The sequence below is a fragment of the Ptychodera flava genome, chromosome 18 (genome assembly GCF_041260155.1).
Source record: "Ptychodera flava strain L36383 chromosome 18, AS_Pfla_20210202, whole genome shotgun sequence".
Taxonomy (NCBI): domain Eukaryota; kingdom Metazoa; phylum Hemichordata; class Enteropneusta; family Ptychoderidae; genus Ptychodera; species Ptychodera flava.
Window position 1 is genome coordinate 29,413,234 of NC_091945.1, and position 126,435 is coordinate 29,539,668.

General features: G+C 38.7%; 4 protein-coding genes, 1 long non-coding RNA gene and 1 other non-coding gene across 8 annotated transcripts in view; 1 reads left to right on the forward strand and 5 right to left on the reverse strand.

Annotated features, from left to right (window-relative positions):
- The window catches only part of LOC139117702 (uncharacterized), a 19,516-nt gene extending 19,443 nt beyond the window's left edge, over positions 1 to 73 (reverse strand). The window contains exon 1 of the mRNA XM_070680946.1: positions 1 to 73. This exon is cut by the window's left edge and continues 60 nt beyond it. The gene's annotated coding sequence lies outside the window, so the exon portion shown is untranslated.
- A 14,423-nt stretch (positions 74 to 14,496) lies between these two features.
- On the reverse strand, positions 14,497 to 101,040 carry LOC139117328 (transient-receptor-potential-like protein). Of its 3 annotated transcripts, XM_070680343.1 has the most exons (14): positions 100,872 to 101,040; positions 100,329 to 100,410; positions 50,084 to 50,140; positions 49,679 to 49,832; positions 49,313 to 49,454; positions 48,614 to 48,834; positions 32,102 to 32,338; positions 30,744 to 31,504; positions 30,026 to 30,275; positions 28,925 to 29,119; positions 28,626 to 28,685; positions 27,425 to 27,472; positions 26,974 to 27,009; positions 14,497 to 25,800 (listed from the first exon to the last, which is right to left on the reverse strand). In XM_070680343.1, exons 3-14 carry the CDS (start codon positions 50,092 to 50,094, stop codon positions 25,717 to 25,719), a joined length of 2,199 nt encoding a protein of 732 aa, XP_070536444.1. In that variant the 5' UTR covers positions 50,095 to 50,140; positions 100,329 to 100,410; positions 100,872 to 101,040; the 3' UTR covers positions 14,497 to 25,716. The 3 variants fall into 3 exon arrangements, with proteins under 3 accessions (XP_070536444.1, XP_070536445.1, XP_070536446.1); XM_070680344.1 differs by lacking the exons at positions 100,329 to 100,410; positions 100,872 to 101,040 and adding an exon at positions 80,298 to 80,378 and having other exon boundaries at positions 50,084 to 50,137; XM_070680345.1 differs by lacking the exons at positions 100,329 to 100,410; positions 100,872 to 101,040 and adding an exon at positions 80,298 to 80,359.
- Positions 85,758 to 89,711, reverse strand: LOC139117703 (uncharacterized). The gene is made up of 2 exons (XM_070680947.1): positions 88,562 to 89,711; positions 85,758 to 86,626 (listed from the first exon to the last, which is right to left on the reverse strand). Exons 1-2 carry the CDS (start codon positions 89,709 to 89,711, stop codon positions 85,758 to 85,760), a joined length of 2,019 nt encoding a protein of 672 aa, XP_070537048.1.
- A 6,959-nt stretch (positions 101,041 to 107,999) lies between the features above and the next one.
- Positions 108,000 to 108,105, forward strand: LOC139118018 (U6 spliceosomal RNA). The gene has a single exon (XR_011548620.1). It is a non-coding gene; the product is annotated as a U6 spliceosomal RNA (small nuclear RNA).
- Positions 108,106 to 109,858: 1,753 nt separating this feature from the next.
- Positions 109,859 to 122,225, reverse strand: LOC139117326 (short transient receptor potential channel 4-like). Its single transcript, XM_070680342.1, has 8 exons — positions 121,620 to 122,225; positions 117,306 to 117,554; positions 116,210 to 116,958; positions 114,911 to 115,151; positions 113,442 to 113,636; positions 112,904 to 112,954; positions 111,045 to 111,095; positions 109,859 to 110,374 (listed from the first exon to the last, which is right to left on the reverse strand). Exons 1-8 carry the CDS (start codon positions 121,767 to 121,769, stop codon positions 110,312 to 110,314), a joined length of 1,749 nt encoding a protein of 582 aa, XP_070536443.1. The 5' UTR covers positions 121,770 to 122,225; the 3' UTR covers positions 109,859 to 110,311.
- A 103-nt stretch (positions 122,226 to 122,328) lies between these two features.
- LOC139117327 (uncharacterized) lies at positions 122,329 to 125,179 on the reverse strand. The gene is made up of 3 exons (XR_011548497.1): positions 125,123 to 125,179; positions 124,556 to 124,706; positions 122,329 to 122,749 (listed from the first exon to the last, which is right to left on the reverse strand). It is a non-coding gene; the product is annotated as an uncharacterized lncRNA (long non-coding RNA).
- Positions 125,180 to 126,435: the final 1,256 nt, after the last annotated feature.

Sequence of the window (126,435 nt, forward strand, 5' to 3'; positions counted from 1 at the left end):
CACACCGTTCACTGTAAGTATGGCTACTATGACGGGAACGTTTACATTCACGTTTAAGTGAAAGGAAAACTTTACCTGGAATCCTAGATATTATCGCCTGAATACAATGGTTTATGTGCCCGAGAGCTGGTGGTAATTTGCCCGACGCCAGCAGGGGAAAATAGTCTCCTGCCGCGAGGACACATAAACACATCAATTCACGCAATAATATTTTTATTACATGCCTCTTTATACATAATGCTATATGATATTTCGTTACAAGCAGGACATTCTTAAACAGTTTTCGCATTATCGAACAGCATCAAACAGATTTTAACGAAAGTCAAAATAGCAGTGCGCGTATGGATATTTTACATCTTGTGTTGAGCGTCTACTTTGACGTCGAAAACGTTGAAGGGTTTCACCGGATAGGGTAACTATGGAAACCGGTTGATTCATCGTTCACACGGTCCGCTAACTCCCCGGGTGTTCATATTCAAATCAATGCACTGATTTGCACTCACATCGAGGCATGTAATAAAATGCAGTACTCTACAATGCCAAAAATTACAAGCAAGACGAATACACTGCGGGTATGATTTGTATTTGAATGCATGGCTATAAATGTACATGTATATCCATGTACATGCATAATGTACATGCATCTGAATGCCATTGATATACATGTACATGCAAGTTGACTTTCCCCGCAGGTTGCTTTGTAATACATCGGTTTTCAAGAAGTTCATGGGTGAAATCTCTTAGAAGAGCGAAACTGAAAAGCTCAATAAAGTCCACTGATATTTAACTAATCTAATTGATTTCCCTCTATAAGGTTGACGCCATAAATGCGGGTTTATAGCCCTTCAATATACCATAGCTAGTTTGAAAATAAAATTACGGAGAAAGGTCAGTCTGGATCATACAATCCAGTAACATAGCACTAACATCTTGTCACGTAGCCCAGTTCAGAGGTGGCTGCATTAGAAGTGAGCACGTATGGTTGTGTGAAGGTCTTGTAGTATGACTCATTATTAATGCATAGAAAGCTGAGCCGTAACCGTTTCATGATTTGACCAAATATTGTTGGAGAGACACCATCTCAAAAGCTGCAAAGAAATGACCCTTTAGCTTCTCATTATTTTTGGTCAAGTAAAAAAATGAAGGCGGTGGCGATCTCATAGCTCACTCTTTTTTCCGATCATTTACATTCACTTGACGGATCACCCAGTGCAAGATGTCATCGTTGTGGAGTTCGTTTGTGACAGATGTCTGCTTTCTCTTTCGTGACCACCGAAACAGATCACGCCAGGACGCTTGAAATGATCGTAGAGTGGTAGAGTGATAGATAATATGATACACAGAACACATACAATACTTAGGTATGCAGTCAACTTACACTCAACAATTTTGAGACAAAACGATATATCACGCATGTTTACTCAAGAACTGAGGTAGATGCCAACGTAAAAAGTGACAGACTGCCTAGACTCACTACTTGAATTTTGGACTACAAACAATAACAACGTATCGACGCCCCGTCGATCAGCTGACGATGTTGAGTTGAACTGTGGACCTTCGAAACAGTACAAATGGGTGACCCTGGTCGTCCTGCCTATGATATCGATGAAAGCAAAATCGGCTTGTTTCTGTCCTATGGTTTCAAAATGAAAGAGATAGCAGATATGCTTCAAATATCTCGTCAAACTTTTTAAAATTGGAGACTTCTAAAATCAATGGGATACGAAGCCGAAAATAAATACTCCCAAATTGATGATGACAGACTAGACAATATTATAAATCAAATCAAGACAGGTGTGTCCAAGCATTGTGGGGAGAAAATAGTTGCTGAAATTCTTCGGTCTCTCGATGTTGTTCTTGCAAGAACTTGCATACGAGAATGTTTGATGAGAATCGAGCCTCTTGAGCGCGCGCTACGCTGGCCCTTACTTAAGATGAACAGAAAAAAACATGATATCTACAGAGTTGCTGCCGCCCAGAGTTTATGACATATTTGTAAGTTTTTATTTTTGATAGACCATTTAATATATCAGCGCGGGATAGGCAGGACATTAAGGAGGGTGGCTACCGAATTCCTAGAATATTTCATTTTCCTAAAAATATGTTAAACCTGGAAGGCTGAAGATAACATGTTCCATTCCTACGTTTTTCAGATAATTTATATTTACCTACCCATTGAGCACCACACATGACTTAATTGTAAATTTAACCCAGGGCGGATAAAAGTATTGTTATTTCCTAGAACATGTGCTTTTAGAATGTAAAATATAAAGCAACGTATATGAAGTTACTGATGCAATAATATAGATACTGCCTGATTAATGTATTGAAAATTGTTCAAAAATGTTGAGTCAGTATCTTAGAAGCAATTTTTTCACTGGAAAACGCATAATTATGATCTAAAAACCTGGCAGTCACAATGATACGTATGTTATAAATATTTAATGTAATTTGTGAAAATTTCAGAAAATTGACAATATTCCTAGTATGTTTTTTTAATTTTTTTTCACACAGTTGTATGCAATGCATGGTTGATTTTGCATCGCAAATGGTAGTCCCCCTCCTTAAGGCACTTTTGCCGTGAATATATGACCTTGCATACTAGTAAATTCACATGTCAAAAATAAAAGTGCAGTGCAGACTGTGCTAACACGCATATGCTGGGAGTGCCAACATTTTCAAAGGGAGTAAAAGGCACTCTGATATGCAGGATAAAATTCTGAGCATGTCAAATCTTACAGGTATTGACCTTTTAAACTGTTTACAACACATAAAATTAAGTCACCTGTATTTCAACAAGACTATTCCCTGTTGATGTTCAAAATGGCCATGTGGGAACGCTGTTTTTAAAAAGCGACAAGTCACTTATTCTACGATTGGATAGATTTTAGTTTTCCCTGGTTACTGTGGCTACATTCATATAGGTGACAAGAAACCTTAAATGTAGCTAGCATACATTACTAAATGAAGAGGTGCATGTTATTTTTATGATTTCAAAAATATAAAACATTTTTGTTTTACCCGTGGGATTTTCTGTCAGTGACAATATCTTTGTATGCCCAAACAGCTTCCATTACCTTTGACCCTTTACAGAAGTAATAGGGGTGAAAGGGTCATACCTTCCTAAATTGCAATAGACCATTCTCTGATAGAATATTTGTATCATTTCACCACAGGAGGGCGCTGCTTACTGACTAGCGATTAATTAGTAGGTCAATAGAGACCTCCCATCCCTTTTCTATACATGTATGTGCTTTGTTTTTATTGTGCAACATGTTCTGTATCTGATATATGAAAATCTATCTGTCAAGCTCTACAAAAATGCTTGAACACGATTAATTCAAGCATGGAAAAACACATTGAATTTTGTCATATTGTTTTCACTAACAAGTGTTCTGAAAACCTTTTGTTTTACTTCATTTTGGTTGGCATTTATGCCTTAGGCATATTCGTCAAATTTTCTTTCATACTTACCAGATTTTACAGTAGCTTTTAAATGACGTGTTAGCTTTATATTAATTATTGTCAACTGGTATTACCCTTCTATTTTCAGAGTTACCCCGATTGTAATCGCCCATTTTGAGGTTAAAGCTGTCCCTAACTACTGGTATCAATAACATTGAAATTTATTAAATTAAAAAAAATAACAGGGAATCTACAAAGGATTCACTAAAGGTCCATTATTAGTAATTCTTTGCTATTTTTTTAGTATTTTGTTTCTGCAGTTTCTGGTGGTTTTACTAAAGCATGATGAAATACCAAGAATTTCGCTGTACAGTCAGCAGTAATGTTATTATATCATATCTGTATATGCATGCTTAACATCATTTTTCAGTTTTCAAAATTTACAAGAAGTAAGAACAGACTATTTTGCATTCCGATTACAAAAAAATTGCTGTGCTGTTATCTTTTAATGATGGTTTAGAAAAGTTACAACGATGGAAGCTTTATATACATGGAGGTATTGATGGATACTCCTTGGTGCAGACAACAAGAAGTCCTTGGTGTATTCTTTAATGCAGTAGCAAAATATAGTATTCCATCTAGGGTTAGATCTGATTATGGAAGGGAAAATACAAAAGTTACTGCATTCATGTTGACACACAGACGTCAGAATAGGGGCTTAGATATAGACGGGCCATCCATTTACAACCAGAGAATTGAGCGGTTACATCAAGACACACTTAGATGTTGCCTACAATACTACCATGGTGTATTTACAGATATGGAATCCCGATGTATTCTTAATCCAGACAATCCAATAGATTTATTTTGCCTACACTATGATTTTCTGTCTTGAGAATAAACTACTCGTTGACAAAATTCCGACGAGGATGGAATGAACATAAACTGGGCACACAACAAAATCATAGCCTAAATCAGTTGTGGCTTCGAAGTGTTACTGCAATGAACGATGCAGACAAAAAAGCTGTACAAGATCTGCTAGACCCAATTGATATTGACACCAGTACATATGGAGTTGAAACTGCCCCAGACAATGCTGACAATTCTAATCGTAGTAATCCTGGCACGGATGAAGAAGTGCCTCCACCTTGCGTGGGTGAGCACCCTGTTGATCAAAGTCTCCACATCTTACAGCAAAGAGTTGATCCATTGGCAGAAAGTAATCAAGACGGTGAAGATATATACATCCACGCAAATTTGTTGGTTTCCCAGCAATAATCAGAAAGTGGTTTCTTGATATGGTCAATTTTAATGACTGGACCTGCATCCTAGTATTTTTGTTGGTATAGCAAATACATTAACATTCAACTTTTTTGTCGCAAAATATTAAAATATTTTTGTTAGGATGAGTTACCTTGGTCATTGTGCATTGTTTAAACGGTCCATTGTTTCAGGTTTTGAGGTCAAAATGGCAATCTGATATCCGACAAAAACTACCGGCATGTAAAGGTCATACAGGGGTCACGAAAGTGACCTATTTTCATTAATAATGATCTTCAGCTTTCTATAATTGCTTTAAAGTATTTGTCCTAAAATTATTTTTATTTGTTATCTGTACGATGAAAAAGAAAACAACAGACCGTTTGCATGGGCCTTAGAATGTGAAATTTTGTTGACATTTCAAAGTCTGACATATACCGGTAGATTTCAAACTCTCTCATATAGTAAACCATGCAATCAAACTTATGCAACGCTACATCATCGTTTTTAAAAGACAAAAATCAACTATATTTTACTGAGGAAAGAAGAACGTTGCCTACTGAATTTTACCTCATATGCATACAAAATGCCAGGATGGTGGGCCATACAAGATACCATGCAAATTTCCTTCCGCTTTCTTTGTTTCTGAAACTTTACCCAAACGTTTTGAGTGATATGCCCTCAGTGTAAATGCAAGTTTCAAATAAAAGCCTTTCCTTTGATAGTGGTAGGGTTATTGCTTCTCAATCCATATCGTACATGTCTCTACCACAAAGTGTTCCAGCTATTACCATTATCAGCTTCTCCTGTTTATTCCCTGTACACTGATAAATATTTCTTTCCTTTATATTTCATAGATGCAGTAACTGTGCAGTAGCCAATACCACAAGTTTTGGTCTGAATTTCGGCTAGGTAGACATTATTGTCAATGACCGTGACACAACAGCTGTGATATGCTACATGGGACTTTAGTCTTCATGAGTAACATTAAAAATAATCACAGTGACAGTAAATGTGCCTCATAATTCCAATGTATGAAATTATGTGCAACATCTTGACCATAAAAGGCACATGAGCTGTATTTCTTCGTATCTTATGATTTCCAATCGAAATTCAAGTAACTCAAGCTCAAGTTCTTCCCAACTTGTGGCCAAAGAAAGTTTACAAATATCGGTAGAAACTCTTCTTACCCGTTCTAATTTATAAAGACATGCTAAAAAAAAGAAAATCAGCAGGATTTATCAAAATATTTTCACCTAACGACTATGACTTTCGAAGGATTTAGAAATGTATGAGCAACTTTGGGGTGATGATCAATACAACGTCTTACATTCATATCATATTTTACGAATAAAATAACATGTGTATTCAGATCAGTTTTTGTTTGTGTTTAACCAGATTTAAAGATAAACTACAATTATTCACATTTATTGGCTGAAAAGTAACCTATTGCAGCTGTTGATTTTGTAGTCACTAGGTATACATTTCAACTGATTTACATGTCCCCATGTGTTGACATAGATTATTTTAATAAGCCCTGATCTGACATTTTGTTGCTGAAAGCCTGGGCTGTGCATGAGTCCAGTGGTTATTGAGTCTGTACCCATATGTAACATGCACATTTTTACTGTCAATGACAATTTATGTCAGGATTTGAAAATTTACTTGTCAGAAATAACAATGAAAGCTCTACACAGGTGAATACTTGGCATTTTAACCTGTGTTAGGGAACCATACTTGGCATGGGGGCAAAAAATGTAATTTTTTTTTTTTTGTAATTATCCCTTACTGTCACCATAGTCATCAACAACCTGTAACTGATACACAAGAGAATCCACAACATTTGATAAATCTATGGCTTTTTATTAACTTTATACTGAAAATTAAGTATAACAATTTAAGGTAGCTATCAAACTATTGCATATGAACTGCACATACATGTCTTTTGATTCCAACTTAGAGTGGCTTTTATTTAGATTCTTATTATCCTACAAACCATTGTTTTGGCTTACATTAATGATAAAAATATTGAATTCTTATCAAGTAATCATATATTTATTAATAACAAGGTCCGTACTACAAATACGTTAATTTGCATGGAAAGTGATCATCATTAAAGATTCGAGTGCAGAAAGGTACTTTTGTAAGTGTACAATAATGACAGAAGTATTCATTTTTTGTCTACGGTATTCCTAAATCATAAATTTATTAATTTCCGTACACTCTTGCTATGACTGACAGCCCCTTATGTCCCTTTGGTACAGTAATCTTAACTATAACAACGGGCTGAACAACGTTGAGAATCGTGCACTTGAACACAAATCGAAAATCACAAGAAAAATATAAGTCATTGCGTATATCTGTGGCGTACTTTGAAAAGGATATCACAGGAAAATAGAAAGCTTACAAAGTGTATTTCTACGTGAATAAGCCCATATTTGGCGATGTCTACATCGATGACAATCGCTCACATCACCGGCAATATTTTGTCCCACGCTCCTCGTACTGTGCTATGATGGACTAAATTTCATCAGCCGCCTTAGTAATGGTTCCGTGTGGACAAATACTCGTTTCTTCATCCGTTCGTTTCAAGTTTTGTATTTGATAGTAATCTTTACTCAGATTTGGTCCACAGTGAAACCAACGGCCCTTTTGCGAACGTTTCATTTTTTAGAAACTGACTAATCAACACGGACGGCGAGACTGTTAAACTCTCTAACTTGTTATTTTGCAAAAATTAAACTTTATTTCCAAACAAATTTGCGTGTAGCGTGTAGCTTCAACTAATTTGTTTCCTGATGATAGTTTTGATAGCACCGTCTAGACATGCAAGCTGGGTCCGTGGCTAATGGCGGCCAAGTAAAATTTTAATATTTCTTGAAATCGACAAATTCGATTATAGGCGTAATTTCAATTTTGAGGGGTTAGTTTTCATTTAGGTGTTGCGTTTTGTTCTCCTTGATAAGAGTTTAGAACGATTTTCAAATTTGGTTCTGCAGTATCTGCAGGATTTCAAACTTCATTTTTGAAAATTCAGAAACCAAAATCGAGTGAACGGAAACGAACAATCTTATATTTCTTTTGGATGCTAGGGAGTCTCTCGATAAAATGTTACATTTGGGTATCTACAGTGTACCGAAGATTAAAAGAAAACGTTACAAATGTTATAGGGTCTGTCTGCTGAATTGTCATGGCGACAGGTTTCCTGACCGATCTCTTCACGCCCTATCAGTTAACTTCTATTGCCCTTGTGACCTTCTCTTGTAATGTTTGAACTCGTCGTCGCAAAGGAAAGGTTTGCGGTCGACTACATCGTTGCCGATTAGGGAGCTTTCTAAAGGTAGTCGACGCTACAAGGGCACTTCTCAGGCCGAGAGTCGGCTGTCTATTTTTGCCAAAATCTCGTAGCTTGACAGGACTAATTGACAGTCCGACGTGCAGGTAACTGGTAACTTCGATATCTTTTGGAATTGCTGACTCAGCATATGTGGTGTCTACAGATTAAAACAGGTACAGCTGATCATAAATATCGTCTAGTGCGGATACTATGAAGTTTATCGCCATTAAAACACGATAAATAGAACTGGTAAAGGACATTACAGTAATTAGGATCGCTTTCCCGTGATCTTCGCTACACTGTTGATATGCAAATGAGACAATCTATTGCATGACTCCCTAGCATCAGTGTAAAATTTCACTTTGTTCGTTTCTGTTTTTCCGATTTTGATTTCTGAATTTCAAAAACGAATTTGAAATTCGAGATCACATGAAAAAAAACAAATCCGAAAATCGCGTCGAATTCTGAACGGTGGGTACAAAAACATGCAATATCTGAATTTATACTAGCCCCAAAAATTGAAATTACGCCTAAAACCGAATTAGTAGATTTCAGGAAATATGAGAATTTTACTTGGCCGCCGTTAGCCACGGACCAAGCTGATATTATCAGTTACAAAAGAGTTCTTGTGTTGACTTTTATTGGACCCGCTGACAGCGAAAACTGATGAGTGAGGGCAGTCTATATCACGTTCTTATCTATGGTCTGGCGGGCCAATGCCAAAAACTATTTATTCATCCACCAATCAAACAATCCATCTACCCATCCATACATCCATACATACATACATACGTTCATGCATAAATTGTAATTACATTATATCATGCTACCATACGCAGTTCTGATTGGACGAGAGCTTATTCCAGCGATGCTAAAATACTATTTTAGCACTGATAGCGGTAGTAAAACGGGCCCCTAAGCCAGCATTTTCGAAAATTGCCAAGTCGATGTATTTGAACGTATCGATCTAAACCACAGACCCTCGAGATAAACCGAAACAGTCCTCTTTTTTTTTCAAAGACCGAAGACCGAATTTTCATACACAGATAAAATGTGGGTCTGTAACTCACCTCTTGGTGAAAACAAGTTGAGATTGATGATGAGAGACATCTCTGAAGCAGCACATTTAGGTTTGATGTACGTACACAAATTATTGCATTAGGGCGACAGCGCATGCATCGTGTACTTTACGTGAGTCGAGATGTGATATATCCTACCTCTCTTTAAAATGAAGCTAGTATTGTTCATACACTAATAAATTGACACTTCCTCACAGTAACGGTATGTCAGACATTCTTTAACAAACTTTTGGCTGTATCAGACCTGGGTGTCCTAACGATGTAGACCAAGAAGTTCAATATAAGAATGGGATGACTCCTAGCGACTGCAACGAAATTTGACAATAACCATAGGGTCCTCGAGCTCCGATGATGATGATTAAACATTTAAAAATGAAGAAAAATAAAAATATATTTGGACTCAGTAAAGTTGTTGTTAATGTTGTTGTTGTTGTTGTTGTAGTTGATAGTATTTGCAGAAAAGGACAAATTATGCGCTGCAAAATTCAATACAGCCTCACTGTACACATGGAGGTAAGCTACCTCAATGCTATGGAGGTAAGCTACCTCAATGCTATACACATGCGCTGCAAAATTCAATACAACGATATTGATGATGATGATGATGATTAAATATTTAAAAATGGAGAAAAATAAAAATATATTAGACTCTGTAAATTTGTTGTTGTTGTTTTTATTATTGTCGTTTATGTTGTTGTTGATAGTATTTGCAGAAAAGAACAAAGTATGCGCTGCGAAATTCAATACAGCCTTACTATACAATGCGCTGCAAAATTCAATACAGTCTAACTATACATGTGCGTTGCAGCCTACTATAATATGCGTTGCAAATTCAATACAGCCTAACTATACATGTGCGTTGCAGCCTAACTATACATGTGCGTTGCAAATTCAATACAGCCTAGGCTGTATAGTATACTATAAAGGCTTATTGAATTTTGCAGTGCATGTGTATAGTTTGGCTGTATTGAATTTGCAACCCATACTTTGTTCTTTTCATCAAATGCTATCAACAACAACAATAACAACAACAACAACTTTACTGACTCCGATTATATTTTTATTTTCCTTCATTTTTAATGTTTAATCATCATCACGGCACCATCTGATCATCATCATCGGAGCCTGAATTCCCTATACAATAACGAGCAGTGTCAGCGTTCAGCTCTCGCTGCATGGGGCAACATGTCCAACACAATCTGCACAACTGTTATGATCACAGTTGCAGTCATCGCACGTCTGGATTATTTCAAAACTGCTTGTTTTCTGGTACAATTAACGCCGAAATTATCCATCAAAAACAGATCCTGTAACTTCATTGTTCCACTTCTGAATGCCGCCACGGTCGATACGCGTATGCGGTACAGAAATGAGACAAATCTATTTTTAGTGTTCAAAAAAAGCCAGGGCTATTGTTCTTATGTAAATTTACGAAATAATTGTTACTTTTTCTTTTGAACTCTTGACCCGTTTTCTGTGTCTGCAGCAGGTATATTTTGACAAGTATAGTGTTCGTGTTGCACGGGAATAAAATGCAATTCGTAATGCGTATTTATCGTAGGATACTGTGTGCGTGTACGTAATGCCAACTAATAAAAATGCTCGGTCTCGGGCGCAGAATTTCCGACGTTCGATCTCCAAGACGTCCGTTTTTCTGCATTTGGCGCTTTAAGGTGGTGAAAATATTCAAGTTAGACAACAAAGACACACTCGATTTTGGTACAATGCGTTCCATATAGCACTCGCCTATCGGCTCGTGCTATATGTCGCGCATTGTACCAAAATCTCGTTTATACCCTCCTGCGGCGGGGGTTATTGCTTAATTCAATAAGAATGAAAATCCAATTATCCCAAATTAGTTCCAATTGTGTTCATAGCTGAATGTTGCAATATTACAAATTGCTCATAAAATCAAGTGCATAGCTTAAAAAGAAAACCATATGAGCTTACATTTGCTGATGAAACCGACATTTCTTCACCATCAAATTATCCCAAATTTGTTCCAATCGTGTTAATTTTATTTTTTCTTTATTGTCACTTCACCTTTATAATATACGGCAGATTTTCGATCGCATTCGAATTCACAGCGTACCTAGTCACCTGGCGAAGGCATCGCAGTTAAAACAGCTCGGCATAACCCAATCCTTAAAAGGATTGGTTCAATAACCGAGCTAAGTTGTTACAATATATCTGACTGCGACCCCTCCACACAATGCTGTAGAGTTTATGTAGCACTCGCACACACACTCACACTCACATAGACGCTATCACACATCGCAAACTTTCTCGAAGCAATGAATACATCGCTTTATAATTACAGGGCGCAAGACAGTCTCGGGAACAATTCTGTCCACCTGCCGAGCTATCAGCTGACAGTAGATTTTCGATCGGATTTGAACTCACAACATACGGCACCTAGTCACATTTACATTAACAATATGCTTGTCTAGTTCAAATCAAATAAACTAATAAATTCATTCCAGTACTTAAGGTGAGTGTCATTTTCCACTACTATAGAGAAAGAAATCTTAATATATGAATTGTAGTACTAGTGGATTATATGTATTAATCATGTGTGGAGTTTGAATACGGCTAGTTTTCAATCGGGTTCGAACCCACAACATACGTCATCAGTCGCCTAGTGGAGAGGTCACAGAGAGAACCGCTCGGCTAAATCTCCACACCTAAAAAAGAGTGGTTCAATAGCCGGCTAAGTTGTTACATTTTTCTGACTGAGACCGCTCCACACGTTGTAGAGTTCGTGAAGCACTCACACACGCATGCTCACTATCACACATCGCACATATAAACTTTATCGAGGCGAAGAAACGAATTTCATCGCTTTAACTGGGCGAACGATAACCTCAGGGACAATTCAGTCAACCAGCATGGCTACCAACCCAGGCTAGAAAATAAGGCTAGTTTTCAATCGGGTTCGAACCCACAACATACGGCATCAGTCGTCTAGCGGAGAGGCCACAGAGAGAACCGCTCGGCTAAATGTTATGTTCAAAGGTAAGACCAAATTGTAATTGTAAGGTGAAAGATACCCTTTTTATTTGATTTCACTGATCCTTCCACGAAACCCGAGTTTACCGTAAATATCACTGCGATTACTTGCAAAACCATTAGAAGTCTGACTGAGTTGCTCGGAGAGAAGTAAGTCAAAGTATAAAGTCAATTTTAATAAATTGAGTCGTAAGGGAGCGTTGGAATTACTTTTATCCAAAGCAATATTTTTATCAAAGATGACATGAAAAACCCCCTCTACTAATTTATTACTCAATAAGTAGAGAATATAAAGTTTAGTATTGCAGCACTAGTTTACTCCAAAGAATAAGGGCGTACATATTAGGGGTAGAAAACTTTATGAAATTTAATATTTCACGTGAAACAAGAGTATATATACACAAAATACGACAAATTTGTTTTGCATATGTCTTATCATTCTTTAATAGTAGGTTTTGAAGATTTACATTTAAAAAGCGATTAGAATCACGATAAGCAAAATTACTGCAAAATGTAAACATTTATTGCTAAAAATGTCCTTTTATTATATAGTACTTAAAGACATATTGTATGAATTTCACAAAATTTGACGAAGCCAGAAGGAAATTAATTTTTTTTATTGTCAAAATGAGAAAAAAGAGGCAGCAACATCAGTGAAATATGAGATGTAGGCCTTGTAAAGCAAGGTAGAGTGTGTGTCGAAAGGGCAGATAATGTTAGGCGGAGCACCAACTCGTAAGTCGCTACCACACTCTGCATGGAGGAAACATGCCACAATTTGTGTACCCAATTGTCTAAAAGTTATACTCCTTGTGTACCCTATTGTAAATACACACACACACACACACACACACACACACACACACACACACACACACACACACACACATATATATATATATGATATAAAATAAATAAATATATATATATATATATGCTTCGCTCATGGTATGTATTGCCGTTGGAGCACTCTGGTGAGTCCATATTTTCAATCCTCAACAATGTGTAACCGTACTCTCTGTGCACAAGTTCAGAGGTTGCCATATAGCCATTATGGTGATAACCGGGAGGGCACATTGTATACATTTTGTGTATTTCGCTCACTGCTTTAATAGTAGTTAGAGTACTCTGAGATTTTTTGGGCAGCCTCTTGCGTAATATAAGGGGCGTTCACTGTTGGCACTATGCTTCGCTCACGGTATTTATTGCCGTTGGAGCACTCTGGTGAGTCCATATTTTCAATCCTCAACAATGTGTAACCGTACTCTCTGTGCCCAAGTTAAGAGGTTGCCATAAAACCATTATATGGTGATAACCGGGAGGGCACATTGTATACATTTTGTTTTTGTATATATATATATATATATATATATATATATATATATATATATATATATATATATATATATATATATATATATATATATATAATATATATATATATATATATATATATATATATATATATATATATATATAGTACAACGGGTCCAATCCACGGCATGTACGTCCGAGTTCAGGCGATCGGGTGTAAGCATTTGAATACGAACCTCTACATTGGAGACAAAGTAAAGCAAAAGCACTCGGAGTGGGTATAACTGCATAATCTATAAGTATTTCTTTGTGCTATACAAGCCTTGATTGGGTCTGCGTTCAAGCTTTCTAAAGCACGATATATATTCACGAAGGTAAAAAGTACATGAAGTATCTGATTCAAGTGAGGCGAAGTAAAGCTTAATCGTGAATGATTTGGTCAGTCTTACGTACTGAAGTTTTCGTGTTGACTTATAAACACCTAGTTGGATTCGTTTCCTTCATTGAGTGAAAAGAGACTCCAGCAGTGGTTTTCGAGCAGAACATTCAGTGACCGTCTTATGAAAACGAAGAGTACAAGCAATCTGTGACAGATCGTCGCAAATCTTTTAACTAATATGAGATCCCAATGAAGAGTTTTGAAAATATTAGGTTACTTGCTGACTTCCCTGCTATGCCTATTTATTAGCCCGACCTAAATTGAAAATAGAAAATATGACAAAATACCGGCTATTTTCTATTTTTCCTGTTTGCACATGCACAGTAGCATCCAATGCTGTGAAAGCCCGCACAGTAATTATTTACATTGAAACGACAATGTATAAAACGTCATCATTCTATGGATGGACCAAAATTTAGCTGCAAATTTGCTTTAACAAAGAAACCACAGGCGGTATTGCCACATTGAATATTGAAATGCAACTGTTTCAAACTAAAGGAATCCCTGAAAGAACTGTATGTGGTTTCTCGGCACAATATATCGAACCATACCAAATTTGTAGCATTAATTTAGTTGCATTACGATTATAAACATATGGTACTGCAAATAATATTTGTCTAGAAGGTATGATTAATTTATGTCATTTATTAAATGTTTTTGTTATACAATCTTTTTCTGTGTCGTTTGTGTATAGACTATAGTATTTCAAAGAAAACTGCTCATACATATTACAGTGGTTTGCTTTGAACCATTGACACTACAGGAACTAAACATAAGTTCTAAATTGTTGAGCTATCAACAATCTCAGGTGTAATTATCATCGATCTAGTAATATCAGTCAACAGTAAAGAAATCAGCTCTACGGAAATTGAAATATAATTTTGAAGGAGGTCATAAGCATTCAAAACTACACCATATACATCCATACAAATCCTGCCCCAGAATGTATCATTTTCAAGGTTTGTTCGTGTGACTCTGGTGGTGTTGTTTGACAACACCTGCCTTCCTTCTATACAACGCTTCAATTTTCGAAGATTTAATTTCTTGGTGATCCACTGGTATTACTGCTAGACGACAGTTACACCTGACAGTGTTTGGAACTCCTGAATTTAGACAGTGTGTCCAGTTCCCCTATTGCCAATGGTTCAACACAAACCACTGTAACTGCCCTACTTAAACCCCTTCATTAATTTGTTCTACCGATCATCAAAATGGAGGCTTATCGCTCTGACCACACCACTCGTTAACAGCTCATAAGGTAAAAGCTACTAACATTGACAGGTAAAGGTAAGAAATGGAAATAACTTTAATAATAAAAAAGAATATTAAAGCAAGAAGCAAACGAAATCAGAACAAAATGAAATCAAACCGAAAAGTAAATCAACTTGACTCCGAAAGTTAAAATTCAGAAGCAGTAGAGTATTAAAATTCAAATCATTAAAAAACATCTTCTTTAAATAAAATCAACACAGAAAGGACAATGTCAGTCAAAATCGCAATTCCAAAAAGTTTATATCATTCTGAAACGAATAATGCTACAACGGAAATCCGCTTTAAATTTTTCAATTCTACGATATTGAATAACAGTTACGAATAATTTTAAGAGCTTACTTGGTTGCTGCAGCTTGGAGGCTACTTCAATAGAGAGTCACAGAACCAGCGTGAAGCTCGAATGGGTCTAACTACATAGCAAGAGTTACAGTCAAATTGGAAGGGGCACAATTAATGCCATATGGACTCCGAAGAATCACAAATTTCTATTTTGATAAAAAATAAGGGAGAGGAAACTTTATTTCTTCTAGCTACTCAAAATTAAGTCCACGGTAGCTCATAACAACAATATTCAAAGTCATCCACCTAATCATCCAATGTAACATATATTCATGTATATATGTATGCATATATGTACTAGTATATGTACCACTCCGCTCTTTGGCTTTGCTGTCTGCGTTGTGAATACGCTGGAAAACTTAATTAATAATGCATGGAAACAACCCGCAAATTAACATGTACACGAAGCACCTCGTTTGGATGAACAACTTGGACTCATTTAATGCTAATAAAGTTAAGTTAACAAAGAGACAAGCTGCTATTTACCTGAAAAGGGGACTACCATAAAATAAAATACTCTTTGTTACAATTTACCTAGATTTTGGAACTTTGGCAGTGAACGACAAATCTGTCAAATTTGGTCGCTGGACTTGTATAGAAATTTGCATAAAAGTTAAGGCAATGACGTAAGCTTTACGCATGCTCAGACTGATCTAACGGCACACGACCCTCCTCCGAGACTAAAGTCATTCAGAGTGAAAAACATCTAATTTCAAAAGAATTTGGTAAAAAGTACAACTAGGTAACTTCCCTTATCCAAAGCCCCCAGAACTGGTTGGAACAGCAATACCCGTTTTGCAGCTATACAATAAAAAGCTACATTGCTCAGGTAAAAGTTAACACAGTGTAAAATTGTACTCAAAATTGCATTTCTAAAACTGATGGATCCTCTGGTCGATCCTTCATCGCTCAAGGTTGATGGTTGAAACGTTTGGAACTCGGTAGCAGAATAATTGGTGAAAATATCCAACTTGAACTATTTTATAAGATAACAACATTCAGAGCTTCCGTTAGGATTTTCAAATCTGCATGAGGCTGTACGCAAATGTTTTTTTTTTGTATTTACATAAAATGTATCAAAATGTGAACAACTACCTACGTGTAAGTTTCCTATAGAATAGCTGTATACGCGATATCGAAAACTGGTTCAAAAGTCGATGAATTTTTATTGTTCAATAAACATCAGCAGTGAAAATGTTTTTTCTTTGATGAGCTTTACAATCTTTAATACTGTTCTGGTCTATTCTCTGTCGATGGTATTCAATTCTTTACTTTTTCTGTCTACCACTTCCAACGATGTCTTTGCTGCCTGAACTCTGTTATCGCTGCTCTGAAGTCAAATTCGCCAAGTCTTAGGCCTTCTACGGTTATCACCATCAGATTATTTATGACATCTTCACTCAGACAACTACATTTCCATGTTTTAATCCTGTTTTGGGTACTGAACCTACTTTCACAAGGGACAAATGAGACTGGAATCACGACTGCAATTATGGCCAACTGCAATATTCGGAAAAAATTCACGATATTCGTAAAGAAGCGTGCAGACCGCCGTAAAACTATTATTTCTAAGTGCGTATAGCATTAGCTTACATTGTTGATATTCGACGTGGAGATCTTCAGCCGGGGTTTACAACTACAAATCAGTAGCAATGGAAAAAAGAACATTTTTTTCGAAATAATGATGAAGTCCATTTAACATGTTACATTTGTATTGGTACAGCCTTGAAGAAAACAATTTATGTGTCGTGACTGACAAGATGTTGGACAAAATATTTCAAAATCATGAACTTTTTTTTTATTTTTAGTCACTGGTAAACTACGCATTGGAGGGAAACCACGTGTGCTTATGTCTTTGTTACAGAGACTGTTTTTTTTTCAATGTGTATCGGATAACGCAGATGTCAATTTAGTTTACGTACTTCAGAGAAATTATGAGTGAAATACGCACGATTTTGCATTTACGGAAGCTCTGTACATTGCCTTCGGTAGAGAGGATGGAATATCTATAATTCAAATGTCTGCAAAGGTGAGTCCACTTCAAAGTCAAAACTCGAAGTCATTAAATACAACTCTCTGGAATACAATTGTTTAATTCATCAAGCAAAATGTGATAATAAAGAGTCAACGTTTCAAATAAAGAGTTCAACTGTCCGCAAGGGTCTCACTCATTTATGGTGATAAATTCATAAGACATCTTGGTTAACGTTGCTATTATACAATTATAAAATTTACCAGGCAAAAATGTGATAATAGTGATTCCGCTTGTTGAATAAAGAGTTCAACTGTCCATTAATACTAAAGTTATCAATAAGGAGTAACAAGTCTGTGTTTTGAATAAAGAGTTCAAATCATGTAGGTAACTGCTATTCACATTTCTCCCTTTCTCTTTCCCTTCTTCTTGATAAGGATTTTCCGGTTGTTGGTGGTGTTTACAACAGATTCCATCGGGCTGACTCCTGTGGATGGTTGCTGTTTTTATGCCTTATAACCCTTCGAGGACGAGTGGCCGTTCAGATAATAGATCCAGTTTGTCACTACCTCAGACTTGATGGCCGTGTCCTGGTCCAGGGACCACCATACTGTCAGGTTTTCGACCACTCAGTTGACGGACTTTGATGACAGTGTCATCAGTCAGTCATTGATTAAGTGGTCTACTGCCTCTGGTCTCCGAAGGACCATTAGCCAGGGGTCGAATTGTGTAGGCCCATCCAAAGGAATCAGCCAAGGAGCTGCTCTTGGAATCGCTGGTCTTGGCGATTTCTCATCAGTATTGGTTGTTGTCGAGAGTGTGGCTTGCGATTCTGGCCGTTCCACACCTATTTCCTCTTCCAAAAATGTTTGTCTCTGGGGGGGGGGGATTTATTTATTGGTGCATATTTAGCACCTCTACATTTGTGGTATTGCCATTAGTAAGTGTAAAAAAACCTTTCCTTACACCCATCACAGACTCTCATCTTGTCTTCGTCGATATGATACCCGAGATTCTCTGATGTACTGTACATCTTCCTGTTGCATAAAAAGAAAGGAAATACTGGAGGATGATGATTAATCATTAATGTCGAATTATCTATTGTGTTCAGCCTATAGGAATAAATTAATAGCACAGTCAAGAGCATTTATAGATGAAATGTTCACATCGAACTGAAGCTATGCAGGTGAAGCTTTTGCAGCGCCGACTTTACTCAGAGCAAAGAATTGAAGAAATGAAGGAGTAGTGCAAAGACACCCCGATGAGAGTGGACTAAAACGTCTCTCATTGGTTCAGTTCAATATTGACTGCGCTGCTTGCACATCGTCTAGAGACTTTGGCTGCATGGTTTTGGTTCAGTTGACCAAGGGTAGAGGCGCTAATCTCTTGGAAACATGCAGGATTTCCGTGTAACCGTTTATCTTTCTCCAGGTACAGTCTTTGTTTTCATCACTCAATTAACCCCAATTGCTAAGTCAGCTTGGTCACTTCTTCCGCCTCGTAGGGTATCTATGAGCAGGTCTCAGTGAGATTGATCACATTCTGGACTAGTGTCTTATGGAATCTTTCCACGAAGCCATCTGACTTCAGATTGAAGGTGTAGTTTACGTCTTACTGATACCAAGTAGTTTGCAGGTTTCAGCCATGACAGCTGATTCGAAGTTACGACCTTGGTCTGAATGGAGTTGGCCAGGGACACCAAAACAGGTGACAAATTCTTATGCTATTTTTGGTTGCTATGGTGGTGGCCTCTTGGTCCGGGATGAGGTAAGCCTCCATCCATTTAAAGATGTTATCAACAATCACAAGGACTAATTTATTTCCCCTCTCTGTCGTTGAAAAGGGACCGAGGACATCAAGAGCAATCCGTTCTAGTGGGTACCCTCCTGTGTATTGTTGAAGTGGTGCTCTCCGCTTCCAACCAGTTGTTTTACATGCAGTGCAGACATCACACTGGCAGACCATTGATCAAACATAAACAGAGGCTTCATGCCAGAAATACCGTTGCCTAAGTGACCATAGTGTTTTGCGTACACCAAGGTCTGCTGCTGTTTTTGAAGAGGGGATTTCAGCTAACGAGCTAACGAGATTCTTCCCGATCAGAGGATTCCTGTTTCCAATATAATACACCATCCTGGATTGTCAATAGGTTCCACACATTCCAGTATGCTTTTGTAGCTGGAGAATGGTGTGAAATTGTTTTACTCAGAAGGTTGGTCGTGCTCCTCTTTTATGTTATGAACCCAATGGCGCATGCATAAGTGGTACTTTGGGTTTCACAGCTGTGTCCCTAGTTGGAGTATTCTCTTGGGTAAACTAAGCAGGAGGTGGCATACGTTTTTGGTTGCCATCGTCGTAAGATGTGTTAGTTCTGTCGGGTTGTGTTGGTATAGTTTGAGCATCAGTTGATTCGGATGTTTGGGTAGCGACCTTACGTTTGAAGTTTAAAGTGATAGACTTAACTGTGAGTCGTCCTGGGTGCATGTACACAACCACATTGGTGACATGGTCGCCGAGATGGTGCATCAACATTTGTGTCCTTTTTATCAGGGCGGTGCACAATGTCAAAATCATACTCTCCTAACATTTGCATCCATCTTGCCAGCTGTCCCTAAGGTTCCTTGAAGATAAGCAACTAATGAAGGGAACTGTGGTCAGTGCGTAGGGTAAAGCGTTGTCCATACAAGTATGGTCTGAAATGCTCTATAAAGAGCACCACCGCGAGTAGCTCTTTACGAGTAACACAGTAGTTTCTTTCTTGTTTGGTCAAACTTCAGCGGGCATCACTAATAACCCGCTCTTTACCATCTCCCAATTGTGACAAAACAGCTGCGATCCCGTGCTGACTATCATCTGTGTAAAGGATAATGTGGTACCAGGAATAGGGTAGGCCAGAAGTAGGGCATTAAACAGGTTATCCTTGGGAGTTTCAAATGCGGCGTCACATTTGTCATCCTAGTTGAAGTGCCCATTTTTCTCTGTAAGCTGGGTTAACGGTTTTGCAACTGTGGCAAACCCAGGAACAAAATGTTGGCAATACGACGCCAGGCCAAGGAAGCAGCGGACCTCATGGATAGTCCTTGGTGTTGGCCAGTCCTTCACTGCTTTGGTTTTATCTGGGCTGGTTTTGACACCTTCACTGGAAGTTATGTGTCCAAGAAACTATACCTGGCGCTGGAAGAGTCTGCACTTTGAGGGTCTAAGTTTCAGTCCTTTGGCTTGAAAGTGGCCAAACACCAGTTCAAGCCTTGTCAGCATCTGCTCAACTGAGTTGGCATATACCACTATGTCATCCAAGTACAGCAAGAGTATGTCCCATTGAAGACAAGACAAGACACACTCCATCAGTCATTGAAAAGTAGCTGGTGAGTTACACAACCTGAAGGGCATAACATGCCACTGGTATAGACCATTCCAAGTAGTAAATGCTGACTTGGCTTTTGGGTCCTCATCAAGTTCAAGTGAGAGCTAGGCTGCTGACCTACTTGGTACTGGCCAGGGAATTTATGCTGTCATCGATCCATGGAATGGTGTATGCGTCTTTGTATGTGACATCGTTAAGTTTCCGATAAAATGTTCATTGATTTTCGCAAGCAGCCAATTGAGCCCGACCCAGTTGTTATAAAAGGTGAAAATGTTTGCAGAGTTGTGACTTATGAGTACTTGGGTATCACTATTGATAGTATATTATGCTGGCGTTTTCATGTTGAAGCAATGTTGAAAGAGCTTAATTCCCATATGTATTTTCTTCGAAAATTAAGGTCTTTTAATGTAAGGAAAGAGATCCTGTCTGCATTTCACAATGTCGTTATCAGCAGTGTATTAAGTTATTGTATTTTCTGTTGGGCGTGTAACATCTCAAAGCAAGAGAAAGCTAGGCTTGACAAAATCATAAAGAAGGTGGAAACAATCATCAGAAATTCACAGTGACAAGTTGACCTTATTTACCATGACCGACTTGATAGGAAAGTAACCCTCAATCTGACCGATGAGACTCATCCTCTACATCACGACTTAGTCGACAAACGCATTGTTAGAAGTGGCAGACTTAGGCAACTGGTAGCCTGTACCCAGCACTACGCAAACTTTTTATTCCACAAGCTATCAGTCTTTTTAATGCAAATTTTAATCATGGAAATTAACAGCAATGTTCATTTTGTCTCTGTTCGCTTTCATGGCCTTGTGCTTTTTGTGCATTTTTACTTTTGAATTTTTTTTTTGTATCGTTCGTCAAGCAGGCATTCAAATTGCCCTTTTAGGGATTTAATAAAGTTTTATCTTATCTTATCTTATCTTAGTCAAAACAAAGTCGGCTTGTTCTATCCTTTTTTGAACAAGGACCACCAGGCTGCCCATGGGTTCTTTGACCGCTAAGTTATGTCTCGTGCCAGCATGTCTTTCACAAGATGAGCTATCTCCTTACGTGACTAGGTAGACTGCCTTCGGGTTGTTCACAGATCGGGGATGGTCTCCAATGTTAATACTGTGTTTTGTTACTTGTTTATGTTCTATGTCATCCTTCTTTTGGGAGAAAACATCCTCCCATTTGGTCAAGAAGGTGGCTATCATTTTTACCGCATTATTGGCCAACTTCTCCCATACTTTCCTGCTAGATAGATTGAAGGTGAGGTAGTACTGGACCAGCTGGATTATAACCATTTGTGTTGTTGCTGACAATCTTTTCAGCTAGAATGGTCTCATTCGAGGTAATGGTACCTGCATTTGCAATGGTTGTAACCCTTTGAACTATATGCGCTAAGTCAGCTATGTTCATTACATGAATGGAGATTGGATGGGTGATGGCATGCACTAGTACATGTCATACCATTATACTGTTAGACATTAATTTATGGAACTTTGTCAGTTCAACTAAACCTGTTATCCTGGTACTGATTGGTTGTGTGAGGAATCCAGGGACAATGACCTCAAGACCTGCTGAAATGGTGATGTCTTTAGTAACTGTTACCCTGGTACTTAAGTGTCCTCCTCTTGATCCAGAAGTGGTACTTCCCCCTCATATAATCCAAGTGTCAGTGAGTGCGTACAAAACTCACCTGGAGCTAACAAAATATGGCCATTGCCCAGCAAGATGTCTTCAGCAATTTCTGCTACAAGTGCTTGTACCACTTTTGTGTTTGGACCAACTTTTATAGTGAAGCTTGCCTCTCCTAATATTTGTAGCAGTGTGACTCTATCTGCTTGAACAGCTGTTGTCAATGGGGGTATATGTGCAGGTCGTTCAGTTTCTTGCATAGATTGATATGCTCTCGATGAAATGATTGTGATTTCTGAACCACAATCAAGAAAGGAACACCACGTCTTTGAGCAAGAACATAGAAGCAGGGTTGGCTCTGTTAACATAAGCTGGCTTAACAGAATTATTATTTACAACAGTTTTGAAGGGCCTAATGGATGCACGTGACATTCCTTTGTCATGTTGCATTATGCTTGTTGATTGCCATGGTAATGGGGTTGGTGTTGGTTGGTTGACTGAACATCGACCCTTCCACCTAGTCTGTTGTCTATTCCAAGTTATGGTCTACATGGGCAGTTTCGGCGAATGTGCCCAGCTCTACCACAATTAAAACATTCTCGTCATCTTCTCCTCTCATCTCATTAATGCTCTTCCTTTATCTGGTCTCTATGTACGGCTTGTACCAGGTTATAAATATCTGTTAAATTGGGGGTGTTTATTGTTTTTTTTTAGGGACGGAAGTGCTGCACTCATTGTCAGATTTATCAACACGTATGTGTTTCCTCCATTTCCCTGAACGATCACCCTCTGTGTATAGATATACTTTGATGGCGATTACAGCACAGATAGCCTCCTCTAAACATCGCGGTTGCTCATGGTGTAAATCCAGGCGAATATTCTGATAAGGTATTGCTTTCACAAAGTATTGACGAGCTAGTTTGACAATAGCTTTGCAGTCTTATTCAGGATATGCAAGCTCTGTGAGTTCCGACTGTCCCAGGTAAGTCAGGGATTCATCACGCTGGCATCTATGGCTTTTCAATTGCCACAGATATTTTTCAGATTGGCCACTGGTCCAATATTTCTGTTCTAAGTGGTCAACCAGCTCAGTAAAACTGATGTCACCCACATTGGAGATTTTGTTTAGGACTTTTTGAGCTGGCCCAAGAAGGGATGTAGCTAAAAAATCTGTCCTTTCTGTAGGGAGGACCAATCATTTATTGCTGAGCAAGACTGAAAATGTTTCAGGTACTCTCGCCATGGTGATCTACCATCAAATCGATCTGGTATGACTTGTGGTTGATGAGGGATAGGGATCCCTCTCTTTTCGAATTTGTCACGCACTATGAGGCGATGACACATCAGAGTATTGGCCTAGACTGATAAATGTTGTCTCCTGAGTCAGGGCGCCCTCTGTCAGCAAAATAAGGACTGCCCTTGTTTACAAAATAGTCCTGGATATAGCTATTGTGCGCAGGTTCAAGTCTGTGATTCGCATCAAAGGGTGTGACAACACTAGGGTGAGATTCTTTTGTTGAATGATCAGTTGCTGCTTTTTGATTGATGATCGCACAATGTGTGTCATTGCGTTGTGTAGGGCAGCGTAAGGGGCTGTTTAGTTGTGCACTCATGGGTCCTTTGCTGATGTCCAATATTTGCTGGGAAATAAGGGGTGCAGGCTTGGTGTACGTCACCTGGGGCTTGTGTGTTCAAAGCCAGTGAGTGGATACCGGAAGCCTTTTATGGACGTGTAACGTTGTCCTCTCTTAAGTGCGTATCTAGTGGGGATGGTCACTTTTCATCTAGTTCTGACGTCGTTGATAATGCGGTACCATGGGTCTCTTTATTATTTAGCTCGGGCTTTATATCTCCTTCAAAGAATTCTTGTTTGGCTTTTGTGTCTCTATATTTGCTGCTACTACAAGTGCTAGCACAAGTCGCGGTGTATGATTTATGTTGATCCTGAAGCATTGGCGTGCTGACACCAGTTGGTGTTTGACAAAAACTACGTCCAATGGTGTCGCTAACTTCATTGAATACGTGTGAGAGACAACCCGGTGTTTGGCCTACTGAGCGCTCAGGTTCGGTGGAATCATAGCCGCCTTCTGCATTTGGTTCAAATTTATTTTCATTCTGGGTATGAATGACAGGTCTATCTGCCACAGCCTGCTCTGCGTCCATTGTAGTCTCATTGCATTGCTGTTCTCTCTTACATGGAATATTACATTGTTGTCGACATCGCCGGTTGGTTCGATTAAACAGTCCCTAAAAATTGCCATCGCCATTTAAGTTAACATTGTGCAGGACTTTACACAATGCTATTGCTGGGCTGTTGTAGTTGTAATTGAAGAGTTTCTAAACAACGTAAATCATGCACATGGAACGAGAGTTCGTTTTCCGTATTCGTCAACCTGCTGCTGCTGCTCACCAGTGTACAGCTTCCCTATTTGAATTTGCCATCTGTGTTGCGAATACGTTGGAAAACATAATTATTAATGTAATGAACAACCCACAAATTAACATGTACACAAAGCATGTCCTTTCACTGAACAACTTGGACTCATTTAATGCTAATAAAGTTAAGGTACCAAAGAGAAAATCTTCTATTTACCTGAAAAGGGGACTAGGCTTACCTGTGTGAACCTCGGAGTCAAAGGTCTTGAGTGCAAACTGAGTTTATAATTTTGCCCCTATTTAAAGATTGTGGGAGGATAGATTGTTGGAGAATAATGTCCATGTTTGCCAAAAGTCAACCCTGAACAAAAACACTCTTTATTACAATTTACCTACTAGATTTTGGAAATTTGGCAGTGAACGAAAGAATCTGCCGGCTCAGACTGATCTACCATCACGCACACACACACACACACACACACTCATATATATATATATATATATATATATATATATATATATATATATATATATATATATATATATATATATATATATATATATATATATATATATATATATAATATGTGTGTGTATGTGTGTCGGTCTCTGTCTCTGTATGTGTCTCTTTCTTTCTGTGTTTATGTCTGTGTCTGTGTCTGTCTATGTTTGTGTATGTGTGTCTTTCAGAGAAACTACGTATTTTGACCATTACCGATACCTACTGTCAAACGTTATTTTGGTACACTGCGAAGTTAAATATTTGCTATGTTGTACAAACATTTTGCAGTTATTGTCAACTACGAAGAACAACCATGAATATAAAACTGTATAATCTAAGGTTTGCTCTTGAATCATTGAAATTGGTGGAAGTTCTCAGCGAAGGAAAGCACTGTAAGATTATTCTCCTCCTCTAGCAACTTATTCTTGCTGCAAACCGCTCGTCTCTTCTTTGGGTGGCTTGGCATATTTCTCAATGTATCTGACGAGAAGCAGTTCCAGCAACTAAAAAATATCAGAACAAAACGTTATGATGTTAAAGTCAGAAAGATAGCTGAAAGAAGTGTTTTGTTTTTCGAAATTACCCTTTGAAGGTTTTGCATTGTTAGTTTTCTCGGGTACAATCAGTTTGTGTGTGTTTCCTTTTTCTTAACAGAGTAAAAATATCTTAACGCGATCTTTACTATTTGTTTCTCATGACGCCACAGGCTTCCCTACAAGTTATACTTTTAATATCGTGAAAAGACACCTTGGGACTACGTGTAAAGCATTGGTAAGAAAGGGTAAGGGAACGGTACCAGATATACATCAACATTGGTATTCAAGGGGCAGAGCCATCTATAGAGATCCCCTGAGACAGCATCACTATATTCACTACAAAAATATTCCATGCCTAGTTATCCAAGTGAGATAGGACGATATGTTCCATATTACATGTATCCTGTGGCATAAGCATCACAGGCAACATTACTGAAGCAGCTTTCTTTGATTTTCTGGCTTTTAATGCTACTGAACCGTATCATAGTCAAATGATCGTAGTGAAGAGTTAAAACTTTATATTATTGGACGAGTTTGGAATGAATCTATTGCAGAACAGGGTTAAAGGGACAAAGTTGGCCATTTTTCATGATTTTTTTTATTCGAGATACCACTTATATTGTTTGACATGACGAAAAGATACTGAATGCATTGGTGACCATGCTTATATTCAACCCCGGTTTTAGACACGATAAACAAAACCATCGAGAAAATGAATTAATGGTCATGACCATTAATTCATTTTCACAATGATTTCATTGATCGTACCTAAAACCGGGATCGAATATATGCATGGTCACTCATTCATTATCTTTCAACATATCAAACAACATAAGTAGTAATTTGTATCAAACAAAATTCATGGAAAATGGCCGACTTTGTCCCTTTGAAGAAGTACTACTGGACGAGAGAACATAACATATGTTCTTTGAATGTGGAAATTATGATTTGTGTCCCACCATAGGAAGTTTGTGGAAAATCTTTTCAAAATCATGGAGAAATAATCGACATTGCTTTCTAGACATCTCCGTGAGCGGTTTTACTAGTATTGCAAATGCTACTGCAGTCTTTGCTACAAATTTAAAGTAACCCTTCATTGCGATAAAGATTCAGATTGTAAGACATCTCTTTTTCACTCACCTCAGTGAAGGGGAATGGACATAGTATTCCTTCCTCCTAGGTGAGAAAGAGGCCAACAATAAGAAAAAGGTCAATACAAGTGTGAAACAATTTTATCAGTTGAGTCGTTCTTCCAATGGTAGTTATATCGATATATTCTTTACCAGGATTCTCTGCCATATATTATTACCAGATTCTCGCAAACTGAATAAGATCGCTTACTGCTAAGAGAATACAGTTATAACAGCCAGACATCACCTTATATACCTTGAAAAAGTAGAACTGCTTGCACCAATACACTGCATCTGACAAATATATGTAGTATTCACCTGCATTAATTAGTTTTTATATCATAGCACAATGTATAAAGCCATATGGCATCAACATAGATTGAGGATTTAATGCGGGAAGTAGAGTTTGGAGCACGCCCATACAAATGAATATTTGAACAAAATACTACCAGCGTACAAACCTGTATGCCAGACAGTTCCTCAAATCCTTGTATCATTACTTCTGTTGCCTAAACAGAGAACGAGATTTCATGGTTATTTCACGCCAAAATCGCCTTGTACAGGCAAAATCAATCACAAAATTTATAGCGTTTGAATGTGTTCTGTATGTGATGAAAGATGAAAGAGCTAATATCCTTGAAATTAGTATCTGTGGAGCACAATGTCTTACATAACTTAGATAGAGAGCATATTCAGTAATCAAATAGGTCGTTGTAACTTGTGTCCTTAAACTTTTTTAAGGAGTATCTGTTAGTGCAGTCCCTCGCAAACAGTGCGACTCATTGGTGAAGATGCTAACTCATAATAATACCGACTGATTAAAAGGAACTGGAGAAAATATTAAATTTAGAGGGCAAGAAGCTTATACCAATGTTATAGGTAAGTTTAATGAACGTGCAATTTAAACTAGAACTACAATAGTTGCCAATGAACAGGCATAAGATTATATCGTTGATCACTGGGTAGTGAGTTGCGTCCTACATGGTTGTTTCTGGTTTATGAACGACTTGGGGAGCAACTACGGTTTAACTAGGATGCGATCGTTTTTATTGCAAGCCAGATATTAAGTGCAAGTTTTGGTACACAAAACGGATACACATAGTCTCGTCAATAATGATGAACAACTTATAAATAATGAAAGACATAGCATTATGTCACATCATCACGTTTTTCTAAAATAGTGCATGTACATCGGCAAAAGGTAAAACAGTCACTCTGATTTATGCAACACTGTGACCAGTGCATTTAAATTTCCTGTCTGGTCTCAACAGTATGGATTCGGTTGACAACTGTATGACCCTTATATTTGTCCAAATACAAATTGTAGGATACCTTATTTCAAAAACTTCTAATTGGGCGCAGGGTAGTAACAAAACCTCTTGGTGGTAACGCACGTGTTGAATGGGTGACTGTCCTTCAGACATCTTGCCGGCCTAAGATTAGCAGTTTTATCTTACTCTGTTATGAGAAACGACGCTCTGAGCATCGGTTTAAAAGACTTTGAGAAATGTATTTTTTACTATAACCCAAACGGGATTCGAACCCCCCCCCCCCACACTCACACAAATTATCCGTCTTCTACATCACACTACCTTGAACCCTAATAATACAAATTATATACAAAGTAAAAAAAGATGTTTTCATGAGTAAAATGATACATACTTCATTTTCATTCCCTGCATTAGCCACAGTTTCAGATGTTTTAACATCCCTCAGTTCTGTCTGTTTGAACACAAAATCACATATTAGAATATATAACAATAGCCAAACAATTTATGTTACCTGATAATGTTTATCAATTACATCGTAAACTTATGTGATTAAAGGATCGTCACGATGTGCATTACTTAAAAAGTGCTGCCAAAGAAATCAAAAAGACCATGGACTGAGTTCTCCATGGACAAAACATAATGGCATCAAAAAGTAGCAAATCTGTACGTGAAGGTACATGAATGGCTTACCTCGTGTGCCTCATTTTTCTTGAAGTTATCTACGCAGCACTTTATCAAGACAAACAGGTAGGGAATGCAGCAGCAAAAACAGCCATACAATAGAAATACTATGAACGAGAAAATATTGGCATTTGATCCTCGGTCTCCGATGTACTCCATCCATATTCTAGACCTTTGAAATTTCCACTCCAAGTCTATCTCACCCTGTCAATAAATAGTGACATTAACTGTGATAGCGCTATACTGATGAACATTGTTCTCCCATACATCAACCTTGCAATATTCGCAAGTTGTACATACACGTCATTTTTTTTCTGGCAGCTTCTCATATTGACAGGTTCATTTTCAGTTTTATGAATGTTTTTTGTCTTGTGTTTCCGTCAATGTGTCTATCGATGCGATGTTTATAGTTATGGTTTCACGATATTGTGACAAAAGTTTGGCATTGAGATACTGATTGCTTACTGGATCGCCATACAGTATTTAAAACAAATTGAGATATGCTTGTCCATTTGGAATATCTTTTCGCTCTGTGTATATTGCAGGGGAATTACACTTAGAATCTAAATATCATTTAACGACCGTATGGTTATATAACTGTTAATGATTTATATGCTATAATGGAGAAGCAAATATAGGAAACACCAGCTAAAAGTAGGATAATTCGGAAGTCCAATCGCAAGATCATGCAAATCAGTGTATTGATTTGAATAGGGACATCTGGGCAGTTAGCGGGCCGTGTGAACCATGTACGGACCGGTTTCCATAGTTACCGGTCCGATGAAGTCCTTAGACGTCAAGGTAGACGCTTAACGCTCGATGTAAATATCCATGTGCGCACTGCTATTTTGACTTCCATTAAAATCTGTTTGATGCCGGTCTATAAGTGTAAAATTCTTTGAAAATGGCCTGCATGTAACTAATTGTCATATAGAGTTAACGGTGAAGAGGCATGTAATAAAAATATTATTGCCCAAATACATGGGTATGCCCTCGCAGTTGGAGACCATTTGTCCTTCTGGCGGGGGGCAAATTGTCACCTGCTCTCAGACACATAAACCTATGTATTCAGGTAATAATATATAATGATATGTAAGGCTATCTACTCACGTGCAGCTGCGAGTACCGGTCAGACATCATGGCGATGCAGAGGTTCAACAACATAATCAATACAATTATACCGAACAGAATGTAAAGTATGTAACCAACAGCTATGAAATAAGATGTAAATGTCCTTTGTGAACTCAAGGCGGCTGTTCCATTGGACATCGTTGACAAGGTTCGTTCCTCGATCGTCAGTGATTCCGTCGCGTCTCCTCCGAATATTGTGAAAACCAGCGACGACAGAGACGATGGAAAGCTTTAAAAAATAGGTATTAAACATTGAGTGGGGTAACATCAGAATCCGGATAAAATACAGAATTTACTAATGCTTTCAACCTATATTTGCATCTACCAATATTCTTTGCATTATCTGCAGGATTCTGATTTATCCAGAGTGGGACAAGGCTTTTAAGACGGGTGAAAAATATCCACTTCGATGTTCAGACTTTTTTTCCATAAATCATGACATCACGCGTTCCTTTCAAAATGTAGCACCATGTGCCAATGCGTTCAGTGCGCAGTGACAATATGTTTGGGCGTGCTGCGGTTTATTTTCAACTGCCAATCATAAGTAACTTTCTTGAAAGTAGAGGTACGCCTTAATGAGAACGATTGAAGTGGAATGTAGGGCATAAGCGTCGGGAGTTTGACAAATCTTGCAGCCAATCTCACTGCTGGAAGATATTTTGTTATATTCCATGGATTGCACATTCCTTTTACTTACCTAGCAAATTTAGACTGATTTTCTCCGACATCGACGTAGAAGTAGTACATAGCCAGGGCGTATGATACGACAACATAGGCAAACACGACGAGAAAGCGGAAAATGTCTTGCCACATCTCAGTGAAGATCAACAATATTGGACCGACGAAGTATGAAAGGTAAAAGGGTTCCATGAAGCGCAACAGGGCACAGACAAAAGTCAGGGACGTGAATTTACTCAGATAGATATAAATGTAGGGATCTTCATATATGTCCCCAACAACGTCAGGGTTACCAATGATCACACCAAGGAAAAAGGACACCAAAATAGTTACATCAAGGATATTCCAGTGGTTTTTGAAATAACGAGATGGACCCTGGAACGTTAATTGTTCAATGTCTGCAATGCATAGGGCTGCAAAACATACTGTGCACAAGACGAGTAAAGGTATGTAGTTCATCTCTGCCTCAATGATAGCCCTGGACCCTTCGATTTTGTAGGTAACAAAGACTTGGTACCAGAAGATAAAGAATAGAAAAAACGCGTAGTGGAAATAATGACTCAAGAATGCCGATTTTGGACTGTAGAAAAGACGATGTAGTTGTGTGGTTCTGCAGGAACAAATATGAATAGGCAGAAACTGGTGGAAAATGCCGTAAACGAAGAAAGCGAAGATGGCGTACAGCACTCGCCATAAAATGCCTTTGTTTCTTGACCACTTAGGTTGACCCTGTAACCATTCTTCTTTCAGGAAACGTTGAACTTGATCCTCAGAAATGAACTGGAAAAGAAAGAAAATGTCAATGCAACTTAGTCTTCGAAAGCTGTATCTGCTGGAAGCACGACGTTGCAAGATTTAGCAATTTTTTATAACTCAAAATCTGACTAAATTCATCTCACTATTATTGCAATAAACGCAACGGACATTCGGCTTGCCGACGAACGATCTTCAAAAACGTCATTGCTTTACAACATGTAATTCTGTGCTTGCATTAGCTCTGCTTATTCAACAAGTGTTAGGCTGTTGATGTGTGCAATGTAGCAAATGGTCTCTTGCACGTTTGCAGATGCTTAAAGGTTTTCAGGTAATGTAATTACAATTTTAGTTCATTATGCTCTCCTGAACTGTTTTGAATACACCTCATTGGTGAATCTTGATTTGTACCTGAACTGATGTAACCTTGCAGTATAACCACGTTCAACATGTCAGTACTTTCTTGCAACAGTAATCACAGTGGATCAAGAAGTTTAACAGACTGACAGACACGTGCTCACTTGCGCATGTGCTGCACCATAAGAAGGATTCGGAAAAACAAAGCGGGAAAGTGTCAATGCTCTGCAGAGATTACATCTTATAAATGTAAACAAAGATAGTTACCCTCTTTTGCTTTGTATCAATTGCCTTCTCCATGGTGATTAAGTGTTTAGGATCCCTGTCACAAATGCGCGACATCACACTCCTACATGTTTCGAAATTTATGCAGTTGCAACATTTGTAGGGGCAACCACCTTCGAGGAACCATCGTACTTCGTTGGGTGTACGGCAGCCATTCAATATTTCAACCGGAAAATCCTCCAATCGCTTTATGTAACCATTGAACGTTTCATACAGGTCCTGTAGCGGATTCAAAATGTAACGAACCATTGAAAGGCGGTGGTCGTCGGAACGGCGCATGTGCAACTTTCTTGTTTACAAACATTGTATTTCATGCACTATATATAGATGCATCATGTCAAAATAGCTCCAACATTTAAGTTTCACAATGTACATTAAGACAAACATGTTTTCACTTTCATCAATCGCCAACGTAGCTTGGATACAGTGTTTACATCGGTCGTAGGGGTCCCTAGCGACCTTTGAGCGCCGTTCCGACGACCACCGCCCTTTAAACCCCGGTGCGGGGTTTAAAAGACCCCTAACTCATCGAAAATTCATAATGGCGCTTGAGTGACAACTGGCAACAGCAAGGTAGACCGCTCCGTGAAAGTCAGTCGAAGCGATTCTCAAACAAACATTATTGGCATACCATAAACATAGACTGTTTTTATAAACACGTAGGCCATACAGGTATCCACAAAATTTCACAAAGCATTTTAAAATTACGACGATTAGGGGAAAAATCGCTTTCGTAACAAAGAAAATGGCCCCTAGGGAACAGTCGTTCCGCGATTCAAACAATTGTCAATCATTTAGTGACGCGCAGAAGTGTAAACTGGTCAAACATTTGCTGTGCATACGAGAATAATTACGATGTAAACAAACCATGTGTACGCTTAGAGTTACATGTATATTGGCGTGCACACAGGATGAAAACTTCGTGGTTGTCATAAACTATTTTACTAACAAGCGTTCATGATGCAATGACATCGCGAAAGCCCGGTGGTGGCAGTCGCGGAGCAGCCGGGTACGCACGCTCGTTAGAAATTTCGCGGAAAAGCTAGTGATTTTCGTCGGACATCACAGAGACATCTAGGTCCGTGAAATCGAGAAAAAGGGGTACTTTTTTACATCACCCTCCGAGAATAGGTCTGGTTCTTCTCCCAAGACGCTTTCTCACTCGAGAGAGTAAAACCCAGCTGCGGTCCCCAAGCCATGATCCAGAACCATCCCAGGAGAACCGTACATTACATCGTGAAGGTGACTGTAAGTCAGCACACTTGCTTTGAAATTGGTAAATTATGGTATTCAATGTCTTGGCAAACATTTAGGTAAAATCTCCCAGATATCGGAAAAAAAGGGGATGTTTTTCGCAGTGATTTTCTCCCTGATTTTCCCAAAAAGGGGCTGTTTTTCAGAGAAAAATTCTGGGAAAAGGGGTACACTTCAAACTCTACTAACGAGCGTGGTTACCCACCCATCCAGAGACTGCCACCACCGGGCGCGAAAGTGAGCCATTTTCAGTCGTGACTTAGCAAGAGATGAGTCAGTACCGGTACGATGTATCCTTGCAAAAAGTGCGTACACTGTACTTTACAGAACTGCAGGCAGAGTCCATAGTTTACAATGACATCGAAAACAACTAAATATTAAAGCATGGCGGTAGCCTCCATGATCAATATAATTACAGTCAGTCAAAGAGAGCCACTTTTTTTAAACAGCCCCCAAAATCTACGGCCAAAAGTACCGGTACGCTACAGTCGCTTTTGATATAAATGCTAGCCCTGAAAACGGCCGTATGGTTTGTGTATGTGTACACGTGTTCTCACACATGGCAATGACATGTCGTGTTCGGAGGGTTGGTAAGGTTTTGACATACTGGTTGCCCCAGTAACGTTTGGCCTTCTGTTATGAGAATTTATTAAAAAAGCTTGTAAAGACATCAAAACAGTATTTATCAATGTCAGTTCATGGTGAGCAAGTGAGCGTCATCACCCGATCTTCTTTGAAAGGCTTAGGCCTTTTGATAAGTGTGTCCGAGATCGGCTCATTGAGTTGGCACTATATCGTAAGATTTCGACAAAGGTTGGACCTTAATTTCTTCAAAAACGAAGATATCTATGAACCCATCCGTGGTTCATCCCGTTGCTCCGAAAATAAACATAACTCGTGTTGAGTTGTCCGGGGTCACCCTCAAAGCAACCGAGCAACCGACCTCAATCGCTTACAGATATCGTGGTACGCGAGATTCATGGAAATCTCGATCCTTCCATGATGCAGTGAACTTACTTTATTTTTTTTTTATTTTAGCGATCGGTCATGACGTCGCGTCGTTCACCTATTTCCTACCATTTTCCTGACCGTGTTTCTCAGTCAATGTTCAGATCGGTAATTCGTGATTGCAACATACGAAATTGCCAGCTTTGGATTATTTTTAATGATTATGTTTATTGCTTTCTTGATGATTATTTCCACTACGTACGGCGCCATTTCCGTATGTAAATGTAGCGGTCAGTAGCCGAATCATTCTAGAACGATGACATGACCCCGAAACTTCAGTAAATCAACTCAGCAAAAACTTCAGTAGATTAACTCAGCACGCTCCTGTTTTTATGAAATTGATATTTTTTCCTTCTTTCTTTTTTCTTTCGCGTATTGCGAAGGCTGTACCTAAGCTTATAGTCAGAGCGTGATTTGAGAGCAAACAGATTACGCAGATAATGCGAACGATAGCAACCGTTACCAACAGACTCATTATGCAGAGCCATGCCCCAAAACGCCCACCAAAACTTCCCGGTCCATTTCGCCCCGGGCTTTAAACCAGATTTATAATTGTAACCTATGGTACCAATTTACCAGCAGCACGATATTACAAGGAAAGTCACTCATCAAAAGTTTCAAAAAAAATGATTATCATTTCCAAGTACAGAAGGTATATAGACGTTTATCAGTTATTTTATACAATTCAATGGAATTTTTCTGGTTAACGTCATCGTATACATGTGTTTTAGTGGAGCCGTACAACATCGAGCAGAAGGCGAGAAGTTGTTCGGCTCCACGAAAAAACCTCTTATACGATGACGTCAAACAGAAAAATTCCATGGGATTATATATTTATCACATGAACAGTCTTCTTATTTTTCGTTTAATGTGAATATATCACAATTGCTGTTGAACGTTCAAATTGTATTGTCGTGATTAGGCTTTTATTACACGGGATTACTTTCATTTAATGAACAAGCCTGCCGATCACTCTGGAGATATATGCAAATTATGTTTATCGGGTACTTTCATTCATAAATTTGAAATTTTGATATATGGACAGCCATCTTTACAAGTCAGACTTACTTATTCAGTCACGTGAACTTATTAATCATTGTCTCGAGCTGTCCCAACGCCAGAGCTATTAGAATATTTTCAAATATCAAGAACAAGATAGAAACAGTAGTGTTTATTCTAAGAGATGTCGTGGCTTTTAAAATACCTCCAACTTACGATCTTAGCAAGCCCAGAAAGTTCCGTCCGATGGCAACGGTGCCGACTGTGACCCAGACTACTATCAGGCCACAATGGGCTTTTACCGGTCTCCGCCAATGTCAACTCGGCGATCCCGATCTCGGTTGCCAATGTTTACATATTACGGACTTTAATGCATGCAGTGACAGATATCTCGCCCGTATAGATACCTCCAAATTTTGTCCCTTGACGGAAACTCTGTTCTGTTGACCCACATTATTTAGGTTGCAGTGCCGGGCAGATTGAGTACGGGATCAAGAGATAGAGCCAAAAGTAGATCAATCTAGAAAACTACGCAACCCACGGGCGCCAGTATGTTGTCCGTGTCAATTTTGCCGCAGAGTTCGCCACGGGTGCCAGTTAACTCGCACCTTTTTCAACCCGCAAGGAACCAACTCGCCCGAAACCAAGTCACCATGCCAGAAAATGCCAAGACGTTTTGACCGGTTGACCTCGATGTTAATTTTATGCAGGAAATTACAAGAATAATACTTGGTCGAATGACGTATTGCCTTGAGGGCGGTATCGCCAGTGGTATAGGGGGAGGAGTACCTTTCCCGATGGTGATAAGTGGTGCAGATTACTGTCGCTGAGGTGACTGGCGTATACGCGTGCCAAAAGACACCTGTGGTTGATTTCCTGTTGACCAGTCGGATGGCAGAGTTGCAAATACCTGGACTGAACCATTTGGTTTTTTGTGGGTGTCGGTGGTACTTTTACAATAAAAGTAAAGATGCGCAGATATTGAGTTTATTGTCTTGTTTATGAGCGGCCAGTATTTCCAACAGCATGAATTACGTGCATTTGCCCTAGGAGAAATCGAATGTAACCACATTCCTTAAGCTCGACGTACACTTAAGTGCCCCAAAGAACCATGGAATCACCCGACTTTCGATTGAAGAGATTAGTTTTGCCAAACCGCGTATACAGAAAAAGTGGCAGATGACTTTATTTTTAGAATCATAGACAGTAGAGCGAGATGTAAAAAATGTGAAAGAGGCTCCCACCTAACTATTCTAAATGTTTTTGTGTCGAGTTTGTGTTTGATTCATTTCGAAAATGTGTTCCTACATTCTTATCCGATTGTGTGTGTTAATAAAAATGTTTGTTTCGCTTTGGATATTTGTAGAGAAGTTTGGATTAGTGTGAACGGTAATGTTTTGTTTGTGTGGGGAAAGCTTATGGCGAGACGCAGCCGGACCTATGTTGTTACAAAAGTTGATAGAGTCGCCCTTTGACGCTCGCGTTTCGAAACCCGAGTGTGGTTTCTCATCAGTCGCAGTGTAGATTCTTTCCTTAGTTTGTGTTTGTGAAAATTTATTTTAATGCATTTTAGTGGTCTTGCTTTTCGATTAGCGAGGCAAGTATATTAATTTTTGGTCACGTTGTGAGTCCGTTTGGTGGTTCGGTTTGTTTGTTCTATGTTTCTTTACTTCGGTAAATTTTGTTTTGACTGGTGTATCTTTTAGATTTTTGCGGAGGTTTTTGAATTTTTTGGCAATAAGTATCACTGCGGGGTACGGATTTTATGTTTAGCTACTTACAAGTATCCTGGTTGATGTGCTTGTTCTCGTACATTTTCGATTAATAGTTCGTTTACTTTGTTTACTGTTTGTTCTGGCTTGTTGTGTATAATACTGAGTGTTGCGTAACTGCCTTTCGCATTCGAGTACATAATCGTTTGTGTTGACAATGACGAAAACCCGACCCTTGTCGAAGGTTTTTTTTCCCGAAATTTGCCTATTGTTTGCAAGCTGGTTTATCGCGATTCTTTTAGCGCGCGACATGTTTTGTATCCTTGTTTGAAAGGGTATCTCTAGAAGTGCGAGTTTAGCAGCTTCAGATAGCTTTCAAGTTTTTGTTTTTTGTTGTTCGTGGAGCCCAATTTGACTTTTCTTTGAATTGGTGTTGTTGCGATTGTTTGTGTCTCACGATGTAGCGTAGTCACATTTTACGATTTTATTTGTTGAAATCCTGAGGTGGTTTTATTCTGTTTGGTTTTGTTGGTGTCCGAATTAATTTTAAGGCTTTTGCCTAGTACTATTTTACGGAGTTTCATAGTTTGAGCATGAGCGATGATAGGTTGTTGTTAAATTTCATGTTGCTGTCGGCTTTTCTTTGGAAATAGCTGATTTATTTCCACGGCCATTTTTTCTGTTACGTTACGGTGATTGTTTATTTTGTATTTAATTTTGTGTAACAGTCGTTGTCATGTGTACGATTTTTGTTATTTCTTTTAAGTGTTTGTGTGTTCTATGTAATTTTATGGGGTTTTTTTGGTAGTTCTCTTTTTGGAGTATTTGGTAGCCCTGAAAAGGGCCGCTTGGTATGGGTTATTGTTAGCGCTTGGCGCATGTGTTTTGGCGATAAGCCTAGCTTTTTTATGCTTCTTTTCGCCGATTCGATGTGCTTGGTGAGTAGGTGTTTGCCGCCTTCTTGTCACTGTGTGTGCGTACATGGACGGTCTGCATAGCCCTTGAATGTGGTCTCGATTTTACAATCAAACTTACAATTTAGGAGTATATATCAAAACTGATAAACGATTTATGTTTTCACATGGGTTCACAAAAAGTTTCGCCCCGGTGTTCATTTTTGGCCCAGGAATTCCATCTACCCACCGGGCCCACCCTTTGCAGAGTAGTAAGCTTATGGGGCAAGTAAACATGGATGCGCCGGTGCGATTCAACGATCAGCCTGTATATCGGATCGAACGTCAACAATTTTACGGCTCGGACTATGATTTTATATGTTTATACACAGTCCCTCGTGGATAGAGGGACTGTGGTTTATATAAAAAGTATAAGGCGCGGGGTATTATATATTGACTGATTACTGTAGCTATAGATAGGCTACATTCAGGACGGGCAGCGACGGGCAGTAATTAGTAGGCAAAACAGGTGGTTTTCACCGTGGACAGAACTCGGTGCAATGATACAGAACATTAATAGTAAGCCTGTCACCTTGAAGGTAATACTGTAGGTGAAACAAGGACTTCAAACGCACGATGATACTACCAACACCACAAGTGAAACGTACACATAGAAATACACGCGTTCCTACGTTGTGCCCACCCGGGCCACGCGATTAAAATATGACTGATACTTCTGGATAGTGTAAATTGGGTCGGTAAACAGTCAATTAATAGTTTAATTGACTACCTGGGTGATTGGCAGGTCGTGTCCAACGACGCATATGCAAAGCAGGCCAAAAGACAAAAGCCCCCAAAGTTATTGACAGCTGGCCAGGGGTCACCATGAATACGTAATGAAGCTTCACTACGCAGAAACTGCGTAGTCAAGCCCTTCTTAACCGGTCAAATCGTCTTGGCATTTTCCCTCATGACCCGATTCCAACTCGCCTGACACCAACTAGCCAATTTGTGATTTTTATGACTACCCTGTCCTGACAAATTATCGACTCCAAATAACGTCCGACCACAGTTTCCATGTGCCTGTTCGGTCTGTCAGACTCGATATTCACGACGCAAGATACTTGAAAACTTAAAGGTTGAAATCGACAACGACAATCGGCCAAAATACATGTGCAGAAAATGTACAGGAGGTGGCTGATGAAATGCAGCTGCTTGGGTGATACGGTACCGCGTACGCCCATCGGCTTTCGCTTCTGCATACAACATTTTGAATATATGATTTATTTGAACTTATCTTGTAATTTTTACATGGAAAAACAATGTGTTCTTCATTAAAGTGGAAGAAGAGCGGAGCAGCAAAAAACGTCCCGCGTGTCAATAGCAAATTTTGACAGGTGCCTGTCAACCCCGCAAGAATTTACAACACAAAGACATGTGGAATCTATAACACAAAATATTACTACCATGAACATTTCAAACAACGGGGGAGTTGGTTTAGGGCGAGTTAGTATCGGAGGAGTTAGAATCGGGGAAGTTGGCATCTGGCGAATTGGTTCTGGACGTGTTTGAAAAGGTGCGAGTTAAAGGTATACTGTCACCTGTTTCAATTTTGCCACAGTTACCATGGAAAGAGAAAATCTAACAAATCACAGATTTTAAGCTGGTGGCCGCTTTTTAAAAACAGCGCCCTCACAAGGGCATTTTAAATACCAAGGAACCATTGACCATATATGGGCATATTTAGATTACAGGTGACTTTCTAACTTTAAGTGTCGTCCCTTTGCCGTCACAGGCCTACCCTCCAGGTTTGATTCCGATCGATGGTTTTATGTGTGATGAAGGAAATTTATCGTTGTTTGTCAAATGAATTGATGTTTTGCACCTGCTATGCTGCTTTCCCGAAGATTTGACTGTTCTTATTTATTTAGCCGAACTTACGTTGAGGTGTCGTTTCAAGTTTATCGCCAGGAGTGACGTCCTCATAGACCCGTATAACCGGAGCCGCGACGTTACTGAGCTATAAATCGAATGACGCGTCGACGGCACCCCCATTCTATTCTAAAGAATAGCTACAGCTTTCGCGACTTGATATTTTGTTGATCATGCCTTCCATGTTTGTCACGTTTTCGTAAAAGTGTCACGAGAACACGGCATCGATTGCGAAATATCGGTCTGTGCACACAAACGTCGCAGCGTGCGTCTTGTGCAGGAAAAAAATCCAGTTGATAAAGTCACACAGGGGTAAGTAGGATTTCTTATCCGTCCTGTTCTACGTCACACAGGTGGTGATTCGGGCCAGATCTCTCATATATATATATATATATATATATATATATATATATATATATATATATATATATATATATATATATATATATATATATATATATATATATATATATATATATATATATATATATATATATATATATATATATATATATATATTGCTAGACGTGGAACTTGTCGTGATTACTCTACAGACTGTTTCATGCGCTTGGCAATCGTCAGGAGTGATGTTGGCGGGCTCGTTGCTACCTATATATAGGGTCAGGTGTATATGCAAACGAGGCTGTTGTTCTGGCGCGTTCAAGTGTTAATGAGAAGGAATTTGCTTCTGTGTCTACATTTCGAAAGAAATTCTGTACGTTTGTTTAGCAGTGTCGACTTGTCCGAGTTGATAATGTGAAATTTCTCCGTGATGCAGAGGTTACAGCGTTTTGTCTTGGTTGAGTAAGGCTGGGCTCTGTCAATGATAGACCATGTGACGTTGTATTTTGTGTCGCTGTCCTTGAGGGTCCATATGTATTTTGAGAGTTCCGTGCTGTTCCTGTGTTTTGATGTTTTGAAAGTATATTTGTGATATGTATATCTTGTTTTGAAAGCTGAGTCCGTGAGTCCGATATAGTGCTTTGTATCATTGCTTGTATTTACGGTGGCTTTGTATACTACTGAAGGCGTGAGACAGTTTCCGGACAATGGGCAATCTTCTTTTTTGCGGCAGTTACATGGCTTGGTTGGTTTGTTGTCGTTGTGTAGGAGGTGGTTGTTATGGGCTCTGATGATACTGCCCATATTTCTTGTACAGCTGTAGCTGACTTTCACATTGTTTTTATTGAATATCTTGTGTAATGGATGTCCTTGCGGGAAGTGTAATTTAATGAGGTTCAGGAATCTTCTGCCGATGTTCGTTTTTACTGCTTTGTTGAATGGCGGGTTATACCAGATTATCTGCCTGCTTCGTGATCTTTTGGGGGCGCTGCCGGTCGGTGGTTGATTATATTTCATGTTGTGCTGATGGCCGCTTCTCTTGAGTGCTGTTTCGTATTCAGGGGCGGCCTTTTTGAATGTTGCTTCACAGTCCGATATGGTTGATATTCTTTTGTTGACGGAGATTGGAATTTGCTTTAGGATGGGTGGTGGATGGTTGGATCTTTTATCAACGTAAAGCAGTTGGTTATTTTCTTTGCTGTAAGGTTGGAATGTTCCATTTTGCAGGTTGAGTTTTACGTCGAGAAAATTTGTGGTCTTGATGTTTACTTGTATGGTGATGCGTAGGTCAAATGAATGGAACATGGAAATGATTTCTTTCTTCATTTTGTCGCACTGCCTTGGTGATCTGATGTTTGTGACTGCGAGGCCGTCGTCTCGGTAGAGGCCGACGTTGGTTTTTCCAAGTATTTGGCTGAGTGATGAGAGGATGTATGCTCCGACCAGTTCGCATATCTCGGCCCCGTCAAAACTACCCATTGTCACGTCGAACATGTCGCCGGTAGAGCTTTTCTTGGACCATGCTGATTCTTTGTTATGTAGGATGGACTTTCTTGAGTGCATAATGATGTTCAACTCTTCGTCTGTGATGTTGGTATATTTTTGTGCGTGGTGGATTGCGTCTGCTAGCAACTTCTTGGTGATTGAAGGGTAAAAGTCTATGATATCAAAGGCGATGAATGTGCTGTGTTCTCTCCGATTGATGCATTTGAACCAGTTCGTGACGTCATTTGTGTTCTTCCATTGATTCAGGTGCGTCTTACGCAGTATATCTCTGTTTACCCGGTCCAGGATGGTTTTGCTTATGATGCCTATTTCTGATTTCGATGGGTTGATGAGTCTGCAGGTAGGTTTGTTTGCAAAATTTTCCTTGTGGTCTTTTAAAGTTACAAAAGCTTCTTTTTCTGCCATGGTTTCCACCCTGTCATCGATCTTCAGTTTTTCGGTGATCAATTTAGCCTCTCTGTTGATGTCATTAATGCTGCTGTCATTCTCTTTCTTGTAAGATTTGGTGATGTTTTCTTGGAGGAGATTCCTGAACCTCATTAAATTACACTTCCCGCAAGGACATCCATTACACAAGATATTCAATAAAAACAATGTGAAAGTCAGCTACAGCTGTACAAGAAATATGGGCAGTATCATCAGAGCCCATAACAACCACCTCCTACACAACGACAACAAACCAACCAAGCCATGTAACTGCCGCAAAAAAGAAGATTGCCCATTGTCCGGAAACTGTCTCACGCCTTCAGTAGTATACAAAGCCACCGTAAATACAAGCAATGATACAAAGCACTATATCGGACTCACGGACTCAGCTTTCAAAACAAGATATACATATCACAAATATACTTTCAAAACATCAAAACACAGGAACAGCACGGAACTCTCAAAATACATATGGACCCTCAAGGACAGCGACACAAAATACAACGTCACATGGTCTATCATTGACAGAGCCCAGCCTTACTCAACCAAGACAAAACGCTGTAACCTCTGCATCACGGAGAAATTTCACATTATCAACTCGGACAAGTCGACACTGCTAAACAAACGTACAGAATTTCTTTCGAAATGTAGACACAGAAGCAAATTCCTTCTCATTAACACTTGAACGCGCCAGAACAACAGCCTCGTTTACATATACACCTGACCCTATATATAGGTAGCAACGAGCCCGCCAACATCACTCCTGACGATTGCCAAGCGCATGAAACAGTCTGTAGAGTAATCACGACAAGTTCCACGTCTAGCAATACCTATGCCCTGCGGAAACGCATCGAGCACTATACATTGCCTGAATTGACACCAAGCCACTGATATATATATATATATATATATATATATATATATATATATATATATATATATATATATATATATATATATATATATATATATATATATATATATATATATATATATATATATATAAAACTGGGTAATTAAACTGACTTTAAATTTAGCCAGTCAATTAAACCCGACCCAAGTTCATATTACACAATCGACAAACCAGGAAAGAATGATTATCGTACAATTTGTGTTGCAGTTTAACATTGAGGTTTATTTCACTACACACTAATAATGATAAAAAGTCTACAATGATTAGCCGGCAATACTGTTTAAACATTCAGAAACTCTAGACACGCCCCTATCCAAGTTGGTATCAATTACAGTGTTCACTCAATAGACACTCTCCAGAATTGTTCAGGGTTCAGAGTCCATGTCGATCCTGTTGCTACGGTTACGAATTCCTTGATGTAACCTCTTCCAGTTCGGGTGGGAAACTGATTCACACAAAACGTCTTCCAGACAGTTCTCCTTTGGGATTAACTCAATAGCAGTCCAAAAGCTTCCGTCAATGGGTTGGTATGTCGGGAAACTAGAAGTTCATAAGCCATGCAAAAAGAGAAGAGCACTGACAAGTTACATAAGCTCTTTGAATCAGCAGATCGTGATATCAACTGGATCTTAATCCATGCAATGGCAACGCCATTCTAGTCACTATGTCAAGGTGAACAAGTTCATTTTCTTGTCAAACTATTGGTATTCAAAAATCAAAACAAAAAGTAAACAGCTACTAAAACAAATCAATCTATTACTATGGAAGCTTGAGATTCAGAATGGCTAACAGTCCAATTTGGAAAGCACATGGCCTCTCCAACCTGCCTCACAATGGGTGTGGTCTCCAACTTCAAAAAATACACCATGAAAACATGTTACAAATCCAGTATTGCAACAAATGTGAAAACCTACCTAGTTCATAAGCCATGCAAAAAGACCAACCACGTCGTCTTGGTTACTGGCAAGAAGAACTAATTCCCTTAGACCGAGTCTCTGCCCGCACAACCACACCACTCCACGCAGTATCTGTCTGCTCGCAGTGCATTGTGGGAGATAACGGCAATCAAGGAATTCCATCTGATTACTTAACTGTCAGATGGGATGGAAGATCAAATCACGTGACTTACTTCGTAACCGGGGTTACATATATATATATATATATATATATATATATATATATATATATATATATATATATATATATATATATATATATATATATATATATATATATATATATATATATATATATATATATATATATATATATATATATATATATTATATATATATATCCCCTACTTGGTACCCTTCATACATGCACGTCGCTCCACAGATCGATTTGTCGTGATCGACGCCATTCTCTCATGACATTTTTACAAAAAAATGACCCGATAAATCCAGACATGGAAACATAGAAGGTATGCCAAATGAATTGTCTAGTCGCTAATACTGTAGCTTTTCCCGAGAATCAAATGGAGATACTGTCGATCGCTTTAACATATGGCTCAGTAACGTCGCGGCTCCAGTCGAGTCGTAAGGCTCAATGTGAACGTTGTACCTGGCGATCATGAGAGAAAATGCCGAGAGAGTTTGACCGGTTGACCTCGCTGTTAATTTATGCAGGAAATACAATAACAATGCTTGGTCGAATGACGCAGTGCCTTGAGGGTGGGATCGCCAGTGGTATAGGGGGAGGAGTACCCTCCCGATGGTGATAAGTGGTGCGGATTACCGTCGCCTAGGTGACTTGCGTTGCAAATACCTGGACTGAACCCACGCGTGGACTGAACCATTTGGTTTTTTTGGGTGTCGATGGTACTTTGACAATAAAAGTAAAGATGCACAGATATCGAGTTTATTGTCTTGTTTATGAGCGGCCAGTATTTCCAACAGCATGAATTACGTGCATTTGCCCTAGAAGAAATAAATAATTTCGAATAAAACATCGCGAATATAACCACATTCCTTAAGCTCGACGTACCCCAAAGAACCATGAAATCGCCCGACTTTCGATTGAAGAGATGAGTTTTGCCAAACCGCGTATACAGAAAAAAGTGGCAGATGACTTATTTTTAGAATCATAGACAGTATAGCGAGATGTCAAAAATGTGAAAGAGGCTCCCCATCTAACTATCCTAATGTTTTGTGTCGAGTTTGTGTTTGATTCGTTTCGAAAATGTGTTCCTACATTCTTATCCGATTGTGTGTGTTAATAAAAATGTTTGTTTCGCTTTGGATATTTGTAGAGAAGTTTGGATTAGTGTGTACGGTAATGTTTTGTTTGTGTGGGGAAAGCTTATGGCGAGACGCAGCCGGACCTATGTTGTTACAAAAGTTGATAGAGTCGCCCTTTGACGCTTGCGTTTCGAAACCCGGTTGTGGTTTCTCATCAGTCGCGGTGTAGATTCTTTCCTTAGTTTGTGTTTGTGAAAATTTATTTTAATGCATTTTAGTGGTCTTGCTTTTCGATTAGCGAGGCAAGTATATTAATTTTTGGTCACGTTGTGAGTCCGTTTGGTGGTTCGGTTTGTTTGTTCTATGTTTCTTTACTTCGGTAAATTTTGTTTTGACTGGTGTGTCTTTTAGATTTTTGCGGAGGTTTGTGAATTTTGTGAATAAGTACCACTGCGGGGTACGGATTTTATGTTTATTGGATCAAGATACTCACAAGTATCCTGGTTGATGTGCTTGTTCTCGTACATTTTGATTCATAGTTCGTTTACTTTGTTTACTGTTTGTTCTGGCTTGTTGTGTATAATACTGAGTGTTGCGTAATTGCCTTTCGCATTCGAGTACGTAATCGTTTGTGTTGACAATGACGAAACCCGACCCTTGTCGAGGGTTTTTTTCCCCGAAATTTGTCTATTGTTTGCAAGCTGGTTTATCGCGATTCTTTTAGCACGCGACATGTTTTGTTTCCTTGTTTGAAAGGGTATCTCTAGAAGTGCGAGTTTAGCAGCTTCAGATAGCTTTCAAGTTTTTGGTGTTTGTTGTTTGTGGAGCCCAATTTGACTTTTCTTTGAATTTGTGTTGTTGCGATTGTTTGTGTCTCACGATGTAGCGTAGTCACATTTTACGACTTTATTTGTTGAAATCCTGAGGTGGTTTTATTCTGTTTGGTTTTGTTGGTGTCCGAATTAATTTTAAGGCCTTTGCCTAGTACTATTTTTCGGAGTTTCATAGTTTGAGCGATGATAGGTTGTGTTGAATTTCATGTTGTTGTCGGCTTTTCTTTGGAAATAGCTGATTTATTTCACGGCCATTTTTTCTGTCACGTTATTTTATGTGTACGATTTTTGTTATTTCTTTTAAGTGTTTGTGTGTTCTATGTCATTTTATGGTTTTTTTTGGGTAGTTCTCTTTTTGGAGTGTTTGGTGGCCCTGAAAAGGGCCGCTTGGTATGGGTTTTTGTTAGCGCTTGGCGCGTTTGTTTTGGCGATGAGCCTATAGCTTTTTTATGCTTCTTTTCGCCGATTCGATGTGCTTGGTAAGTAGGTGTTGCCGCCTTCTTGTCACTGTGTGTGCGTATATGGACAGTCTGCATAGCCCTTGAATGTGGTCTCGATTTTGATCAAACCATGGAGGTACCTCCATGATCAAACTTACAATTTAGGAGTATATATCAAAACTGATAAATGATTTATGTTTCACATGGGTTCACAAAAAGTTTCGCCCCGGTGTTCATTTTTGGCCCAGGAATTCCATCTACCCACCCTTTACAGAGTAGTAAGCTTATGGGGCAAGTAAATATGGATGCGCCGGTGCGATTCAACGATCAACCTCTATATCGCATCGAAAGTCAACAATTTTACGGCACGGACTATGATTTTATAAGTTTATACACAGTCCCTCGTGGATAGAGAGACTGTGGTTTATATAAAAATTATAAGGCGCGGGGTATTATATATTGACTGATTACTGTAGCTATAGATAGGCTACATTCAGGACGGGCACCGACGGGCAGTAATTAGTAGGCAAAACCACGGTCCCTCCACAGAGGGACCGTGGCAAAACAGGTGGTTTTCACCGTGGGCAGAACTCGGTGCAATGATACTGAACATTAATAGTTAGCCTGTCACCTTGAAGGTAATGCTGTAGGTGAAACAAGTAAGCTTACTTCAAACGCACGATGGTACAAACATTCCTACCTCCATGGTGCAAACAACACCACAAGTGAAACGTACACATAGAAATACACGCGTTCCTACGTTGTGCCCACCCAGGCCACGCGATTAAAATATGACTGATACTGCTGGATAGTGTTAATTGGGTCGGTAAACAGTCAACTAATAGTTTAATTGACTACCTGGGTGATTGGCAGGTCGTGTCCAACGACGCATATGCAAAGCAGGCCAAAAGACAAAAGCCCCCAAAGTTATTGACAGCTGGCCAGGGGTCACCATGAATACGTAATGAAGCTTCACTACGCAGAAACTGCGTAGTCAAGCCTTCTTACCGGTCAAACTCTCTCGGAATTTTCCGGCATGATCCCGTTTTACGATAAACCCGAACTACATCTCAACGTAAGTTCAACCGAGTCTTCAGGAAAGCGACCTAGGAGGCACAAGCATAAAGTCATTCGACGAACAACGACAAATTTCCTTCATCGCACAAAAGTTAAGTAAATTGTCGCTCGGAATCAAACCTGCAGCGTAATGCTGTCGGCAGAGACATAGCTGTCGAGCTGTAGTCTTAACTCTGCAGTGCAGGGCTGTAGAATCCGATGTAACTCACACACAACAGAACAGTTTCCGTCAAGTAACAAAATTAGGATGTATCTACGGGCGAGATATGTGTCACTGCAATCATCAAAGTCCGTAAGACGAAAACATTGACGACCGAGATCGGGATTGACGAGTTTATACCGTTGGAGACCAGTGTCGGCTGCGTTCTGGACAAAAACATGCAATGAAGTACTATATGCCTCATCGAACGGAATCTTTCGTGATCGGCAGGGTTTAAACTTGTGTGATATATACAACCACGTTATCTCTAAGAATGAAAACTACTGTTTATATCGTGTCGTTGCATTTACTTCATAAATTTATTTGTAAATATTCTAGCTCTGAATATTATGGCTTCCGGATCCATCGCCAGTGCGGTAAAAGCTATGTCCGCCAATGGGCGACTTGCCTTGGATTGACACGTTCAGTGACCGATTCCGTATGTCTGATTGGTGGAGAAAGCATTCGATGCATCAACATTGCAACTTGATGGGATTTATGAATGAAAGTATCTCCTTGGTAACGGGCCGCTTTACTCAATAAATGAAAGCAATCGCCGTAAATAAAACAAAAAACGCGACGAAATTCATGAAATTTGTTACAATAATTTTGATTTATCTACGTCAAAAGAAAAATACGAAGGCTGTTCATGTGATAAATATATAACCCCATAGAAATTTTCTCTGCTTGACGTCATCGTATACTTGTGTTTTTCGCGGAGCCACAAGACTTCTCGCCTTATTAATTAGTCATCCTTTACAAGATACAAGATAACGTTACCTTCAAAACGGTCAACTTTTCTTTACGAACGAATTCTTTCATGCTCTTTACCAATTCGAAAGCTTCTTGAACATAGTCCTTCACATCCCCAGATCTACGGCATCTACTTGACAAATCTTCATTTTCCCTAAGTTGTAGGTAGTGCATGATAAGATACGCCGGGCTTGATATTGCACCGTATGCATATATCTTCTCTTTGATGGCGACAGTTTTGCTCGAATCTGTAAGAGAAGACAATCAGGGATCCTATGACGCTGAACTTTCATGTGAAGACGAAGGAACGTGTATGCATACTAAATTTTCACCATGATAAATAAAAGGATGGTCTGTTGAATGTTCCGACAAATAAAAAGCAAGCAGACGGTATATAAAATAAAAAAAGAGCAAAAAAATTTTACGTGTTTATTGGTATGTGCATTGCATTCAGTGTGTCGGGACTGAATGACCACTTATCACGTGCATATGTGGAAGATTGGCTTTCCAAAGGTAATGTAAAAAGTCGCTCAATATGACAAAAGGTTTCTGTTTAACCTCAAAGAGGCGCCGTCATCGACTATTGCGTCGTGCCACTAATACCATCAGCAACTCATCACAACAGAAGGCGACTCATATGGTAAGTAGAAGCAATACGTTTTATCGTAGTAGTTCTTGTATTCTCAATCTCTGCTTTTGGGCACAAGAAACAAAGAAACAACTTACCTAGAACTCTTCCTACAGCTAGTTCTTTTGCACCCTTTAGAAAGAGTAGTTTAACCATGTAAAAATCATTTCGCTCGGCGGCAATCTGCAGTGCTGTCGTCTGCACATCTCGTCTTCTCCCTTCGTAATTTACATCGACTAACTGAAACAGGAGAACAGCTTTACATCACATATTTTGGCAGCTTCATCTTGTTCGAAACTAAATTTTCTGGTGTAATATTACTATTTTTGGCATCCAATTGAAAGCCCTTATATCAGCAGGAGAGGGGAAAGCATTACAGCGCAAAAGTTCAGTTTGCACATGCGCATTCCAAACATAACAAGGCATTCTCTTCAAAGGTGATATTATCATTGACCTATCTATACCTTTGATTCTAACAATCTTTTGACTTCTGCATAGTTGCCGCGTTCCACGGCAGTGAGAAAATTCTCCGCCACTGTGTTTACACCAAGCCCGGCTCTATTTTGCTCCCCCAAGTAGCGTCGGACACTCTCGCTCAGCTTCACCAAAGATGAGACCCTGGAATCAAAATACCGGACAACTTAATGTATACGCAAAGCCTACTTACCTTTCACTTTCGCTAATTTTGTTTGGAAAGGTGAGATACTCATGCAAAATATGTAATTTAGGTTGTATACCTCAATCATTGTCATCGTGAACAAAATCATGTTTACTCAAATAACTCTAAGATATTTTCACTTCTAAACATTGAACACTTCGACATAGCTTGCCTTTAATAAGAGTTGAGGTACAAATTGAAATAGACTTACGTTAATGACATGTTCTTTTTCCGGATCAAACAAAATCTCAAACATCAGCCTCCGCTACTGAAAAAAAACGAACATAAACAATAAAGTGTTGTTCTCTAGAGACTTATATTGTATATCACTTCAAAGAAACTTCAGCGAGCAGTAAATAAAGGCAATGCGTTAGGCAGAATTCGTGTATAATCCCAGTGTCTTGTAAAGTGACAAACACGGCCGTACACATCAACATTTGTGAGGAATCCACGGCAAAACGAGTCAAACACTTATTCCTTTTTGATACAAAGAGATGAAAACAAGAAAGCTACTCGTATACTGTTTTTCGGCTTTTTTGAAGAAGTGAAAAGTGCATGTAGTTCCCTGTTCATGTTTTTGCCTTTCTCTCCTGTATACCTATTAACGAAACAGGGAGCCCTACTTTCTACAGAGTGGTCCAAGCTCCCTATCTACACAGCGTAGTGTTGTCTTGATTGATTTAGTAGTGGAGTGGTCAAATGTCCTGTGTTGAGTCATGTGTTGACCTAAGAGACCGCATATGTACATCTCTCGCTCGTCATCATGGTTAGTGCAGGAAACAAAGATGGCCTTATACATGCAGGTATCTACGAGCACTACCCCTCACCCTTTAGTACATGTACAGGGTGGGAGGGAGGGCGCTAACTATCCCACAATGCTGTGATAAGGCACACTCAGCACACCTAGGTATTCCCTTATATACCCTTCCTCATACATATTCATATTTTGATTAGCCAATCACTACTCAGTGTAGATAGCGTAGTGTTGTCTTGATTGATTTAGTAGTGGAGTGGTCAAATGTCCTGTGCCTCACCACGATATTTCCCAAATACCTACAGTACATCAACAAGGCCCCCTCTCTTTCCAATCCTCATCACCCCAATATACCCACACACACACTACCTCTCCATCACGGATTGAACCAAACTAACGAATATAAATAAGTTAGCATAATAGATGGGTGCACCTAAATCCCATATCCTTACTTTATTTCAAAGAAGCAGAACAACAACATCAATAAAGTAGACCATACATGCGTATACATTTGTGTACCAAGATATTAAACCTAAGAAACTATTGGGAATCATGTGAAATAGAAGGAAAGGCCATAGAAGCCCCCACCAATTCATTACAGGATTTGTATAGGCTGTGGACATCGGCAACTGCCCCCTGTTGTAATCTTGCAGCTGGGGAAAATGGACGCATAACTTTAGATAATTGCATGTAATATGAAGCTGTCGATTCCCGCATCAACCCTACATGTTGCTTTATTTCTGACACTGATGATCCTAACAAACCTAAGGCAATAGCACATGCACTTCGAAAACTATGTATAGTCTCCCCCTGGTACGCTGCAGTTTTGTCACAATAAAAACGCAATCTAGAATTTGCCACATTAGTAGACAGAGACAGATTGTCAACCTTTCCGTCTCGAGTAGTCAACGAAAGAGAAAACCCGGGCTCAAACTTATAGTAAGTGCCTTAGCTAAATCCACATATTCCATAATTGCTGTTACTGGGCAGAGCAACGAATTGTCATTCTGAAAAATAGCACAAGATCTCGTTTTACCATCACGTTGAGTTTTACCCCAGACATGATTTAAAAGAAATCCTCCATTTGGGAGATGTATGATGTTCTCTGTTTTGACAATCAACAAATCACCTGCTCTACTCCCTGTAAATAATAGCGTAAGGAAAACAGCTTTATCTCTTCCCAGAATAAATGCATGGCATGGATCCATGTTTGGAAATTTCTCTAATTGCAAATCAATATAATTGATAATTCGTTCCACTTTGTCAGTTGTCATAGGAATAGCCTGTTTTGGTATAAGATTCTGTTTCATTTGCTCCTCTGTAACCATCCGTAAGTATTGTTTAACTGACTTATCTGCCGCCGGATTCCAAAAACCAACCCTAGCATTCCACTCACCACCCCTCCCCTCCTTGTCAAATATTGATCGTAGTTGGCCAATATATGAATCAACGGTCTTAAAGGCAAGCCTGCTCGGACACTGACACGGGTTCTCATCTGAGCAATCTGCACCATGTACCACAGTGCGACCACCCTTATCTTTCCACACAAGAAATCTCAGTATATCTCTCGGTGCAGCTGACATGAGTGTTTTCGGTGGCTGCATACTCCTTTAGAATACCTCAAAGTCAGTTTGTAATTTAGACTTTCGTTGTGTGTACGGCATCGATGCAGCCTTTTCCTGAAGTTCCACAAGTCTCTAATCGATAGCTTCCATATCAACTGGCAAGGGTTGGGGGCGCTCTCCATCACGAGAAAGTCGCCGGGTTCCACATTGCTGGCAGAAATTGAAGTTAACGTCGTTAGGGTAAAAACATTCCCTACATTGTTCTGCTGGTAACCATAAATGTGGCGTGCCTAACCTCAGCATCTCCCCCTGCCAACAAATCAGGGATGAACACACAATTATTATAATGTCAACAAAGAACCAAATTTTATTCGTAATCACCACGTAACAGGAGAAATATAAGCACATGTATATACCGAGTACATAAGCTGAAAATTGGATACAAAACCATAAATCTCTCCGCTTGAACAAGACATACTCTCTAACATCAGATCTGCCATACCATGAGTACGTTCTCTCCCATCTCATGTCATTAGAAAGCTCCATTCCTTGCCAGACCATTTCTTATACATCTCGGCTTGCACGATAATCAAAACGACAAACCCAAATATCATAAAAAGATGGAACCGATATCCAACAACCCATTCTTGTCGGGACCTCCCAAACCTTGTCTCCAGCACATGCTATTCTAATCATATGTATAGCTTGATTTTCGACTATTGGCCAGCAATACAAACATGGCGACATGTATGGTACAATCATGGTCACCAGTGCTTGCTCGTCCTGTAAAAATTTAAGCACTTGGCCAATCATGTTAAAGGTTGGAAATACATAACAATTCTCCCCCTTCAAACTTTGCGTAAACACATCAACACCCGCTGAGTAAGGAGTTTTACAAGGTGTAAAATGTTTTAAAGATCGGCCATCCCTACCCTTTTGTGCATTAGAGTCAAGGGCCATCAGATCGACTGTATGATCACCAAACTCGTTTTGCACTAAATTTCCAATACTGAGGAAGTAATTTAGCATCCTTCGCTGACATTCTACGCGATGGATTATCGGCAGGATTGTCTGCCGAAGCAATGTACTCAATATCAAGTACAATATTCAGACCATCTACTGTTTCATAAAGTTTATACAATGCCTCATTGACCTCAGTACTACGTGTTCCCATATTCTTCCAGCCATAGACGGCCACCTTATTATCCACTTGCGCCTGCAGCCTCGTGTTACAAACTACCTCTCTATGAGCTAACAGCACATTCTGAAGGGCTATTATCTCCTTGTATGCAATGGACTTTCCTCTCAACTCATGAGGCCAATAATCCCCAACTACTTCTCGTCCTGCGGTACGTATAGTACCACCCATCCCCCTAAAGAGGAATCACTCGCTACCAATACCGCTACATGTCTTTCTGTTCTCCATTCAGCCAACTATCTCTATTATCCATTCTCCTCCATCCTTTTAACTCTATACGCAGTTCCCCAGTTATCGCTATTTGTGTACCAGTTTTAGTTGCTACTGCTATAGCCTCCGCTATCCATCTGACAAATAATCTTGCGACTGGAACTGCAAGAGTAAACGATACACATTTCCCTAAAAAACGTTGCAGGGAATTTACAGATATCCTTTTCCTGCCAAGTATAGATTCTCTAAGCTGTGCAAATTTCTGCCTCTTTAAAACTGGTATCACAGGATCAAAGCCAAATTTAACATTCTTTATGCAATTGCATAAATTTGCATAAAGTTGGTCAGCTCCTTTACGCACCTTTATGCAGTGCATAAAGGTGTGTAAACATGGTGTCAGTGGTGGTGCCTATATGCATCTTTATGCACTTGTATAAAAGGGTTTAATGGCTTACTAAAATTATGCACCTTTATGCAATCCAATAAAGTTGCATAATTTTACGTGTGAGGTAAAGATTGTAAAACAACACTGAGGATGACAATTTACAGTCTCTACAAATTGGAAAGGACTATATGTGTTAAAGAATAGCTGGATGTATAGTGAGAAACATCTAGTCACTTCCCTGAGCTCACATTTCTAACGTTCACTCTACCCATCTGGAACCATCTTGAAGGGCTTAGGGTTTGCACTTTGGAGTCCCCGCACTGTAGAAGACACATCCCCCTCCTTTAATTCTTATCATTTTGCAACTGTCTCTTTATCTTTCAACTGAAATAAAGATTGCGTTTTGTATACCACAGTATATGTTGTTGCAGTCATGACGAAAATAGTGATAGTTCAGGCAATGGCAAGTCATGCACGGCTCTGATTCATTGCTCCATTGTCTCAAGGTGTAAATAGCCATATGTCATTAACATATCAGAAAGGTTGCCATCGATATCGCCACAGCAGTTACACATGGGATTCTTCCCTTTTCGTCATTGTTCATTCAAATGAAAAATGTGTGGAGTCAGTAGATGACTGCCTATCTTGTGATAGTATTTGGTAGCCAGTATCAGACAGTTTGTGTTCGTGTCGGCTGCACAGACGATCTGCCCTCTTGCGAGTTCGACTTTGTGAAAAAAAAGATATGACCTGCTACCAAAATTGCTTATTTGACACATAACCAGGAGACCTGCATTACATTTTGCACCGGTATATCATGAAGAAAATAGTGATAGGTCAGGCAATGGCAAGTCATGCAGGGCTCTGATTCATTGCTCCATTGTCTCAAGGTGTAAATAGCCATATGTCATTAACAACAATCAGGAGGAACCCCTTGAATGTATAAACAAAAGCGGTTTTCTTGCTTCAGTCACTGTTGCTAGAAAGTTTAACTGAAAATAGACTTTGTTCAAGTCTGCAATTTACATCAAATTTTTGTAAACTTGTTTTCTTTAAAAGTTGATTAAACGCATTGTCATGGAGTTGCACCCGAAATCACATTTGCAGGATCGCTGTCAGCCCTACTGCACTATGGATGAAAAAAGGAATGTCATAAATTTGAAAGATTTTTGTGATGCATAGAAAATTATCAGTGAAGTTTGTGTGTGTGTGTGTGTCCCTGGACGTACCACAGATACGTCCATGGAGTGTCTTGGCCGTCCTGATAATGGCAGCCATGACACAGCTGAAAAGGCCAGCGTCGACAAAGATAAAATAATAGGTGTGAAAGGGATTATCAGGCCGTCCTGTACCCTTACATCCATGACCGCACAGACTCCACTTCTAGTGCATTCTACAACTTTTAAGAACGTCTACACTCAAAAAAGTAACTTGAGTAGTTTTGCGTGAAATAAAGATGACCGTGATAGCCGTGATTGAAACAGCCTTTGTTTGCTGTCTTACTCGACCTCAGCCGACTACCATGGCAAAAGTCGGAGACTGCAGAGACGGGAAGACCATTATCAAATTTGAAAATTGTGAATGTATCGGTCATTTTATCTAGATGATTCAGTCCTTTTCGATATTAAGTGTTCGAACCAAGGCCCCCGGTATGCACTCTGTGGTCACAATGCATATGCAGTACAGTCAGGTGAAGTGTGCAACACAGACAAGGGGAATTATTTGTTTGTGTGTGCAAGAAGCATTGTCAGGGCAGGGACTTCCCTAATTACCGTGGTCAATGTCGGAATGTGGAGAGGTTGCCTGATGTCCTCCCACATTAAGTGTATGGCATAATGTTATGAACACTCTGGTGCACGAATGCTTCAAACGTCGTTTGTGTGCAGAGGGTCTGTGCCTTGACGAAAACTCTATGATACAACTTCTCATTTGCATCGTGGGGGTTTCGCATAGTTACTATCAAGTCGCCCGTGCCCTGGCGAGTGCATAGCAATTATCTGGCGAATCGACTACCTTTCAAAATCGAACAAGGAATGTTTTAAAATGATGAGTAAAATTAAATGCTGAACACAGAATCGACAATACTGAAAATACTTTGCTGTAGCTGATGGCACAAGTAATTTGAAATACTCTCAAAGCGAACCTACTTATCCATATGAGTAAATCGCTACAGCCAGCCATCGGTAAGCATGAATGTGAAAAGATACATCAATGCTGTAAGGTCAAATTATTTTGCTCTGGTAGGTAATTAAGATTGTCTTTTTTTTTTTAATTTTTCCTAGTGCTTCCAGTGTACCAAGTATTTTCTGGTCAGATTTTAGAGTTGCAAACGTTGTATCTCATATAACGGTGTGACCACCAGGTTTGCTTATTTGGTATGTAAGTGTAAGAGTATCAGGGATAGACTTCTCAAAGTCTTCCGGCATATCAAAACATATTGAAGGACTAAACATCGGCAAACCGTTGTGCTAATGGTAGGCTATTTCATGGCTCGTGGAGTGAATGGCGCTTGGTCAGCAAGTAACTCAACTGAAGAGAAAGCGCGACTGGGGCCAGTCTACATCAGGGACTGTGTTCCGTTAATAAATTCTGGGCTAAAATTTCCCAGGTTTAGAATAAAACTGGATCTAATGTGCCTATCAGAGATCGAGAAGTATGACGCTTGATTGTGAAATACTAGTGCATGTTGCTTTCTAATGCTGAATTCTCAATGAGAAAACAGAACAGTATTAGGAACTTATCATGCTCTTCATATGCGCTGCAGGTTTCATTATGATTGGTACACTTTGCAAAACAGACTTTCAATTTACAGACATCAAAATATTTCTATATGTTTCTGACATATTAAAGTACAGCGCCCGGAGTTCCCGCTGAAAATATTAACATATGGATATCTCCGAGATATATGTCTGATATGTGAAAAGCATGCTGAAAGTATGTTTGATATTTTAAAGTAAGGCTGAAAATATGTTTGATATTTTAAAGTAAGGCGCCCGAAGGGCGCGCCGACAACATTTTAAACATACGAATATCTCTGACATATATGTCTGATATATTAAAGTTTCGTGCTTGGAGGGGCCTCTGAAAAATATGATTTTTTTATTGTTATTAAAGTTAAGCGCCTAAAGGGAGCACCATGATGCAACTGAATGATGACATTTTTCGCTTGCACGATGCACTTTAGGCAAGTATGAGCCTGTGTCGAAATTTTTAAAACACACTGAACTCCCCTCCCTAATTGCCATGAAGGCGCGACTTTGCACAATTTTTAAATATCGGATATTTACAATCTAGTATCGAAGTTTGACATATCGACGTTTTCGGGACTAGTATCGATACTAGACGATACTAGAATGAAATGCCGTCGTTCCATGGGAAGCCGTTGGGGACTTTAATATCGATACTAGACGATACTATGATGACTAGCCTTGTACCTCGGCACACCGGATCTGTGAAATCTCCGATATTTACCCGATATTTATCGGCGATTTGGGGACTCTAATATCGATACTAGACGATACTAGAATGACTTGCCTCGTGCCCCGGCACGCCGGATCTGTGAAATCTCCGATATTTACCCGATATTTATCGGCGATTTGGGGACTCTAATATCGATACTAGACGATACTAGAATACTTGCCTTGTACCTCGGCACGCCGGATCTGTGAAATCTCCGATATTTACCCGATATTTATCGGCGATATGGGGACTCTAATATCAATATATCAATATATTTGAGTCTGTCAAATCGCAAGTAAATATCCGATATATATCGGAGATTTCACAACCTCACCGTTCTGGCCAAGCCCGACTTCCAAGAACTGACTCTAGCATCGATACTAGACGATACTAGAGTCTGTCAAATCGCAAGTAAATATCCGATATATATCGGAGATTTCACAACCTCACCGTTCTGGCCAAGCCCGACTTCCAGGGACTGACTCTGGCATCGATACTAGACGATACTAGAGTCTGTCAAATCGCAAGTAAATATCCGATATATATCGGAGATTTCACAACCTCAGAGTTCTGGCCAAGCCCGACTTCCAAGGACTGACTCTAGCATCGATACTAGACGATACTAGAGTCCGTCAAATCGCAAGTAAATATCCGATATATATCGGAGATTTCACAACCTCACCGTTCTGGCCAAGCCCGACTTCCAGGGACTGACTCTAGCATCGATACTAGACGATACTAGAGTCTGTCAAATCGCAAGTAAATATCCGATATATATCGAAGATTTCACAACCCTACCGTTCTGGCCAAGCCCGACTTCCAGGGACTGACTCTAGCATCGATACTAGACGATACTAGAGTCTGTCAAATCGCAAGTAAATATCCGATATATATCGGAGATTTCACAACCTCAGAGTTCTGGCCAAGCCCGACTTCCAAGGACTGACTCTAGCATCGATACTAGACGATACTAGAGTCTGTCAAATCGCAAGTAAATATCCGATATATATCGGAGATTTCACAACCTCACCGTTCTAGCCAAGTAAAGATTTCGCCACCTCATCGTTCAATCTAAGTTCGATATTGTAGAGTCTAGTAGCCGTAAATATCGGATATCATATAAAAGTGCAATGTCGCGGTGTCCTCCCTAATTTGGCATTCAAAAACATAGTGACCCCTCTTTCACCATAGTCAAAAACAGGGTGACCCTCATGAATCCACTGCCCCCCCCCGCCGAATAAACTGACCAGTCCCTTATTATGAATATTGTACAACTTAAGCAGCTATAACTTCCAAAGAATTCCTAAGACAGACACGTTTTATAACAACTTGGTAGCCTTACAATCCATCATAATCTTTCGCAAAATGTGCTCGTTCTTCAGACCGTGCTTCAACCACATCAAAAATCGACTCGGGGCGAGTCAAGGCTGTTTACCGGCATTGCTACTGTTTCTAGCTTCAATTTTGCGACCGTGACCCGATGATATACGATGATGGATTTCATAAAAAAGTGCTAGAATTTCGCTTTTCCAGGCCCGTCAGTACAGGTTGGTAGTTATTGTATGAGACCGATTTCAAACCATGTTCAGAATTGATGAAATAAACAGATATGATCTCCAAAAACCGTTTTTTATTCAATTGATTCATCACCTTTTTTCGTAGACCTCGCTGTGTGTATCCACATTATCGTTCGGAAAGATACCGGTATATCTCCTATATACGTAAGCTGACATGGAGAACATCGTCAGAACTACAATATTTCTGCAAAGTCGCAAAACATATTGCACCACCTTGGTGAATGATACACGTCCTTGCATGTTCGTCAGAAACTAATTTCAGTAGGTTATAGGATACGACATCGGTCAAATGAGGATGAAATATTGCCTACTGCAGTTCTTTCTTTCAATTTATTTTTCTTTCATGTGCTGTATTATTCTCAATTCCCTCCATACTACTTTTGAGCATAGCCGGCGTGTACATTGTTGGTGTTGACATGAATCCAAATCTGGCTATTGCAACAGTAAGAATGTTGTATGTAGGCCCCACAATAAAGAAATTGTTTAGGCCTACAAGATGCACGATTGGCTGTATCTGCAGATGCAGTATCAATGTTAATATCAATGTTATACTAGCCATTTTGCACAGTTCAACCCGTCTAACATGCACACGCAAACACATATCTACCAAGCAAGATCATAGAAGAGATATCATTTATTTAAAATAGTTAAATAGGAAATCACATGCAACAAAAAACGAATGAATTCTTCAAAACCGTCCTCAAAATACAAGCAATAGCAATAGTTATAAGGTTGAAGGCAAAGTGTGTCCATTGGGCAGTAGCTCAATACAAACGCACAGTAGATCAGACCCCTAGTGATACCCCCTAACTTCCTCAACCAAACACGAAAACTTAACGTCATCTTAGGTCAAGCCTCTCTGAGGAATTCCGATAAGTGGCGCTTCCATATGGCGAAAATGGCGTCATACACATCAATTAATAAAACATTAATTTCCAGGAGAATCATTAGCACATATCTCATCTCTTCATCATGAATGTTACAAAAATAATATACTTCAACTTTTAAAGGCAGGTTGATATTTGGGTGGGCTATCCCTTTAACATTTCACACTATGACTGAGTGAGGTTATGACCTTTGGGGAGCCCAACTTCACTGCGCGAATGAATGAACTACATGCATTTGCGTGAACTCTGTGTGACCAAACCATTCAGAGAATGTTGCGTCCTGAGTGATGCATCAAACAGTGAAGTAAGGGCCATTCAATATCTTATAGCACGAATTGCACAATGCTCTGTGTAGTTTATGTGAAGATTTCAGTGCAGATATGCACATTATCCAGGGTTTTTGCTCGTATGCACGGTGGGATTTAATGTTTGGGCAAATATTTAATCACATCGCAATCTTTATCTTGGCCAAAGTTGCATGTACAGTCCCAGTGGGTAGTTAATAATAAGTGTATACATCACCAAAATCAGTGCATTCTCACAAACTTATTTCGGCTTGAAAAAAAAAAAAACAATGCTAGAAGATACAGCTAGTCGGGGCTTTAAGTGAACATGAGATTAATTCTAATCTTACCTAAACATGATATGTCATTTTATTTCGCATCATTTCAATTCATTTTTAACTTTCTAAATTATTTCTATTTATGCTGAAATAGAAATGTGGTGTTATTTTCAACATGCTATGATGCACATTTTGGATATTTATATGACCATCGATGTAAAAAAGAGTCAATTTTTCATCAATGGTCTGACAGTCTACAAGCTCTGAGATACTGCAGGAATGCATAGTGCAGTGTGAATCCAATTATGTTGAGCCTTTTCAGGCCATGAAAATGCTTGATATATTTCTGATTCAAATATGTGTCGATGGACTGTCAGATTAATATGGTTATTCATCGTCATTATCGTGACTTGAAATGTGATTCATCATCTGTGTTTGAGACAATTTGATTTTTCTCAGTAGGATTTTTAACTCTTTTTTTATATTTCTGCATGTTGCAGGTCCCCTGGAGGTACATATGTACATGTATTTATTAGGCGTTGAACAAATAGGGAAAGTGTAGTGCCCAAAGGAATGACAGTCACACAAAAAGGCATGCCAACAACTGGGAACAATATGAGAGGTATGTACTACAAAGTCTGCACTGATAAGTTTTTAGTCTAAAGTAATGAACTTTGAAGGGCAAGTTAACCAAAGCACCAGTGTTGGTGAATTATAGTACATGAACATGGTTAAGCAGAACCATCATGACATATGTACGACAATTTTACTTAGCTGAACTTTGATGTTTGGTTATATTTGCAGGTCACCTAACAGCCATAAGCGACAAAATCTGCCTTTATAATCTTCTTTTGAAGATACAAATGTAATAGATAGTGATGCAGCTTAGCCCATGTCAAATTTTGAAATCACAATGAAATATGTAAACCCTGGAAATTATTATAGAAGAGCATAGTGTTGAAACAACTTCAGGGGCTCTTCCATGAGTTCCAAAACACAAATGTACATGACATACAATAATTGCATAGTCAAACCAAGGAAATGTTCTTTTGAACACTGTCTCCCGACACTGGCCAAAATACTTGAATGAATCCATGAAGTGTAATTTATGAACCTTGTCTGGGAAACAAAACTTTGAAACAATATCACAAGACAAACTGAGGTTGCAGAGTCTGTTGCAAATTGTGTAATGAAAGATGAAACAAGCTTCTGTTCTGATAACATGTTCCAGATTACATGACATGCTCAAAAACCATATTTTATCTTTACTAAAATTGAACGAAACTATTTTCCGAACAACATACAGTGTGCAAGAAAACCATTGCTTTTTTCAAAAATTGTAGCATAATGTATATTTTTGCGTAATTGTACTGTCCCAAATACACAAACATGACCCCCAACAGATCACTAGCATGTGATTGCCAAACATTTAACAAATTCACCGCTCTCCCCTGTAATGAATCTAGCAAGTATGTTATTGTTATTCAATCACCGTAATTTAAATGACATAATCCAGCGGGGACTCCATGTATGTCATCAGTGATGACTTCTAGATCAAGTACCGAAAGATTAACTTTTAATCCATACTATTACTGACACACATACACAGTCACTTCAATCTTTGATTTGGGTGATTCCCCAGCATAACATCCCCTCTTTTTAGTTCAATATATGTATATGTTACAAGGCTCTGTAGGTCAAGGCTACATGATACAAAAATATTTCTATCTTCAATATTCCATCCTAATTTGACAGATGTAATATTCTAACCTATAGATCCTACTGTATTAGTTCTCGGCCAACGTACAAAGACTTGGTCCATTTGCTAAAGCGCATAATTGACCATTCGCTAAAGCGCATAATTGATGATATGTTTTGCAAAATTATTATTGGAAGCACGACCATACTCCATGTGTCTGGGAGGTACAATGATTTTACAGTCTCTCTTAACAAAAACAGGAATATTTAGTCAATAACATAGGCAATGAATCAGTGAAAAAACATTTTGGTCTTCATATTTGTATATTTAGGCATAAACATGTCAGTTTGATGTACAACAGTACATAGATGACCAGTTTATTCAATAAGGGAGCATTCAGTTATTACAGCCGGGGGTAAGCCAGCACAATTTGAAGGGGGATGCGGTTCACCTTAAATTTGAAAATTGCAAAGGGGAGGTCATGTATTTTTCAAACAGCATTGGGGTCAGTCAATTTTAGCTCACGTGTGTAAACACGTGGGCTATTGTCATAGCGATGTCTGTCTGTCTGTCCGTGTGTGTGTGTGTGTGTGTTAGTGTGTGTGTGTGTGTGTCTGTCTGTCTGTCTGTTTACACGATAACTCAAAAACGCCTGAACGGATTCAAGTCAGATTTGGTACACAGGTACCATGTGCTACTTGCAAGAACTGATTAGATTTTGGTTAGTGTGGCTTGCATATTAATGAAGTTATGCAATATCATTTTTTCCATACAATGGTTTCCCTATGGAGACGGTAATGACAGTGTAGACATATATCAAGAAATACTGCACAAAATTTCATGAAACTTTTCACAGATGACAATCTAAGAACATTATGATGATACTGTGAGTGTCATGTCAATTATCTTCTCATTTGCATATTTAATGAACTTTTGTTATTAGTGATATAACTCTGAAATTCCTGCACCAAACTTGATGATACTTGCAACAAATATTGATCTGATATATATCTAATTATACTTCGAAGCATTAGCCAGTGTCAGGTTAATAAATAGCTCATTTGCATATTTTATGAAGGTTTGTAATTAGTCATATAACTCTGATATAACTTCAAAAAATGTGATGAAATCCGCTGGAGATACTGATCCAACTGATATCTAACTGTAGTGTAAAGCATTTAGTAGTGTTAAATTAATTAAGGGTTCGTTTGCATATTTAATGAACTTTGTAATTAGGTATATAACTCTGAAATTACGGCACCCAAGTCAGTGAAATTGGGTACAGATATTGTTTTGATAAATATCTAATTGTACTGAGAAGCATTTGGCAGTGTCAAGTAAACAAATAGGTCATTTGCATATTTTATGAAGTTTAGTAATTAGTGATATAACTCCAAAATAACTGCACCAAATGTGATGAAATCTGCTGCAGATACTGATCCGACAGATATCTAATTGTGGTGTAGAGCATTTAGTTGTGTGAAGTTAATTAAGGGTTCATTTGCATATTTAATGAACTTTGTGATTAGTGATATTACTCCAAAATTAAAGCATTAAATTTGATGAAACTTGCTACAGATGATGATCTGATAAATATCCAATTGCACTGAGAAGCATTGAGCAGTGTCAAGTTAATAATTAGCTCATTTGCATATTCCATGAAGTCTTATAATTAGTCATATAACTCCGAAATAACTGCATCAAATGTGATGAACACTGCTGCACATACTGATACTACAGATATCTAACTGTGTTGTAAAGCATTTAGTAGTATAAAGTTAATTAAGGGTTCATTTGCATATTTAATAAACTTTGTAATTAGGTATATAACTCTGAAATTTCGGCACTAAAATTTGATGAAACGTGCTACAGATATTGATTTGATAAATATTTAATTGTGCTATGAATCATTGAACAGTGTCAAGTTAATGTAGGGTTTATTTGCATATTTAATGAACTTTGTAATAAGTGACATTACTCTAAAATTACAGCATTAAATTAAATAAAACGTGCTACAAATGTTGATCTGATGAATATCTAATTGTCCCATAAAGCATTGAGCAGTGTCAAGTTAATTGACAGCTCATTCGCATATTAAATAAAGTTTTGTAATTAGTGATTAAACTCTTAGAGTACTGTGTGAAGTTTTAAAAAAACCTGCTACATATAGTGATAACATATATCTCATTGTTCTGTGAAGCGCACTACTATTAATGAACCTGTTGTAAAACACGTGAGCATATTCAGTTCATATCTGGCTTATTATAAGTAGTTGTCCTGTTAAAAAGAAGTTTTAGTTGTTCAAAAATATTCTGGGAGATAAAATGATTCGCATGATTTCACTCTGGTAGTCATTTAACTGTACATCTAAACAAAAGTATAATTATCTGTCACATGAACATCTTGCTGTTGAAACTCTGAGACTTGTCTTATTGTAAATCGAGCTCATGGAAGGCAATGAACAATTTCTATTACTTACGTATTAGAGATATAGTAACTTTTGTCAGGGAAAATATTTAAGTGACCTGTAGACCACTAGTACCATGAAAAGTGAAATAGGTTTAGTTGAAATTCAAATATCAAAACTGTTGTCCACATCTGAACCTTCAAACACCGTAATTTAATCAAATACATTTGTATTAATTGTCAAACACCTCAGAAAGCACCGATTGTGTTTAAGACTAAAAGATTCCGTCGTGTGCGGGCGCTCCGGCGCACTGCGACCTGCGACCCTTTACCAGGTAGGTCGCAATGCACCGGAACGCTCGCATGCAACGGAATCTTTCAGTCTAGTTGTGTTTGTGAATTATTCATAGTTTTCTCATAGACTCCAATGTATAGTGAATCAACATTTCAGTGAAATTCAGAAATCAAATTTCTTGCATACATATCAACTTTTAACCATTCTTGTCTAGTGAAGTACTTTAAAATGAATTATCAAATGTCTATAAATACACGGATTTAAACAAAAACAAACAAAATTGATGATGTACAGTCCTGATGATTTATTCTGTGTATCATTATTTTCAGGAACTGAAATACATACAATCTGGGCTATCCAAGGACTAGCATCAAGCTGAAGACATTTTGATAGTTGTGTGTTTCTTCTGAGGATAGCGAACATGACAGAAGTTGCAACGGTGTGTGCCTTTATTCGGAGACTCTTGCCATGGGATAGAGAAAGAAGTGAAACTGCATATGGAAAAACACATGCATCAAAGGAAATGCATATATGAGGCTACCTTGCATTTAGGGCCTGGTATCAATCAGATCAGAGCCTGACAGACACATGACAATACCAGCAGCATTGACAACTCAATACAGGACAATGTTTAATGTACATGTATAAGCATATTTTATACATTTTCTTGATTCTGCCAAAGGCTTAGTAATGTATTTTTAGTTTCGAACAAAGACCACTCAACTTTTGAATTTTGTTACCAGACAGAGGCTGTACTCATGAAAGTCCAACTGGGAACACTTTCCATATGTTATTAACACCAACTGAGTTATAATCAGTGATTAAGCTGAATACCCAAAGCTGTACATGTGTGAATATGTGGACTGTACTCGACGGATTACTGGCTGAGTTATAAGACCAATAATTCTCTCTTAGTCTCTTCAGTGGCCATATTTGATATTTCATGAACAATGTGTTAAAAATGAGGTGCATCTTTGCAAACAAATTTTACAGATTAAGTACACCAACTTACAACTACAATTATTTTTGGCAACACTGTAGCTTTATGTACATGCAATGTGCTTGAATCTTAGCTCCAGTCTAGGTTGTAATCAAAATATTTGTATGGCAATTTTCAATGATATGGCAGAACTCATTATCATGTGTGATCTGTAATAGATACTAGCAATGCAACACAAAACATAGCTAAATGTGGAGTCTCTTTTCTACTTAGACATCCAAACACCCGGTACATCCAATTTTATTTTAAATCTTAGAGAACAATGGATTTATTATTTATTTGTTATAACTAAAGCCATAATTGCTGTGTAAAGTGAGTCAAGTTAAATCAGTTCTCAGATACTTGGTTGACACTTCAATATTGCATCTAAGAAGAAAACAATAAGTGTATTTGTAGCTCCGCTGTCAGCGACGCGGAGCTTATCAAATAGGTTGATTATCCGTCGTCGTCCGTCGTCCGTCGTCGTCCGTCAACAATTGCCTTCTCCTCTGAAACCACAAGTCCAATTGCTTTGAAATTTTATATGCAGTTCACTTGGGGTGACCTCACTTCAGTTTGTTCAAATCATGGTGAAATTTGCATATTTTTATTTTTGGGGCATTTTTTGGTGTTTTTGGTAAAAAAAATCTTCTTCTCTGAAACCGCTTGTCCGATTGCTTTGAAATTTGATATGCAGTTTGCTTAGGGTGACTGAAACCAGATTTGTAAAAAATGGTGGTGAAATTTGCATATTTGTATTTTAAGGCAATTTTTGTCATTTTTGGTAAAAAAATCTTTAAAAATCTTCTTCTTCAAAACTACTGGTCAGATAGCTTTTATATTTGGTACATATGTCCCTAGGGATGATCTATTTCAGATTTGTTAAAATTGTGCAGAAATATGCAAATTTGCATTTTTAAGGCAATTTTTGCCATTTTTGGTCAAAAAATGTATTTCTCAAAAAGGACTGGTCTGATAGTTTTGAAATTTGGTATACAGGTTTCTATAGACGAACTAAGTAATATATATTGAATTTCTGATGAAATCTGTAATTTTGTATTTTTGGGGCAATTTTTGCCATCTTTGGTCAAAAAATGTGTTTCTCAAAAAGTACTGGTCTAACAGCTTTGATATTTGGTACACAGGTTTCTACAGATAAGCTACGTAATATATTTTGAATTTCTGATGAAATCTGTAATTTTGTATTTTTTGGGCAATTTTTGCCATTTTTGGACAAAAAATGTGTATTTCCAAAACTACTTATCTGATAGCTTTGAAATTTGGTATACAGATTTCCATAGATGAACTAAATGATATTTATTGAAATAATGATGACATCTGCAATTTTGAATTTTAGGGCAATTTTTCTCATTTTTGGTCAAAAAATTTTAGCCACTTTTTTCTGGCCACTGCATTGAGTTATCAAAGATTTCCACCTTCTTCATCAACATGTGTCAAAAATAGTTATTCTGTACATAAACACAGCGGAGCTATATCGGCCGCTAGGTCGCTTGTTTGTTTTTCACATGAAGTATATTGTATTTTTGAGGAAGTTTTGAGAATTTATTCTGTATTTTTTGTCCCATGTGATTTCCTATTTAACTATTTTAAATAAACAATTAAAACCGATACCTCTTCTATGATCTTGCTTTGGTAGATATGTGTGTATGTTAGCTGGGTTAAATGTGCAAAGTAGTTAATACAACAATGATATTAATGTAGTTAATAAGTGCAGAACTACAGTACAATAGGTGCAAAAACAGAACAATCAGGTTCATATTTGGACCTACAAGATCCAAATTACAGAAGATTGAATATGTTTCTTTATGTTGTGCATAAAGATGTATAAATACAAATCAGGTTGATGCATAAATGTGAATCTTTATGCATCTGTAATGTCCTGCATAAAGGTGATTAAATTTAGTCAGCCATTAAACCCTTTTATGCACAAGCATAAAGGTGCATAAAGTTCCATCTTTATGCTGCATAAAGATGATTACAGATCATCTTTATGCAACTTTATGTCACCTTTATGCTGCGCATAAATCTAGATTTCTCTTGTGTATGATGAAAACCCTCCGTATTGTATCCACGCCAAAACCCAGATACTCTAAAATCTGTTTTGGTTGGAAAGAACACTTACTCAAACCTAGTGTATAACCTAACTCAATCATAACATAACACAGAATGAAACAAGCTACCTCCGCTTTTTGAAAATCGCTCAACTCCTTATTTGTCACTATTTAGCCAGCATGTCTATCATCAATGTACAGGTTAGATGGTACACCCCATTTACGGACCTCGTGCATTGCCGTTAAACCAATAGTTTGGTATATAAATGGCGAGCATTTCCATCCAAATGGAAGGGTTGCCGGAACATACCAGAACCCATCCCCATGTATTCCCATTAACGCTATACTAGAAATCGAAAGACACACGTGATCATATCCACTCTTATCATCTATCTTAGTCTGGTAGTGATTGCTCCCCAAATAACGAGGCAAATTAGTTATTAACTCCAACTTAAATGGCATATCTTTTATCCAATTATTGATATATCTCTGGTCATGACAAAGTTGGGGTTTGGTGGGTTCTATTGTCAGCGGCATTACAATATGAGGTGGTGGTACTTTGCCAACCGCACCCCAAATCTCAAGTGCCCCAGATTTTACTCTATCAAGCAATGTAGAGGAAACAAAATCTCTGTGTCTTCGACAAATGGGATTGTTTGGCAAGTAAATGCTTGTAGGAAAACCACAATTATACCGAGTGCCAAAGATTTTGCCCTCAAATGGTGCGATAAAATCAAAAACTGACACATTATGTTCTATCGAATGTCCAACCTGTCTTTCATTATCTTTGCCTCGTAATATTCTAAACCACGCTTCCTTCTGGGTATGGATTCCACCAGCTAAGAAAGAATTAGGGTCCCTAAATCGAAGATCCTTCACTGACACGTTCAGTCCATTTTTAACCATCAATTCTGGATGTGGAACCACCGATGTAGGAGCTTCAAAACCATTCCAACTAGTATATTTTACTGTCCGTAACAGGTGTTCATTATAAGCAACTGTTGGACCCAACTGTATTGACCTCTCCCATTCAGGTATGTTGGGAAGGTATGCCTACAGAAACAAAAGAGGGCATGTACCATGTAAGCCTTTCCCTCTTTTACCCGTACCCAAATCAATTTATGTCTTTTTCCATCAAAAACGTTATATGCAAAAAGAGTTCAGAATTTCTGAACAGGCATGGGGTGAAAACCCCGCCTGGTTAACAGGAAGGAATGTAATAAAAAATACAGTGTCCTTCCCCCAGACACGCCTCTCCCCCCCCCATTCCTTGACGTACTCAACTCGTACAAACTTCTTTACCTTTTACACACGTCTTACCCTTTCCCGTATCCCTTTCCACTCAAGCAAACTATCACCAAATGTCCGTGTAAAACCCAAAACAAACCAATGACCATGCAGTTTTACATGCTTAGGAAAAACAATTTAATCACCAATTCACCACTATAAACTACATGTAGAAAGAAATAGAAACGAATTGCTATCAATTGTCTCAGTCCATCATGTGAATTTCTACTTTCTGTCTCTTCTCCGTCTATCATATCTATCTTCTCTCACATAACAGTTTCGGGCAATGTGACCAAGCCTAGAACATCTCCAGCATCTTAATCTATTCCGAGACTTTTGTTGCTCCGGCAACCTTGTGCCACTCCCCATTGCTTTCTTTACTTTTGCAATCTTTTCCATTATTTCCGCATGTTCCCCTGCACCAACTAACACAAGGAGCATCTGTGGGAGCGCAGTCGAATCCCTTTCTTTCCTCAAGGCACGCATCATGGCCATATATTTCTGATAATCAGGGTGTTTAATATCAAATGCCGTATCCGCCACCATTTGCAAAAGGGCGAGCGCTTCCTCCGAGTTAAATATCGCAGCATCTCTTTCCGCATACATCCTTAACTCCATCAATTCTCTTTCAAATCTCTCTGTTGCCACCCAGCTTGTAGTTTCGGCATGTGTCGGTATAACACCTACCCCAACTTGTCTCACCTGGACACAGAAAATACACACATCACCATCGTATTTAGCTCTACAGGAATATTCAATTGGCTAACCCCAAAGCCACGGTCACCTGTTGATTTTTATCCAATCACACCCATCATCTCATTAGCATTCCTAAACCACATGTCACGCATATTATCTTCCAGCAAATAACCTGCCACGTCAATCCTCGTCTTTTCTGAAAATTTAGGACTTCCTTGTCCACAGTCCAATAAGCTTTCTACTTAGAAATATTCTGGTTTGCTCTATCAGAATGATATTTCAGCAAGACACCTCACAACACTTCGTTATTTGATGTAACATTTCATTTCAATACATATCAACCGGCGGACCATCTCCCATGGGGCAAACTACCTGCACTCGGGGACGAACTACATACCGTCCACCCGGTTCACTATACACTCTTGTAACTCGGGGGACCAACTTCGTATTATACATTATCATCGTCTACTCCTAAATCTCGTCAACCCAAACTCTAGTTATATACATTGGGACGAACTCTATGAACAAGCAACTTTCGACAAACCCAAACTTTCTTTTATCTACACTTGGGGACGAACTATACCATCTACCCTGTCCACAATCCATTCATGTACATCAGGGGACGAACTTCGTGCAACATACTATCATCGTCTATCCAACTTCTCTCTTGCACATAAACACAAAACTCTCGTCAACCCAACCTCTCATATACCATTACATGGGGACGAACGTTGCTAATAATCACCATGCGAACCATGTAATATCATGTTGCCTCTTCCTGGAAATCCCAATACCAATAAATACCACCAGTCTGAGAAAAACGCAAAGGAAAAGAACTTTACAAACTTTTACTAATAATACCTACCACATTTGCCTTATGTTGAACATTAGCAATCGAACCCGACGTAGAAGCTGACATTATCGGGATGCTTGATGTTGGGACTGCAGACACCGCTATTGTCACTACGGGCGTGGCCACTCTGGTAGTCGACATTCTGGTCACTGTTGACGTCGTTATAATAGGCGTCTGTAACGCTGTAACAACTTTCGTTGACGGATTAACAGATGCCATACTGAAGTTATGATGACGAGCGAGGCTATGATAATTTAAGCGGTCTGTCCCACTACGCTGTGATAAGGCACACTCAGCACACCTAGGTATTCCCTTATATACCCTTCCTCATACATATTCATATTTTGATTAGCCAATCACTACTCAGTGTAGATAGTGCGTCCATTCATTTAATGAATTTTACAAAAAAATGTTTGCAGAGATATTTTATCTTCTTTATATTTCTGTTCTACTCTTTTGGCTTTTCGCGGTAAATGCTAATACCAACAGTTGTAACACTCGACATTGCAAACAATGAAATGTAGCTACTTTAAGTACCAAACAGTAAATTGATTTATGTTTGTGTTCATACCTTCCCGTTTATTTTGACTTCGATGCTCTCCTTAATCCGATTTAAACTAAGTTATATGTTGTCAAATGGAAGAACTCGCGCCAAGTTTCCCGCCAAAAGCGATGGAGACAATCATAGGTAACAGTGAAAAACGTACAACAGTATATGATAGCAGTTTTTTGTTTTCATTTCTGCTGTATCAAATTTGAATAACTGTTGGACGCGTTTTGCCACGGATTCTGAGGCTATGATAAGATCTACATTTCATTCATCATTATATATATATATATATATATTATATATATATATATATATATATATATATATATATATATATATATATATGTTACGTGCAGAGAAAACGAACAAAAGGGTGAACTCAGCAGTTAACGTTTAAACAAAATTTATTACGAAAACAAACTAATTGCTAAGTCAGGGACAGAGTACAAGCTTTAAAAGTGTACAGACTACTTATCTCAGCTGGGACGGCAAAGCTCCAGTCTCAGAGTTGTAACAGTCAGTCGGATGAATGAACAGTCCTTTGGCTTGCAGGCTTGAAGCTGCACAAAGTCCACAGTATAAATCCAGCGTTGACAGTGAAGGTCTTGAAAAGTCTTGAGAATGACTACTGCTGGAGTTTAGTAACACACAAGAGACACGATCCCAAAGTCTGACTGGAAGCTGAGCACGTCCCTTTTATAAAGGCATATAAGAACAATCTAGAACTTTTATTGACATGCTAATTACTGTTCTAAAATTATCTCCCTTACACAACTAATCAACTTTCCAGAACATTCCAAACATGACTAATTGAATTCAAGGTTGTGAGGTCATTGAGGGTAGTGACCTTGAGAATGTTCTAGACTAATTGAACTCAGGTCATGATGAGTGTGGGGGGAAATGACCTACATAACACACCCCTCTTCAAAAAAAGAAAATTTTTCAAAGAAAAATCTTTCTTTTACAAATGTAATCTTGAAAAGGATTTAAGTACTCAAATTTTGTTGTACTCTAAAGTAAAATTTCTTGAAAGTGAACAACAATAAACTCTAAATACGAGAGAGACAGTCTGCAATTAAATTGTCTCTGCCTTTGATATGTCTAATGTCAAGATTAAACTCCTGTAACATTAAACTCCATCTTAGCAATCTCTGATTTTTGCCTTTGAATTTCTGCAGAAAAACAAGAGGGTTGTGATCAATATAAACCACTATTGGCTGATTTGAAGAAGTAACATAAACTTCAAAATGCTGTAAAGCTAATATCAAAGATAAACACTCTTTTCAATTGTAGAGTAGTTTCTCTGGGATTTGTTAAATTTGCGTGAAAAATAGCAAACAGGATGATCTACACCATGACTATCCTCTTGCAATAAAACAGCACCAGCAGCCGTATCACTAGCATCCACAGCTAATTTGAATGGCAAAGTGAAATCTGGTGCAGACAACACTGGAGCACTTTGAAGTATGGCTTTAAGTGTATCAAATGCCTGTTGGCATTGCTCTGACCAAACAAACTTTACTTTCTTTTTAAGTAAGTTAGTCAAAGGCTCAGTAATTGTGGAGAAATTTGGACAGAATTTTCTGTAGTAACCAGCCATACCGAGAAAGCGCATCAGTTGTCGTTTGCAGTTTGGTATGGGAAAACTTGAAATGGCACTGATTTTAGCATCAACAGGTTTTACCTCACCCTGTCCTACAGTATGTCCGAGGTAAGTTACCCTTGCCCAACCAAACTCAGATTTGGCAAGGTTGACAGTCAACATTGCTTTGCTCAGTCTCTCAAAGAACTTCCGCATGAGCTTGATGTGTTCCTCCCAGGTGTCACTATACAGGACGACGTCGTCAACGTAGGCTGCACACCCGTCTAGCCCGGATATGACGTCGTTGATCATCCGTTGGAACGTTGCCGGAGAGTTCTTCATTCCGAATGGCATCACCTTGTACTGGAACAATCCGTCTGGTGTAACAAAGGCGGATATTTCACGAGCACGATCCGTCAGAGGGACTTGCCAAAATCCCTTCAGTAGGTCAAATTTCGTCACATACTTGGCTTTTCCCACTCGGTCGATGCAGTCATCAATCCTCGGGATTGGGAAAGTGTCCTGTCTTTGTTAAAGTGTTGACCTTCCTAAAGTCCGTGCACATACGATAACTGTGATCTGATTTGGGAACAAGTATACACGGCGAACTCCAGTTACTTTTACTGGGTTCAATAAAGTCATTGTCCAGCAGGTATTTGACTTCTTCCTGGAGATATTTTGCTTTTGTTGGATTCAGTCTGTATGGATGTTGTTTTACAGGCTTACTGTCCCCAACATCAACGTCGTGATAGATGACGTTTGTCCTCGTTGGAACATCTTGAAACAGGTGTTTATATTCGTGGAGCAGTTCTTTCACCTGTTGTTGTTGTTCTGGCTGGAGGTGTGCCAACTTTGTAGACTCCAGCTTCTCCAGGATTTCTGAGTTCTGAAGCTTGACCGAGCCCAGCTTTGAGTTTAGAGTATTTTCACTCAAGTCAGTTTCAGTATCACTATCTTCATAATGGCCAGAACTGACTGTACTGACAGGCTTTGTTTTAGTAGGATTATCCCTATCCAAATATGGCTTAAGCATATTTATGTGACATAGCTGTTTTGTTTTCGCCTGTCAGGTGTTATTATGATGTAATTTAAATCACTCAATTTCTTATCAATTAGGTATGGCCCAAAGTAACGAGCATGGAGTGGTTTGCCAGGAATTGGAAGTAGAACAAGAACTTTTTGACCTGGTTCAAACTTCCGTTTTGAGGTGTTTTTATCATATTTGGTTTTCATTGACTGCTGAGATGACTCAAGATTTTCTCTGGCTAATTCACATGCTTTAGAGAGTTTTGTACGAAAATCTGACACATATTGCAAAATATTCAGACAATCATCATCGTCTGATAGGAATTTCTCTTTAACGAGCTTAAGTGGGCCACGGACTGTATGTCCAAATACAAGCTCAAATGGGCTAAAACCAAGAGACTCTTGAATTGACTCTCTAACAGCAAAGAGCAGAAAATGAATTCCTTCATCCCACTGCTTCTCTGTGTCAAAACAGTAGGTCCTAATCATGTTTTTCAAAGTTTGATGAAATCGCTCAAGAGCACCCTGACTTTCTGGATGATAGGCGGATGACCTATACTGTTTAATGCCTAGCTGATCCATTACTTGTTGGAAAATTCCAGACATAAAGTTGGAGCCTTGATCGGACTGGACACATTTAGGGAGGCCAAATAAAGTGAAAAATTTGACTAAAGCTCTCACTATAGTCTTTGTCTTTATGTTTCTCAGTGGTATGGCTTCTGGGAACCGAGTTGATGTACACATAATTGTCAACATGTACTCATTTCCTGATCTTGTTTTTGGTAGGGGCCCAACACAGTCTATTAGTATCCTACTAAATGGTTCTTGAAATGCAGGAATTGGCTGTAAAGGGGCCTTTGGAATGGTCTGATTTGGCTTTCCTACCATTTGACATGTGTGACAAGTTTTACAGAAATGTGCTACATCCTGCCTGAGATTAGGCCAATAAAAGTGACTGAGAATTTTATGATAAGTTTTCCTGACTCCTAAGTGACCAGCCCAGGGCGTTTCATGGGCCAGGCGCAATATTTCAGCACGATAGGGCTTTGGAACCACAATTTGATGTTTTATAGCCCAATCGTCATCAACCAAAACATCTGGAGGTCTCCATTTACGCATGAGAATACCAGATTTTGTATAATAGGAAACAGAGCTATCTGAAGTTTTACCTTCATCATCTACCCTGTCAAACAAACACAAAATATCTGGGTCTTTGTGTTGTTCTGCAATGAGATTTGATCTAGAAAATGTCTGACTTTGGTCAGCAGAAGTTTTACTGGAAGTTTCAAATCCACGAGGGATAACGGAATGATCCGTGTCAAACACCTGACTGAGAAAGGTGTCATTTAAGTCAACATCTGTGACATTATTTTTGAGAGTATTTTGATTCTCGGAAGTTTTCTTTGACATGGCTCGAGTAATGGCACATGATGGGAAAAGGCCGGGAATGTCTTCCTCTATTGGCTCTGGATTTTGATCTAAACTAGGATTATCAGTCACAAGTGGATTAGTAATGACCTTGTCCCCAGCAAGGTCGTTTCCAAGAAGAAGGTGAATCCCTTCAAAAGGCAAAAATGGCCTAATACCTAAAGTCACAGGTCCAGAAACAAAGTCCGAAGACAAATAGACATTATGGAGAGGAACAGGAATAAGTCATTGCAATCTACCCCCTTAATAAGAACTTTAGAACCTGAAAATGACTTTTCAGAAAACGGCAGGGTATCTGCCAACAAAAGAGACTGGGAAGCCCCGGTATCTCTAAAATTTTGACAGGGGTAGCGGAAGAGAAATCACTAGAAAGTGATATAAAACCATCATGAATAAATGGTTCGAAAATACCCATAATGCTATCTTGAGAAGAATTGACCTTGACCTCATTAATTGGGGTTGAGAGGGATTTAACCTCAGAAAATGTGTTACACACATTATTAGACTCTAATTGAGTTGATGAAGAAATAAAGCCGGTGGGCTTAGATCCACTTTGACCACTTTGACCTTCACGTTTTCTTTTCAATTTGAAACACTCTGACATTAAATGGCCGTCTTTCTTACAATAATTACAAGAAAGTGTACCGAACTGTTTGTCAGAAGGAGATTGAGACTTGGGATCTGATGATGTGGGAGTGTTATTTGAACTCTGTGAACTGTTGTCATTTGATTTTCTACTCTCCTTTGAGAAATTCTTGGATGAAAAGGACGAGTTAAATTTACCTGCATTGTTTCTGTATGGAAAAGACTGGGATGATTTGCTGTGAAATGAAGATTGTGGGTCAATGAATAATCATCGGCCAAACGTGCAGCAACCTCCAATGTATCTGCCTTTTGTTCATTGATAAACGTCTTGATGTCACTCCGGATGCACCTTTTAAATTCCTCAATCAAAACAAGTTGTCGTAATTTGTCATAATTCTGACTGACCTTTTCAGAAGAACACCAACGATCAAACAGTTGTTCTTTTGTTCGAGCAAATTCAACATAAGTTTGATCCTTCACCTTCTCACAATCCCTAAATTCTGACGGTAAGCTTCAGGCACCAACTCATAGCCCTTGAGAATTAATTCCTTCACAGAATCATAATTTGAAGCCTGCTCTACTGACAACTGAATGTAAATTTCTCTGGCTTTACCCACCAAAGCACTCTGCAAAAGCATAGACCAGGACTCCTTAGGCCAGTTCAGACTCTGAGCAATTTTCTCAAAATGAAGGAAATATTTATCAACATCCTTTTCTTGGAAAGGGGGAACTAACCTGAAATGCTTAGTGATGTCAAACTTGTCTGAAGGGAAGAATTTTCCTGACTGTCCAAGCTCTAAACGTTTTATTTCTACCTGCAATCGCTGTTCTTCTAATCGCAATTCTTTTTCTCTCTGTCTTTCTTCCATTTCTAATCTTTCCTGCCTTTCTTTTTCTTTCATTTGCAATTCTTTTTCTTTCATTTGTAATTCTTTTTCTTTCTGTCTTTCTTCCATTGCTAACTTTTCACGTGCCAAATCTGCCTGTATTTCTAACTCTAATTTTCTGAGTTCAAAGGAAGACTCAGGTTCATAATCTTTTAGGGCAGACTCCTCAAAATGGCCTGAATCAACTAAATGTTTTGCAATCTTGAACTGTATCTCTCGCTTGCGCATAGATCTTTTGACATCTACTTTAAGGAAATTTGCCAGTGCTATGAGGTTGTCTTTTCTGAGGGAATTAAATGTGTCCTGATCAAGGTCCTCCATAAATTCGTCTGGCTTGAATTCCGCCATGATTAAATTTCGCTGAGTTCACAGTGTAAAGCAGTTTTGAACAGGTAGGCAAAATGTTGTCAAACGGCTCAAATATTCGTATCCCGGACGAGCCCCCAATTTGTTACGTGCAGAGAAAACGAACAAAAGGGTGAACTCAGCAGTTAACGTTTAAACAAAATTTATTACGAAAACAAAACTAATTGCTAAGTCAGGGACAGAGTACAAGCTTTAAAAGTGTACAGACTACTTATCTCAGCTGGGACGGCAAAGCTCCAGTCTCAGAGTTGTAACAGTCAGTCGGATGAATGAACAGTCCTTGGCTTGCAGGCTTGAAGCTGCACAAAGTCCACAGTATAAATCCAGCGTTGACAGTGAAGGTCTTGAAAAGTCTTGAGAATGACTACTGCTGGAGTTTAGTAACACACAAGAGACACGATCCCAAAAGTCTGACTGGAAGCTGAGCACGTCCCTTTTATAAAGGCATATAAGAACAATCTAGAACTTTTATTGACATGCTAATTACTGTTCTAAAATTATCTCCCTTACACAACTAATCAACTTTCCAGAACATTCCAAACATGACTAATTGAATTCAAGGTTGTGAGGTCATTGAGGGTAGTGACCTTGAGAATGTTCTAGACTAATTGAACTCAGGTCATGATGAGTGTGGGGGGAAATGACCTACATAACAATATATATAATATATATATATATATACATATACTATATATATATATATATACAATATATATACTATATACAAATATATATATGTATATATATACACGAAGTATGCGGTTCGTCTAGTCCGATACTAAGTGCTCAGTATAGACATTTGATAATTGGAATAGGGTTGTTACAACTGGTATGTGGACAAAAAATTTTACTTTAGAATTTCACCAGAAATGTTCATCCACTGTACATAGGGGTCTATGATAAAACTGTATATATTTTTTTCCAATGAAAAATTAAACTTGCTATACTTGTGCATATACAGACGTTGAATAATGAACATAATTGTACTTGATTAGAATATGATGATAAACGTTCATATTATGTGTACAAGAATCTGACTTTGGAAATTCACTAAAAATGTTCATATACTATACATGGAAGTCTATGAGGAAACAATGAATAACTTTATTCCCAATACAAAAATGTAAACTTGTGTATTAAATTCTCTCGATTATTAATATTAAAGTACTTGATAGACGTGGGTGGAAAAACAAGGATGTGATCACCAGAAATTCGATTTTGAAATTTCACCGAAATGTAGATTCGATGTACATGGAAGTCTATGAGGAAACTGTGAACATTTTTTTCCAATACAAAAATAGGTAAATCTGTGTATTTATGTACTCTCAATTATTAATATAAATGCACTTGATCGGACTAGGGTGATTACAAATGGATATGTGTGCAAGAAATTTGATTTTAGAATTTGACCGAAATGTTGATATGCTGGTGAGCATGGTGTTGATGTTGAAATGTTGTTGATAGTGAGCATGCGTGCGTGAGTGCTTCACAAACTCTACAACGTTTGGAGCGGTCTCAGTAAAAACAAATGTAACAACTTAGCCGGCTATTGAACCACTCTATTTTAGGAGTGGAGATTTAGCCGAGCGGTTCTCTCTGTGGCCTCTCCGCTAGGAGACTGATGCCGTATGTTAAGGGTTCGAACCCGATTGAAAACTAGCTGTATTCACTATATATGGTAGTTTATAAGAAAACTATGAATAATATTTTTCTAAATCTGTGTATTTATGAAAGTTTGATAATCCTTTTAAAGTACTTAATTAGACTAGGATGTTTAAAGGCTGATATGTATGCAAGAAATTGGATTTTGGAATTTGACCGAAATGTTGATTCACTATACGGTGGAGTCTATGAGAAAACTATGAACGATTTTTTTGTAATGCTAAACTAAATTAATTTGTGCTTTTATGAGTATCTGTTTACTGAAACAAATATGCTTGATTCAAATAGGGTATTTGGAACTTCAGGTGCTGACAACAATTATGATATTGGAATTTCACCTAAAAGTATAATTTCACTTTTCATTGTACTAGTATAGTAATCTATAGGTAATTGTTAAATATTTTTTTCTGACAAAACTTGCTATATCTCTAATATGTTAGTAATAGGAATTGTTCATTGCCCTCAGTGAGCTCGATTTACAATAAGACAAGCCTCAGATTTGTCAAGTCAAAATGTTTATGTGACAGATAATCATACTTTTGCTCATATTTACAGTTAAGTGACTTCAGAGTTTGAAATCATGCAGCGAATCATTTTTATCTCCTAGAATATTTTTGAACACTGAAACTGCCTTTTGACGGGACAGATACTTATGAAAATTAAGTTACCCACTCCTCTGAGCTGTTTGAAAAATACATGACCCCCCCCCCCTTTTGCATTTTTCAAATTTAAGGTGACCCCCTGGATTTTGCGGCCACCCCGGCCGTAATAATGAACGCTCCCTTATGGTTTGCAAGCTGTCATATCCGAGTGATTGACTATGTTATTTGATCTCCTCGGTGACTGCCATTCTGGGCGATGTGAATCGAATTTCCCTATTCTAGGTTCGTTTCATTAACCAGGCAACCAAAATGCTTATGCCTCTTTGTTTTTATGTAATTTTCAGCAAGAGCCGATCAACTCACATAAATGAAAGTATCACTGTCAAGATCAAGTGAGATGGTTTCAAAGTCCCCATACGCATAAAACGTCATTGAACACAAACGCTGCAAGTCAGCCTAAAACGAGTAGCCTCACTGTGTTGAAGTGTTTTCTTTTCATTAGTGAAGAGATAGCTGTTGAGGGCCACGACTGAAAAAGCAACACCTCGGAGTAAAATCCGTTGGTCAGAACGTTGATCATGAAATTCCTTAACTTCCGATCTGTTCGTATAACTGACGGTAATCATGAACGGGTGAAGAAGTTGGTTCTATTATTCATAATTAGGTCGATCATGGACGCAAAGACGATAAGCTTAGACCGCTTAGACAACTCTTTTTATGCTTTATCCATGCATACATCGTTAAAAGAATTGAAGTTTTGATAGAACGAGCTTAATTGGTTACATTGACTCGAATTACTGCAGGATTGTGATTACTAGTACATAACCATTGGATGTGTCATGAGTTTACTCACCGTTACCACCGTCGACGTCAAACAAAGATGTTGTCGGTCAAAGGCGCAGCCATATTGTTTACAGTAAGCGTTGAAGATTCAGGACATGAGATGGCATGATGTAATCCATTCCATTCAATTGACGCACGTAGAGTGAGTGTGGTATGAGAGGAATTTACATGTTTCCCAGTTGCTCAAAAGATCTAGGACACTGTATGATGGAGTAATGTAAGCGTGCACAGCATAAATTAAAATGATGCTGAAACTATTGTATACTCGGGTATATTGATTCACGTACTTTGTGATCTTGAAAATAACAATTACAATTGCTATGTTGCTGTTCTCACAAGATACTGACCGTTTGATCTTGTAAAGGTGAGTTGCTTTTACATGCTGCCATGCTGGGGCGTTGACAGAGAGTTCACACTATGCCACGCTGTTGATCAGCAGCATACACGATGACGTCTTCATTCCAAGTTTACAGTTTATTTCAAGATGTGAGTCAAGTGGAAATTCCACCAATTTTCACTTCTGTATCTAGGGACTGTGTAATCAGTTTGATCTTAAACATTGATATAAAAAATATTTCGTCAATTAAGTGCGAAAATCGTCGCATACTTTTGCTGTCTTTTGGCTATGGTTCTATGTCAATTTTTCTGACCTTTACAAATATGTATTTGGATAGTTCGGTGGAGTTAAAAACCATGGTAAGGTGGAAAGATTTGAACGATAGAGTCGCGGGCCGCTACACTGTTTTGGGCTGCGGAGAACCTTAACAGTGCAAACAATATAAATAGTGTCCTGTCTCAAACAAAAAGGCCGACTTTGTTCCTCGTGATTGTGATACCAAATTTGATATAAATATACAGGCACTTCTCTTATGTGTATTTATATTGAAAAAAAACTGGTGACCGTGAGTTACAGATCATAAATTTACAGATTCAATGACTTATATACAAGGCCATTCATCAAAATTCAAGCTACTAAATTTCATCAGTGTTCCAATTTATGCTGCTCATACATTGCTGAAGATGTGCTGAAAATTTGCTCATTCGCATGGCATGAACGTTTGTAATTAGGCCACACATCAATAGTCAATATGCAAAATTGAACCAGACTTTTCAGATACATTGATTATATACAGGTTTAGTTACTCTGAAAGTGTCATACCAGTACATTGAAATTCTAATTATTAGTACATTTGCATACTTAAAAAAATTATGTAGTAAGGCTGTATATCTATGTGAATGCACAGATTTTACCAGACCTATAAATAAGTACACATATTTAGATCTACTACATTTGAAAGTTTGATGAGAGTGTGTGATATTCTAATCAATACCTAAGTACCATATTTAATGCCATTGTGTAATTTTTTACAGATATAGTATGAATAAGGTGAATGTGATCTGTTTGCACTGCGCAATGTTTATATGTACAGTAGATTAAGTCATACTTCAACAGGGCAAGACACTCATTTTTTATCAACTTGCCCTCAGTGTGTCTCCTTTTTTGACCGCACAGATCAACATATTGTGTGACATCGTAGCCTAACAGTTAGGGCAATGAACTTTGGTGAGCGAACGCTCCAACAGCTAAGCAGCTTTTCATGTGCAAAATCAGCGTACGCTAATTGACCATTTGTATTGTTTACACTGCTTTTTGTCGAAAGCAATCATATGATTCTTTTCATCAACTCTTCATGCAATTTTATGAAAAATCTTATGCAAATGTTTACAATGACATAATATGATTATTATTTGTTGTTGTTTAATTCCATGTTCGCTCACCAGGAAATCGCTGTCGTGATTTGATTGTGGCATCTTATTAATTATCTCACTTCTATATTTATTGATTCTGTATAAGTAGGTCATGTATCAAAGCTGGAACACTGAAATACCTAAAACATTATGAGCATAATTTTAAGCATTTGCATTGCATAACACAGGGAAACTTTGATGAACAGCTTTTTTATATTTACTACTTTTGCTTCAATACCATTTGTCTTTTTATCGGCATATGCATGCACATTTTTCTTACTTTGATTAACACTCAGAATGCACTGTACTATTATATCATTTTGCCTTGTTTCTTCTCTTCACAGATTTCTACGGGGAGGATAACCATTACGTGAAGATAAATTGAAATCATAAAACACATTCACAAACACAAATAAAAGTAAACTCTAATTATCACTCATCAAGTACTCATAGCAGTGCAGAATATCCTTTGCCTTTTGTGTGTCTCATATTTGCAATAAAATAATTACAAAAAACAGTAGCAATCCGAAGCACAGTTAACAGTATTGTGTTATCACTATGATCTTTAAACTTGATTCGTCTGTCCTTAGTCAATATTTATAGTTGTCCAACTTTTATTTAACTGTCAGGGCTCGAAATTAGCGGTAGTCTCGCATCCACAGACTACCAACTTATCCCTGGGGCTACCAAAATCCATGAAATGGTAGCCCACACGGACTACCAAAGCCTTGAACATGAAATTCAGTCAGAACTGAAACTTGGCATGCGATGTCAGTCACTTTGGGATGAGCTGAATGCAGTCAAAGTCAACCCAGCTAGCTAGCTGGACACAGAAAGGCCAGACTATGACTTTGTTATGCAAATTGCAAAGACGACAGATCCAAAGAGAGGGATTTTGCAAACAAAGTTTCAATATCTGAACTGATGTACTTGATTGACAGGCTCTGTAAATGATGGCCAATGAAAAATATAATTTCGCGCGGTTCGATAGTATAGAGAGAAATTGATGTCTTCGTGTTACGTGAATTTGACATGTGGCATTGATAAATAATGTGTGGGCGGGGCTAGGGAGCTATGAATGGAAAGTTAGGAATTATCCTCCGAGGTGACAACTCGCAATACCCAGAATACTAATACAACAGGTGGCAATACATCGACGCCACCGACGTCGCAATAGCGATCTTTCACTAAACGAACGTGGAAGACGGACGAGAACGTCGTGTTTCCACGCATGCAATTGGTCCGCTTTCGTCACATTTGCATGTCTCGTCGCAAATTCTGCAACCCGGTTGGACAGTAGCCTAATTAATTAGTAGCCGACGAGAACTTGTCCGTTCCTTTCGTCGTCTGTCGTCTCATTATAATATTCAGACTCTGCTGTGTGTTACCGCCACGGTAGCGCTTGATTTCTGCCTTACAATCAGAGAGTAGCTTCCCCTTTGACAGATGGATGGCAGGACTGTGAGTGAGTGTCAATATAAATGCACACCTGTCCATCGTGTTCCTGCAATTCTAGGGATTTGTCACTATGAAAGCATGTGGGTGTTACAAGTATTGTAGGCTGCGCAACCAGTTTAACTCGAGTTGTCCCTTGATACATTCACGGCGCCTTTAGTCTTTGAAAATTACGTTGCATATCTATCACTTGTTTTAAATCAAATTTAAAAGAGAAATAAGATGTATTTCTTCATTTCATTGTTCTGGATGCAAACTGGCGAAACTGAGTGTAACGTCATGCCTCAAATGACGTCCAAGAAATAACAGAACACAAGTTATTTATAACAACAACTTTTCCGAGAGGACGTGGATTTATTCCAGGCTCAAAAACATGTGCCCCAACAACAACGAAAACGCATGCGCAAGCTGATACTATTTATCTGCAGGGGTGAACAGGTCTATCTGATGAAGTTCAGTTTTTGTCCATAACGTTACACCTTTCCTTCTTTGCAAAGCATGTGCGCATCTCAGAACACAATGAATACAGAATAATGAAACCATGGAATTTCTCAAATCAAAAATTGTTCCAAATGATTATATGCAAATATTTAAAAGATGAGTCAGTTCTTTAAGCAACATATTCTCTGAGATATGTTGGTGGTGTTGACACACGACCACTGCGTGTTCTAGTCACTCTGCTCTCAACTCTTGGTGGTGACTTTGGTTTTACGGGCGAACTAGACACTGGTACATCTCTGGATTCACATTTCATCTGGCTTCGAACTGGTTGTTTCCATGGAGATGAAGGTACTTGTAGCTGCTCAGGGGTAGTACTCTCTGAAGTACTTGCTTTCTGTGGTTGTACTCGTGGACATGGCAGTAATTGAGGAGAGTCTGGTATGAATGGCTCAGCGGACTTCCTGAGGAATTTACGATTTCTCCTGAACACTCGTCCGTCTTTGATTCTCACACTGTATGACCTTACATCAACCTGTCCTAGTACTTGTGCTTTAATCCATTTTCCGGACTTTTCATGGGTAAGTGGCTTGATGCGTACTATGTCACCTTTCATCAAACTTGACATTTCCTTTGCACCCTGACTGTTGTAGTGTTGGGTTTGCACAAGTTTCCTTTTGTACAGTTGGTCTTTTATACCATCCACTACTTTTGGTTTGAGTAACTTCCTGGCCGTAGGTAGTAGGGTCTTGGTGCGTCTACCAAACAATCGTTGTGCTGGAGAGGCTGTGATACCCTCGCTAGGAGTATTTCTCCAGTCAAGCAATGCAAGGTAAAAGTCTGTTCCGGCCTCTTTAGCTTTCTTCATCAACGTCTTTGCCATTTTCACAGCATTCTCCACCTTACCATTACTCTGGGGGTACTCTGGTGAGCTTGTGATATGTTCAAACTCGTAGGCTTTGGCAAAATCCTGGAACTCCCTTGAGCTATAGGGATTGTTGTCACTGTGTAACTGATCAGGAATACCATGGACTGAAAAGTGTCTCTTGGTCTTCTTGATAATTTCTGTTGCAGTTTTCTCATACAATCGGTCAACTTCGAAGTAGTTTGAGTAGTAATCCACTGTACAAAGGTAGTCTCTACCGTTAAATGTAAATATGTCCGAACCAATCTTCTCCCAGGGTCTCTCTGGAATATCATGGCATATCAGTGGCTCTTTCTGCTGATTTCTTTGGTATGTATTACAGACATCGCATTTGGAGATGCAGTCTGTCAGCTCTGCATTCATTCCCGGCCAATAAACGACTTCTCTGGCTCTCCTCAAACAACTTTGTATACCAAGGTGTGCACTATGTAGCTTTTCTCGTATTTTTGGCCTCAACTTTACGGGTACAACACATCTCAGGCCCTTGAAAATGACCCCATCTTGCACTGCAAGCTCATCTCTGCTGTTGAAGTATACTTGTACTTCTGGTGGTAGGTCAGTCTTCTGATCTGGCCATCCTTTCAATATAGTTTGTTTCAGAGACTGCAGTGTTGGGTCGTTAGCTGTTTCCACCTGTATTTCACAAAGTTGTGGTTCCGAGATAGGCAGGTAGTCAACCATGTGAATACTCTCTACTTCTTTCTCTACTTCAGATCTGTCGCCAATATCTAGTGAAGCTCTTGATAGAGTGTCTGCAAGGTACATTTCCTTCCCACATTTATAGCAGATTTCCACATTGTAGTTGTTCAATCTCATTAGAAGTCTCTGTAAACGGCGTGGTGCTGAGGCTAACGGTTTCCCATGTACGGAGACTAATGGTTTATGGTCTGTCCATAATGTTACTCAGCGGCCATAAACATACTGATGGTTGCGTTCCATACCGAAAACTTGAGCAAGAAGCTCCTTCTCTATCTGTGAGTATTTCTGCTCAGCAGCTGTAAGTGCTCTACTGGCATAGGTGACTGGCTGACCTTGCTGCATGAGTACAAATCCAAGGCCTTTGGAAGATGCATCACCCTGCCCTTCTGTCGGTAGTCCAGGGTCAAAGTATCTCAATACTGGGGCAGCAGTCACTGCTCGTTTGATTCTCTCAAACGCTTCATCTTGTTCCCAAGACCATTTCCATTCAACACCTTTGTGAGTGAGTCTTCGCAGCGGCTCACACATATCTGACAAACCACACAGGAACTTCGATAGGTATTTCACCATTCCAACCACTCGCTGCACTCCAGCTGTATCCGTTGGCTTCTCCATTTTTTGTACTGCTTCCACTTTCTTCGGATCTGGCTTCAGGCCTTCATCAGTTAACAGATGTCCATAGAATGGCATCTCAGTGAGTCTCAACTCTAGCTTGTCTTTGTTTAGTCTGATATTTTTCTGTCTGCATCGTTCTAACAGGCCTATCATGTTTCTGTCCTGATCTCTGTTGGCTTCCTCTATGGTATCACCCTGACCTAGTATCAGTATATCATCTGCAATCTTATATACACCTGGCAGGCCTTCTAAGTTCTGGTCAAATTTTTGCTGGAAATACTCAGGTGCAGGTGAGATACCGAATGGCATTCTCAACCATCGATATCGACGCCATGGGGTCTGAAATGTAGTCAGTAAGCTTGACTCTTCATCTAGCTCTATCTGCAGGAAACCCTCTTTTAGGTCTGCTTTACTGAAGACCTTAGCTTTAGTGAGTTCTGGTAAAACATCTTCAATGACTGGAAGGGGATAATGACTTCTCTTCAATGCTCGATTCAAATGTTCTGGGTCAATACATACACGAATGGCTCCCGTAGATGTCTTCACAATCACAAGGCTTGATATCCATTTGGTAGGCTCATCCACCTTTGTTATAGTGCCACGTTTCTATAGTCGATCCAACTCATCTCTGAGTTTTTGTTTCAATGCAACTGGTACTCGACGCGGCGGCATTATGGCTGGAACAACTGACTCATCTACCTCCAAGTGCAGCTTGCCTTCCATGCAACCTAAGGGACTGGTCAGTTTCTTCAGCCTGCGGGGGCCGGTGGATTCATTGGGGGGTCACCCTGTTTTTGACTTTGGTGATAGGGGGGGTCACCATGTTTATGAAATGCCCAATAGGGGGGTCAGTGTGTTTTTGAATTTTGACACCGGCTCATCATTGCCTAAAATGCTAGTGTCAGCCACAAATTTCATCATTCAGTTGTATTTTTCGTCGCGCCCTTCGGGCGCGTAACTTTATTAATCAGTCATATTTTTCAGCACGCCTAACTTTAACATATCAAGCATACAAACATCAGAGATATCTGTATGTTCAATATTTTTCAGCGTGCTCTTCAAGCTCAATACTTTAATATATCAGACATTTTTCAGCATGCCCTTCAGGTGCATGACTTTAATATACAAGGCATATATATCAGAGATATCAGGATGTTTCATATTTTCGGCGCGCCCTTCGGGCGCCATACTTTAAAAAATCAGAGATATCTTTATGTTTGCTAAGTGAAAGTGTACCATTATGAAATCTGCATTTCATATGAAAAGGATAACAAATTCCTGATACTTTTCTGTTCTCTCTATGAGAATTCAGTATGAGAAAGCAACATGCACAAATATTTCATAATATATATTTGATACAGTGACTTATTTTAGAGATGGAAAAATGACAAGATATCTTTCCTTCTCATTGATGCAATTATTTTCCTTTGTTTCACAGGTTTTCTGTAGAAAGATGCTTTTATGAACAAAATAACAGTCAAAAAAAGCAGTTTTTGTCATTATTAGCTGTGCTTTTATGGTTTCAATGTTACAAGAAAAGGTCCTCTCAGACACTGTACACATCAAATTTGGCTAAAAAAGCTCTCTATGGCTCCTCAGGAGATTTAATTGCATGGTTGGCAAGTTTAACACCCATCAAAGTTTTTGATTCACTGCTTTTTCCTCTTTGATATTAATGATTGACATCCATTTCTGTACAACAGTTCAGGACATCTGGTTAAGCATAGAAAGTGTGATATATTCACAGCTCATTCAAAATACAGCTCATTCAAAATGTACTGTATTCAGACTTTAAGATTGACACTTTGAAATTCCTATCTTACAACTGACATGTCAACAATGTCATTAAAACATAGAATGACTATATAAAATATAAATATATGTAAAATGTAAAATATAATATATATATATATATATATATATATATATATATATATATATATATATATATATATATATATATATATGTAGATGAAAGTCCGAAGCTGGACCTATAGCTCTAGTTCAACTATTGAGCACTCTGCCAGTCCGATGAAGACATCAATCTACGTCCTGCTCGTATATATATATGTATATATATATAATATATATATATATATATATATATATATATATATATATATATAATATATATATATATATAATATATATATATATATATATATATATATATGTCCACCTTTTGTTTTACCTATGTCGCGCGCTGGGGGGGGTCACCCTGTTTTCAAAATTTGGAATAGGGGGGGTCACCCTGTTTTCAAAATTTGGAATAGGGGGGTCAGCCACTTTTTGACGTCAGCAAAAAATAATCCACCGCCCCCCCCCCCCCCCCAGGAACAACAGTGGTGTGTACTTGCCCCTAACCACAACAAAATCCACTTTGTATCTCTTACTGGTCTTGGGGTTACACACTGACAGATTCGTAATTCCAAGTATCGGCATTCTTGACTTGCTATACATCTTAAGGTTACCACTGGACTTCTTGATAACCGTCCCCTTTGGTACATGTTGTATGGGCAGCACATTACACGTAGCACCACAGTCTATCTGCATCCGGACTGGTTTGTTTGCTATTTCCATTGTTGCAATTATCCTATTTGAGTATCCTGACTTATTTATAGCGTTCACTTGAAAGCTCTTGTTTTTGTCATCAAACGAAACTGACAAGACTCCATCATCATCCGCGGATCCTTCAGTGTCATATGTTTGATCCAAGACATATACTTTCTTCTTTTTCTTTCCATCTTCTTTGCCCTTTCTATCACATTTCCTGGCAAAATGATTTCGTCTTCCACATGCTGCACAAGTTTTACCATATGCTGGACACTTTTCTTTCTTTCTCTCATGGCGACGGCCACAGAATTTACACTCCATAACCATATTTTGCTCATTACTGGGCTGACTTTCTCTGCTCGTCTTTCTGGTTACTGCATTTACTTGTGCTTGTTCAGTAGGTTCACCAGCAATGGCCTTTATTTGTACGGTTGTGCTTTCAGCAGCTTTGCATATATCTAAGCATTTAGTGAGTGTTAGATCTGCTTCCTGGAGCAATTTTCTTCTTACGCTATTTTCTCGTAGACCACAGACAATCCTATCGCGTATCAATTCATCGTTTAGTGTGCCATAGTTACACGTTGTCGCCAGGCCACGCAAAACTGACGCATACGCCTCTATGGATTCCTCTTGCTCTTGTGCTCGATTATTGAACACATATCTCTCATAGATAACGTTGGTTGTCCCAGCACAGTAGTTCGTCCAAAGTTCCAGAATTTTGTCGATATTTCCCTTCTCACCTTCATTTTGATAAGGTAGGCTGTTATGTGTGTCAAGGGCATCGACTCCAATACACGTGATGAAGGCAGCTACTCTACTCTTGTGGTCTTTCTCATCCAGTTTCGTCACAGTCTCATACGCGTCCCAAATCTGTTTCCATTTCTTCCAGCTTTTCGATATATCGCCCTTTAACTCTAGTTTTGGCGGTAATGGAACATGGGACACAAAAGTGGACGATTGGACAGAAACTGTTGCTTGTTCTTGTGACATTGTCTACGGCGGGAGAACTGCACGGTCTGAACTATAAGCAAATGAGAAAGTTTCTTTACCGTTCTCTGTAGACTGTACTTACGTCGCCTGGACAGCTGTCATTGAGCTCGATTGCCATGTGCAGGACCACTCAAAGTGCTTCCATTTTAGCATCGGTCGCCACTCCTGACACCATGTAACGTCATGCCTCAAATGACGTCCAAGAAATAACAGAACACAAGTTATTTATAACAACAACTTTTCCGAGAGGGTGTGGATTTATTCCAGGCTCAAAAACATGTGCCCCAACAACAACGAAAACGCATGCGCAAGCTGATACTATTTATCTGCAGGGGTGAACAGGTCTATCTGATGAAGTTCAGTTTTTGTCCATAACGTTACACTGAGGAGTCTTTGAATCAGATCGTCACCGATCTGTATCCAAGGTTAAACTGTTCTGAGCGTCGAGCGATGACACCAAGAAATCGAATCTTCCTGGTACTGATCTGGTTAAGAGAGTACCTAAATGAAGATACACTGGCATCATGGTTTCAAGTTAGCATATCAACCGTTTCCAGAGAAATTACCCATGTGGTACCCTTGTTGTGGCACTATTTCAGAGGAATGGTGAGATGGCCTTCAAGGGAGGATATTGAAACTCTCCGAGCACACTGGGAATTTTTTCCAAACGCAATATGCACCATTGAGGGTACGTTGCACGTAATATATCGTCCAACAACGGAACCAATTGCGGACATTCTCGTGTCATGCGATGAGCACCCAATTAATTTGTGACAACAGGGGGATAATAATATATGTACAGTCTGGATTTTGGGTCCATTTAAATGACAACGGACAATTTCAGTTGCTGCCTGGCATCGGCTCTGAATTGGAATTGGATATTCCGAATGATACCTATGGATACATGAACAAGTATCCTCTTCTGACAGTTTCCAGCGAGTCAGCTTGTTGGCGAGAATCGAATGGATCGCATAATATTCAATATTGAATTTATCGGTGTCGCATTAACGTGGAGCACGTGATTGCATATTTCAAGACCTATAAAGGCAACAAAATATCTGTACCGCCAACCTTGTTGGTTCATGCCTGTAGTTGCCGATGTGTATGCCTTTCTCCCCAAACGCTACACTAACTTAGTGCGAAGACTTCGCTAGGGAAAATCCCGCAACATTGTCAATTGTCTATTTGGTTCCTTTTGCGTGATTACTAATATATAAGTGAATTAAAACCATCGCTACTATCACCGTATATTGTGCGTGTAATAGGTATTTTTAGTGAAAATGAATTGTTTACCTCCTGGCCTGTGGACGTCGTGCTACTCACGATGTGAACCCTATCATCTAAAATTCTCACCGTCAATCCAAGGTTCCAAATATATAACCCTAACATGACAATTTATCCCCTCCTGTCGACCGCATCAATGAACGGATCCTTTTTGCAACTATTTCTGTCAATTGTCTTGTCCGTGACACAAAGCAGTGCCCGAATATTATAATGAGACGAGAGACGATGAAAGAAACGGACGAGTCCTCGTCGGCTACTAATTAATTAGGCTACTGTCCAACCGGGTTGCAGAATTTGCGACGAGACATGCAAATGTGACGAAAGCGGACCAATGGCATGCTTGGAAACACGACGTTCTCGTCCGTTTTCCACGTTCGTTTAGTGAAAGATCGCTAATCAAGCATGGCGAAAAGAACAATCACAGCTAGCTCTTCCCGAAGAAGAAGTACACAAAAGAATTGCCGACTCGACGGAAAGAGTGTCGAGCCGACTGCTGCAAGATTTGGACAAGCTGGTAACATCGAGGGTTTCCGTGATGGCAAATCAACTCCAGGAAGCACAAGCTGCCAACTCTTCAAATCAGATAGAAGCAATGAGGGCTATGAAGTGGGTTGAAAAGCTGTCATTTAACAAGAAAGGCAATGAACTGCAGTACAAACATAACGAGCAAGTAATGCACCACATGAAAAACGCAGCTAAAGTTATAGACGACTCGAAATACATACAGGCCAAAGATAAAATTGTGGAAGCTATTTCGATGATCAAACGTAGACAAAAGCTGATCAAGCGAGCGGATATGTCCAAGAACGGGTGGAAAACTGTAGAGGAATACGTCACCCACGAGTTAGCTTTAGATGAAGAAGACGACAAGAAAATATAAAAAGGCAGAATACAAGGCTGGACAATAGCTGAAGGAACAGCGACGTGTCAAAGCGAAGGCCTAGTGTAAGGATCATCGTCTCGTCTGCTGAGGCGCGCGGGCGATAAAGGACGACACATTTCTACGAAATCTGGTGTTTGCTATGGATGCGGAGAAGTCGGTCATTGGAGATAAGAATGTCGAAGCAAACTTGCTGCTGGAGCAGGATCGATGCAAAAGATACAGGGCTTGGTTGTCTTCCTTCCAATTTCGATGTCTGGTATGCACACACTGTGTGCACAGAACGCAAGGGGTGTTTCTCTTACATAAACAACAGGATGCCGTACAAGAGATGCCGCTGTAATTAAGAAATTAGGCTTTTAGCAGCAGACACATTCATATTACAGCTGGCATGGCAAGAGAATAAAAAAACAAGTGACCACCAGTACATATTGCAGCTATCTATTTTTACTAACAGAACACTGAACGAGAAATTCAATAAGTACAAATGTGAATAAAACTTATAATAGATTTTGCCACAGCTTAGAGAAAGACTACTGTAACAAATGAATTTTCATATGGTGAGAGATATCCCACTGATTGAAAGAAAGCTAAACACTGTTTCGGTGTAATTTTAATGACTGCTCGTAGTATGGCATATTCCAAGTTTTCGCTTGCAAGTTGTCGATAGAATGGCTGTGTAAACACAGTCTTTAAACGTCTAAACGCAATTCATCGGTATTAAAATCCCTAAGATATCCAGAAACTCCGACAAAACTGCTCCTCCTCTGTTATGGTGTTTGGGGCAATTCTCAACTACAGGTACGTCACCTGGGCAATTAGCGCAATTAAAACTGAAAGCTGAGAATGCATTGAAAATTGCCAAGACAGAATTCGAAGTAAAGGGTAATGCAGCAGATTCGATATGCAACACCTTTGAAAGCCGTATCTACTCTTTTCTCGTTATTAGTAATCCTGACAAATATTTCATCAACAGTCGTGTGAGACAAGTCCAAGCAAACTGCGACATCGCTCTCTTGCGTGGTTATTATGGCGGTCGCGTTCCTGATGACGTTGAAGAAGTTAGTCGGGTATGACCTGGGATCATTGAGTCACTCACGCGCAGAAGGGAAGGAAAACGATCATCTCTTACGCCGAACCGAGTACAAAAAATGTTGGGAACTCGGGGAATTTCATTTTCGAGCAGACCGGCAAAGAAACAAGCTGTCGCCACTTGTGTCTCTATTGCAAAAATTATTGCCAGATCTGCCTCAACATTCAGTGCACCCTGTATACCTGTGAGCAACACCGAACGCTTGGACAGATACCCAGCACATTACGCAATGCAAATATCGCCGTATAATTTTTCGCCACAATCATACTATTACGAACAACGACCATATGAACATCATTCCGCAATCAATTCTCAGATGTATCCATTCCCTTCCCTTCTATCTTTCGCATACAAATATTGGTCAGACTTTCATATCGTCTGCCCTGCCTACTGTCGCCACTAATACTTCTCCGCCTTTGCCTTCTGACTCCCGATCTCTACCACCACCACCACACTCGCCATGAGTTTGCAGGTCCATGTAAATTCATGGACTGTCTTTCTCCAAACAAATTCTTCGAATAATATTTTTTCAACTTAGCTTCAAGGGTTGACATTTTACCACAGTCGAACACTGAAACCACTGATTCATTACAATGTTTGTTTTTTTTACTCGAGCGATCTAGCTGATAACTTTGTGCTTTTTAAATATTTGTTTGTTATTTAGATAAATCTTCATTTTGTTATGTTATGTGATCAATAAACAAGGATCATTAAGTCAATATATTTCTTGTTTGGTGTATTCACTAGTCTTTAAAAGTCACTACCAATAGCATCAATGGAAACGAACACATCCTCTGACAGTAATTAGTCTAGTGTAATTTGAGGAGAGATATCATCACTTTTAAGAGACCTTGTTGTTTATATAAGATAAAAACACCATGCGTTCTGTGCACACACTGTGTGCATACCAGACATCAAAATTGGAAGGAAGGCTGCAAATCCCTGTAAGTACCGGTTATTATAGTTTTAATGAGAATGTATGTCAAAACTCGAATGGTGATATTACTAGGAATATCACTTTATCTGGTATAATTGAGCGGGAAAGCAGTCTATGCATGGAATGCAGGGAAGTGAGGATTTGGGAAGATGACGGTGTAGCATAAGAAGGCAAGTCTATGGGCACCAACATTGAAGGCCCGGATGCATATGCAGCTAACACAGCAGACACGGGGTATGAAAAGAATGACCCATTGACAGTGAGTAGTATGCGATGTGACAATGTTTGTTTTGATGAGATATGTTCAGGATGGGAAGAGATCGAATGTTGTTGACGATCTGATTCTCCGGGTGACCACACACCGGGAAATGTGTTTTGCACACAGATAGTCCGGCAGAAAGGAACGGCACAGAGCTAATTAGTCAAAGAAGGTGACTAGGGCAGCTCGGCATATGTTGGTTGCAGCAGGTGAGAGTAGTTTTGTTGTTGAGATAATCGATCTCGGCTATAAATTGCCGCTTAAGGAAGTACAACCATTACCTGAATTGAGAAACAATGCATCAGCTATTAAACATAAAGATTTTGTATCAGCCGAATAAAGTATAGTGGTGAAAATCAAGTGGGTCAGTCCAACCACAGTCCATATATGAAGTTTGCAGCGGGTACTTGTAGATAATGAATACATGAGGTGTGAAAAATAGTTGACAAGACCCATCTGCTACTATACAATGGATGTTTATTCTTCCATACGTTTCGGACGTACACGGACGACCTTCAGTTAAGTAAGTTGATGACTTAAAGGCTGTATTTCAAAATTTCCGACAACACCGTATATTGTTAACCTTCTGTCGGTAGCAGTGAACCGACACAGTAAGTGCAGGTTGGTGCTTGACTGTCGTGCTATCAACTAGTTCCTCCACAAGTTTAAGTTTAAATGCAAAGAGATAAAGGTTGCTAAGCAGTTATTTGAAAGGGTTTATTATTTAATAACATTCGATATTAAGTCGGCCTTTCGCCACATAGAAAATTTTCCCCAGTCACCGCATGTAATTGGGATTCGCCTGGGATTAAGGAAATGGCGTTGAATATTTTTCATTTCAATGTTTTACCCTTTGACGTTTCAACGGCGACCTATATTTTGACGAAAGTATCGAGAACTATGGTTGGGTACCTCTCGCGGACAAGGTAGGCGCATTGTTTTGTTTTATGACAATGGTATCGCAGGTGTACTCCGATACAGAACAAAGTTATATGTTTGGCAGTACAAATCGAAGGAGATTTATCACGCTTTGGCTTTCTTATCGCTCAGGATAAATGTATTTGGATACCAAGGTAGATAGTACCGTGGTTAGGCTACGTTATCGATCTACTTGTTGGCTACTTATATGACCAAGGGGAACGAATCCATCGAGTATTGTCAGCGATACCCGAGGTTATACATGACGTTGCAAACACAGGTAACTATGTGAAAGTTAAAGTGTTGGCGTCCTTCACGGGACAGTTGATATCACTGTATGAAGCAGTGGGGCTGATCGTGCGGCTACGAACAAGTAATTTATTGACGTGTATCAATACTCGATCAAGTTGGTGGACAAGTGTGCCGCTAAATTCGGGCACAATGGATTAGTTATGTTTCTGGTCATTAAAACCTAAAGCGTTTTAATGGCCTCGAGTGGCATAGATCCACGGCATGTACAAGGATCGCATATTCCGATGCTTCAGAATTGGGCTATTGCAGTTTCTCCGTGAGTTGTAGGATACAGTAAGTACGGGCAAATGGTCAGCCACCGAAGCTGTGAGATTAAAACACCATTCGTTCTGTGCACACAATGTGTGCATACCAGTCATTGAAATCGGAAGGAAGGCTGCAAATCCCTGTAAGTACCGGTTATTATAGTTTTAATGAGAATGTATGTCAAAACTCTAATGGTGATATTACTAGGAATATCACTTTATCTGGTATAATTGAGCGAGAAAGCAGTGTATGCATGGAATGCAGGGAAGTGAGGATTTGGGAAGATGACAGTGTAGCATTGGAACGCAAGTCTATGGGCACCCACATTGAAGGCCCGGATGCATATGCAGCTAACACAGCAGACACGGGGTCTGAAAAGAATGACCCATCGACAGTGAGTAGTATGCGATGTGACAATGTTTGTTTTGATGAGATATGTCCAGGATGGGAAGAGATCGAATGTTGTTGACGATCTGATTCTCCGGTTGACCACACACCGGGAAATGTGTTATGCAGACAGATAGTCCGGCAGAAAGGAACGGCGCAGAGCTAATTAGTCAAAGAAGGTGACTAAAGGCAGCTCGGCATATGTGGGTCGCAGCAGGTGCGAGTAGTTTTGTTCTCGAGGTAATCGATCTCGGCTATAAATTGCCGCTTAAGGAAGTAAAACTGTTAACTGAATTGAGAAACAATGCATCAGCTATTAAATATAGAGATTTTGTATCAGTCGCAATAAGTAAGCTGATTGCTAAAGGCTGTATTTCAAAATCTCCGACAACACCGCATATTGTTAACCTTCTGTCGGTAGCAGTAAACCGACACGGTGAGTGCAGGTTGGTGATTGACTGTCGTACTATCAACTGGTTCCTCCTCAAGTTTAAGTACAAAGAGATAAAGTTTGCTAAGCAGTTATTTGAAAGGGTTTATTATTTAATAACATTCGATATTAAGTCGGCCTTTCACAACATCGAAATTTTCCCCAGTCACCGCACGTAATTGGGATTCGCCTGGGATTTAGGAAATGGCGTTGAATAATATTTTTCATTTGCTCACCTGTTCACACACCTGAGCATATGTCGCAGCGATGTCTGTCTGTCTGTCTGTCTGTGTGTCCGTCTGTCTGTCTGTCTGTCTGTCTGTCTGTCTGTCTGTCTGTCTTTTGGTCCGATATCTCAAAAACAGCTGATCAGATCAGAATCAAATCTAGTAAATAGATTCAGTTAGCAAATGGCAAGAACTGATTAGTTCTTGGTGGGTGTGGCTTGCATACATTTTGCTCATTTGCATAATTAATGATTTCAGAAAAAACAGACATACATTAAAAACGACTGCACACAATTTGACGAGATTTGCTACAAATGTTGATCACACCAAAATATATCAACAGTGGGAACCATTAAGGGGTGACATGAAAGATAGTTGCTAGTTTGCATATTTAATGAACTTTCCTAATTAGGGATGTATATCTGATTTAACTTGATCAAAATTGACCAAACTTGGTATAATTATAATTAAACTTTATTTAAAGAGGGTAATCTGATTACAGTAAAGTAATTGTAATTTCCATCAGAGCCCTCATGAAAAGAGAGGCAAAATACACAAACAAATCATCGAATAAACAAAAACGTATGGAATAGACGAACAGAAGATGTCGAAGACAAAGGAAAAACAGGCTAGTCTAAGTCAGAGCCTTCATTACAATATTTCATGAAAAGATAACAATGCAGTTTTGATTTAAACGTCGACAAGGCTTCACAGTCACGGATAGTTGGGGAATGGAATTCCAGATTTTAGTAGCTCGATATACAAATGATCTTTGACCCATGCCTGTCCTAAACATTGGTGGGTAAAGGTTACCATTACTAGAACTACGAGTATTTAAACGATCCATTTCTGAGAGAGGTTGGAATAGATCACTAATATAGCTTGGCGCGAGACCATTTAAAGCTTTGAAAGTCATAACAGCAGTAAAGTATTCTATACGTAAATCTATTGGCAACCAGTGCAAACTAACAAAAACTGTTCGAGAAGGAAAAGTCGTGTCAACTCCGCGAATTACCTTACCAGCCCTTTTCTGGAGTTTGTACAATCTTTGGAGATTGGTCTTAGACGTACTAGCCCAAACAATACAACAGTAGTCAGTTACAGACAAGAACAAAGCGTTATAAACTAGCAAAAGAACACTCCTTTGAGAAAAGGGGCGTAGTCGTCTTATAACACCAATTCTGGCAGACAAAGTCTTGCACAAATTATCTATGTGGTCATCCCAGCATAAAATGTTGTCTAATTGAACACCAAGTAGTTTGTGAACAGCAACACTGTCAATGAGAGTATCATTGATCTGAATGTGAAATGAAATATCAGAGTCGGCTAAATGATAAATTTTGGGGCGAGAAGCAACAATCATATGTTTTGTTTTAGTGATGTTAATTGCCATGCTATTGTTATGAACCCAGTTTGATATTGGCACGAGATCTCCATTCAGTCTCCCCTCGACTTGTTCAATGTCAATACCAGAAACACACAAAGTTTGGTCATCGGCAAGCATATCTAAGCTTCCCATGTTGAGGCAAAGGGGAAGATCATTAATGAAGATCAAAAACAGAAGTGGACCCAAAATGGATGTATATGGAAGATATATAATTTAACATACTTGAAAGTCATCAAGCATTTTAACTTCACCCAATGCCTAATATACATATTTAATCAACTTTGCTAATAAGGGATATATATTTGAATTGACTGGACTAAAGTTGATGAAACTTGCTACATGTATTGAAGCTACTATGATACAACATTCTTGAAAGTCATTAAGCATTTTTACTGCAGCCAATTCCGAATTTGCATATTTAATGAACTTTCCTAATTAGGGATATATATCTGAACTGACTTGATCAAAATTGATGAAACTTGCTATGTACATTAATGACACTATAATACAATATTATTGAAAGTCATTAAGCATTTTCTCTTCAGCCAATTCCTAATTTGCATATTCAATGAACTTTCCTAATTAGGGATATATATCTGAATTGACTTGACCAAAGTTGACAAAACTTGCTACATATATTGAAGATACTATGATACAACATTATTGAAAGTCATTAAGCATTTTTACTTCAACCATTTACTAATTTACATATTTAATAAACTTTGCTAATTAGTAAATAAATATCTGAATTCAGACCAAAGTTGATGAACCTTGCTACATACATTAAAGATACTATGATACAAAATTATTGAAAGTCATTAAGCATTTTTTTCTTCAGCCAATTCCTAATTTGCATATTCAATTATCTTTTCTAATTACGGATATATAATGGGATTTACTTGATCAAAGTTGGCAAAAAATGCTACGTACATTGAAGATTATACAAGGTTAAAACAATATCGAAAGTCATTTCACATTTTCATGTCAGCTAATTTATAATTTGCATATCTAATGAGCTTTCACAGTTCGACATATATGGCTTGAAGGACTTGGCCAAAGGTAATTACACTTGCTATATAAAGTGGTGATACAATGACAGAAGTCAAAGAACTTTAATATTTTTATTTCAGCTAATTACATATTTGTATACTTCATGAACTTTTAGAATTAATCGGCGGTGAATATACTGATTATATTACTTTCAATGAAGTTGCAAACATGTGGCAATGGTTCAAATTTACATATAATGCAATATATAATGAAACGTGAGCATTTTCAGTTCATATCTGGTTTTAATTTTTACTCTTTGACGTTTCAACTGCGACCTATATTTTTACGAAAGTATCGAGAATGGAAATTCTCACCAAGCACTGTGGGAATGGTAATTTTTACGGTGAGAATCAAACAGACTCACCATTCATTGGTGAGAATCAGGCAGACTTGTTGTTCACTGATGTGAATCAATTTGGTTAATTCTTGTAGGCCTAATATAAGTAAGGTTGTCACTGATCTCAGTCATATGTGAACATGGATTTATTAAGGTTCCGAGACAAGTAATTGACCTTTTTAAAATAAAATTTCTCTAGTGGTGACTGAGCTCAGAACCCCCGTAAATTATATATTGTCGGGAAGCCTAGATATAGGGGAACATTTCGATTACCATAGTTACAGCATTATTTACGTAACTATCACGTGGCAGGTAATTTGCATAACCTTTCAAAAATCGGTTTTTCCTATGTTTTGTTTCAATGCTGTGAGATATGTGGCTGGAATTTGTGTGAGTGCAAGCTGTTCTAAGGATCTTCCAGAGTGTGTCTCAGAATTTCTTTAAACCTTCAGAAAGGCGGAGCCTCTCTTTTAAAGGGCGCGGAGCTATGGCGGCGTTCATTGTGTAGGTGGCCACCAAACAGGCAACACTAGTGCACACGCTCCAGAAAATGCCACCTTTTTTTCCGGCCGCAAAAACGCAGGCAGACTGCCTAGCGGTCAGCGCGAAGCTGCTGCCGATCGAACTCCGTGGTTATATTCAAATTCTAACGCGAAGGAAATTCGAGCGTTGGCGTTGGGGAATCAATGACCGTTGGCGATTTGAACCGACTGTCAATCAAACGCTTGTATAAACTCTGTTTGCAGGACAAGCAAGAGGCGCCAAAAGGTTGAGATCAGTTTGTGTAATTAATGTTATAGAAATAAAAACATCGTAGTGGCCAACTTGTTATTATGCCTAGGCACGCTAGGCATGAAGTATATTACTTACTTCTCTGCTGTATCTCGTCTTCCGTCAGGAGTTTGTTGACCCAACAACTTTGATGTATCCTGTGCGCAAGTCAACTTAAAATCTGGTGAAAAGAGGACGCTTATCAGTCGTATCTTCGGTTTCAACGTGGAGATAGGGTTTCATTAAAGGAGTTCTAGAGGATTGCAACGCTGCTTTTCGAATAAAGCCATTCAATCCGTTATTTTTATTTCCTGATATCGATGAGCTGTAATTTCTAAATTCGAAAAAAACGGCAGCATGTGGACAATGACGATTAAAGTTTGAGCTATTGACGCTTTACAGCTTTTCTCAGCAGATGCGCGTTTGACCTTTCGTGGACGCTCGTCGCATTTGCAGGACATTTGGCGGTTTGGGACTAAGGTTCAGAACATCTACGGTAACTTAGTTTGCATTGATCAGCTAAGACAGACCCACAAATGAATTAACAGCTGTGCTATATTCATGCTTCGTGAGGTCCATTGATGGCCTTGCTGCTTTAAAACTGACAACAAACCTGAGATTTCGACCTTACTCGCTACATACCGGATTCGGATAGGTATCTCTTGTTTCTCTGTGCCGTTGCTTGAGCAGTGACAGTTGAGTTGCTCCGTTCACTTTATGTATGGCTCTGTGATGGGAACGCTTTACGTCCACGTTTAAGTGAAACTAAAATTATACGTGGAATCTAATGAAGTACTCTACAATGCCACAATAAGCCCCGATCCGAATACAATGCAGTAACGATTTGCATATGAATACCATGGTCATACGAGTCCGGGTTATGTCCATATACAGGATAGTTGGAAAGACCAATCAGCGAACCTCACTCGCCCAAGTCATGAATAATTAAACGTGTAAACCTGGGCTTATAGATTGCAAGGAGTTTGGAACTTTTAGGCCATATTTCACCCTTTATTTTTAGCACTCGGTAGTTTTTAACTCATGTGTTCACACACGTGAGCTAATGTCGCAGCGATGTCTTTCTGTGTGTGTGTCTGTCTGTCTTTCTGTCTGTCTGTCTGGCTGTGTGCTCGATATCTCAAAAACGGCTCATAAGATCAGAATCAAATCTTGTACATGGATTTAGTTTGCAAATGACAAGAACTGATTAGTTTTTGGTGGGTGTGGCTTGCTAAATTTTTGCTCATTTGCATAATGAATGATTTTAGAAAAAACGGATATACATTGGGAACGACTGCGAACAATTTGATGAGATGTACTACAAATGATGATAACATCAAGGCATATCAGCTGTGAAAGTCATTAAGGGGTGACATGAAAGGTTATTGCTAATTAGGGATATTTATCTGAATTGACAAGACCAAAATTGACGAAACTCGGTATGTACATTTAAGATACTATGGCATAACTTTATTGAAAGTCACTAAGCCATTTTTACTTTAGTCAATTCCTAATTTGCATATTTAATGAACTATCCTAATTAGGGATATTTATCTGAATTGACAAGACCAAAATTGACGAAACTCGGTATGTACATTTAAGATACTATGGCATAACTTTATTGAAAGTCATTAAGCATTTTTACTTTAGCCAATTTCTTATTTGCTTATTTAATGAACTTTCATAGTCAGGAATATTTGTCTGAATTGACTAGACCAAAATTGACGAAACTTGCTATATACATTTAAGATACTACGATACGATGTTATAGAAAGCTATTTAACATTTTAACTTCAGGCAATTCCTAATTTGCACATTTAATGAGAACATTTCAGTCAATTCCTAATTTTAATATTTAATGAACTTTCCTTATAAGGGAAATATACTTGGATTTACTTGATTAAAGTTAGCAAAGTATGCTACATAAATTGATGATAATATAGGGTTTGCATTTTCATGTCAGCAGTTTATAATTTGCTTATCTAATGAGCTTTCACAGTTTGGTATATATAGCTAAAAGGACTTGTCCAAAGGTAAATACACTAGCTATATAAAGTGGTGATACAATGACAGTCAGCAGTCAAAGAAATTGATTACTTTTATTTCAGTTAACTGCATATTTGAATACTTAATGACCTTTTGAGTTAATCTGTGGTGAATATTGTTCATTACGTTGATAATAACGCTTTCAATGAAGTTGCAAACATGTGGCAAAGGTTCAAATTTACACATAACTGCAATATATAATGAAGCACGTGAGCATTTCAAGTTCAAATCTGGTTAGATTTAGACGTTAGGCACATTGTTCAGTACGGTCGAAATGGTGACTGACACAAGTGGTGTGACAACCTGGCCAGGTTCGTTCCTATAAATCAGGATTTGACCCTTGTAAATCTACAGTTAGTTATTTGTCGCTAAATATGGCCTAATTTTGGTCAAATTTTAATTTAACCTTGTCATGTGTAGTATGGAGAATGTTTCAAGCTTTGCAACGATGGGCCAACTGTTCTTGTCGGTCATGGGAGCACGATGGAGCACGATTTTTCTTCGATTACCATACATTTTCCGGTACGATTGACCCTTCGCTCAAAAAACACGTGCGCCGGATCAATCGCCGAAAAGTTAACCAAAAGCTAAAAAAGAGAACAAAAAATGTCAAGTAACTCTTTGCTGAACATGGTCAAGGGGAAAGAAATTCTGAAAACTATTCCTGAAGAAATCCTCACAATTTTTAAAACGGGAGAACGTCGCAAATCGACTCGCGCTGAGACACTTCCGAGTAGCCAACAGTTTCCGATCGCGATCTCAGCATAACATTTAGAAGCGAACCCAGGTAATCTTTAAACCTCATTACATATACCATATGAGATTGGTTCTTGCCTTAACCTTTATTACATAAACGGTGCGCCTTTGGCTCTTTCCAACTATTCTCTATATGGACATAACCCGGACTGCCTACCTATAAGTAATTGGTTTTAAAAGGTTCAATCGATTGCGGAAGGTCACGGGTGAGATCTCCGCCTCCGCAAGCGAAACTTCGAACTCAATACAATCCATTGATGTGGAAATAATGTGATATCACTCATTAAGGTTGACCCCAGTCATGCGGGTTAATGGTCACGGAAACCCAGGTTCGTCAATCTACCACAGCAAATTTGAATATAAAATTAAGGGGAAAGGTCAGTCTGGATCATCCCATCCAGTTAGATAGCATGTAGTGTCTTGAAGCATAGACCACCTCCGAGGTACATGTAGCCGCATTAGAAGGGAACACGTTAGTTTTGTGAAGATCTTTTGTAGTAAGGCCCATTATAAGTGCACTGAAAGTTTAACTCAGACACAACCGACCGATACTTAAGCGTTTTGTGAGATTGGAGAGACACCATCCCAAAATCGCCTTTCCTTCACTGAAAAATTAAATCCTCGATTTTCACTGAAACCAGCGTAAACAACAATATTTCAAAGTGATTATTTGCAAATGATAAACCCGCAGAGCATTGGTGTGGAGTTTTACACGTCAAAATCTGTCTCTGAAAGTGTGTCTTTGTGATACATTTTGCCAGCAGTTTGTTGACAAAATCGCTGGAATCGACATTCTGTACAAATAGCGCCGCTAAATAAGTTTATCACTATTACAGTGAGTAAAAGCGATTGCATAACTGTCCCTGAATAATTCCAAGTGATTACAGACTGTGGTGGTCGCAGATAACGGCCATTGTCAGCAGTGTCATGGCACATTCCAGTAATGTTACATGACCACAGTTCTTTTTCAGAAATATGTTATTTGTCGTGTCTCGTCGTCACTTGTTTACTATTTGCCAGTGTCCCTATTTTTCGATCATTGTTTAGACATTAAATGCCACCAGTATGTAATGGCACAACAATACCACAGGTCATGTGTCTGTCATCGGTATTATAGGCTTTTAAGGTAAAGGAGCCGTCATTATTTATGGCCTAGGGGGTCGGAGGAATCTGAGGGGGTCACTCAAAAAATGGAAAGCTACAAGGGGGGTTGCTCAAAAGTGGAGAAAAAGAAGGGGGCAACTCAATTTTGTTGATATCTACTGAAGCATCTAGTGAAGTTATGAATCAATACAACAATAAGAGTAAAGAACAGCAATATGTATGCTTCATACCCAGTATATGTACACACACACACACACACACACACACACACACACACACACATATATATATATATATATATATATATATATATATATATATATATATATATATATATATATATATATATATATATATATATATATATATATCATAATACAGGTCGTTTCAAGTAGAAACTAAAATCCCATTACACTATGTGTTTCACGTTATTGTGATCTTCAGACGAAAATGATCAGCTATTGGACGTGGCAAGCCTTATGTTAGAGGCTAGTACTGAGTACTTTTATTTCCTGATTAAAGATTGATATACTTGCCTGAAAATTAATGAGAAACGTCTGCTTTCTATATTCTACATTGTATAGGTTACCGATAGGGGAAAATGTGTAAAGCAAGCTAATTCTGATTCTATAAAGTTTAAAACCAGTTGAATGCCTTGACAACAAACCAATCTTTTATGGCAAGAAAATAATAATAAATAATAAATGTGAATAAATGTATGTCTGTCGCTATTTTTTCGTTTTCAAAAAATGTAATCTTCAATGAAATCAGTGAACTGGAATATAAGTTTCAGAGTACTGTTTTAGATTTCTGTTCCTTTGAGTTTGTAAGAAAAAAATCTGAAAAAAATACTCCCCAAGTGCCACCAAATAACACCATTTTAATCTCTCTTTTTCAAAAGTTTCAACGGCAGGAGGGGGACACCCCCTCCTGATCTCCCCCGTTGCGCGGTCGCTTGTGGTGCTTTCGCACCACATCTTCGCCCTCTTGTAAAACAATCCTACGGAGAACACTGCATGTCATCAGAGCACTATACACAGACCTGTACATCAGCCCATGTCACAGAAATGGAACCCCTTTCCAACGCAGACCTGTACCACAGGGTTTAATCAGGGTCTGTACAGGGCCTGTAGCAGCAGCAATCCATTTAACTGTATAGATATTTAACTTTCCCAATTTCTTTTTTGTTTGGGGGTCACTCAAAATTTATGTAGCAGAGAGAGGGGTACTCAAACATGTCATGGTTGGCAGGGGGGTTACTCGAAATTTTGGAGTTTCTAAAGCAATTCCTCCGACCCCCCCCCCAGGCCATAAATAATGACGGCTCCCTAAGGCAATATCAGAATTGTCGATAGATAGCTATGTTACCATGTGTGTTTTCATTGCACGCTCCCCATACACATATGTTCCTATGAGACCCCCAGAAAGCTAAGCTTTCCAGTCTGCGGAGAGGAAGCAGGCCCAGGCATTGTGCAGATAGATGTGGTTCTAGTTAATGAAACATTGTCCGACTATAAGGCAAAGTGCGGAATGTACCACATGCGTATTGATGTGTTTGAAGGGTTGTGCCCACGCCAGGTTGCATAAGCATGGTGGGCAGACCATTGGTTGATCCTAGTAATTATCTACAGAGTGCATGAGTGCGCGAATCTCCTCTATTTAAATAAATCACCTGAAATGAGCGCAACGGCATGCCGTGCCTCCCTCCTACAATCACATCTTGCAACATTGATATATATAAGCTTACTGGATTATGATAGCGGATGCAGCTTCCCCTAGTTGATTTAACCCATTATAGATGTGCTAGGGCTAAGAAACTAGCATCGTGTTCTGTCGCCACGTTACAAACTGTGTTTGAAGTTGAACCTAATGTGCATGAAGTGTCAATGACCTAATATGCTCTAACATGATTAAACATGCCTAGATCATACATGGATAAGTGCAACAGACATATGATACTCTCTTGGATTCACTCTTTTGCCTAATTGATACTACCATGAAACCTTATAATGCATTACAGTCAGTGTGCGTAATTTAAGATGATCCCCTGCAATCCCTCCTGCCAGTATTCGCTCGGATCAGCGGATGGAGCAGATCTTGTTCTGTTTGCGGCCCAGTTCATGTAAATGTGATCCTTGCTGACATTCTGATTATTTGTGTTCAAATGAGTAAAATATAACGGCTATTTAAGCAATAAAGCACACACAGTGACAGTATACCATGAGATTTTGACTAGTTCACAACATGTATGGAGGAAGTTGAAATAGCTGCAACGTAGAAATGAGCAGGGGAATGTTAGCACTGGTGGCTGATGGGCAATGATCATATTTGGTATCAGATTGGTGTCATGCAAGTATGCATGGCATGCTTATGATATTGTGATAACGAGTATGGGGCAGATCTGGCTTTCATCAGTGTAGTGTTTATGTATTACTGAACAGGTGCAGCAAACGGAGCTATTTAATGAAAAAGGTATTCCGGGAGCGTTTTATTTTTGAGGGCAGGGGAAATTTTAATTTTGCTTGGGGAGGGGACATATTTTAGCTTGCGGGGAGCTGGTTTTAGTTTTTGTTTTGTTTGTCAGGCAGGGCAGATATCGGTTGATTGGCCTGGGGCCCAGGATAAGGGGAAAATGACTGACTGAAGTAGAGTTGTGATATGAGACTATTGTGAATTAGCATGCACAGATTAGTAGACGTGGTCAAGGTCTCCGTGCTCCTACTCAGCGTTAACCATTAATATAGCAGAGCCATAATCATCCAATAAATAGCAATTGACAGGGCTGACAAATTATCTCCTTGTCTTAGACCAACATACATTACAAGTAAATAACTCTGAAAAGGCGCCACCATTTTCATACACGATTTGGATCGTACATATTGTAAATTAAGTTCATAACCGTGCCATTTATGCCATAGCTTGTAAGCTTTTCCAAAAAACCTCCATCAATAAGGTCAGGGGCTTGTTTTATAATCAACTTAAAGGCGCAGAAACCCATTTGCGACGAAAAAATACAAATTTAAATGTTTTGAAGCGCAGATCTGATCAATTGCATTATAACCTTCCCTAAAACAAGTCTGTTCTTCGCTCAGCATACCAGTGCTCTCAGCATACCAACTTCGGCAGGCATTAAGGACAGACGTAAAAACTTTTCCAATGAAATGAGCTAAAGAGTATTATACCTCGGTAATTGTCTGGATCATCAACTTACCCTTTGCTTTTGTACAGAGGTTTAAACGCTGATGCACCAGTCATTAGGAACTAAACCGGTATCCAATAAACCAACTATGATCTCGAGGAAGATGTCTGGACTGTTTTTGATAAATATATTAATAATAATTTTTTTTACCAAAACCTTAGTTATTTTTTAGTTTGGCTGCCAATCTTCGTAATTCTTCAGTAAAAGGAGCATTAGTAAATCTGAAAAGTTTGAAATCAGAGGTCATTGACATTTTGCCTGTACATTCCAATAGAATTCTATTTTGATTAGATAATTGTCAATGATACCAAACTGGATATTTGTTCGAAGTCCGCAGACGTTTATACGTGAAAATGGACTCTGCCCTTAGGGCTGTATGTAACCATAGGCATGATCGTGCTGGATTGCAATTTGATATTTTTAAAGGGGTCAAGGCATCTTAGCAGTCCTTGTCAGCATTTCACGCTGTCATGACGCATGCGCAATCAGATCACACTCAAACAATAACGTTCTGCGCGCTCATACAGCACGTTCAATAGCTATTGTTCTGGGCTATACATGTATATCTTAAGAAACGTTGACTATACGTTCTAAACCGCACCGTTTAGTAAGTTTCTAATATCAAAAAGCTGGTTATATAGACATTGTCTAGCCTGAAAGAGTGTGTGCGCTTAGGCCGCACATATAATAAAATTGGAACGATACAGAGAAGATTAGCATGGCCCCTGCAGCAAGGATTACACGCAAATTTGTGAAGCGATCCATATTTTTTTATTTACTACTCTTATTGACTAACTCACTTGTTCCTGTCTATTCCTTCTCATCAAAGCGATTCTAGTTCCCCTTTTTATATCAGCTGCAAAAGTGCTGACATACTTTTATAAGTCTTAAGGTGAGAACACACATAGCTCTTGGCAATCCAAGCACAGTGGGACGATTTGTGATTTGCCCACACTCTGTATAACAAAAATGTTTGCAAAAATGGCTATCAGACTTCTGTATCTTTTCTTATGTAGGTAGAAATCAAAGTATTATATATCATGTCATTGCTCTTTATAATGTCGGTATCAGACAGCCACGATGCTGTATAACAGGACATACATACAAGGCAAAGGGGAGACAGGTCCAACTCAGGCACACCGACTCACTCAGCCACACACTCACAGGTAGACTCACAGACTGATCTATCAGTGGCTGGGCCGTGAGGCCTAGTCATGGTTCCCACCACATATTAAAGACATGTACAAGCATCACTTTACAGTAAATGTGACGTCCATTTAGAATGGCTGTCTTGAAAATACCTCGTCATAGCACCTTCTATTATTTTCAAAACGAAGAAAATGAATAAAATTATGCTCAACGCTCTATAAAAGTTAAACTTGAGATGCCTGCTAAGAACTCAATGCATTCAACAGAAATATATTCAATACAGCTACAAATAAAAATCTAGGTATTTCCCTGAACAAATAATAATAATAATAATAATAATAATAATAATAATAATAATAATGAATTAAGAATTACATAATTATCGTAATCCGATTAATAATTGGTCCAATTTTCAAAAAGTTCAGCATATGGGTATTTTGGGGCAGAAAGAACAAAACTGACGTCCGTTTTGATGCCTCATGTTTCCATGGCAACCATTTCGCAGTCTTAAATATCGATTTTTGTCTAATGCTATTGACAATGGCTCAGATTTCAACCCTCTCAGCACGTTTCACTAGAAAGCCCCAAAGCTTAAAGCAAAATTGAATTAGAAGGTATACAATAACTTATCAATCTAGACCTATTGAAGTATTTACGGATCTGTCCAATCTTACGGAATTGAAAGATGCCTGTCTGACTACAAAAAGACATTTAATTTACATATTTTGTAATCCTAATCTGCGAAACGTGCATTAACGCAAAGAGCACGACGAAAACAAATATCCTAAACTTCTGACCTTCAAATTCTAACTTTGATAGGCCGAAATGTGATTGAAAGAACATAACTCTGAGCCTAAAATTATACCCGAATATTTAAACATTACTTTTAAACATTTATATTGTACATATTTCAACAATCAGAGTAGAAATAAAAAGTGTACAGTAAATCAAATATTGACAAACACATTGGTATAGTAGTACTTTGGCAGTGTTTTTCATCGCATACACTGCTATTGATGTGGTGTGTTTGGACGACCTGGCTCCAATTACGTCGAGGTATTGTTTGTATTATTCAATGTAACATTACATAATGCCACTTTATGAATCTTACGCGGGAAGTTTCAGTTTCAACAAAACAAACAAACTCATGTAAAGTTTTCCTTTTCGGTGCAATACTGCCTGACCTTGTGCCGCATGTCTAGATGTACACGACAATGAAGCGAGTTCTCTGCAACATTTTCATTCCTGTCTTCATAGACAACGCCAGTACGTTTGAAGTAAAATCACGGCTTCTGTAGTGTTGTTCCCAATTTCTAGGCAACAAATCTCAATACCGAAAACCAGATTTCGATAACAGTATTTCATACGATAAAATACTCTCGACTTCTGAAATACTTCACGTTTGATACATAATTCAATCAGTACAGTGAGCCTATAAAACCCATGGATAGAAACCGTGCTGATCTTCGTTTCCTTTCAAATCCCGAAACAGCTATAATCTCAATACCGGATATAGAATTTTGATAACATTTTCTAATATTATAAATTGCTTTGGACTTCCGAAATACTTAACATTTGATAACTCCTTGAATCAATACAATATGGCGGTTAGATCTGTGGACAGGAAAGATGAGCTTGCATATAAACATGTAAATCCTTAACCACTGCTTTTCCTACCCATTCCCCATAATACATGAATGGTTCTATACCAAAGCTACATGTACCCTATAAAAGTAATAGCCGTTGAACCATCTTTTTTGTTGATCATTCAATAAGAGATCACCTGAATTCAGAACTCCTTGATTTGTTCAATTTTCAACTTTGAATTTCAATCTTCAGAGAGTGGTCTTGCATGCTTGTCTAGGTATCTTTTCAGCAGGAGTTTAAGCAGCTGGAACAGATCAGATGGATATAACATGATATTATGAGATTGTGACAGTTAAAGTTCTTATGGAGCTTTGATATACGTCGTATAAGAAAAAAGCGAAGGTACAATTGAAAGAGACTCTGTGGATGGGCGCTTTAACTATTCGATAAAAAGCTCACCCATTCTTTGTGATATCAAGTTATCTTATACAAGAACATACGCCTCTCGAATTCCACAAATGAAAGACGATCGGCTTCTGACACAGTGCATTTAAAGAGAAGCGGTCATAGGTTATACGCTCAAAGGTTGCTAGGAACCCGTGCGACTGATATAAACACTGTATCAAAGTACGTTGGCGATTGATGAAAGTTAAAACATGTTTGTCTTTATGTACATCATAAAATTTATATGTTGCAGTAACGTTGACATGGTGTATCTATAAATAGTGCATGAAATACATTGTTTGTAGACAAGAAAGTCGCACATGCGCAGCCCCGACGACCGCTTCCCTTTTTAAGGCTCAACAGTCCGTAAAATACAGTGCCAGTGAGAAAAATTGTCAAACCATGTTTAAGCAATGACTCACACTTTGTGCCACTAAGTTATCATGGTAAACTTTAAAGAAGATTGTACTTGCTTATTCGATATAAGTATGAAATGCTGTAATAAATTAAAGCATAGTCGCCAAACTTACATTTGAAAAGTTAAGAGGAGGTGAATTCCCTTCGTCCTGAAAAGAAATACACTGAGACAAACAAAGATATCATTACTATTATTGTAATTTTTAGTCAAACTGCTACACAATAGCAATGAATAAAAATCTCTGTCTATCTATCTATCTATCTATCTATCTACCTATCTATATATCTATCTATCTATCTATCTATCTATCAATCTCTCTCTCTCTCTCTCTCTCTCTCTCTCTCTCTCTCTCTCTCTCTCTCTCTCTCTCTCTCTCTCTCTCTCTATATATATATATATATATATATATATATATATATATATATATATATATATATATATATATATATATATATATATATACACACACCTAGTATGGGAGCTTACAAGAGAATTGTGCACATGAATGACATAGGCAAATATATATTACTCATTTACTCATTTCAAATATCACTGTACTATGTATTTCGCTCAACCAGAGAGGGATGATGATTGAAAGTGCATGTGTGCAGGAAAAACTATCAATTTTCCCTATACAAAGCAAGCTTAATCAGTATATAATGTAATTGACTAGATTAGGGGGGTAGATATGCTTATATTTACAAATATGTTTTGGAATTTTATCCAAAACTGTCAGTTCATTATACGTGGGCGTTTATAATGAAAACAATTGACTATTGACATTGAAATATTACAAAAACAATTGGTTTGCTACAAACGGGAATGCAAGGGCTTACATACAATACACTCGAATTTAAACACAAATCATGTGCTCCATATTGGTTAATTATAAAGAGAAGTATATTTTTCATAGGAGTAAGACCTGCTGTGTTTGAAATGTGAAAAAGCAAGCTCACATTCCAAGGAATAAGTATATAATAGAGGCATGAACGAGGGGTGTGAAAATAGTGTAAAGAAGGAGGTTAAGCTTCTAACTTTGGTACGGGGCGATGATCATGTTCAGATACAGAACCCCTATGAATTCCATTGGCCCACTTCTGTAATTACTGGTGGCTCCCTTACTAAGTTTCCTAATGGTTTCGACATTACCAATGAATCTATGCTGGGACGTTATTGTCTCGTTACGGGTTAGTTGTGTCATACTTATGACGGACCCTGTTTGCAAAGTCATTCCATTAACCATTACAGTTTTGAAAGAAGATTAATGTATACATCGGTTGTTACATTACAGGACAACAATGTGACCACCGAATTCACACATTTCTTTCCATGTGGTTTTTCAAATCTTGAATGGTAATGGAAATAAATGTCCTAAACATTCTACAAGAGTATCTCTGACACGCTCTTCAACATTGAAGTTTACGCATAGACCACTCTGAATAAAATCAGATGTAGAGATGGCGACATTTTCTCCTTTGCTTGTGCTTTACCGTTCTCGTTAGCTGCTAGTCTCCTCGCTACATGACCCACTACCATGCAAGATGGCGCTTTACAAAAGCCAATAATATTGTTTCAAACAAGATTGGAGTTGCACGCGAGAATGGTGTGAGATGAGTTACGAGTTTCCCTTGGTTTTGTTTTGACTTTAAACAGGCAGCCTATCTTAATTATTTAATCTGGCGTTGCTGATTTTCAAGGTAGCTTGCAGTTGCTATGAGTGTAAGCAAATTTGATCAGAAGCTTCATTTTCGAACAGTGTTAATGGTAAGTGACGTTGAAAATGTCTTTCCTGTATGTCGGTCGTTCTGGCCGATACACGAGATTTGAACGCGATCTTCTACAGAAGTGCGTTAGATGTAGTGAGGCAACTATAAGCAAAAGAGAACAGCCTTAAACAAGCAAAGATGTAAACATCGCCATCACAACATCTGATGTTAATCAGATTGAGTGTTGACGCGCAAGACACAGTACCTCTTCGCTGGTTTGTTCTCTTGGGTTGGTTGTCACTTTCATCATTGAAAACTACATCAAACAAATAAAAAATACAGGACAGCGTCAAAATAACGCTAACATTGAAAGCACTAATGTCTTATTTCTGTCTTTAGTTCTGATGTACTATTTATGGCAACTACTTAAGGCTCAGAACACACAAGAAATTAAAAGTTTCATTATCGGGACGAGAGCGTATTACCGCCGTCTATGATTATTTCATTATGCGTTCGTTACAATTGACAAAAATATTGCCTCTCCGAAAAACCATGATAATGTGGGATGGTAGCAGCATTATGAGTTGTTAGCCCTTGTTTAGAAGATTCTATTTCTGACGGGAGAAACTGTAAAACAAACAGGAATTATATTAAGACCGAAATTCGCCGAACTTGTTTTTGCATTATCGCTGTTTTGCGAAAAGAAAGTATTCACGATTTAAATTTCAGAAAGAAATTTCGGAATGTGAACTAGTCGTGCCCCCGTTGTGTCCGCCACCACAATATAATGATTGAAGCTTTACCTCAGTGGAGGGTCCTTCCTTTTTATGCTGTTCATCGGGAAAGCAGAGACAGTACAAATAAAGGATTGGAGGCGTGACACAGATCAGCAGAAGATAAAACACGAACGTCAGTGCATTCGAATTAGATCCTTGGTCAACAATGTACTCCAACCATATTCTCGATCTTTCAAATTTCCACTCCAGGTCGATGTCAGCCTGTTATATTTGAAGGCGATAAATTGATATCCGTGTTTAGAGCGCTTCCATGTGAATATGTATCGTTTGCACCGCCCAATTTAGACCTTTCCTGGCAAAAAATACTCTCTAATCGTTCTAAGTCTCGACAATCTACATCTATGTCATCAATTTTGTTGCGTCGGAACTTTATTTCGCGTCAAGGTGTTCTTTTGTACAGACGCGGTGTCGATCTTCGACATGCTCGTTTTCAACGTAAAAAACAATGATAGTGGTTGGTATTTCTCCAGCAATAAAAAAATTGTGTCAGGCATGAATATTTCACGAAAATCATTTAAACTTATAAGAATATAATTACAACCGTGGCAAAGCCAGTGCATAGATAACTGATTGTAATACAAACAGAAACTGCAATAGCAACAAGTACTGGAAAACCTTAAAGTATAGAAGCGGCACCTTTATTTTACTGATAAAGAGCTAATAAACCATGGGGTGCTGGGTTTAGATATGAGAAGTCTCCTTGCCAAACATAAATATAAGAAATCAACTTGGCATGGATTTCCTGAAGACAGTACCATTTAACGCCACCCTGCTTACTGACAGCGACAAAGTATAGATAAACAAGGCGCAGTTAGACTACATATTAATTACTATTAGTGTTTGTATTACAATCAGTTACCTATGCACTGGCTTTGCCGCGGTTGTAAAATATACCCGCTCAGCAAAGTTTTAGTGCTTTTGCTTTAGTTTTGTCGCCAATGTAGAAGTTCGTATTCAAATACTTATACCCGACCATCTTAGTGTCGGACGTATATGCCATGGATTGGACCCATTATCATATTTTCAATCCTCAACAATGTGTAACCGTACTCTCTGTGCCCGAGTTCAGAGGTTGCCATAAAGCCATTATGGTGATAACCGGGAGGGCATATTGTATACATTTTGTGTGTGTGTGTGTATATATATATATATATATATATATATATATATATATATATATATATATATATATATATATATATATATATATATATATATATAGTTATATATAGTTATATAGTTATAGGTATGTAGGTATCCGCTCAACAGCTAAGCAATGACTGTATTCTTTTAGACTTCACCCAACTTATCTACTTCACGTATTCTGATCCTCGCCGTTCCACTTTATAACGGCCAGGGCACACCAGAGCACATAAAATTGCGGCACAGCAACAGTGGTGACATGTTATAGAGTTCAAACAAGGGCTTCTAGTTCGTTAATGGTGGTTGACGTTTAGAATTTCAAACTTACTGACCTGCAGCCGTGTGTATCGGTCAGACATCATAGCTATGCACAGGTTCAGCAACACGATAAGCACGATGATTCCAAACAATATGTATAGAATATACCCCATACCGTTGAAATATCTTGACACTGTCCATATACGCTTTTGAAGATCTGTCGCATTCGTTGGCAATGGCTTATCAAAAGATAACGAGTCCGTTACGTCTCCGCCGAAAATAGTTAGTACAAGTGACTTTAAAGATGATGAAAACCTTAAATAAAAGAAGAACATTTATATGTACAACACCCAACTTAACCATTTACATCAAAATTGTTGACAGGTTCTTAAGCTAAGGGGTTGTGTTTGGGTTTGTCTTGATCTAGGGTTGTCGATTGAACCATAGGCATTGGAGGGGGCCCTCTACTGTCTATGGTGGAACACCATGTCAACCAGATGTGTGAACAAACTCAGTCACAACTTATACGAGCTCTGACGAAGTTTTCAATGCTCGCATCGTAACACAAATTCTCGTTCACTCATTAGATCTCATCTTGACTGTGCCAATTCCAAATTTGTGGCATGTCGAATCAGCTTTTAAAATTATAGTGCGTTGACGATGATGAAGCGAGAGTGGGAATGTTTCGGATAAAGCATCGTGGATAGAGTGAATGACTCACTGATTTAAATAAGTCGGCTTCCAATAAAGCCCAGGCTTAATGTCAACAATTATTCCGCAGGTTTCAAGTCTTTAAATGGTATGATATAATATATGAAATTATATGACTTGTTAGAAAAGGTCAAGGCCAACAGGCATAATCCCAAAATGAATTAAGTTGTGTGAATTGGTATTATCAAGATCTTTCAACGTGTTTAACGATCGCGCTTTGCAGTTTGTGGTCCAAAGTTCTGGAAATCACTCCCAGATGAAATAAAGTGTGAAATGTAGGACAAACATGATTTCGATTTTACAAATCCGAATCAAAACAATTCAACAATTTCATATAATTTATCAAATCGCACTTCCAAACTTTCGTTTAAGGGAGAGGGTTGAGGCTGAACTCACTTTACCTTGCGCATGTTTAATTATCCAAGGCCTAGAACGGTGACAAGCTAAGCTTGTACCCTTCGTCAACAAAGACACTAGACATTGTACTTGACACATTACGGCTTGATTTAGGAAGAGGAGCAAGAATCTGCATTTTTGCAAACTGGATGATATTCTTGAAAGAAGAAAACCATATATTACGTTTGATTAACCATGTAAGATCCCCGCGTTTCTCTGCCTGAAAGGTATTGAGAAATTGATAAAGTAGCATTGAAGTTACTTACTCTGTGAATTCGGACTGGTTTTGTACGACACCAACGTAGAAGTAGTACATGGCAAGGGCGTATGCTGTGACAACGTAGCCACAGATGAAGAAAAAGCGGACGATGTCATACCTCATCTTAGTGTAGATCAGTAAAATTGGACCAATGAAGTAAGAAAGGTAGAAGGGTTGCATGAATCGTAATAAGGCAAAGATAAAAGTTAGGGATGTGGCCTTACTCATATAGACAGTGTATGGATTGTCACCAACAATCTCAGGATTACCGAGAATCATGCCGATGAAAAAACAGACTAGAATAGTCAAATCCAGTATGTTCCAATAGTTCTTGAAATAACAGCAAGGGCCCTGGGATATTAATTGCCCAATCTCTGTCATACTAAGGGTCACAAACCATATTATGCCCATCACAAGTATTGGGATGTAGTCGACTTCGGACTTTAGCTTAATGTCAGAGCCTTCGACTTTATACGAGACCAAGACCTCGAAGGAAAATATTGAGACAATTAAGAAGAAGTAGTTGAAGTAATGACTCAGGAAAGCTGACTTAGGACTGTAGAGCAGACGGTGAAGTCTTGAGCTTTTGCGGGTGAAGGTGTGAGGAGGCAGTAACGGATAGAGAATCCCGTAGACGAAGAAAGCGAAGATGGCGTACAATAATCTCCAAAAAATGCCCTTGTTTTTAGACCATTGCGGTTGTCCTTTTAACCATTCTTTCTTCAGGAAACTCTGACTTCTGCATTGTGCAATAAACTGAAAATGAAAATGAGACAATTAAATTATGTAGAACTGGTGGAAAGGTAAGAACAGAGTATTTTATTCTAAATATTGACTTAATGAAGCTGTGAATAGATGTTTTGAAATCAAGCTTTTACCAACTTTGTTCGCTTATTTCTGCAACTTTTGCGATGATGTAAATTTGCTGTAAATATGTTATTAGTGATACAATTCAATTGTTTTCAGGGAGCTATCAAAAGAATCGATGTTCTTTAAGTTTTAATCGAATTGAATTGGCTTACACCTAGACCCGCGATCTGCGGCGACAAAACCTCGTCTATACGTCAGGGCACGCAAGTAAGGGATGGCGGTGAAATACTAACCATTTTTTGTTTGGTTTGAATCGCCTTTTCTGCGATGATGAACCGTTTGGGATCTCTGTCGTATGTACAAGAAGTCAGCCTTTCCAATTTACAAATACCAAAACAGCACTCACAAGTGCAGCGACGGTGATCGTAGAACCCGCCTTCCATGAACCATCGTACTTCATCAGCTGTATAGCAACAGCTTAACAGCTCGATTGAGAAAGCCGTCAATCGTTCAATAGTATCATTAAAGGCATCGTAATGTCTCTGTACATACGTGGATACGAATAAAGGAAATAATATTGTAACTAATCTGCAAAACAGTTGTATAAAAGTTGCATATTAATTAAGTACTTGAAACACCTCGCGCCATTATTCTAAATGCGGCCTTAATTAAGTATACCGGTAAAAAACCCGGATTTATTTAAAGACTCGCGAGACTCGCTGAGAGCTCGGTACCTAATTTGCATGTATAAGGAAAATTTTGCTTCAAACCAACACGCACACCCAGCGCTCGCAAGTGACGGTTGGTTGGTTTTCTCCGTAGTAAGAAAATACAGATTTTCGTTAAAGCGCTCAATAGATTTTTAAGTTGTCAATTCTATGCGTTCCTAGCAAGTGTTATCATAGTCCGGAGGGAAAAAATCGACTTCTGTCTAGTAGTTTTCCGTGAATCCCCGATGTTGGTTTTGACCGCGGCAAGTGCAAGGTCCCGTTGATAATTGCGTCGTTTTCGTTAACACGTCTTTGACGACCCCAATTGGGTATTTTTTCGAGATCAGACCTGCATTACTTTGTGTAACCGATAATTTTTGGTAAAAATCACCGGCGAAGCTTTGCTCTAAATCTGACTTCGCCTCTCCGTATTCATACATAGATGGCCGCCAGTGTACACGCACGTATACACTGACTGTGACTGACAGTTACAGGGTACGTGGGTATCTGTACGTAATGCCCCTTCATGCACAGTATCAGGCGTGTCTGTGCATGTTGCGTCTGTAGCTACGCTGACACGCACCGTGTAGTTATTTCTGCGGCAAAACAACGTCCGGGTTTACACGTCACTTTAACTCTAACAATTTCAAAAGAAATGTATACAGAATCTTTATCCACGAGATAATAAACAGTAAACTTCATGAAAGCACTTTTCAATCCCAGGTTCTCTCATTAGTGGAGTTCTCCTCCCAGTCAAACACTTAGCCAGTACGATGTTTGATTTCTATAACATTAATTACACAAACTGGTCTCAATCTTTTGTCACCTTTTGCTAATCCTGCAAACAGAGTTTATACAACCGTTTGATTGACGGTCGGTTCAAATCGCCAACGGTCATTGATTCCCCATGACCAACTCTGGAATTTCCTAAAAAATTGTCTTCCAGTCGCGTTAGACTTTGATTATAACCACAGAGTTCGATCGGCAGCAACTTCGTGCTGACCGCTTGTCAGTCTGTCAGCGTTTTTGCGGCCGGGGAAAACTAAAAAGTGGCATTTTCTGGAGCGTGTGCCTGCGTGTTGCCTGTTTGGTGTCCACTTACACGATGAACGCCGCCATATCTTCGCCTCCTGTTAAAGGGAGGCTCCGCCTTTAAACATCTTACCACCGGGTATCAAATACATGGAGTTTGCTGAATGCTGGGGTGAGGTCATCGCATAGTTACAAATACGTCGTTCGCGTTCACATAGTCCCACACTGTTCCCATTCATACAGAACGCGGGAAAACCAATCATGAATATGTATACAGAGTTTGAATTGGGTTCACAGCCTTTAACCCTTGTTCCTTAGCCAATCAATCTACATATGCGTATCCCCCTATGTTTATGACGTTGCTATGGACCAGGCCACACAGCTACGGGGAAAATAAATGTCCGTTTCGCTTTCTTTATCGCTATAAAACTGCACAAACAAGCAGCCTTGTGGTTCATTACTCTTCAAAATGCTTATACATGATTTTTGTTTGTTTATAAAGGAATGATTACAGATTAATAGAGCAAGAAATTTCAGGTGATCCGTATCGTGCGATCTGCAGAGCGGCCATGATGCCTCTCAAGGCTACATTTCAAAGAGAGGCTGTCCCTCATTATAATATCATCTGCATACCTGTGCTGTAAAAAAAATTGCAAATCCGGAGATGTTTTCAGAAAAAAATTATCTCAACTTGACCTACAAGTGCTACATTTTATTTTGTGATTGATTATCATTTACGTTTGAGCTTTAAAGTTACAAAGTTACGATACTTTGAGTTGTTAATCTTATTATTCATATTCACGGGCATGTAAACAAACCATTACTGTGTATTTGTGGTCGGTCACATGGTTCAGCTCCACCAATCAAAATGCGACGGGCAGGGCATGGTAATATAATTTGCAATGGCACAATGAGTAACACACGGACCGGAGCTACAAAGTAAGCAGGTCAGAGTACAGTGTCAGACGACAGCGTTGTCACGATTTTGGATAATGTTTTACGTTTTTGGATAATGTTTTACGTCGTTGGTGACAGACTCACAAAAGACGGCCGAATTTTCCAAATATCTGGTGAACATAGGCCACTTGGAAAATATGGCCTTTTTTCTGTTGGACATCTCGTCCGTAGCTTAAGTTGAAGTATCGGCACTGGAACTCGCCACAGAGTTCGCGTTAGAGACTGTAGAGACACATCGGCGGAATACTAGGTGGCCAAGAAGTAGGATAGTCGCTGATACAGTTAATCATGTTTCCAGTTTGAATTTAACACATTTTGTGGTCATGTGAGAAAAAGAATCTCACACACCAAGGCACTAGGATAAGATTTCTCACACTCGTTGGGATATTTTGTCTGACACTCGCTTGCGGCTCGTGTGAGACAAAATATCCCAAACTCGTGTGAGAAATATGATTCAAGGTCCTTGGTGTTTGAGATTCTATAAGTCACATTCTTTGAATTTATATAATTTCGCTATACCTAAAAACGCGTCTAACTTTCCAACATATCGAGAGTCCCATGTGATAACGCTTGATACAGGCCGCGATGGCCTACAGGCCGCAATGGCGTCATCGAGCAATATTGACTTTTATATATGCATTTTACAAATATAGATACTAATTTATGTTTATCTAAGATATTTCCGTTGCTGTGTCAACTAGTACTTTATCACCCATAAAAACTTGTTGAATACAATAACGAAGCCATGATGGGCAAACATGTATTCTTTAATGACGAAATATTTTCTTGTAGAAGAGTGAATAGGTGGAAAAACGAGAGAAGATAACATAAAAACCGCAAAAAGGCATTTTGACCTGATAATCATGCAACTCGAAAGTTCATATCGTTGTCACAGAATTTTCACGCTGTCATTAAGTTAATATTTCCATGTATAAACCATAAAATAAACAGATCTTGTAGTCTATCACAAATGAAATTTACTTAAGGTAAAGGGCGACGAATTCGGACGCGCACACGCTTTAGAACGTTTTCTGCGCAGATTTAACTCAAGCCTGCCGCAAATGGTTATTTTGTATCGCATGTATTTAACATGACCTGTCATTGTTGAAATTGCGCTTTTACCTAATTTTTTGACCCAGTGTCTTAGAAACACATTGACCTATAACCTTGTCATATTTTGCACCCCTAGGAAGCTGGTTTTTATTCAATATGAGCGAAAAATTAACATTTCTCTCCCATTTATATGGCGCAAATTACCCATTCACCTGGAGATATTGTAAAAAGTAGCGTGGTGACACCCTTTTATTAAAGTGTAAACTAAATTGTATTATATCAGGAGTTTATTCGCCCAGTTTGGTCAAAAGACACCATTCAAAGCGACAGGAAGAAAGTTCGAAAATTATGTTACAGTAGTGATATAATTTCTATATCGTCATTTTGTAATCGATACTTATGTTAACATTTCTTCACGAACATCATGAAAACTATACATTTGATAGATATGGATCTTAAGTCTTGGTATTTATTAAAATTAACTCATTTGCTAAGCGTTTGATCATTGCTTTCTTTAGTTTAAGTGAATTATATCATTTTTATTTATTTCTAACGACGCCATTTTAACGTCCGTTTCCATGGAAACAAGCGTGGTGACCCCAATTTTTTATTTCATTTTGCACTTGCACAACTTCCAAGAATATTTGTGCAAAGTTTCAAGAAAATTACACCACAACTTTATTTTGACGTAATTCGTAGTACTTCACCTTAACACTCATCAAAATGAAAACCAATTTCAAGCATTAGTAACTTATTCTTGATTTAGACAGAGAATGGTTTGAAGTTTCATTGAGGAAAGTTTGGGCAAGAGTTTGTCTTTCGCTACCTTAACAAGAAACAGAATGCTTCGTTTACCTTCCAGATATTGAGTTTCTGCCTGTGCAGAAATTCCGTCATCTCCTGGACCAATTCAAACGCTACCTGGACACAGTCCTTCACGGATGATCTGCAACACTGGGAATATGCCTTATTTTTTTCTTCCTCCAGGAGATGTAGATAAGACATCGCGATATACGCAGGGCTAGACAGAGCACCATACAGGCGAATCTTTTCTTCGACCGAGGTATGTTTCTCGGGATCTTTAAAGAGAAAATATTATTTCTTTCACTGCAGGACTTTATGAATGCAGTATGATGTTTATGTAGTATAGAATCAAATACAAAAACATGAACAAGTGGAGGGATATTTAATTTGACCGCTAAAATGCGCCAACTTAAAAAGAATTTGAAGGGAAAGCGAATGCGAAAACATTATAAACGTAACACATGTAAACTATTTAATTACTCTGAGTGATTTCGAGTTTCTCAACTACTTCGTCCGTTAAAGTTTGCACGAAAACACGCTTTAGAGTAAGAAAAGGTTCCAAAGTGATTCTTCACAGTAACATTATGACATTACGTAAAATAACAATTCCATCGTCTGTTCTGAGATTGTTGTCCATTATAATTGTGATTTTTAAAAATTCGTGCTTCTCTGTAAATACTTTATGGACTGAGGACTGTGTGTAGTAATGGGTTCGGTGTAGGGTCGATGAAACCTTGTGTGAGATCTCACTTAGGTCACAAATTGTTTGATGGTTTGATGTTTCATGGTCGCAAATTTCCTGAAACTGAAAATCCACCCTTTACTCCTTGTCAATGGAAACATGTTGTATCATGCAAAACAATACGTTCGCCTGGCGCTTTGAAGCTGAAGAAAAAGCGAATTTCAACGCCCGCATGCGCAGCAAAATAGTGCACGTCTGTGCAAAATACATTTCCATGAACGTCTGTGAAACATATGACACACATATGATCGTCTTCACGTTTTGAATTACAGCTCAGTACTGTTCCACTATACTTGCCCAGAATGCTTTCTTTATCCAGAGGCTTCGCTTTGTGGTCGAAAAGTAATTTAACCATGTAAAAATCGTTTCGTTCCGCAGCCAAATACAATGCTGTCGTCAGCGTTCCACGTCGTGTTCCCGCGTAGTTAACATCGACCCTCTGAAAGGGAAATGTTGGTACTACAGTAGTGTAAAAAATCAACTTAAGGCTGTGTTCACAGAAAAGGTGAGGGAGCTGGAGGAATTCATGGGGAGATTGGTAAATTTTGGGGTAATGGAGGAGGGACTTGAAAGTTTTGCACTGCAAATAGGGGGCTGAAAATTGTTTGGTGTCCTTTAACCTTTACTTTTTCCAGTTCCACGATTTGTGCAATCGAATTGTTCTATTGGTAGTAGTAATTAAACAAAATCTAGAACCATTTTGTCACATTTTATTACTTTTATCTCGGAAATATGTATGATTTTTCTGAAAAAAAGAACAAACCAGTTGGCAAAGTAAAGGGGCAGAAGCTGCACTTGTTGATATATTTTCAATATTTCTATGCACTACCCTATATCAAATACAGTTTCTTGCTGTCTCCCTACAGTATGCTGAAATACACATTATTCAGTTTGTCGACAAAGCTTAAACATATAAACATTTATTGGATGATAATTGAATTAGAGTCAAGACTGAAAGTTATTTGTTAATGATGCAAATGCACAGTACACATGCACAAGCTGTGTAGGCAAGCTGAATACTGGATAGGTCAGCATGCTGTAGAGAGTAGATGAAGAACACGGCTGTATAAACTGAACACAAATATTGTCAAAATAATTAAACCTTATACAGCTATTGCCCTGCTCCTGCCTATAGGAAGTGTCACTGTCGCTACATATCGACAGTGACAGAGATAGCTCTGACTTTGACATAGTTGAAGAAGAATTTGAGCCAAATGTCAGAAATGACGCGTATGACAGTGAAATATACTTGTATAAAAGATCATTATTTGGAAGACAAGGGAACTTCAAAGTTATCAGGGATTTTTGAATTGTGGCATATGAGAATAATCAAAATATGACAGAAAAAAGACGGGGTCACCATTCTTGATTTTCTAAATTTTCACATTCTCATCGTTAAATGGCACAAAAGTAAAACATTGAAAGGTAAAAGACTCAAATGTAAACGAAAAAATGTGTGACTGAATGGAATTATTTGTTTTCTACCAAATTTGCCATTATTACACAAAAACTTGTAAAGATTAAATCGTTTATTTTAGGGAATATTTTAACCTTCCAGTACTGTCAATTTTGAGCAGCAAAAAAGCCATATGTGTCTCATACTTTTGAAAAAAGCATTTTTTTGCTAGGTCACTGTGCTCAGTTTTTCACAATTTAGCAAACTGTAGCCAGGAATTCTAAATTTGCAAACTCTATCATGAACGTCATTTTGTATGCTCTTCAGCAGGTGCCATTGACCTGGCCAGTGTTGGATTAACTCAAGTCGGCTTAGACTGATAAATCCAAAAGACCCGCTGATGCGTTTTAAAATGAATCGATTTAAGAACTTGCCTTAAAGAAATATGGCACTGCGAACTGATAATAACAGGTAGTGTTGAATATCTGCGAGTAGAACTGCCCAATACATGTTTATTTTTTCTTCGCGAGCACCCCTAATAAATATGCGGCTATGATAACAGGAGACTTGACAAACTTTGATCATATGGACTGGGGGACTTGAAAATTGTTGCGGGTATTGATAGCGGTGGGGGGCTTTGATAAGAAATAAGATTTGAATTATTATTCCTTAACACCCCCCCCCCCCCATTATTATTTGTGAACGCAGCCTAAGGGAATGATATGCATTGTGGTAAGATATTCAATAATATGCACTGTTTTTTTTAAAAACCTGACAGTGCCGCATGCCGCTCAATCTCGAGCGAGCGTGTTTGTTACTAGCTGTTGGATATTTTAAACACTGTCAAACCTTTTTCAGCAACTTCTCAACGCTTGCGTAGTTACTTTTCTCGGCTGCAGTAAGAAATTCTTCGGCCTGTGTATTTATGGCCCCGGTGGCAGTGTTTTGCTCTCTCAGATACAGCGTGATTTCTCCACGCAGACGTACTAATGGCTCCGTTCTGTGAGACAGGAATAAATTGACGGCTATAAAATTGTACGAAGCGCTCCTTCGAAAACCAAACTTTGAGGGTATACTCCTTTCTTTTCTCATGAGAGTACCTCGGCTGATAATCATCAAAAACTCACACTTTGATATTAACTTATAATGTACATAGCAACTTTCTGAAGTATACTGTTTTACAATTATTCGTTTCAGTAAGACTCATAAGTTTCTAAAATAAGTACTTAATTACAGACAATTGCTGTACGTAATCTGCCCATATATGTAAGCGAAACTAGTCTCATATGATAAATTGAAATAGCGGGATATGATATTTGCACGCTATTACAAAGAGGTTAACAAGTAATTACGTCAAGGTTATAGGACAGATACATTATAATGATATAAAACGTGAATATTGATCGAGAGACTTACGTCACTGACATATTATTCGCCTTGCCGCCTTTTTCCCGTTCTATGTCCAAGGTCTTCTTCATGAAATAAAATGTCCTCAATTAATTATGACGTTTCTAAACTATGTGGTCTAAAATGGCACGTTCAACATGTGAAAACAGCTATAATGTACGTCATACAAATACAAATATGCTCGAAAGCACTCGCATACACACATAGATATATACGTGCAAACATACTACAAACATACTACAAACATTATTTGGCTTGGGATCACCAAACCATTGATCTGAACGTCATTTACACTGCTCGCACTTAGACTGCGTTCAAAAATAACGATTTGGGGAGGCGGGCGGGCGGGGGGTCGCCGGAGGAATCGTGATTGAAATAGTATTTATAATTCAGATCCTCCCCGCCTCAATACCAGCAAAAATTTTCAAGTCCCCCCATCTATAGGATCAACATTTTTCAAGCCCTCCCCCATTATCACATAGCCGCACACTTATTGTGGATTAGCGCAAAGAAAAATAAAACATTTATTGGGCATGTCTACTCGCAGATGTTCAACACTACATGTTATTATCAGTTTGCAGGGCCATATTCCTTTAAGGCAAGTTCTTAAATCGATTCATTTTAAAACGTATCAGTGGGTCTTTTGGAATTATCAGTCTAAGCCGACTTGCGTTAATCCAGCTCTGGTCAAAATGACAATCATGAGAGAGTATGCAAATTGAGAATTCCTTGGTACATTTTGCCAAACTGTCATAGTGAAAAACTGAGCACAGTGACCTAGCAAAAAATATTTTTCAAAACTATGAGACATATAGGACATATAGATGCTTCTCAAAATTGACAAAACTGAAGGTTAAAGTATTCCATAAAATAAACATTTTAATCTCTACATTTTTTCGTGTAATAATGGCAAATTTAGTAGAAAATTAACAATTCCATTCAGTCACACATATTTTCGTTGAGAGTCTTTACTGTTGAAAGTTTTACTTTAATTGTGTTATTTTATGATGAGAATGTTAAAATTTCCAAATCGAGCATGGTAAGCCAATATATATTTTCTTTAATATCTAATTATTCTCATATGCCAAAATTCAAAAATCCCTGATAACTCTCAAGTTTCATGGTCTTCCAAATTATGTGTTGGTCTCTGGTCTGACCTTATGTATATTTCACTATCATGAGCGTCACTTTACCCAAACTCTTCTTCAACTACATCAGAGTCAGATCGATCTCTGTCACTGCCGCTATGCAGTGACAATGACACTGTAGTAGCAAGGCAGTAGTTGTATTAACTTTGATTATACGGACAATTTTTTTATTCA

Coding starts and splice junctions, on each gene's coding strand:
- LOC139117328 (XM_070680343.1), bottom strand. Junction 48,835..49,312: donor AGCTGTAGGAAGAGTTCTAG/GTAAGTTGTTTC, acceptor CTTCTCTTACAG/ATTCGAGCAAAACTGTCGCC. Junction 31,505..32,101: donor TTGATACAAAGCAAAAGAGG/GTAACTATCTTT, acceptor TTTCTTTTCCAG/TTCATTTCTGAGGATCAAGT.
- LOC139117703 (XM_070680947.1), bottom strand. CDS start 89,711: ATGTCACAAGAACAAGCAACAGTTTCTGTCCAATCGTCCACTTTTGTG. Junction 86,627..88,561: donor AGTGTGTAACCCCAAGACCA/GTAAGAGATACA, acceptor ATCCCCTTCCAG/TCATTGAAGATGTTTTACCA.
- LOC139117326 (XM_070680342.1), bottom strand. CDS start 121,769: ATGTCTTATCTACATCTCCTGGAGGAAGAAAAAAATAAGGCATATTCC. Junction 116,959..117,305: donor TTCAAACCAAACAAAAAATG/GTTAGTATTTCA, acceptor TTTCATTTTCAG/TTTATTGCACAATGCAGAAG. Junction 110,375..111,044: donor CTCCTCTTAACTTTTCAAAT/GTAAGTTTGGCG, acceptor GATCTGTTCCAG/CTGCTTAAACTCCTGCTGAA.